Source organism: Aphelocoma coerulescens, unplaced genomic scaffold, assembly GCF_041296385.1.
Source record: "Aphelocoma coerulescens isolate FSJ_1873_10779 unplaced genomic scaffold, UR_Acoe_1.0 HiC_scaffold_217, whole genome shotgun sequence".
Taxonomy (NCBI): domain Eukaryota; kingdom Metazoa; phylum Chordata; class Aves; order Passeriformes; family Corvidae; genus Aphelocoma; species Aphelocoma coerulescens.
Genome location: NW_027183563.1, coordinates 1 through 118003, shown reverse-complemented (window position 1 = coordinate 118003; position 118003 = coordinate 1). Strand labels below are relative to the sequence as shown.

The window sequence follows — 118003 nt, the reverse complement described above, 5'->3', positions numbered from 1 at the left end:
AAAAATGTCAAAAATCCCACAAAAAAGGGCAAAAATCCTGCAAAAAATCCCACAAAAAATCCCAAAGATTCGTCAAAAATGCCACAAAAAATCCCAAAGAAACACCAAAAATCCCAGAAAAAAGGGCAAAAATCCTGCAAAAAATCCCAAAGAAACGCCAGAAATCCCAGAGAAAATCCCAAAAAAACCCCAAAAATCCTAAAAAAAATTCTCAAAAAAATCCGAAAGAAACACCAAAAATCCCATAGAAAACTCGACAAAAAAGGGCAAAAATCCCACAAAAAATGCCAAAAATCCCACAGAAAAAATCCCACAAAAAATCCCTAAAATCCTAAAAAAAAATCCTCAAAAAAATCCCAAAAAATTGCCAAAAATCCTGGAAAAATCCTGAAAAAATCCCCAAAAAATCCAAAATCCCACAAAAAAATCCCAAAAAAAATTCTTTAAAAATCACCCCAAAAAATCTCTAAAAAACCCCTAAAAAAATCCCCAAAAATCCCCCAAAAACCCCTGAAAAATCCCCCAAGCTCTTCTGCAATGGCCCAAGGAATGGCGGCGGCCGCAGTGGCCGAGCTCGGGGCCCTGCTGGTCACTCTGGCCCGCCTGGCCCCTGCTGGACCTGGCCGGCACCGGCATCGGCCCCCGCGGCCTGCGGAGCCTCGGCGCGCAGCCGGACGCCTTCCAGGTGTGCCCGCAGGGAATGGCAGCCAAAAGGGCAAGGAGCGCTGAGGGAATGGCAGCCAAAAGGGCAAAAATCCCACCAAAAATCCACAAAAAATCCCACAAAAAATCCCCAAAAAATCCCACAAAAAATCCCAAAGATTGGCCAAAAATCCCGCAAAAAGTCCCAAAGAAACGCCAAAAATCCCATAGAAAATCCCACAAAAAAGGGCAAAAATCCCCAAAAAAATCCCACAGAAAATCCCAAAGAAACGCCAAAAATCCCACAGAAAATCCCACAAAAAATCCCAAAGAAACACCAAAAATCCCACAAAAAAGGGCAAAAATCCTGCAAAAAATCCCACAAAAAATCCCAAACAAATGCCAAAAATCCCAGAAAAAAGGGCAAAAATCCTGCAAAAAATCCCACAAAAAATCCAAAGATTCGCCAAAAATCCCACAAAAAATCCCAAAGAAACGCCAAAAATCCCAGTGAAAATCCCAAAAAAAACACCAAAAATCCTAAAAAAAATTCTCAAAAAAATCCAAAAGAAAGGCCAAAAATCCCGCAGAAAATCCCACAAAAAAGGGCAAAAATCCCCCAAAAAATCCCAAAGAAACGGCAAAAATCCCACAAAAAAGGGCAAAAATCCCACAAAAAAATCCCAAAAAAAATCCCAAAGATTTGCCAAAAATCCCAGAAAAAGGGCAAAAATCCCACAAAAAATGCCAAAAATCCCACAGAAACTCCCATAACAAAATCCCACAAAAAACCCCAAAATCCTAAAAAAAATCCACCAAAAAACCCCAAATTAATGCCAAAAATCCCACAAAAAATCTGCAAAAAATCCCCAAAATTCCCAAAAATCCCTAAAAAATCCTTCTAAAAATTCTTTAAAAATCACCCCAAAAAAATCTCTAAAAAACCCCTAAAAAAATCCCAAAAAAATTCCCCAAAACCCCCGAAAAATCCCCCCAAGCTCTTCTGCAATGGCCCAAGGAATGGCGGTGGCCACGGTGGCCGAGCTCGGGGCCCTGCTGGTCACTCTGGCCCGCCTGGCCCTGCTGGACCTGGCCGGCACCGGCATCGGCCCCCGCGGCCTGCGGAGCCTCGGCGCGCAGCCGGACGCCTTCCAGGTGTGCCCGCAGGGAATGGCAGCCAAAAGGGCAAAAATCCCCCCCGAAATCCCACCGAAAAGGGCAACAAACCCCAAAAAAATCCCCCAAAAAAAATCCCCAAAAAATGCCAAAGATTGGCCAAAAATCCCACCAAAAAATCCCAAAGAAACGCCAAAAATCCCACAAAAAAATCCAAAGAAACACCAAAAATCCTACAGAAAATCCCACAGAAAATTCCAAAAAAAGGGCAAAAATCCCACAAAAAATCCCCAAAAATCCCACAGAAAATCCCACAGAAAATCCCACAAAAAAATCCCATAGAAAACTCCACAAAAAAGCGCAAAAATCCCACAAAAAAATGCCAAAAAATCCCACAGAAAACCCCACAAAAAAGGGCAAAAACCCCAAAAAAATTCCCCAAAACAATCCCCCAAAAAAATCCCCAAAAAAAATCCCAAAGATTGGCCAAAAATCCCACAAAAAATACCAAAGAAACGCCAAAAATCCTACAGGAAATCCCACAAAAAATTCCAAAAAATGGGCAAAAATCCCACCAAAAATGCCAAAAATCCCACAGAAAATCCCACAAAAAATCCCAAAGAAACGCCAAAAATCCCATAGAAAACTCCACAAAAAAAGCGCAAAAATCCCACAAAAAATGCCAAAAATCCCACAGAAAACCCCACAAAAAAGGGCAAAAACCCCCAAAAAAATCCCAAAACAATCCCCCCAAAAAATCCCAAAGATTGACCAAAAATCCCACAAAAAATACCAAAGAAACGCCAAAAATCCTACAGAAAATCCCACAAAGTATTCCAAAAAAAGGGCAAAAATCCCCAAAAAAATGCCAAAAATCCTAGAAAAAATCCCGCAAAAATCCCAAAGAAACGCCAAAAATCCCATTGAAAACTCCACAAAAAAGGGCAAAAAATCCCACCAAAAATCCCAAAGAAACCCCAAAAATCCCTCAAAAAAGGGCAAAAATCCTTCAAAAAATCCCACAAAAATCCTAGAGAAACACCAAAATCCCAAAAAAAATCCCAAAGAAACACCAAAAATCCTACAGGAAATCCCACAAAAAATCCCCAAAAATCCCACAAAAAATCCCACAAAAATGTCAAAAATCCCACAAAAAAGGGCAAAAATCCTGCAAAAAATCCCACAAAAAATCCCAAAGATTCGTCAAAAATGCCACAAAAAATCCCAAAGAAACACCAAAAATCCAGAAAAAAGGGCAAAAATCCTGCAAAAAATCCCACAAAAAATCCCAAAGAAACGCCAGAAATCCCAGAGAAAATCCCAAAAAAGTCCCAAAAATCCTAAAAAAAATTCTCAAAAAAATCCGAAAGAAAGACCAAAATCCCGCAGAAAATCCCACAAAAAAAGGGCAAAAATCCCACAAAAAATCCCAAAGAAACGCCAAAAATCCTACAGAAAGTCCCACAAAAAAGGGCAAAAAAAGGGCAAAAATCCCACAAAAAATGCCAAAAATCCTTCAAAAATCCCATAGAAAAATCCCACAAAAAAACCCAAAATCCTAAAAAAATCCTCAAAAAAACCTCAAAAAAATGCCAAAAATCCTGGAAAAATCTTGAAAAAAATCCCAAAAAAATCCTGAAAAAAATCCCAAAGAAACACCAAAAATCCCACAAAAAAGGGCAAAAATCCTGCAAAAAATCCCACAAAAAATCCCAAAGATTCGCCAAAAATCCCAAAAAAAATCCCAGTGAAAATCCCAAAAAAAAACCCCAAAAATCCTAAAAAAAATTCTCAAAAAAATCCGAAAGAAAGACCAAAAATCCCGCAGAAAATCCCACAAAAAAAGGGCAAAAATCCCACAAAAAATCCCAAAGAAACGCCAAAAATCCTACAGAAAGTCCCACAAAAAATTCCAAAAAAAGGGCAAAAATCCCACAAAAAAATGCCAAAAATCCTGCAAAAAATCCCACGAAAAATCCCAAAGAAACACCAAAAATCCCATTGAAAATCCCACAAAAAAGGGCAAAAATCCCACCGAAAATCCCACAAAAAATCCCAAAGAAAACACCAAAAATCACATAGAAAATCCCACAAAAAAGGGCAAAAAAAGGGCAAAAATCCCACAAAAAATCCCACAAAAAATTCCAAAAAAAAGGGCAAAAATCCCACAGAAACTCCCATTAAAAAATCCCACAAAAAAACCCAAAATCCTAAAAAAAGCCCTCAAAAAATCCCACAAAAAATTCGAAAAAAAGGGCAAAAATCCCCTAGAAAATCCCCAAGAAACACCAAAAATCCCACAGAAAATCCCACAACAAATTCCAAAAAAAGGGCAAAAATGCCACAAAAAAATCCCCAAAAATCCCACAAAAAATCCCACAAAAATGTCAAAAATCCCACAAAAAAGGGCAAAAATCCTGCAAAAAATCCCACCAAAAATCCCAAAGAAACGCCAGAAATCCCAGAGAAAATCCCAAAAAAAACCCAAAAATCCTAAAAAAAATTCTCAAAAAAATCCCAAAGAAACACCAAAAATCCCATAGAAAACTCGACAAAAAAGGGCAAAAATCCCCCAAAAAATCCCAAAGAAACACCAAAAATCCTACAGAAAAATCCCACAAAAAATTCCAAAAAAAGGGCAAAAATCCCACCAAAAATGCCAAAAATCCCCCAAAAAATCCCACAAAAATTCCCAAGAAACACCAAAAATCCCACAAAAAAAGGGCAAAAATCCTTCAAAAAATCCCACAAAAAATCCCAAAGAAACACCAAAAATCCCATAGAAAACTCGACAAAAAAGCGCAAAAATCCCCAAAAAAATCCCAAAAGAAACACCAAAAATCCTACAGAAAATCCCACAAAAAATCCCAAAAAAAGGGCAAAAATCCCCAAAAAAATGCCAAAAATCCCACAGAAAATCCCACCAAAAATCCCACAGAAAATCCCACAAAAAATCCCATAGAAAACTCCACAAAAAAGCGCAAAAATCCCACAAAAAATGCCAAAAATCCCACAGAAAACCCCAAAAAAAGGGCAAAAAACCCCAAAAAAATCCCCAAAAGAATCCCCAAAAAAATCCCTGAAAAATGCCAAAGATTGGCCAAAAATCCCACAGAAAATCCCAAAGAAACGCCAAAAATCCTACAGAAAATCCACAAAAAATTCCAAAAAAAGGGCAAAAATCCCACAAAAAATGCCAAAAATCTGGCAAAAAATCCACAAAAAATGCCAAAAATCTGGCAAAAAATCCCACGAAAAATCCCACAGAAACGCCAAAAATCCCAGAAAAAAGGGCAAAAATCCTGCAAAAAATCCCACAAAAAATCCCAAAGAACCACCAAAAATCCCAGTGAAAATCCCAAAAAAACACCAAAAATCCCACAAAAAAAATTCTCAAAAAAATCCAAAAGAAAGACCAAAAATCCCGCAGAAAATCCCACAAAAAAGGGCAAAAATCCTACAAAAAAGGGCAAAAATCCTTCAAAAATCCCATAGAAAAATCCCACAAAAACCCCAAAATCCTTTTAAAAATCCCCAAAAAAAGGCCAAAAAAATGCCAAAAATCCCACAGAAAAATCCCACAAAAACCCCAAAATCCTTTTAAAAATCCCCAAAAAAACGCCAAAAAAATGCCAAAAATCCCACAGAAAAATCCCACCAAAAATCCCAAAATCCTTTTAAAAATCCCCAAAAAAAACGCCAAATTAATGCCAAAAATCCCACAAAAAATCTGCAAAAAAATCCCCAAAAAATCCACAAATCCCTAAAAAATCCTTCTAAAAATTCTTTAAAAATCACCCCAAAAAATCCCCAAAAAAAATCCCCAAAAAATCCCAAAACTCCCCAAAAACCCCCGAAAAATCCCCCCAAGCTCTTCTGCAATGGCCCAGGGAATGGCGGCGGCCGCAGTGGCCGAGCTCGGGGCCCTGCTGGTCACTCTGGCCCGCCTGGCCCTGCTGGACCTGGCCGGCACCGGCATCGGCCCCCGCGGCCTGCGGAGCCTCGGCGCGCAGCCGGACGCCTTCCAGGTGTGCCCGCAGGGAATGGCAGCCAAAAGGGCAACAATCCCCCCCGAAATCCCACCCGAAAAGGGCAACAATCCCCAAAAAAATCCCCCAAAACAAATCCCCCAAAAAATGCCAAAGATTGGCCAAAATCCCACAAAAAATCCAAAGAAACGCCAAAAATCCTACAGAAAATCCCACAACAAATTCCAAAAAAAGGGCAAAAATCCCACCAAAAATCCCCAAAAATCCCACAAAAAAATCCCAAAGAAACGACAAAAATCCCACAAAAAAGGGCAAAAATCCTGCAAAAAATCCCACAAAAAATCCCAAAGATTGGCCAAAAATCCCACAAAAAATCCCAGTGAAAATCCCAAAAAAAACCACAAAAAAATCCCAAAAAACCCCCAAAATCATAAAAAAAATTCTCAAAAAAATCCAAAAGAAAGGCCAAAAATCCACAGAGAACCCCACAAAAAATGGCAAAAAAAGGGCAAAAAATCCCAAAGAAACGGAAAAAATCTCACAAAAAAGGGCAAAAATCCCCCAAAAAATCCCAAAATAATCCCAAAGATTTGCCAAAAATCCCAAAAAAAGGGCAAAAATCCTACAAAAAATGCCAAAAATCCTTCAAAAATCCCATAGAAAAATCCCACAAAAAAACCCAAAATCCTAAAAAAAACCCTCAAAAAACCCAAATTAATGCCAAAAATCCCCCAAAAAATCTGCAAAAAATCCCCAAAATTCCCAAAAATCCCTAAAAAATCCTTCTAAAAATTCTTTAAAAATCACCCCAAAAAATCCCTAAAACCCCCTAAAAAAACCCCCCAAAATTCCCCAAAAACCCCCGAAAAATCCCCCCAAGCTCTTCTGCAATGGCCCAAGGAATGGCGGCGGCCGCAGTGGCCGAGCTCGGGGCCCTGCTGGTCACTCTGGCCCGCCTGGCCCTGCTGGACCTGGCCGGCACCGGCATCGGCCCCCGCGGCCTGCGGAGCCTCGGCGCGCAGCCGGACGCCTTCCAGGTGTGCCCGCAGGGAATGGCAGCCAAAAGGGCCAAAATCCCCCCCGAAATCCCACCGAAAAGGGCAACAATCCCCAAAAAAATCCCCCAAACAAATCCCCCAAAAAATCCCAAAGATTCGCCAAAAATCCCGCAAAAAATCCCACAAAAAATTCGAAAAAAAGGGCAAAAATCCCATAGAAAAGCCCAAAGAAACACCAAAAATCCTACAGAAAATCCCACAACAAATTCCAAAAAAAGGGAAAAAATCCCACAAAAAATCCCACAAAAATGTCAAAAATCCCACAAAAAAGGGCAAAAATCCTGCAAAAAATTCCACAAAAAATCCCAAAGATTCACCAAAAATCCCACAAAAAAGGGCACAAAAAATCCCACAAAAAATCCCAAAGAAATGCCGGAAATCCCACAAAAAATCCCAAAAAAACACAAAAATCCTACAAAAAAATTCTCAAAAATATCTGATAGAAACGCCAAAAATCCCGCAGAAAATCCCCCAAAAAAGGGCAAAAATCCCACAAAAAATGCCAAAAATCCCACAGAAAACCCCACCAAAAAGGGCAACAATCCCCCAAAAAATCCCCAAAAAAATCCCAAAGATTGGCCAAAAATCCCACGAAAAAGGGCAAAAATCCCACGAAAAAAGGCAAAAATCCCACAGAAACTCCCATTCAAAAATCCCACAAAAAACCCCTAAAATCCTAAAAAAAACCCTCAAAAAACCCAAAATTAATGCCAAAAATCCCACAAAAAATCTGCAAAAAATCCCCAAAAAATCCACAAATCCCCAAAAAATCCTTTTAAAAATTCTGTAAAAATCACCCCAAAAAATCCCTAAAAAACCCCTTAAAAAAATCCCCAAAACTCCCCAAAACCCCCGAAAAATCCCCCCAAGCTCTTCTGCAATGGCCCAAGGAATGGCGGCGGCCGCAGTGGCCGAGCTCGGGGCCCTGCTGGTCACTCTGGCCCGCCTGGCCCTGCTGGACCTGGCCGGCACCGGCATCGGCCCCCGCGGCCTGCGGAGCCTCGGCGCGCAGCCGGACGCCTTCCAGGTGTGCCCGCAGGGAATGGCAGCCAAAAGGGCCAAAATCCCCCCCGAAATCCCACCGAAAAGGGCAACAATCCCCAAAAGAATCCCCCCAAAAAATCCCCCAAAAAATGCCAAAGATTGGCCAAAAATCCCACAGAAAATCCCAAAGAAACATCAAAAATCCTCCAGAAAATGCCACAAAAAATTCCAAAGATTCGCCAAAAATCCCACAAAAAATCCCAAAGAAACGCCAAAAATCCTACAGAAAATCCCACAAAAAATCCCAAAGATTGGCCAAAAAACCCTGAAAAAAACGGCAAAAATCCCACAAAAAATCCCACAAAAAATCCCAAACAAATGCCAAAAATCCCAGAAAAAAGGGCAAAAATCCTGCAAAAAATCCCACAAAAAATCCCAAAGATTCGCCAAAAAATCCCACAAAAAAGGGCACAAAAAATCCCACAAAAAATCCCAAAGAAACGCTGGAAATCCCACAAAAAATCCAAAAAAAACCCAAAAATCCTAAAAAAAATTCTCAAAAAAATCCAAAAGAAAGGCCAAAAATCCCGCAGAAAATCCCACAAAAAAGGGCAAAAATCCTACAAAAAATGCCAAAAATCCTTCAAAAATCCCATAGAAAAATCCCACAAAAAAACCCAAAATCCTAAAAAAAACCCTCAAAAAACCCAAATTAATGCCAAAAATCCTGGAAAAATCTTGAAAAAAATCCCAAAAAATTCCCAAAAATCCCTAAAAAATCCTTCTAAAAATTCTTTAAAAATCACCCAAAAAACCCCTAAAAAAATCCCCAAAACTCCCCCAAAACCCCCGAAAAATCCCCCCAAGCTCTTCTGCAATGGCCCAGGGAATGGCGGCGGCCGCAGTGGCCGAGCTCGGGGCCCTGCTGGTCACTCTGGCCCGCCTGGCCCTGCTGGACCTGGCCGGCACCGGCATCGGCCCCCGCGGCCTGCGGAGCCTCGGCGCGCAGCCGGACGCCTTCCAGGTGTGCCCGCAGGGAATGGCAGCCAAAAGGGCCAAAATCCCCCCCGAAATCCCACCGAAAAGGGCAACAATCCCCAAAAAAATCCCCCAAACAAATCCCCCAAAAAATCCCAAAGATTCGCCAAAAATCCCGCAAAAAATCCCACAAAAAATTCGAAAAAAAGGGCAAAAATCCCATAGAAAAGCCCAAAGAAACACCAAAAATCCTACAGAAAATCCCACAACAAATTCCAAAAAAAGGGAAAAAATCCCACAAAAAATCCCACAAAAATGTCAAAAATCCCACAAAAAAGGGCAAAAATCCTGCAAAAAATTCCACAAAAAATCCCAAAGATTCACCAAAAATCCCACAAAAAAGGGCACAAAAAATCCCACAAAAAATCCCAAAGAAATGCCGGAAATCCCACAAAAAATCCCAAAAAAACACAAAAATCCTACAAAAAAATTCTCAAAAATATCTGATAGAAACGCCAAAAATCCCGCAGAAAATCCCCCAAAAAAGGGCAAAAATCCCACAAAAAATGCCAAAAATCCCACAGAAAACCCCACCAAAAAGGGCAACAATCCCCCAAAAAATCCCCAAAAAAATCCCAAAGATTGGCCAAAAATCCCACGAAAAAGGGCAAAAATCCCACGAAAAAAGGCAAAAATCCCACAGAAACTCCCATTCAAAAATCCCACAAAAAACCCCTAAAATCCTAAAAAAAACCCTCAAAAAACCCAAAATTAATGCCAAAAATCCCACAAAAAATCTGCAAAAAATCCCCAAAAAATCCACAAATCCCCAAAAAATCCTTTTAAAAATTCTGTAAAAATCACCCCAAAAAATCCCTAAAAAACCCCTTAAAAAAATCCCCAAAACTCCCCAAAACCCCCGAAAAATCCCCCCAAGCTCTTCTGCAATGGCCCAAGGAATGGCGGCGGCCGCAGTGGCCGAGCTCGGGGCCCTGCTGGTCACTCTGGCCCGCCTGGCCCTGCTGGACCTGGCCGGCACCGGCATCGGCCCCCGCGGCCTGCGGAGCCTCGGCGCGCAGCCGGACGCCTTCCAGGTGTGCCCGCAGGGAATGGCAGCCAAAAGGGCCAAAATCCCCCCCGAAATCCCACCGAAAAGGGCAACAATCCCCAAAAGAATCCCCCCAAAAAATCCCCCAAAAAATGCCAAAGATTGGCCAAAAATCCCACAGAAAATCCCAAAGAAACATCAAAAATCCTCCAGAAAATGCCACAAAAAATTCCAAAGATTCGCCAAAAATCCCACAAAAAATCCCAAAGAAACGCCAAAAATCCTACAGAAAATCCCACAAAAAATCCCAAAGATTGGCCAAAAAACCCTGAAAAAAACGGCAAAAATCCCACAAAAAATCCCACAAAAAATCCCAAACAAATGCCAAAAATCCCAGAAAAAAGGGCAAAAATCCTGCAAAAAATCCCACAAAAAATCCCAAAGATTCGCCAAAAAATCCCACAAAAAAGGGCACAAAAAATCCCACAAAAAATCCCAAAGAAACGCTGGAAATCCCACAAAAAATCCAAAAAAAACCCAAAAATCCTAAAAAAAATTCTCAAAAAAATCCAAAAGAAAGGCCAAAAATCCCGCAGAAAATCCCACAAAAAAGGGCAAAAATCCTACAAAAAATGCCAAAAATCCTTCAAAAATCCCATAGAAAAATCCCACAAAAAAACCCAAAATCCTAAAAAAAACCCTCAAAAAACCCAAATTAATGCCAAAAATCCTGGAAAAATCTTGAAAAAAATCCCAAAAAATTCCCAAAAATCCCTAAAAAATCCTTCTAAAAATTCTTTAAAAATCACCCAAAAAACCCCTAAAAAAATCCCCAAAACTCCCCCAAAACCCCCGAAAAATCCCCCCAAGCTCTTCTGCAATGGCCCAGGGAATGGCGGCGGCCGCAGTGGCCGAGCTCGGGGCCCTGCTGGTCACTCTGGCCCGCCTGGCCCTGCTGGACCTGGCCGGCACCGGCATCGGCCCCCGCGGCCTGCGGAGCCTCGGCGCGCAGCCGGACGCCTTCCAGGTGTGCCCGCAGGGAATGGCAGCCAAAAGGGCAAGGAGCGCTGAGGGAATGGGAGCCAAAAGGGCAAAAATCCCACCAAAATCCCCAAAAAAATCCCACAAAAAATGCCAAAAAAATCCCACCAAAAATCCCAAAGAAACGCCAAAAATCCCACAAAAAAGGGCAAAAATCCTGCAAAAAATCCCACAAAAAAAACCCTAAAAAAGGGCAAAAATCCCACCAAAAATGCCAAAAATCCCACAGAAAATCCCACAAAAAATCCCACAGAAACGCCAAAAATCCCATTGAAAATCCCACAAAAAAGGGCAAAAATCCCACGGAAAATCCCACAAAAAATCCCAAAGAAACGCCAAAAATCCCATAGAAAATCCCACAAAAAAGGAAAAAAATCCCCAAAAAAATCCCTCAAAAATCCCAAAAAAATCAAAAAAAAAGCCAAAATTCCCACAGAGAACCCCACAAAAAAGGGCAAAAATCCTACAAAAAATGCCAAAAATCCTTCAAAAATCCCATAGAAAAATCCCACAAAAAAACCCAAAATCCTAAAAAAAACCCTCAAAAAACCCAAATTAATGCCAAAAATCCCACAAAAAATCTGCAAAAAATCCCAAAAAATCCAAAAATCCCACAAAAAATCCTTCTAAAAATTCTTGAAAAATCACCCCAAAAAATCCCAAAAAAACCCCTAAAAAAACCCTTAAAAAAATCCCCCAAACTCCCCAAAAACCCCCGAAAAATCCCCCCAAGCTCTTCTGCAATGGCCCAAGGAATGGCGGCGGCCGCAGTGGCCGAGCTCGGGGCCCTGCTGGTCACTCTGGCCCGCCTGGCCCTGCTGGACCTGGCCGGCACCGGCATCGGCCCCCGCGGCCTGCGGAGCCTCGGCGCGCAGCCGGACGCCTTCCAGGTGTGCCCGCAGGGAATGGCAGCCAAAAGGGCAAAAATCCCCCCCGAAATCCCACCGAAAAGGGCAACAATCCCCAAAAAAATCCCCCAAACAAATCCCCCAAAAAATGCCAAAGATTGGCCAAAAATCCCACAGAAAATCCCAAAGAAACACCAAAAATCCTACAGAAAGTCCCACAAAGAATTCCAAAAAAAGAGCAAAAATCCCACAAAAAATCCCCAAAAATCCCACAGAAAATCCCAAAGAAACGCCAAAAATCCTACAGAAAATCCCACAAAAAATTCCAAAAAAAGGGCAAAAATCCCACAAAAAATGCCAAAAATCCTAGAAAAAATCCCGCAAAAAATCCCAAAGAAACACCAAAAATCCCATTGAAAACTCCACAAAAAAGGGCAAAAATCCCACGAAAAATCCCAAAGAAACCCCAAAAATCCCTCAAAAAAGGGCAAAAATCCTTCAAAAAATCCCACAAAAAATCCCAAAGAAACGCCAAAAATCCTACAGGAAATCCCACAAAAAATCCCCAAAAATCCCACAAAAAATCCCACAAAAATGTCAAAAATCCCACAAAAAAGGGCAAAAATCCTGCAAAAAATCCCACAAAAAATCCCAAAGATTCGTCAAAAATGCCACAAAAAATCCCAAAGAAACACCAAAAATCCCAGAAAAAAGGGCAAAAATCCTGCAAAAAATCCTGCAAAAAATCCCAAAGAAACGCCAGAAATCCCAGAGAAAATCCCAAAAAAACCCCAAAAATCCTAAAAAAAATTCTCAAAAAAATCCGAAAGAAACACCAAAAATCCCATAGAAAACTCGACAAAAAAGGGCAAAAATCCCACAAAAAATCCCAAAGAAACACCAAAAATCCTACAGAAAGTCCCACAAAAAATTCCAAAAAAAGGACAAAAATTCCCAAAAAAATGCCAAAAATCCCACAGAAAATCCCACCAAAAATCCCACAGAAAATCCCACAAAAAATCCCATAGAAAACTCCACAAAAAAGCGCAAAAATCCCACAAAAAATGCCAAAAATCCCACAGAAAACCCCACAAAAAAGGGCAAAACCCCCCAAAAAAATCCCCAAAACAATCCCCCCAAAAAATCCCAAAGATTGACCAAAAATCCCACAAAAAATACCAAAGAAACGCCAAAAATCCTACAGAAAATCCCACAAAGTATTCCAAAAAAAGGGCAAAAATCCCCAAAAAAATGCCAAAAATCCTAGAAAAAATCCCGCAAAAAATCCCAAAGAAACGCCAAAAATCCCATTGAAAACTCCACAAAAAAGGGCAAAAATCCCACGAAAAATCCCAAAGAAACCCCAAAAATCCCTCAAAAAAGGGCAAAAATCCTTCAAAAAATCCCACAAAAAATCCCAAAGAAACGCCAAAAATCCTACAGGAAATCCCACAAAAAATCCCCAAAAATCCCACAAAAAATCCCACAAAAATGTCAAAAATCCCACAAAAAAGGGCAAAAATCCTGCAAAAAATCCCACAAAAAATCCCAAAGATTCGTCAAAAATGCCACAAAAAATCCCAAAGAAACACCAAAAATCCCAGAAAAAAGGGCAAAAATCCTGCAAAAAATCCTGCAAAAAATCCCAAAGAAACGCCAGAAATCCCAGAGAAAATCCCAAAAAAACCCCAAAAATCCTAAAAAAAATTCTCAAGAAAATCCGAAAGAAACACCAAAAATCCCATAGAAAACTCGACAAAAAAGGGCAAAAATCCCCCAAAAAATCCCAAAGAAACACCAAAAATCCTACAGAAAGTCCCACAAAAAATTCCAAAAAAAGGACAAAAATTCCCAAAAAAATGCCAAAAATCCCACAGAAAATCACGCAAAAAATCCCAAAGAAACGCCAAAAATCCCACAAAAAAGGGCAAAAATCCTTCAAAAATCCCACAAAAAAGGGGCAAAAATCCTGCAAAAAATCCCACAAAAAATCCCAAAGAAACGCCAAAAATCCCAAAAAAAAGGGCAATCATCATGCAAAAAATCCCACAAAAAATCCCAAAAAAGGCCCAAAATCCTACAAAAAAAATCCTCAAAAAAAACCCCAAAGAAATGCTAAAAATCCCACAGAAAATCCCACAAAAAAGGGCAAAGATCCCCCAAAAAATCCCAAAGAAACGGCAAAAATCCCACAAAAAAGGGCAAAAATCCCCCAAAAAATCCCCAAAAAAATCCCAAAGATTTGCCAGAAATCCCACAAAAAAGGGCACAAAAAATCCCACAAAAAATGCCAAAGAAATGCCAGAAATCCCAGAGAAAATCCCAAAAAAGTCCCAAAAATCCTAAAAAAAATTCTCAAAAAAATCCGAAAGAAACGCCAAAAATCCCGCAGAAAATCCCACAAAAAAAGGGCAAAAATCCCACAAAAAATCCCAAAAAAACGCCAAAAATCCTACAGAAAATCCCACAAAAAATTCCAAAAAAAGGGCAAAAATCCCACAAAAAATGCCAAAAATCCCACAGAAAATCCCGCAAAAAATCCCAAAGATTCGCCAAAAATCCCACAAAAAATCCCAAAGAAACACCAAAAATCCCACAGAAAATCCCACAAAAAATCCCCAAAAAAAGGGCAAAAATCCCACAAAAAATTCCAAAAATCCCACATAAAATCCCACAAAAAATCCCAAAGAAACGCCAAAAATCCCATTGAAAACTCCACAAAAAAGCACAAAAATCCCACAAAAAAGGGCAAAAATCCCACAAAAAATGCCAAAGAAACGCAGAAAATCCCACAAAAAATCCCCCAGAAAATCCCAAAGAAACGCAGAAAATACCCCAGAAAACCTCAAAAAAAGGGCAAAAATCTCACAAAAAATGCCAAAATTCCACAAAAAATCCCAAAGAAACGCCAAAAATCCCATAGAAAACTCCACAAAAAAGCGCAAAAATCCCACAAAAAATCCCAAAGATTCGCCAAAAATCCCACAAAAAAGGGCAAAAATCCCACAAAAAATCCCAAAGATACTCCCATTAAAAAATCCCACAAAAAAACCCAAAATCCTAAAAAAAAACCTCAAAAAAACCCCAAAGAAATGCCAAAAGTCCTGCAAAAAATCCCACCAAAAATCCCAAAAAAGGCCCAAAATCCCACAGAAAATCCCACAAAAAAGGGCAAAACTCCCGCAAAAAATCCCAGAAAAAGTCCCACCAAAAATGCGAAAAATCTCACAAAAAATCCCAAAAAAGGCCCAAAATCCTAAAAAACAAAATCCTCAAAAAAACCCCCAAAGAAATGCCAAAAATCCCACAGAAAACCCCACAAAAAAGCACAAAAATCCTACAAAAAATGCCAAAAATCCCACAGAAAATCCGACAAAAAATCCCCAAAAAAACCCCAAATTTTCCCCCCGAAAACCCCCTCAAAAAGGCCCCAAATGCGCCAAAAAATCCCACAAAAAAAGAGCAAAAGTCTTGCAAAAAATCCCACAAAAACGGGCAAAAATCCTGCAAAAAATCCCACAGAAAATCCCAAAGATTCGCCAAAAATCCCAAAAAAAATCCCAAAGATTGGCCAAAAATCCCACAAAAAAGGGCAAAAATCCTGCAAAAAATCCCACAGAAAATCCCGCAAAAAATCCCAAAGAAACGCCAAAAATCCCCAATAAAATCCCACCAAAAAGGGCAAAAATCCCACAAAAAAAGCCGAAAATCATTAAAAAAAGTCCCACAAAAAAACCCAAAGAAATGCCAAAAATCCCAAATGTTCCACCAAAATTCCCCCCAAAAATCCCCCGAAATCAACAAAGAAATCCCTAAAAAATCCCTCAAAAATAAATTTAAAAAACACCCAAAAATTCCCCCCAAAAGAATCCCAAAAAATCCCCTAAAAACCCTCCAAAAATCCCTCCAAAATGTGCCCAAAATCCCCCAAAATTCCCCCAAAAAATCCCCCAAAAAATTTTAAAAATCACAAGAATCGCCCCAAAAAACACCCCAAAAAAGTCACCCAAAAATCCCGAAATGAATTCCCAAAAATCCCCAAAATTCGTCCCTGACCCCTTGTCCACCCCAGTGTCCACCCAGTGTCCACTCCTGTCCCAGTGTCCACCCAGTGTCCACTCCTGTCCACCCAGTGTCCACCCAGTGTCCACCCAGTGTCCACCCAGTGTCCACCCGTCCACCCAGTGTCCACCCAGTGTCCACCCAGTGTCCTCTCCTGTCCACCCAGTGTCCACCCAGTGTCCACCCAGTGTCCACCCCAGTGTCCACTCCTGTCCCAGTGTCCACCCAGTGTCCACCCAGTGTCCACTCCTGTCCCAGTGTCCACTCCTGTCCACCCCAGTGTCCACCCAATGTCCACCCAGTGTCCACCCAGTGTCCACCCCTGTCCCAGTGTCCACTCCTGTCCAGCCCAGTGTCCACCCAGTGTCCACTCCTGTCCCATTGTCCACTCCTGTCCCAGTGTCCACTCCTGTCCAGCCCAGTGTCCACCCAGTGTCCACCCAGTGTCCCAGTGTCCACCCCTGTCCACCCAGTGTCCACCCAGTGTCCACTCCTGTCCCAGTGTCCACTCCTGTCCACCCAGTGTCCACCCCTGTCCCAGTGTCCACTCCTGTCCACCCCAGTGTCCACCCAGTGTCCACTCCTGTCCCAGTGTCCACCCCTGTCCACCCCAGTGTCCACTCCTGTCCCAGTGTCCACCCAGTGTCCACCCAGTGTCCACTCCTTCCCAGTGTCCACTCCTGTCCCAGTGTCCACCCAGTGTCCACTCCTGTCCCATTTTCCACTCCTGTCCACCCAGTGTCCACCCCTGTCCCAGTGTCCACTCCTGTCCACCCCAGTCTCCACCCAGTGTCCACTCCTGTCCCAGTGTCCACTCCTGTCCACCCCAGTGTCCACCCAATGTCCATCCCTGTCCACCCAGTGTCCACTCCTGTCCCAGTGTCCACCCAGTGTCCACCCAGTGCCCACTCCTGTCCCAGTGTCCACTCCTGTCCACCCAGTGTCCACCCAGTGTCCACCCCAGTGTCCACCCAATGTCCATCCCTGTCCACCCAGTGTCCAGCCCTGTCCCAGTGTCCACTCCTGTCCACCCCAGTGTCCACCCAATGTCCACCCAGTGTCCACCCAGTGTCCAGCCCTGTCCCAGTGTCCACTCCTGTCCACCCCAGTGTCCACCCAATGTCCACCCAGTGTCCACCCAGTGTCCACTCCTGTCCCAGTGTCCACCCAGTGTCCACCCAGTGTCCACTCCTGTCCCAGTGTCCACCCCTGACCCCTCTGTCCACTCCCCTGTCCACTCATGACCCTGTGTCCACTCTGTGGCCACCCCTGACCCCTCTGTCCACACCCCTGTCCACTCCCGACCTTGTGTCCACCCAGTGTCCATCCTTGACCCAGTGTCCACTCCCCTGTCCACTCCCACCTGTGTGTCCACTTGGTGTCCACCCAGTGTCCACTCCTGACCCCTCTGTCCACTCCTGACCCCTCTGTCCACTCCCCTGTCCACTCCTGACCCTGTGTCCACTCTGTGTCCACTCCTGACCCCTCTGTCCACTCAGTGTCCACTCCTGACCCCTTTGTCCACTCCCCTGTCCACTCCCGACCTTGTGTCCACTCCCTTGTCCACTCCTGACCCCTCTGTCCACTCAGTGTCCACTCCCGACCTTGTGTCCACTCCCCTGTCCACTCCTGACCCTGTGTCCACCCAGTGTCCACTCCTGACCCCTTTGTCCACTCCCTTGTCCACTCCTGACCCTGTGTCCACTCTGTGTCCACTCCTGACCCTGTGTCCACTCAGTGTCCACTCCTGACCCCTCTGTCCACTCCCCTGTCCACTCCCACCTGTGTGTCCACTTGGTGTCCACCCAGTGTCCACTCCTGACCCCTTTGTCCACTCCCCTGTCCACTCCCGACCTTGTGTCCACTCCCTTGTCCACTCCTGACCCCTCTGTCCACTCAGTGTCCACTCCTGACCCTGTGTCCACTCAGTGTCCACTCCTGACCCCTCTCTCCACACCCCTGTCCACTCATGACCCTGTGTCCACTCTGTGGCCACCCCTGACCCCTCTGTCCACTCCCCTGTCCACTCCTGACCCTGTGTCCACTCCCTTGTCCACTCCCCTGTCCCTGTGTCCACCCAGTGTTCACTCAGTGTCCACTCCTGACCCCTCTGTCCACTCCCTTGTCCACTCCTGACCCTGTGTCCACTCAGTGTCCACTCCTGACCCCTCTGTCCACTCCCCTGTCCACTCCCTGTCCCTGTGTCCACTTGGTGTCCACCCAGTGTCCACTCCTGACCCCTTTGTCCACTCCCCTGTCCACTCCCGACCTTGTGTCCACTCCCTTGTCCACTCCTGACCCCTCTGTCCACTCAGTGTCCACTCCTGACCCCTCTGTCCACTCCCTTGTCCACTCCTGACCTTGTGTCCATCCCTGTGTCCACTCCTGACCCCTCTGTCCACTCCCCTGTCCACTCCCTGTCCCTGTGTCCACTCTGGGTCCACTCCTGACCCCTCTGTCCACTCCTGACCCCTCTGTCCACTCCCTTGTCCACTCCCTGTCCCTGTGTCCACCCAGTGTCCACTCAGTGTCCACTCCTGACCCCTCTGTCCACTCCCCTGTCCACTCCCTGTCACTGTGTCCACTCAGTGTCCACTCAGTGTCCACTCCCGACCCTGTGTCCGCTTGGTGTCCACTCAGTGTCCACTCCTGACCCCTCTGTCCACTCCCTTGTCCACTCCTGACCCTGTGTCCACTCTGTGTCCACCCCAACCCCTCTGTCTACTCCCTTGTCCACTCCTGACCCCTCTGTCCACTCCCCTGTCCACTCCCGACCCTGTGTCCACCCAGTGTCCATCCTTGACCCAGTGTCCACTCCCCTGTCCACTCCCACCTGTGTGTCCACTTGGTGTCCACCCAGTGTCCACTCCTGACCCCTCTGTCCACTCCCCTGTCCACTCCCTGTCCCTGTGTCCACTCTGCGTCCACTCCTGACCCCTCTGTCCACCCCGACCCCTCTGTCCACTCCCTTGTCCACTCCTGACCCCTCTGTCCACTCCCATGTCCACTCCTGACCTTGTGTCCACTCTGTGTCCACTCCTGACCCCTCTGTCCACTCCCCTGTCCACTCCTGACCCCTCTGTCCACTGCCCTGTCCACTCCTGACCCTGTGTCCACCCAGTGTCCACTCCTGACCCCTCTGTCCACTCCCCTGTCCACTCATGACCCTGTGTCCACTCAGTGTCCACTCTCTGTCCCTGTGGCCACTCTGTGGCCACTCCTGACCACTCTGTCCACCCCTGACCCCTCTGTCCACTCCTTGTCCACTCCTGACCCTGTGTCCACTCAGTGTCCACTCCTGACCCCTCTGTCCACTCCCCTGTCCACTCCTGACCCTGTGTCCACCCAGTGTCCACTCCTGACCCCTCTGTCCACTCCCATGTCCACTCCTGACCCTGTGTCCACCCAGTGTCCATCCTTGACCCAGTGTCCACTCCCCTGTCCACTCCCACCTGTGTGTCCACTTGGTGTCCACCCAGTGTCCACTCCTGACCCCTCTGTCCACTCCCCTGTCCACTCCCTGTCCCTGTGTCCACTCTGCGTCCACTCCTGACCCCTCTGTCCACCCCGACCCCTCTGTCCACTCCCTTGTCCACTCCTGACCCCTCTGTCCACTCCCATGTCCACTCCTGACCTTGTGTCCACTCTGTGTCCACTCCTGACCCCTCTGTCCACTCCCCTGTCCACTCCTGACCCCTCTGTCCACTCCCCTGTCCACTCATGACCCTGTGTCCACTCAGTGTCCACTCTCTGTCCCTGTGGCCACTCTGTGGCCACTCCTGACCACTCTGTCCACCCCTGACCCCTCTGTCCACTCCTTGTCCACTCCTGACCCTGTGTCCACTCTGTGTCCACTCCTGACCCCTCTCTCCACTCCCCTGTCCACTCATGACCCTGTGTCCACTCAGTGTCCACTCCTGACCCCTCTGTCCAGTGTCCACTCCTGACCCTGTGTCCACTCCCTTGTCCACTCCCCTGTCCCTGTGTCCACCCAGTGTCCACTCAGTGTCCACTCCTGACCCCTCTGTCCACTCCCCTGTCCACTCCTGACCCTGTGTCCACCCAGTGTCCACTCCTGACCCCTCTGTCCACTCCCATGTCCACTCCTGACCCTGTGTCCACCCAGTGTCCATCCTTTACCCAGTGTCCACTCCCCTGTCCACTCCCACCTGTGTGTCCACTTGGTGTCCCCTCAGTGTCCACTCCTGACCCCTCTGTCCACTCCTGACCCCTCTGTCCACTCCTCTGTCCACTCCTGACCCTGTGTCCACCCAGTGTCCACCCCAACCCCTCTGTCCACTCCTGACCCCTCTGTCCACTCCCTTGTCCACTCCTGTCCATGTGTCCACTCAGTGTCCACCCCAACCCCTCTGTCCACACCCCTGTCCACTCCTGACCCTGTGTCCACCCAGTGTCCACTCCTGACCCCTCTGTCCACTCCATTGTCCACTCCTGTCCGTGTGTCCACTCAGTGTCCACCCCAACCCCTCTGTCCACACCCCTGTCCACTCCTGACCCTGTGTCCACCCAGTGTCCATCCTTGACCCAGTGTCCACTCCCCTGTCCACTCCCACCTGTGTCCACTTGGTGTCCCCTCAGTGTCCACTCCTGACCCCTCTGTCCACTCCTGACCCCTCTGTCCACTCCTGACCCTGTGTCCACTCTGTGTCCACTCAGTGTCCACTCCTGACCCCTCTGTCCACACCCCTGTCCACTCCCACCTATGTGTCCACTTGGTGTCCACTCTGTGTCCACTCCTGACCCCTCTGTCCACTCCTGACCCTGTGTCCACTCAGTGTCCACTCCTGACCCCTCTGTCCACTCCCCTGTCCACTCCCTGTCCCTGTGTCCACTCCCCTGTCCACTCCTGACCCTGTGTCCACCCCATGTCCACTCAGTGTCCACTCAGTGTCCACTCAGTGTCCACTCAGTGTCCACTCCTGACCCCTCTGTCCACTCCCCTGTCCATTCCCACCCCGTGTCCACTCAATGTCCACTCAGTGTCCACTCAGTGTCCACTCTGGCCGCAGTCTCTGCAGGAGCTGGACCTGAGCCTGAACCCTTTGGGCGCCTGCGGTGGCCGAGCCCTGGCCGAGCTCCTGGCCCAGTGTCCGGCACTGGTCACTCTGCACGTCCGGGGCTGCGGCCTCACCGAGCCCTTCCCCATCCCAGGTGAATTCTGGGGGAAAAAACGGGAATTTTGGGAAAAAAAATGGGGAATTTTGGGAAAAAAATGGGGAATTTTGGGGTAAAATGGGGAATTTTGGGGAAAAAAATGGGGAATTTTGGGGAAAATATTGGGAATTTTGGGGGGAAAATACCAGGAATTTTGGGGAAAAGAGGGAGAATTTTGGGGAAAATATTGGGAATTTTTGGGAAAAAATAGGGGGAAATTTGGGGAAAAATACCGGGAATTTTGGGAAAATTATTGAAAATTTTGGGGAAAATGTCGAGAATTTTGGGAAAAATAGGAGGATTTTGGGGGAATTTGGGGGAAAATATTGGGATTTTGGGGGGAAAAATACTGGGAATTTTGGGGAAAAGAGGGAGAATTTTGGGGAAAATATTGGGAATTTTGGGGGGAAAATATTGGGAATTTTGGGGGAAAAATACCGGGAATTTTGGGAGAAAATACTGGAAATTTTGGGGAGAAAATTGGGAATTTTGGGGGGAAAAATAGGGGGAAATTTGGGGAAAATTGGGGGAATTTTGGGAAAAAAACACAGGAATTTTGGGGAAAAATACCAGGAATTTTGGGATAAAAATTGGGAATTTTGGGGAAAATATTGGGAATTTTGGGAAAATTATTGAAAATTTTGGGGAAAATGTCGAGAATTTTGGGAAAAATAGGAGAATTTTGGGGGAAAATTGGGGGAATTTGGGGGAAAATATTGGGAATTTTGGGGGGAAAAGTACTGGGAATTTGGGGGGGAAATCGGGAATTTTGGGGAAAATAGGGGGAATTTTGGGACAAATGCCGGGAATTTTGGGAAAAAATACCAGGAATTTTGGGGGAAATATACCAGGAATTTTGGGAGAAAATACTGGAAATTTTGGGGAAAAAATGGGGAATTTTGGGGTAAAAATGGGGATTTCTATTGGGAGTGGCCGGCACTGGTCACTGCTGTGGTCACTGCTGTGGTCACTCTGCACGTCCGGGGCTGCGGCCTCACCGAGCCCTTCCCCATCCCAGGTGAATTCCGGGGGAAAAAACGGGAATTTTGGGAAAAAAAATGGGGAATTTTGGGGAAAAAAAATGGGGAATTTTGGGGAAAAATACCAGGAATTTTGGGATAAAAATTGGGGAATTTTGGGGGAAAAATACCAGGAATTTTGGGGAAAAGAGGGAGAATTTTGGGGAAAATATTGGGAATTTTTGGGAAAAAATAGGGGGAAATTTGGGGAAAATTGGGGGAATTTTGGGAAAAAAAACCGGGAATTTTGGGGAAAAATACCAGGAATTTTGGGAAAAATAGGGGGAATTTTGGGATAAAAATTGGGAATTTTGGGGAAAATATTGGGAATTTTGGGGGGAAAATACTGGGAATTTTGGGGAAAATAGGGGGAGTTTTGGGGACAACATGGGGAATTTTGGGAAAAACACTGGGAATTTGGGGGGGAAAACGGGAATTTGGGGGGAAAAATACCAGGAATTTTGGGAAAAATAGGGGGAATTTTGGGGAAAATTCCGGGAATTTTGGGAAAAAATACCAGGAATTTTGGGGGAAAAATACCGGGAATTTTGGGGAAAAGAGGGAGAATTTTGGGGAAAAAAATTGGGAATTTTGGGGGAAATATACCAGGAATTTTGGGATAAAAAATCAGGAATTTTGGGGAAAAATACCAGGAATTTTGGGGAAAAGAGGGAGAATTTTGGGGAAAATATAGGGAATTTTTGGGAAAAAATAGGGGGAAATTTGGGGAAAATTGGGGGAATTTTGGGAAAAAAAATCGGGAATTTTGGGGAAAAATACCAGGAATTTTGGGATAAAAATTGGGAATTTTGGGGGGAAAATACCAGGAATTTTGGGAAAAAGAGGGAGAATTTTGGGGAAAATATTGGGAATTTTTGGGAAAAAATAGGGGGAAATTTGGGGAAAATTGGGGGAATTTTGGGAAAAAAAAACGGGAATTTTGGGGAAAAATACCAGGAATTTTGGGAAAAATAGGGGGAATTTTGGGATAAAAACTGGGAATTTTGGGGAAAATATTGGGAATTTTGGGGGGAAAATAGGGGGAGTTTTGGGGAAAACATGGGGAATTTTGGGAAAAACACTGGGAATTTGGGGGGAAAAACGGGAATTTGGGGGGAAAAATACCAGGAATTTTGGGAAAAATAGGGGGAATTTTGGGGAAAATTCCGGGAATTTTGGGAAAAAATACCAGGAATTTTGGGGGAAAAATACCGGGAATTTTGGGGAAAAGAGGGAGAATTTTGGGGAAAATATTGGGAATTTTTGGGAAAAAATACCAGGAATTTTGGGGAAAAATACCGGGAATTTTGGGAAAAAAAATCGGGAATTTTGGGGGGAAAATACCAGGAATTTTGGGATAAAAATTGGGAATTTTGGGATAAAATACTGGGAATTTTGGGGAAAATATTGGGAATTTTGGGGGGAAAATACTGGGAATTTGGGGGAAAATAGGGGGAGTTTTGGGGACAACATGGGGAATTTTGGGAAAAACACTGGGAATTTGGGGGGGAAAACGGGAATTTGGGGGGAAAAATACCAGGAATTTTGGGAAAAATAGGGGGAATTTTGGGAAAAATGCCGGGAATTTTGGGAAAAAATACCAGGAATTTTGGGGGAAAAATACCAGGAATTTTGGGGAAAAGAGGGAGAATTTTGGGGAAAAAAATTGGGAATTTTGGGGAAAAAATGGGGAATTTTGGGAAAAAAATGGGGAATTTTGGGGGAAATATACCAGGAATTTTGGGGAAAAGAGGGAGAATTTTGGGGAAAATATTGGGAATTTTTGGGAAAAAATAGGAGGAAATTTGGGGAAAATTGGGGGAATTTTGGGAAAAAAAATCGGGAATTTTGGGGAAAAATACCAGGAATTTTGGGGAAAATATTGGGAATTTTGGGGAAAATACCAGGAATTTTGGGGGAAAAATACTGGGAATTTGGGGGAAAATAGGGGGAGAATTTTGGGATAAAAATTGGGAATTTTGGGGAAAATATTGGGAATTTTGGGGGGAAAATACTGGGAATTTTGGGGAAAATAGGGGGAGTTTTGGGGACAACATGGGGAATTTTGGGAAAAACACTGGGAATTTGGGGGGAAAAATACCAGGAATTTTGGGAAAAATAGGGGGAATTTTGGGGAAAATTCCGGGAATTTTGGGAAAAAATACCAGGAATTTTGGGGGAAAAATACCGGGAATTTTGGGGAAAAGAGGGAGAATTTTGGGGAAAAAAATTGGGAATTTTGGGGGAAATATACCAGGAATTTTGGGATAAAAAATCAGGAATTTTGGGGAAAAATACCAGGAATTTTGGGGAAAAGAGGGAGAATTTTGGGGAAAATATAGGGAATTTTTGGGAAAAAATAGGGGGAAATTTGGGGAAAATTGGGGGAATTTTGGGAAAAAAAATCGGGAATTTTGGGGAAAATATACCAGGAATTTTGGGGGAAAATACCAGGAATTTTGGGGAAAAGAGGGAGAATTTTGGGGAAAATATAGGGAATTTTTGGGAAAAAATAGGGGGAAATTTGGGGAAAATTGGGGGAATTTGGGGAAAAAAAAACGGGAATTTTGGGGAAAAATACCAGGAATTTTGGGATAAAAATTTGGAATTTTGGGGAAAATATTGGGAATTTTGGGGAAAATATTGGGAATTTGGGGGGAAATAGGAGGAATTTTGGGAAAAAAAAAGGGGAATTTTGGGAAAAAATACCGGGAATTTTGGGGAAATTATTGAAAATTTTGGGGAAAATGTCGAGAATTTTGGGAAAAATAGGAGGATTTTGGGGGAAAATTGGGGGAATTTTGGGGAAAATATTGGGAATTTGGGGGGAAAAATACTGGGAATTTGGGGGAAAATACCGGGAATTTTGGGGGAAATTCTGAGATTTTTGGGAAAAATACTAGGACTTTTGGAGAAAATAGTGGGAATTTTGGGGAAAATACTGGGAATTTTGGGGAAAATCAGGGGAATTGTGGGGGAAAAATGGGGAATTTGGGGAAAAAACAGGATTTTGGGGAAAAACACTGGGAATTTTGGGAGAATTTTCCAGAATTCTGGCGAAAATACCAGGAATTTTGGGGAAAATTGGGGGAGTTTTGGGAAAAAATACCAGGAATTTTGGGGAGAAAATTTGGGGAATTTTTGGGGAAAAAATATGAATTTTGGGGGATAATAACGGAATTTTGGGGAGAAAAAATAGGGGGAATTTTGGGGAAAATAGAGAGAATTTTAAGGAAATTACCGGGATTTTTGGGAAAACCACTGGGAATTTTGGGGAAAAATTGGGAATTTGGGGGGAAAAAATGGGAATTTTTGGGGAAATACTGGGAATTTCAGGAAAACACCGGGAATTTTGGGAAAATTTGGCGAAATTTTGGGGGAAATACCAGGAATTTTGGGAAAAAAATGGGGAATTTTGGGAAAAAAAGACGGGAATTTTGGGGAAAAACACCCAGAATTTTGGGAATACCGTTGGGAATTCCGGGAATTTCAGAGCTGTGCCCGCTCCGGACGCTGTCGCTCTCCTACAATGCCCTGGGGCCACTGAAACTCCAGGAATATTGGGGATTTTGGGGGAAATCCCGGGAATTTTGGGAAAAATATCAAGAATTTTGGGGAAAAATACCAGGAAATTTGGGGAAAATAGGGGGAATTTTGGGGAAAATACCAGGAATTTGGGGGAAAAAATTGGGAATTTTGGGAAAAATTCTGGGAATTTTGGGGGAAAAATGGGAGTCTTGGGAAAAATATTGAGAATTTTGGGGAAAATGGGGGGAAATTTGGGGAAAATTTCTGGGAATTTTGGGAAAAATAGGGGGAATTTTGGGGAAAAATCAGGAATTTTGGGGGAAATACCAGGAATTTTGGGGGAATTTTGGGAAAATATCAAAAATTTTGGGAAAAATAGGGGGAATTTTGGGAGAAATAGTGGGAATTTTGGGAAAATACCGGGAATTTTGGGGGAAAATACAGGAAATTTGGGGGGAAAATGGGGAATTTTGGGGAAAAAATCACGGGAATTGTGGGAAAAATTCTGGGAATTTTGGGAAAAATAGTGGGAATTTTGGGGAAAATATCAGGAATTTTGGGAAAAGTACCAGGAATTTTGGGAGAAATATCAAGAATTTTGGGGGAAATACCGTTAATTATGGGGAAAAATACCAGGAAATTTGGGGAAAAAAGACGGGAATTTTGGGAAAAAAAGACTGGAATTTTGGTGAAAAATCCCGGGAATTTTGGGAAAGCCACTGGGAATTTTGGGGAAACATTGGGAATTTTGGGGGAAAAAATGGGAATTTTTGGGGAAATACTGGGAATTTCAGGAAAACACCGGGAATTTTGGGAAAATTTGGCGAAATTTTGGGGGAAATACCAGGAATTTTGGGGGAATTTTGGGAAAATATCGAAAATTTTGGGAAAAATACCAGGAATTTTGGGAGAAATAGTGGGAATTTTGGGAAAATACCGGGAATTTTGGGGGAAAATACAGGAAATTTGGGGACAACAATGGGGAATTTTGGGGAAAAAAATCACGGGAATTTTGGGAAAAATTCTGGGAATTTTGGGGAAAAAATGGGAATTTTGGGAAAAAAATTGGGAATTTTGGGGGAAATAACAGGAATTTTGGTGAAAAATCCCGGGAATTTTGGGGAAAACACCAGGAATTTTGGGGAAAAATAGGGGGAAATTTGGGAAGAAGTACCAGGAATTTTGGGAGAAATATCAAGAATTTTGGGGGAAATACTGGGAATTATGGGGAAAAATACCAGGAAATTTGGGAAAAAAATGGGGAATTTTGGGAAAAAAAGACGGGAATTTTGGTGAAAAATCCCGGGAATTTTGGGAAAGCCACTGGGAATTTTGGGGAAAAATTGGGAATTTTTGGGGGAAAAAATGGGAATTTTTGGGGAAATACTGGGAATTTCAGGAAAACACCGGGAATTTTGGGAAAATTTGGCGAAATTTTGGGGGAAATACCAGGAATTTTGGGGGAAAATAGGGGGAATTTTGGGGAAAACACCGTAATTTTGGGGAAAAACACCCAGAATTTTGGGAATCCTGTTGGGAATTCCGGGAATTTCAGAGCTGTGCCCGCTCCGGACGCTGTCGCTCTCCTACAATGCCCTGGGGCCACTGAAACTCCAGGAATATTGGGGATTTTGGGGGAAATCCCGGGAATTTTGGGGAGAAATATCAAGAATTTTGGGGAAAAATACCAGGAAATTTGGGGAAAATAGGGGGAATTTTGGGGAAAATACCAGGAATTTGGGGGAAAAAATTGGGAATTTTGGGAAAAATTCTGGGAATTTTGGGGGAAAAATGGGAATTTTGGGAAAAATTCTGGGAATTTTGGGGGAAATACCGGGAATTTTGGGGAAAAAAATTGCGAATTTTGGGAAAAATAGGAGGAATTTTGGGAAAAAAAATGGGGAATTTTGGGAAAAAATACTGGGAATTTTGGGAAAATTATTGAAAATTTTGGGGAAAATGTCGAGAATTTTGGGAAAAATAGGAGGATTTTGGGGGAAAATTGGGGGAATTTTGGGGAAAATAGTGGGAATTTTGGGGAAAATATCAGGAATTTTGGGAAAAGTACCAGGAATTTTGGGAGAAATATCAAGAATTTTGGGGGAAATACTGGGAATTATGGGGAAAAATACCAGGAAATTTGGGAAAATTTGGCGAAATTTTGGGGGAAATACCAGGAATTTTGGGGAAAAAATAGGGGGAATTTTGGGGAAAACACCGTAATTTTGGGGAAAAACACCCAGAATTTTGGGAATACCGTTGGGAATTCCGGGAATTTCAGAGCTGTGCCCGCTCCGGACGCTGTCGCTCTCCTACAATGCCCTGGGGCCACTGAAACTCCAGGAATATTGGGGATTTTGGGGGAAATCCCGGGAATTTTGGGGAGAAATATCAAGAATTTGGGGAAAAATACCAGGAAATTTGGGGAAAATAGGGGGAATTTTGGGGAAAAATACCAGGAATTTGGGGGGAAAAATTGGGAATTTTGGGAAAAATTCTGGGAATTTTGGGGGAAAAATGGGAATTCTGGGAAAAATAGGGGGAATTTTGGGAAAAATGCCAGGAATTTTGGGAAAAATAGGGGGAATTTTGGGAAAAATGCCAGGAATTTTGGGGATAAAAATTGGGAATTTTGGGATAAAATACTGGGAATTTTGAGAAAATAGGGGGAATTTTGGGGAAAATATTGGGAATTTTGGGGGGAAAATACTGGGAAATTTTGGGAAAAATAGGGGGAATTTTGGGAAAAATGCCTGGAATTTTGGGAAAAAGAGGGAGAATTTTGGGGAAAATATTGGGAATTTTTGGGAAAAAATAGGGGGAAATTTGGGGAAAATTGGGGGAATTTTGGGGAAAAAAACGGGAATTTTGGGGAAAAATACCAGGAATTTTGGGATAAAAATTGGGAATTTTGGGATAAAATACTGGGAATTTTGAGAAAATAGGGGGAATTTTGGGGAAAATACTGGGAATTTGGGGGAAAATAGGGGGAGTTTTGGGGACAACATGGGGAATTTTGGGAAAAAAAGACGGGAATTTTGGGGAAAAACACCCAGAATTTTGGGAATACCGTTGGGAATTCCGGGAATTTCAGAGCTGTGCCCGCTCCGGACGCTGTCGCTCTCCTACAATGCCCTGGGGCCACTGAAACTCCAGGAATATTGGGGATTTTGGGGGAAATCCCGGGAATTTTGGGGAGAAATATCAAGAATTTGGGGAAAAATACCAGGAAATTTGGGGAAAATAGGGGGAATTTTGGGGAAAAATACCAGGAATTTGGGGGAAAAAATTGGGAATTTTGGGAAAAATTCTGGGAATTTTGGGGAAAAAATGGGAATTCTGGGAAAAATAGGGGGAATTTTGGGAAAAATGCCAGGAATTTTGGGAAAAATAGGGGGAATTTTGGGAAAAATGCCAGGAATTTTGGGGATAAAAATTGGGAATTTTGGGATAAAATACTGGGAATTTTGAGAAAATAGGGGGAATTTTGGAGAAAATATTGGGAATTTTGGGGGGAAAATACTGGGAAATTTTGGGAAAAATATTGGGAATTTTGGGAAAAATGCCTGGAATTTTGGGAAAAAGAGGGAGAATTTTGGGGAAAATATTGGGAATTTTTGGGAAAAAATAGGGGGAAATTTGGGGAAAATTGGGGGAATTTTGGGGAAAAAAACGGGAATTTTGGGGAAAAATACCAGGAATTTTGGGATAAAAATTGGGAATTTTGGGATAAAATACTGGGAATTTTGAGAAAATAGGGGGAATTTTGGGGAAAATACTGGGAATTTGGGGGAAAATAGGGGGAGTTTTGGGGACAACATGGGGAATTTTGGGAAAAAAAGACGGGAATTTTGGGGAAAAACACCCAGAATTTTGGGAATACCGTTGGGAATTCCGGGAATTTCAGAGCTGTGCCCGCTCCGGACGCTGTCGCTCTCCTACAATGCCCTGGGGCCACTGAAACTCCAGGAATATTGGGGATTTTGGGGGAAATCCCGGGAATTTTGGGGAAAACACCGTAATTTTGGGGAAAAACACCCAGAATTTTGGGAATACCGTTGGGAATTCCGGGAATTTCAGAGCAGTGCCCGCTCCGGACGCTGTCGCTCTCCTACAATGCCCTGGCACCGGCGCTGGGGCGGCTCCTGCCGATGATCCCGGCCCGGAGCATCCGGAGCCTGGAGCTGGCGTCGGTCGGTGGCCACGGGGCCGGCGCCGGGACCATCGCCGGGGCCATCGCCGACTACCTGGAGCAGGTCCGGGATTTTCGGGATATTTGGGATGTTGGGGGGGATTTGGGGATATGGGGGGATTTGGGATGTTTGGGATATTTGGGATACGGGGGGATTTGGGATGCTGGGGGAATTTGGGATGTTTGGGATATTTGGGATACGGGGGATTTGGGATGTTGGGATATTTGAGATGTTTGGGATATTTGGGATATGGGGGGATTTAGGATGTTTGGGATATTTGGGATATGGGGGGATTTGGGATATTTGGGACACGGGGGGATTTGGGATGTTTGGGATATTTGGGATACGGGGGGATTTGGGATATGGGGGGATTTGGGATGTTCGGGATATTTGGGATACGGGGGGATTTGGGATGTTTGGGATATTTGGGATATGGGAGGATTTGGGATATTTGGGATACGGGGGGATTTGGGATGCTGGGGGAATTTGGGATGTTTGGGATATTTGGGATACGGGGGGATTTGGGATGCTGGGGGAATTTGGGATGTTTGGGATATTTGGGACACGGGGGGATTTGGGATATTTGGGATATTTGGGACACGGGGGGATTTGGGATGTTTGGGATGTTTGGGATACGGGGGGATTTGGGATGCTGGGGGAATTTGGGATATTTGGGATGTTTGGGATACGGGGGGATTTGGGATGCTAGGGGAATTTGGGATGTTTGGGATATTTGGGACACGGGGGGATTTGGGATGCTGGGGATATTTGGGATATTGGGGATACGGGGGGATTTGGGGTGTTTGGGATATTTGGGATACGGGGGGATTTGGGATGCTGGGGGATTTTGGGATGTTTGGGATATTTGGGATACGAGGGGATTTGGGATGTTGGGGGAATTTAGGATATTTGGGATATTTGGGACACGGGAGGATTTGGGATATTTGGGATATTTGGGACACGGGGGGATTTGGGATGTTCGGGATATTTGGGACACGGGGGGATTTGGGATGCTGGGGGAATTTGGGATGTTTGGGATATTTGGGATACGGGGGGATTTGGGATGCTGGGGGAATTTGGGATGTTTGGGATATTTGGGATACGGGGGGATTTGGGATGTTTGGGATATTTGGGATACGGGGGGATTTGGGATGTTGGGGATATTTGGGATATTTGGGATACGGGGGGATTTGGGATGTTGGGGACATTTGGGATATTTGGGATACGGGAGGATTTGGGGACATTTGGGATGTTGGGGGGATTTGGGGACATTTGGGGTGTTTTGGGGGATTTGGGATGTTGGGGACATGGGGGACATTCGGGATATTGGGGGGATTTGGTGACATTTGGGATACGGGGGGATTTGGGAACATTTGGGATACAGGGGGGATTTGGTGACATTTGGGATGTTGGGGGGATTTGGGGACATTTGGGATACGGGGGGGATTTGGGAACATTTGGGATACAGGGGGGATTCGGGGACATTTGGGATGTTGGGGGGATTTAGGGACATTTGGGATACGGGGGGGATTCAGGGACATTTGGGATGTTGGGGGATTTGGGATATTGGGGACATTCGGGATATGGGGGGGGGTTGGGGATATTCGGGATATGGGGGGATTTGGGATGTTGGGGGGATTTGGGGACATTTGGGATGTTGAGGGGATTTGGGACATTTGGGATGTTGGGGACATTGGGGACATTTGGGATATTGGGGGGATTTGGGGACATTTGTGGGGTACGGGGGGATTTGGGGACATTTGGGATTTTGGGGACATTGGGAATGTTTGGGGACATTGGGGATGCTGGGGGGATTTGGGGACATTTGGGATGTTGGGGGGATTTGGGGACATTTGGGATGTTGGGGGGATTTGGGACATTTGGGATATTGGGGGGATTTGGGGACATTTGGGATGTTGGGGGGATTTGGGATATTGGGGACATTTGGGATACGGGGGGGATTTGGGGACATTTGGGATATTGGGGGGGGTTTGGGATGGTGGGATTTGGGATGTCGGGGAACATTTGGGGTATTGGGGGGATTTGGGGACATTTGGGATGTTGGGGGGGTTTGGGGACATTGGGGATATGGGGGGATTTGGGGACATTTGGGAATTTGGGGATGTTGGGAATGTTTGGGGACATTTGGGATGTTGGGGGGATTTGGGGACATTCGGGGTCTTGGGGACATCGGGGGTGTTGGGAGGATTTGGGGTGTTTTGGGGGATTTGGGATGTTGGGGGGATTTGGGGACATTGGGGATATTGGGGGGATTTGGGAACATTCGGGATGTTGGGGGGATTTGGGGACATTTGGGATATTGGGGGGATTTGGGAACATTTGGGATAGAGGGGGGATTTGGTGACATTTGGGATGTTGGGGGGATTTGGGATGTTGGGGGGATTTAGGGACATTTGGGATACGGGGGGGATTCAGGGACATTTGGGATGTTGGGGGATTTGGGATATTGGGGACATTCGGGATATGGGGGGGGTTGGGGATATTCGGGATATGGGGGGGATTTGGGATGTTGGGGGGATTTGGGGACATTTGGGATGTTGAGGGGATTTGGGACATTTGGGATGTTGGGGACATTGGGGACATTTGGGATATTGGGGGGATTTGGGGACATTTGTGGGGTACGGGGGGGATTTGGGGACATTTGGGATCTTGGGGACATTGGGAATGTTTGGGGACATTGGGGATGCTGGGGGGATTTGGGGACATTTGGGATGTTGGGGGGATTTGGGGACATTTGGGATGTTGGGGGGATTTGGGACATTTGGGATATTGGGGGGATTTAGGGACATTTGGGATGTTGGGGGGATTTGGGACATTTGGGATGTTGGGGGGATTTGGGACATTTGGGATATTGGGGGGATTTAGGGACATTTGGGATGTTGGGGGGATTTGGGACATTTGGGATGTTGGGGGGATTTGGGATATTGGGGACATTCGGGATATGGGGGGGTTTGGGGATATTCGGGATACGGGGGGGATTTGGGATGTTGGGGGGATTTGGGGACATTTGGGATATTGGGGGGATTTAGGGACATTTGGGATGTTGGGGGGATTTGGGATATTGGGGACATTTGGGATACGGGGGGGATTTGGGGACATTTGGGATATTGGGGATGGTTTGGGATGGTGGGATTTGGGATGTTGGGGAACATTTGGGGTATTGGGGGGATTTGGGGACATTTGGGATGTTGGGGGGGTTTGGGGACATTGGGGATATGGGGGGATTTGGGGACATTTGGGATTTTGGGGATGTTGGGAATGTTTGGGGACATTTGGGATGTTGGGGGGATTTGGGGACATTCGGGATCTTGGGGACATTGGGGGTGTTGGGAGGATTTGGGGTGTTTTGGGGGATTTGGGATGCTGGGGGGATTTGGGGACATTTGGGATGTTGGGGGGATTTGGGAACATTTGGGATAGAGGGGGGATTTGGGAACATTTGGGATGTTGGGGGGATTTGGGGGGATTTGGGATATTGGGGGGATTTGGGAACATTTGGGATAGAGGGGGGATTTGGGAACATTTGGGATGTCGGGGGGATTTGGGGACATTTGGGATAGAGGGGGGATTTGGGATATTGGGGATTTGGGGACATTTGGGATGTTGGGGGGATTTGGGATATTGGGGCGATGTTGGGGACATTTGGGATTTTGGGGACTTTGGGAATGTTTGGGACATTGGGGACATTCGGGATGTTGGGGACATCGGGGACATTTGGGATGCGGGGGGGGATTTGGGGACATTCGGGATTTTGGGAATATTTGGGATTTTGGGGGACATCGGGGACTTGGTGGATACTGGGATTACTGGGAATATTTGGGATGTTGGGGACACTCCGGGGACATTGGGGACACCATTCCCGGTGCTATTCCTGGTGCCGTTCCCATTCCCTTTCCCATTCCCGTTCCTGGTGCCATTCCCGGTGCCATTCGTGGTGCTGGTGCCGATCCCGGTGCCATTCCCGGTGCCATTCCCAGTGTGCCATTCCCAGTGCCATTCCCATTCCCAGTCCCATTCCCGTTCCTGGTGCCATTCCCGTTCCCATTCCCTTTCCCATTCCCAGTCCCATTCCCATTCCCGTTCCCGTTCCCATTCCCATTCCCAATCCCGGTGCCGTTCCCATTGCCGGTGCCATTCCCATTCCCGTTCCCATTCCTGTTCCCATTCCCGTTCCCATTCCCGTTCCCATTCCCGTTCCCGGTGCCGTTCCCGTTCCAATTCCCATTCCCGGTCCCGTTCCCGGTCCCATTCCCGTTCCCATTCCCATTCCCAATCCCGGTGCCGTTCCCATTCCCAGTGCCATTCCCGTTCCCATTCCCATTCCCCCATTCCCCATTCCCGTTCCCATTCCCGTTCCCATTCCCAGTCCCATTCCCGTTCCCATTCCCATTCCCCCATTCCCCATTCCCGTTCCCATTCCTGTTCCCGTTCCCGTTCCCATTCCCGTTCCCATTCCCATTCCCCCATTCCCCATTCCCGTTCCCATTCCCATTCCTGTTCCCGTTCCCATTCCCATTCCCGTTCCCATTCCCAGTCCCATTCCCGTTCCCATTCCCATTCCCGTTCCCGGTGCCATTCCCGTTCCCATTCCCAATCCCGGTGCCGTTCCCATTCCCGTTCCCATTCCCATTCCCAGTGCCATTCCCCTTCCTGTTCCCATTCCCGTTCCCATTCCCGTTCCCATTCCCATTCCCATTCCCGGTGCCGTTCCCATTCCCGTTCCCATTCCCATTCCCAGTGCCATTCCCCTTCCTGTTCCCATTCCCATTCCCGTTCCCATTCCCGTTCCCGTTGCCATTCCCATTCCCATTCCCGTTCCCGGTCCCATTCCCATTCCCATTCCCGGTCCCGTTCTCATTCCCGTTCCCATTCCCGTTCCCATTCCCATTCCCGTTCCCATTCCCGTTCCCGTTCCCATTTCCAGTGCCATTCCTGGTGCCATTCCCGTTCCCATTCCCGTTCCCATTCCCATTCCCGTTCCCGTTCCCATTCCCCATTCCCATTCCCGTTCCCATTCCCGGTCCCGGTCCCATTCCCATTCCCATTCCCGTTCCCGTTCCCGTTCCCATTCCCGTTCCCATTCCCGTTCCCGTTCCCATTTCCGGTGCCATTCCTGGTGCCATTCCCATTCCTGTTCCCATTCCCGTTCCCATTCCCGTTCCCGTTCCCATTCCCGTTCCCATTCCCGTTCCCGTTCCCATTCCCAGTCCCATTCCGATTCCCGGTCCCGTTCCCATTCCCGTTCCCATTCCCAGTCCCATTCCCGTTCCCATTCCCGTTCCCATTCCCGTTCCCATTCCCATTCCCCATTCCCGTTCCCGTTCCCATTCCCAGTCCCATTCCGATTCCCGGTCCCGTTCCCATTCCCGTTCCCATTCCCGTTCCCATTCCCGTTCCCATTCCCATTCCCATTCCCATTCCCCATTCCCGTTCCCGTTCCCATTCCTGTTCCCATTCCCGTTCCCATTCCCATTCCCGTTCCCATTCCCATTCCCAGTCCCATTCCCGGTGCCATTCCCAGTCCCATTCCCCATTCCTGATCCCGTTCCCATTCCCATTGCCATTCCTGGTCCTGTTCCCATTCCCATTCCCCCATTCCCCATTCCCATTCCCATTCCCGTTCCCATTCCCGTTCCCATTCTCGGTGTCATTCCCATTCCCCGTTCCCCTTCCTGTCCCCATTCCCATTCCTGTTCCCATTCCCATTCCCGTTCCCGTTCCCATTCCCATTCCCATTCCCGTTCCCATTCCCATTCCCCATTCCCATTCCCCATTCCCGTTCCCATTCCCCATTCCCATTCCCATTCCCATTCCCGTTCCCGTTCCCGTTCCCATTCCCGTTCCCATTCCCATTCCCATTCCCGTTCCCATTCCCGTTCCCATTCCCCATTCCCATTCCCGTTCCCATTCCCATTCCCGTTCCCGTTCCCATTCCCGTTCCCATTCCCATTCCCCATTCCCGTTCCCGTTCCCGTTCCCGTTCCCATTCCCGCTGTGCCCTCAGGACGGCTGTGCCCTCAGTCACCTCTCGCTGGCCGGGAACCACCTGGGGGACGGGGACATCCGGGAGGTGGCACGGTGAGGGCACGCCCGGGGCTCGGCCCTGGGGACACCCAGGGGACACCCTGGGGACACTTTGGGGTCCTCCTTGGGGACACCCAGGGGACACCGAGGGGACACTTTGGGGTCCTGACAGGGGAATCCGGACCCTTCATCCCATGGGAACTCTGGGATTGACGGGAACAGCCCTGGGGACACTGGGAACCATTTGGGGACACTTTGGGGTCGTCCTTGGGGACACTTTGGGGAGATTTTGGAGTCCTCCTTGGGGACACTTTGGGGTCATCCTTGGGGACCTTCCTGGGGTCACTTTGGGGTCCTGGCAGGGGAATCCGGACCCTTCATCCCATGGGAACTCTGGGATTGACGGGAACAGCCCTGGGGACACCGGGAACCATTTGGGGACACTTTGGGGTCATCCTTGGGGACACCTTGGGGTCCTCCTTGGGGGCTTCGGGGTCACTTTGGGGTCCTGGCAGGGGAATCCAGATCCTTCATCCCATGGGAACTCTGGGATTGACGGGAACGGCCCTGGGGACACTGGGAACCATTTGGGGACACTTTGGGGTCCTCCTTGGGGACACATTGGGGACACTTTGGGGTCATCCTTGGGGACACTTTGGGGTCCTCCTTGGGGACATCGGGGACACTTTGAGGTCCTGGCAGGGGAATCCGAACCCTTCATTCCATGGGAACTCTGGGATGGATGGGAACGGCCCTGGGGACACCGGGAACCATTTGGGGACACTTTGGGGTCATCCTTGGGGACCTTCCTGGGGACACTTTGGGCTCATCCTTGGGGACTCCTTGTGTCACTTTGGGGTCCTGGCAGGGGAATCCGGATCCTTCATCCCGTGGGAACTCTGGGATTGACGGGAACGGCCCTGGGGACACCGGGAACCATTTGGGGACACTTTGGGGTCCTCCTTGGGAACACCTCGGGGTCACCTTGGGGTCATCCTTGGGGACACCTTGGGGACACTTTGGGGTCGTCCTTGGGGACATTGGGGACACTTTGGGGTCCTGGCAGGGGAATCCAGACCCTTCATCCCGTGGGTACTCTGGGATTGATGGGAACGGCCCTGGGGACACTGGGAACCATTTGGGGACACTTTGGGGTCCTCCTTGGGGACACTTTGGGGACACTTTGGGGTCATCCTTGGGGACACTTTGGGGTCCTCCTTGGGGGCTTCGGGGACACTTTGGGGTCCTGGCAGGGGAATCCAAATCCTTCATCCCATGGGAACTCTGGGAATGCCGGGAACAGCCCTGGGGACACTGGGAACCATTTGGGGACACTTTGGGGTCCTCCTTGGGGACACATTGGGGACACTTTGGGGTCCTCCTTGGGGACATCGGGGACACTTTGAGGTCCTGGCAGGGGAATCCGAACCCTTCATTCCATGGGAACTCTGGGATTGATGGGAACGGCCCTGGGGACACCGGGAACCATTTGGGGACACTTTGGGGTCCTCCTTGGGAACACCTCGGGGTCACCTTGGGGTCATCCTTGGGGACACCTTGGGGACACTTTGGGGTCGTCCTTGGGGACATTGGGGACACTTTGGGGTCCTGGCAGGGGAATCCAGACCCTTCATCCCATGGGAACTCTGGGATTGATGGGAACAGCCCTGGGGACACCGGGAACCATTTGGGGACACCTTGGGGTCCTCCTTGGGGACACTTTGGGGTCCTCCTTGGGGACCTTCCTGGGGTCACTTTGGGGTCCTGGCAGGGGAATCCGGACCCTTCATCCCATGGGAACTCTGGGATTGATGGGAACGGCCCTGGGGACACCAGGAACCATTTGGGGACACTTTGGGGTCGGCCTTGGGGACACATTGGGGACACTTTGGGCTCATCCTTGGGGGCTTCGGGGTCACTTTGGGGTCCTGGCAGGGGAATCCAGACCCTTCATCCCATGGGAACTCTGGGATTGACAGGAACGGCCCTGGGGACACCGGGAACCATTTGGGGACACCTTGGGGTCCTCCTTGGGGACACTGGGACCTTCCTGGGGACACTTTGGGGTCCTCCTTGGGGGCTTCGGGGACACTTTGGGGTCCTGGCAGGGGAATCCGGACCCTTCATCCCATGGGAACTCTGGGATTGACAGGAACGGCCCTGGGGACACTGGGAACCATTTGGGGACACTTTGGGGTCATCCTTGGGGACACCTTGGGGACACTTTGGTGTCATCCTTGGGGACACTTTGGGGTCCTCCTTGGGGGCTTCGGGGACACTTTGGGGTCCTGGCAGGGGAATCCAGATCCTTCATCCCATGGGAACTCTGGGAATGCCGGGAACAGCCCTGGGGACACTGGGAACCATTTGGGGACACTTTGGGGTCCTCCTTGGGGACACATTGGGGACACTTTGGGGTCATCCTTGGGGACACTTTGGGGTCCTCCTTGGGGACATCGGGGACACTTTGAGGTCCTGGCAGGGGAATCCGAACCCTTCATTCCATGGGAACTCTGGGATGGATGGGAACGGCCCTGGGGACACCGGGAACCATTTGGGGACACTTTGGGGTCATCCTTGGGGACCTTCCTGGGGACACTTTGGGCTCATCCTTGGGGACTCCTTGTGTCACTTTGGGGTCCTGGCAGGGGAATCCGGATCCTTCATCCCGTGGGAACTCTGGGATTGACGGGAACGGCCCTGGGGACACCGGGAACCATTTGGGGACACTTTGGGGTCATCCTTGGGAACACCTCGGGGTCACCTTGGGGTCATCCTTGGGGACACCTTGGGGACACTTTGGGGTCGTCCTTGGGGACATTGGGGACACTTTGGGGTCCTGGCAGGGGAATCCAGACCCTTCATCCCGTGGGTACTCTGGGATTGATGGGAACGGCCCTGGGGACACTGGGAACCATTTGGGGACACTTTGGGGTCCTCCTTGGGGACACTTTGGGGACACTTTGGGGTCATCCTTGGGGACACTTTGGGGTCCTCCCTGGGGACATCGGGGACACTTTGAGGTCCTGGCAGGGGAATCCGAACCCTTCATTCCATGGGAACTCTGGGATTGACGGGAACGGCCCTGGGGACACCGGGAACCATTTGGGGACACTTTGGGGTCATCTTTGGGGACACTGGGACCTTCCTGGGGACACTTTGGGGTCCTCCTTGGGGACACTTTGGGGTCGTCCTTGGGGACCATTTGGGGACACTTTGGGGTCATCCTTGAGGACCCCTTGTGTCACTTTGGGGTCCTGGCAGGGGAATCCGGATCCTTCATCCCATGGGAACTCTGGGATTGATGGGAACGGCCCTGGGGACACCGGGAACCATTTGGGGTCACTTTGGGGACCTCCCTGGGGACACTTTGGGGACACTTTGGGGTCCTCCTTGGGGACACTTTGGGGACACTTTGGGGTCCTGGCAGGGGAATCCAGACCCTTCATCCCATGGGAACTCTGGGATGGATGGGAACGGCCCTGGGGACACCGAGGGGACTTTGGGGCCACTGAGAGGACTTTGGGGCCACCATGAGAACATTCGGGCCACCAAGAGGACTTTGGGGCCACCGAGGGGACTTTGGGGCCACCAAGAGAACTTAGGGGCCACGGAGGGGACTTTGGGGCCACCAAAAGGACTTTGGGGCCACTGAGGGGACTTCGGGGCACCACGAGGACCTTGGGGCCACCAAGAGAACTTAGGGGCCACCAAGGGGACATTGGGGCCACCAAGAGAACTTAGGAGCCACCAAGGGGACTTTGGGGCAACCATGACGACTTTGGGGCCACCAAGAGAACTTAGGGGCCACTGAGGGGACTTTGGGGCACCACGAGGACCTTGGGGCCACCAAGAGAACTTAAGGGCCACCAAGGGGACATTGGGGCCACCAAGAGAACTTAGGAGCCACCAAGGGGACTTTGGGGCCACCGAGGGGACTTTGGGGCCACTAAGAGGACCTTGGGGCCACCAAGAGAACTTAGGGGCCACCAAGAGGACCTTGGGGCCTCCAAGGGGACTTTGGGACCACCACGAGAACATTCGGGCCACTAAGGGGACTTCGGGGCCACCGAGGGGACCTTGGGGCCACTGAGGGGACCTTGGAGCCACCAAGAGAACTTAGGGGCCACCGAGGGGACTTTGGGGCCACCAAGAGAACTTAGGGGCCACCATGAGGACATTGGGGCCACCACGAGGACATTGGGGCCACCAAGAGAACATTCGGGCCACCAAGGGGACATTGGGGCCACCAAGAGGACTTAGGGGCCACCATGAGGACTTTGGGGCCACCACGAGGACATTGGGGCCACCAAGAGGACATTGGGGCCACCGAGGGGACTTTGGGGCCACCGAGGGGACTTAGGGGCCACCACGAGGACATTGGGGCCACTAAGGGGACATTGGGGCCACCGAGGGGACTTTGGGGCCACCATGAGGACTTTGGGGCCACCAAGGGGACATTGGGGCCACCGAGAGGACATTGGGGCCACCAAGGGGACTTTGGGGCCACCAAGAGAACTTAGGGGCCATCAAGTGGACTTTGGGGCCACTGAGGGGACTTTGGGGCCACCGAGGGGACTTTGGGGCCACCAAGAGAACTTAGGAGCCACCATGAGGACATTGGGGCCACTGAGGGGACTTTGGGGCCACCAAGAGAACTTAGGGGCCACCGAGGGGACTTCAGGGCCACCGAGGGGACCTTGGGGCCACCAAGGCGACATTGGGGCCACCAAGAGAACATTGGGGCCACCAAGGGGACTTTGGGGCCACCAAGAGGACCTTGGGGTCACCGAGGGGACTTTGGGACCACCACGAGAACATTCGGGCCACCGAGAGGACTTTGGGGCCACCGAGGGGACACTGGGGCCACCAAGAGAACTTAGGAGCCACCAAGAGGACTTTGGGGCCACCATGAGAACATTCGGGCCACCAAGAGGACCTTGGGGCCACCGAGGGGACTTTGGGGCACCACGAGGACCTTGGAGCCACCAAGAGAACTTAGGGGCTACTGAGGGGACTTTGGGGCCACCAAGAGAACTTAGGGGCTACTGAGGGGACTTTGGGGCCACCAAGAGAACTTAGGAGCCACCAAGAGGACTTTGGGGCCACTGAGGGGACTTTGGGGCCACCAAGAGAACTTAGGGGCCACCATGAGGACTTTAGGGCCACCACGAGAACATTCGGGCCACCAAGAGGACTTTGGGGCCACCAAGGGGACTTTGGGGCCACCACGAGAACTTAGGGGCCACCGAGGGGACTTTGGGACCACCACGAGAACATTCGGGCCACCAAGAGGACCTTGGGGCCACCAAGAGAACTTAGGGGCCACCAAGAGAACTTCGGGGCCACCAAGGGGACTTCGGGGTCACCAAGAGAACTTCGGGGCCACCGAGGGGACTTTGGGGCCACCAAGAGAACTTAGGGGCCACCGAGGGAACTTAGGAGCCACCATGAGGACCTTGGGGCCACTGAGGGGACTTTGGGGCCACCAAGAGGACTTAGGGGCCACCGAGGGGACTTTGGGGCCACCAAGAGAGGCCACCGAGGGGACTTTGGGGCCACTGAGGGGACTTTGGGGCCACCAAGGCGACATTGGGGCCACCAAGAGAACATTGGGGCCACCGAGGGGACCTTGGGGCCACTGAGGGGACTTTGGGGCACCACGAGAACATTCGGGCCACCAAGAGGACCTTGGGGCCACCAAGGGGACTTTGGGACCACCACGAGAACATTCGGGCCACCGAGAGGACTTCGGGGCCACCAAGGGGACTTTGGGACCACCAAGAGAACATTCGGGCCACCGAGGGGACTTCAGGGCCACCGAGGGGACCTTGGGGCCACCGAGGGGACTTTGGGACCACCGCGGTGGCCCCGGTGCCAGCCCCGGTTGCCCACTGGCCCAGGTCACTGGCCCGCTGTCCCTCCCTGGTGTCCTTGGAGCTCTCGGCCAATGCCGGGATCGGCGCCGGATCCCTGCGGATCCTTCTGGAAGCGCTGGAAAAACGGAGCCGGGGCTTGGAATTCCTGAGCCTGGCAGGTGGGAATGGGGGTGGGGGAGGGGTGGGGCACCTCCCTGTGACGTCATCGGCGTCACCTCCCCCTCCACCCCCACCCGGAATTCCCAAAAATTCCCAAAAATTCCCAAAACTTCCCAAAAATTCCCGGAATTCCCCCCGCAGGATGCGGAGTTGGGGATCTGGATGAGGCCACGTGGAGGCGGAGCACCGGGAAAATCCGGGATTTGCGGCTGCCCGGGAGGCGGCTCTGGAAGGGACCCTGAGGGGCGACTGGGATGGACTGGGAGCCACTGGTTTGGACTGGGATGTTCCCAGTTTGATCCAGGAGTTCCCAGTTCGATCCAATAAATCCCAGTTCGATCCAGCGGCTCCGGAAAATCCAGGACGGGATTTGCGGCTGCCCGGGAGGCGGCTCTGGAAGGGACCCTGAGGGGCGACTGGGATGGACTGGGAGTGACTGGTTTGGACTGGGAGGCTCCCAGTTTGATCCAGGAGCTCCCAGTTCGATCCAATAAATCCCAGTTTGATCCAGGAGTTCCCAGTTCGATCCAATAAATCCCAGTTTGACTCAATAAATTCCAGTTGAATCCAGTGGCTCCGGAAAATACAGGATGGGATTTGCAGCTCTCCGTGAGGGACTGGTCCAGACTGGTGTGAACTGGTTTGGACTGGGAGGTTCCCAGTTTGATCCAGCAGCTCCCAGTTCGATCCAATAAATCCCAGTCGGATCCAGCGGCTCCGGAAAATCCAGGACGGGATTTGCGGCTCTCCAAGCGCCACCTCTGGAAGAGCCCTGAGGGGACTGGGAGGGACTGGTTTGGACTGGGAGGTTCCCAGTTTGATCCAGGAGTTCCCAGTTTGATCCAGGACCTCCCAGTTCGATCCAATAAATCCCAGTTTGATCCAATAAATCCCAGTCAGATCCAGCGACTCCGGAAAATCCAGGACGGGATTTGCGGCTGCCCGGGAGGCGGCTCTGGAAGGGACCCTGAGGGGCAACTGAGATGGACTGGGAGCGACTGGTTTGGACTGGGAGGTTCCCAGTTTGATCCAGGAGCTCCCAGTTGGATCCAATACATCCCAGTTCGATCCAATAAATCCCAGTTGGATCCAATAAATCCCAGTTCGAACCAATAAATCCCAGTCGGATCCAGCAGCTCCAGAAAATCCAGGACAGGATTTGCGGCTCTCCGTGAGGGACTGGTTTGGACTGGGAGGTTCCCAGTTTGATCCAAGCGTTCCCAGTTGGATCCAGCGGCTCCCAGTTTGATCCAATAAATCCCAGTCGGATCCAGTGGCTCAGGAAAATCCAGGACGGGATTTGCGGCTCTCCAAGCGCCACCTCTGGAAGAGCCCTGAGGGGACTGGGAGGGACTGGTTTGGACTGGTTAGGACTGGGAGGTTCCCAGTTTGGTCCAGGAGCTCCCAGTTTGATCCAATAAATCCCAGTTTGATCCAATAAATCCCAGTTCGATCCAATAAATCCCAGTTTGATCCAGGAGTTCCCAGTTCGATCCAATAAATCCCAGTTTGACTCAATAAATTCCAGTTGAATCCAGTGGCTCCGGAAAATCCAGGATGGGATTTGCAGCTCTCCGTGAGGGACTGGTCCAGACTGGTGTGAACTGGTTTGGACTGGGAGGTTCCCAGTTTGATCCAGGAGTTCCCAGTTTGATCCAATAAATCCCAGTTTGATTCAATAAATCCCAGTTTGATTCAATAAATTCCAGTTGGATCCAGCGGCTCCGGAAAATCCAGGACGGGATTTGCGGCTGCCCGGGAGGCGGCTCTGGAAGGGACCCTGAGGAGCGACTGGGATGGACTGGGAGCGACTGTTTTGGACTGGGAGATTCCCAGTTTGATCCAGGAGTTCCCAGTTGGATCCAATAAATCCCAGTTTGATCCAGGAGTTCCCAGTTTGATCCAGGACCTCCCAGTTCGATCCAATAAATCCCAGTTCGATCCAATAAATCCCAGTTTGATCCAGGATTTCGGTAGTTTCGGGATTGGGCTCATCCCGTTCATTATCCCAAGGATTCCCCTGCTCCCAGTACAGACTGGGAGCGACTGGTTTGAACTGGGAGCCACTGGGAGAGACCGGTTTGGACTGGGAGGTTCCCAGTTTGATCCAATAAATCCCAGTTGGATCCAGCGGCTCCGGAAAATCCAGGACGGGATTTGCGGCTCTCCCAGCGCCACATCTGGAAGAGCCCTGAGGGGACTGGTTTGGACTGGTTTGGACTGGTTTGGACTGGGAGGTTCCCAGTCTGATCCAGGAGCTCCCAGTTCGATCCAATAAATCCCAGTTTGATCCAATACATCCCAGTTCGAACCAATAAATCCCAGTCGGATCCAGCGGCTCCGGAAAATCCAGGACGGGATTTGCGGCTGCCCAGGAGGCGCCTCTGGAAGGGACCCTGAGGGGCAACTGGGATGGACTGGAAGTGACTGGTTTGGACTGGGAGGTTCCCAGTTGGATCCAGGAGCTCCCAGTTCGATCCAATAAATCCCAGTTTGATCCAGTGGCTCAGGAAAATCCAGGGCGGGATTTGCGGCTGCCCAGGAGGCGCCTCTGGAAGGGACCCTGAGGGGCAACTGGGATGGACTGGGAGCAACTGGTTTGGACTGGGAGGTTCCCAGTTTGATCCAGGAGCTCCCAGTTTGATCCAATAAATCCCAGTTTGATCCAGGAGTTCCCAGTTCGATCCAATAAATCCCAGTTTGACTCAATAAATTCCAGTTGAATCCAGTGGCTCCGGAAAATACAGGATGGGATTTGCAGCTCTCCGTGAGGGACTGGTCCAGACTGGTGTGAACTGGTTTGGACTGGGAGGTTCCCAGTTTGATCCAGCAGCTCCCAGTTCGATCCAATAAATCCCAGTCGGATCCAGCGGCTCCGGAAAATCCAGGACGGGATTTGCGGCTCTCCAAGCGCCACCTCTGGAAGAGCCCTGAGGGGACTGGGAGGGACTGGTTTGGACTGGGAGGTTCCCAGTTTGATCCAGGAGTTCCCAGTTTGATCCAGGACCTCCCAGTTCGATCCAATAAATCCCAGTTTGATCCAATAAATCCCAGTCAGATCCAGCAACTCCGGAAAATCCAGGACGGGATTTGCGGCTGCCCGGGAGGCGGCTCTGGAAGGGACCCTGAGGGGCAACTGGGATGGACTGGGAGCCACTGGTTTGGACTGGGAGGTTCCCAGTTTGATCCAGGAGCTCCCAGTTGGATCCAATAAATCCCAGTTCGATCCAATAAATCCCAGTTGGATCCAATAAATCCCAGTTCGAACCAATAAATCCCAGTCGGATCCAGCAGCTCCAGAAAATCCAGGACAGGATTTGCGGCTCTCCGTGAGGGACTGGTTTGGACTGGGAGGTTCCCAGTTTGATCCAAGAGTTCACAGTTGGATCCAGCGGCTCCCAGTTTGATCCAATAAATCCCAGTCGGATCCAGTGGCTCAGGAAAATCCAGGACGGGATTTGCGGCTCTCCAAGCGCCACCTCTGGAAGAGCCCTGAGGGGACTGGGAGGGACTGGTTTGGACTGGTTAGACTGGGAGGTTCCCAGTTTGATCCAGGAGTTCCCAGTTTGATCCAATAAATCCCAGTTCGATCCAATAAATCCCAGTTTGATCCAATAAATTCCAGTTGAATCCAGTGGCTCCAAAAAAATCCAGGACGGGATTTGTGGCTCTCCGTGAGTGACTGGGAGGGACTGGGAGGTTCCCAGTTTGACCCAGGAGTTCCCAGTTGGATCCAATAAATCCCAGTTTGATCCAATAAATCCCAGTTTGATCCAGCGGTTCCGGAAAAATCCAGGATGTGTGGCTCTCCATGAGGGACTGGTTTGGACTGGTTTGGACTGGGAGGTTCCCAGTTTGATCCAGGGGCTCCCAGTTCGATCCAATAAATCCCAGTCGGATCCAGCGGCTCCAGAAAAATCCAGGACGGGATTTGTGGCTCTCCGTGAGAGACTGGTTTGGACTGGTTTGGACTGGGAGGTTCCCAGTTTGATCCAGGAGCTCCCAGTTTGATCCGGGGGCTCCCAGTTTAATCCAGTAAATCCCAGTTGGATTCAGGATTTCGGTGATTTTGGGGATCCAGCGCTTCCCCTTTATTATCCCGAGGATCCAAACTGGTCTGAACTGGTTTGAACTGGTCTAGACTGGTCTGGACTGGTCTGATCTTGTTTGGACTGGTCTGGACTGGTGTGAACTGGGAATGGCTCCCAGTTTGATCCAGTAAATCCCAGTTGGATCCAGGATTTCGGTGATTTTTGGGATCGGGCTCATCCTGTTCATTATCCCAAACTTCCAGCGCTCCCAGTCCAAACTGGTCTGAACTGGTCTGAACTGGTCTGACCTGGTTTGAACCGGTCAAGACTGGTCTGAACTGGTATGAACTGGGAATGGCTCCCAGTTTGACCCAGTAAATCCCAGGTTAATCCAAGATTTCGGTGATTTTTGGGACCCGGTGCTTCCCCTTTATTATCCCAAACTTCCAGCGCTCCCAGTCCAAACCGGTCTGAACTGGTCTGAACTGGTCTGAACTGGTTTGAACTGGGAATGGCTCCCAGTTTGATCCAGTAAATCCCAGTTGGATCCAGGATTTCGGGGATTTTTGGGATCGGGCTCATCCTGTTCATTATCCCAAACTTCCAGCGCTCCCAGTCCAAACTGGTCTGAACTGGTCTGAACTGGTCTGACCTGGTTTGAACCGGTCAAGACTGGTCTGAACTGGTATGAACTGGGAATGGCTCCCAGTTTGACCCAGTAAATCCCAGGTTAATCCAAGATTTCGGTGATTTTTGGGACCCGGTGCTTCCCCTTTATTATCCCAAACTTCCAGCGCTCCCAGTCCAAACCGGTCTGAACTGGTCTGAACTGGTCTGAACTGGTTTGAACTGGGAATGGCTCCCAGTTTGATCCAGTAAATCCCAGTTGGATCCAGGATTTCGGGGATTTTTGGGATCGGGCTCATCCTGTTCATTATCCCAAACTTCCAGCGCTCCCAGTCCAAACCAGTCTGAACTGGTCTGAACTGGTCTGGACTGGTTTGAACCGGTCCGGACTGGTCTGAACTGGGAATGGCTCCCAGTTTGATCCAGTAAATCCCAGTTGGATCCAGGATTTCGGGCATTTTTGGGATCGGGCTCATCCTGTTCATTATCCCAAACTTCCAGCGCTCCCAGTCTGAACTGGTCTGAACTGGTTTGAACTGGGAGGGACCAGTTTGAACTGGAAATGGCTCCCAGTTTGATCCAGTAAATCCCAGTTTAATCCAAGATTTCAGTGATTTTTGGGTCCAGCACTTCCCATTTATTATCCCAAACTTCCAGCGCTCCCAGTCCAAACTGGTCTGAACTGGTCTGAACTGGTTTGAACTGGGAGGGAGCAGTTTGAACTGGGAATGGCTCCCAGTATGATCCACTAAATCCCAGTTTGAGCCAGGATTTCGGTGACTTTTGGGATCCAGCGCTTCCCATTTATTATCCCGAGGATCCAAACCGGTCTGAACTGGTGTGACCCAGTCTGAACTGGTCTGAACTGGGAATGGCTCCCAGTTTGACCCAGTAAATCCCAGTTTAATCCAAGATTTCGGTGATTTTTGGGACCCAGCGCTTCCCATTTATTATCCCAAACTTCCAGCGCTCCCAGTCCAAACTGGTCTGAACTGGTCTTGACTGGTCTGACCTGGTTTGAACCGGTCTGAACTGGTCTGAACTGGGAATGGCTCCCAGTTTGACCCAGTAAATCCCAGGTTAATCCAGGATTTCGGTGATTTTTGGGACCCGGTGCTTCCCCTTTATTATCCCAAACTTACAGCGCTCCCAGTCCAAACCGGTCTGAACTGGTCTGAACTGGTCTGAACTGGTTTGAACTGGGAATGGCTCCCAGTTTGATCCAGTAAATCCCAGTTGGATCCAGGATTTCGGGCATTTTTGGGATCGGGCTCATCCTGTTCATTATCCCAAACTTCCAGCGCTCCCAGTCCAAACTGGTCTGAACTGGTCTTGACTGGTCTGGACTGGTTTGAACTGGTCTGGACTGGTCTGAACTGGGAATGGCTCCCAGTTTGATCCAGTAAATCCCAGTTTGATCCAGTAAATCCCAGTTTGATCCAGGATTTCAGGGATTTTTGGGTCCAGCACTTCCCATTTATTATCCCAAACTTCCAGCGCTCCCAGTCCAAACCGGTCTGAACTGGTCTGAACTGGTCTGGAGTGGTCTGGACTGGTTTGAACTGGTCCGGACTGGTCGGAACTGGGAATGGCTCCCAGTTTGATCCAGTAAATCCCAGTTGGATCCAGGATTTCGGGCATTTTTGGGATCGGGCTCATCCTGTTCATTATCCCAAACTTCCAGCGCTCCCAGTCCAAACCAGTCTGAACTGGTCTGGAGTGGTCCGGACTGGTTTGAACTGGTCCGGACTGGTCTGAACTGGGAATGGCTCCCAGTTTGACCCAGTAAATCCCAGTTTAATCCAAGATTTCGGTGATTTTTGGGACCCAGCGCTTCCCATTTATTATCCCAAAGATCCAAATTGATCTGCTGTGAACAGGTCTGAACTGGTTTGAACTGGTCTGGACTGGTTTGAACTGGTTTGGGCTGGTCTGAACTGGGAATAGCTCCCAATTCAATCCAGTAAATCCCAGTTTGATCCAGTAAATCCCAGTTGGATCCAGGATTTCGGGGATTTTTGGGATCGGGCTCATCCTGTTCATTATCCCAAACTTCCAGCGCTCCCAGTCCAAACCAGTCTGAACTGGTCTGAACTGGTCTGGAGTGGTCTGGACTGGTTTGAACTGGTCCGGACTGGTCTGAACTGGGAATGGCTCCCAGTTTGATCCAGTAAATCCCAGTTGGATCCAATATTTCGGTGATTTTTGGGACCCAGCGCTTCCCATTTATTATCCCAAACCTCCAGCGCTCCCAGTCCAAACTGGTCTGAACTGGTCTTGACTGGTCTGACCTGGTTTGAACCGGTCTGAACTGGTCTGAGCTGGGAATGGCTCCCAGTTTGACCCAGTAAATCCCAGTTTAATCCAAGATTTCGGTGATTTTTGGGTCCAGCGCTTCCCATTTATTATCCCAAACTTCCAGCGCTCCCAGTCCAAACTGGTCTGAACTGGTCTTGACTGGTCTGGACTGGTTTGAACTGGTCTGGACTGGTCTGAACTGGGAATGGCTCCCAGTTTGATCCAGTAAATCCCAGTTTAATCCAGGATTTCGGGGATTTTTGGGTCCAGCACTTCCCATTTATTATCCCAAACTTCCAGCGCTCCCAGTCCAAACCGGTCTGAACTGGTCTGAACTGGTCTGGAGTGGTCTGGACTGGTTTGAACTGGTCCGGACTGGTCTGAACTGGGAATGGCTCCCAGTTTGATCCAGTAAATCCCAGTTGGATCCAGGATTTCGGGCATTTTTGGGATCGGGCTCATCCTGTTCATTATCCCAAACTTCCAGCGCTCCCAGTCTAAACTGGTCTGAACTGGTTTGAACTGGGAGGGACCAGTTTGAACTGGGAATGGCTCCCAGTTTGACCCAGTAAATCCCAGTTTAATCCAAGATTTCGGTGATTTTTGGGTCCAGCACTTCCCATTTATTATCCCAAACTTCCAGCGCTCCCAGTCCAAACTGGTCTGAACTGGTCTGAACTGGTTTGAACTGGGAGGGATCGGTTTGAACTGGGAATGGCTCCCAGTTTGATCCAGTAAATCCCAGTTTGAGCCAGGATTTCGGTGACTTTTGGGATCCAGCGCTTCCCATTTATTATCCCGAGGATCCAAACCGGTCTGAACTGGTGTGACCCAGTCTGAACTGGTCTGAACTGGGAATGGCTCCCAGTTTGACCCAGTAAATCCCAGTTTAATCCAAGATTTCGGTGATTTTTGGGACCCAGCGCTTCCCATTTATTATCCCAAAGATCCAAATTGATCTGGTGTGAACAGGTCTGAACTGGTTTGAACTGGTCTGGACTGGTTTGAACTGGTTTGGGCTGGTCTGAACTGGGAATAGCTCCCAATTCGATCCAGTAAATCCCAGTTTGATCCAGTAAATCCCAGTTGGACGCAGGATTTCGGGGATTTTTGGGATCGGGCTCATCCTGTTCATTATCCCAAACTTCCAGCGCTCCCAGTCCAAACCAGTCTGAACTGGTCTGAACTGGTCTGGAGTGGTCTGGACTGGTTTGAACTGGTCCGGACTGGTCTGAACTGGGAATGGCTCCCAGTTTGATCCAGTAAATCCCAGTTTAATCCAAGATTTCGGTGATTTTTGGGACCCAGCGCTTCCCATTTATTATCCCAAACCTCCAGCGCTCCCAGTCCAAACTGGTCTGAACTGGTCTTGACTGGTCTGACCTGGTTTGAACCGGTCTGAACTGGTCTGAACTGGGAATGGCTCCCAGTTTGACCCAGTAAATCCCAGTTTAATCCAAGATTTCGGTGATTTTTGGGACCCAGCACTTCCCATTTATTATCCCAAAGATCCAAACTGGTCTGAACTGGTTTGAACTGGTCTGGACTGGTTTGAACTGGTCTGGGCTGGTCTGAACTGGGAATAGCTCCCAATTCGATCCAGTAAATCCCAGTTTGATCCAGTAAATCCCAGTTTGAGCCAGGATTTCGGTGATTTTTGGGATCCAGCGCTTCCCATTTATTATCCCGAGGATCCAAACCGGTCTGAACTGGTGTGACCCAGTCTGAACTGGTCTGAACTGGGAATGGCTCCCAGTTTGACCCAGTAAATCCCAGTTTAATCCAAGATTTCGGTGATTTTTGGGACCCAGCGCTTCCCATTTATTATCCCAAACCTCCAGCGCTCCCAGTCCAAACTGGTCTGAACTGGTCTGAACTGGTCTGACCTGGTTTGAACCGGTCTGAACTGGTCTGAACTGGGAATGGCTCCCAGTTTGACCCAGTAAATCCCAGTTTAATCCAAGATTTCGGTGATTTTTGGGACCCAGCGCTTCCCATTTATTATCCCAAAGATCCAAATTGATCTGGTGTGAACAGGTCTGAACTGGTTTGAACTGGTCTGGACTGGTTTGAACTGGTCTGGGCTGGTCTGAACTGGTTTGAACTGGGTGGGACCAGTTTGAACTGGGAATGGCTCCCAGTTTGATCCAGTAAATCCCAGTTTGAGCCAGGATTTCGGTGATTTTTGGGATCCAGCGCTTCCCATTTATTATCCCAAAGATCCAAACTGGTCTGAACTGGTGTGACCCAGTCTGAACTGGTCTGAACTGGGAATGGCTCCCAGTTTGACCCAGTAAATCCCAGTTTAATCCAAGATTTCGGTGATTTTTGGGACCCAGCGCTTCCCATTTATTATCCCAAACCTCCAGCGCTCCCAGTCCAAACTGGTCTGAACTGGTCTTGACTGGTCTGACCTGGTTTGAACCGGTCTGAACTGGTCTGAACTGGGAATGGCTCCCAGTTTGACCCAGTAATTCCCAGTTTAATCCAAGATTTCGGTGATTTTTGGGACCCGGCGCTTCCCATTTATTATCCCAACAATCCAAACTGGTCTGAACTGGTCTTGACTGGTCTGACCTGGTTTGAACCGGTCTGAACTGGTCTGAACTGGGAATGGCTCCCAGTTTGACCCAGTAAATCCCAGTTTAATCCAAGATTTTGGTGATTTTTGGGTCCAGCGCTTCCCATTTATTATCCCAAACTTCCAGCGCTCCCAGTCCAAACTGGTCTGAACTGGTCTTGACTGGTCTGGACTGGTTTGAACTGGTCTGGACTGGTCTGAACTGGGAATGGCTCCCAGTTTGACCCAGTAAATCCCAGTTTGATCCAGGATTTCGGGGATTTTTGGGACCCAGCACTTCCCATTTATTATCCCAAACTTCCAGCGCTCCCAGTCCAAACTGGTCTGAACTGGTCTGAACTGGTTTGAACTGGGAGGGATCAGTTTGAACTGGGAATGGCTCCCAGTTTGATCCAGTAAATCCCAGTTTGAGCCAGGATTTCGGTGACTTTTGGGATCCAGCGCTTCCCATTTATTATCCCGAGGATCCAAACCGGTCTGAACTGGTGTGACCCAGTCTGAACTGGTCTGAACTGGGAATGGCTCCCAGTTTGACCCAGTAAATCCCAGTTTAATCCAAGATTTCGGTGATTTTTGGGTCCAGCACTTCCCATTTATTATCCCAAACTTCCAGCACTCCCAGTCCAAACTGGTCTGAACTGGTCTGAACTGGTTTGAACTGGGAGGGATCAGTTTGAACTGGGAATGGCTCGCAGTTTGATCCAGTAAATCCCAGTTTGAGCCAGGATTTCGGTGACTTTTGGGATCCAGCGCTTCCCATTTATTATCCCGAGGATCCAAACCGGTCTGAACTGGTGTGACCCAGTCTGAACTGGTCTGAACTGGGAATGGCTCCCAGTTTGACCCAGTAAATCCCAGTTTAATCCAAGATTTCGGTGATTTTTGGGACCCAGCGCTTCCCCTTTATTATCCCAAACTTCCAGCGCTCCCAGTCCAAACCGGTCTGAACTGGTCTGAACTGGTCTCAACTGGTCTGAACTGGTTTGAACTGGGAATGGCTCCCAGTTTGATCCAGTAAATCCCAGTTGGATCCAGGATTTTGGGCATTTTTGGGATCGGGCTCATCCTGTTCATTATCCCAAACTTCCAGCGCTCCCAGTCTGAACTGGTCTGAACTGGTTTGAACTGGGAGAGATCAGTTTGAACTGGGAATGGCTCCCAGTTTGATCCAGTAAATCCCAGTTTGAGCCAGGATTTCGGTGACTTTTGGGATCCAGCGCTTCCCATTTATTATCCCGAGGATCCAAACCGGTCTGAACTGGTGTGACCCAGTCTGAACTGGTCTGAACTGGGAATGGCTCCCAGTTTGACCCAGTAAATCCCAGTTTAATCCAAGATTTCGGTGATTTTTGGGACCCGGCGCTTCCCCTTTATTATCCCAAACTTCCAGCGCTCCCAGTCCAAACTGGTCTGAACTGGTCTTGACTGGTCTGACCTGGTTTGAACCGGTCTGAACTGGTCTGAACTGGGAATGGCTCCCAGTTTGACCCAGTAAATCCCAGGTTAATCCAAGATTTCGGGGATTTTTGGGACCCGGTGCTTCCCCTTTATTATCCCAAACTTCCAGCACTCCCAGTCCAAACCGGTCTGAACTGGTCTGAACTGGTCTGAACTGGTCTGAACTGGTTTGAACTGGGAATGGCTCCCAGTTTGATCCAGTAAATCCCAGTTGGATCCAGGATTTCGGGCATTTTTGGGATCGGGCTCATCCTGTTCATTATCCCAAACTTCCAGCGCTCCCAGTCTGAACTGGTCTGAACTGGTTTGAACTGGGAGGGACCAGTTTGAACTGGGAACGGCTCCCAGTTTGACCCAGTAAATCCCAGTTTGATCCAGGATTTCGGGGATTTTTGGGACCCAGCGCTTCCCCTTTATTATCCCAAACTTCCAGCGCTCCCAGTCCAAACTGGTCTGAACTGGTCTGAACTGGTTTGAACTGGGAGGGAGCAGTTTGAACTGGGAATGGCTCCCAGTTTGATCCAGTAAATCCCAGCTGGATCCAGGATTTCGGGCATTTTTGGGATCGGGCTCATCCTGTTCATTATCCCAAACTTCCAGCGCTCCCAGTCTGAACTGGTCTGAACTGGTTTGAACTGGGAGGGACCAGTTTGAACTGGGAATGGCTCCCAGTTTGATCCAGTAAATCCCAGTTTGAGCCAGGATTTCGGTGACTTTTGGGATCCAGCGCTTCCCATTTATTATCCCGAGGATCCAAACTGGTCTCAACTGGTGTGACCCAGTCTGAACTGGTCTGAACTGGGAATGGCTCCCAGTTTGACCCAGTAAATCCCAGTTTAATCCAAGATTTCGGTGATTTTTGGGACCCAGCGCTTCCCATTTATTATCCCAAGGATCCAAATCGATCTGAACCAGTGCTAACCGGTCCGAACCGATCCCAACTGGTCCAAACTGGTCCGAACTGGTCCGAACCGGTCCGAACTGGTCCGAACCGGGCTCAGGCGTGCAGGAAGCGGTTGAAGGCGTTGTAGGCGGACTCGAGGTCGAAGAGCATCTGCCGCACCTGGGAATCGTCCAACTCATCCGAGGCCGACATCGCGCTGAGGGTCTGGAGCCTGCGGAATTCCCCGTTCCCGAGGGAAAAGGACACCCAAAAAACTTCAAAAAAAACCCCAAAAAACCACAAAAAAAAACCAAAAAAACCCCAAAAAAAACCAAAAAAACCCCCCCAAAAAACTTCAAAAAAACCCCCCCAAAAAACTTCAAAAAAACCCCAAAAAACAAAAAAAAAACCAAAAAAAACCCCCCAAAAAAACCCCCAAAAGAACACAAAAAAAAAAACCAAAAAACCCCCCAAAAACCCAAAAAAAAAACCAAAAAACACCCAAAAAACAAAAAAAAAACCAAAAAAACCCAAAAAAAACCCCCAAAAAAACCCCAAAAAACCCCCCAAAAACCCAAAAAAAACCCCCAAAAAAAACCCAAAAAAACCCCAAAAGAACCCAAAAAAAAAAACCCAAAAAACCCCCCAAAACCCCAAAAAAACTCCCAAAAAACCCCAAAAAAACACAAAAAAACCCCCAAAAAACCCAAAAAAACAAAAAACAAACAAAAAAACCAAAAAAACCCAAAAAAGCCCAAAAAAACAAAAACAAAAAAACACCCCGAAAAAACCCCAAAAAACAAAAAAAAACTCAAAAACCCCAAAAAAACAAAAAAACCAACCCCCCCAAAAAAACAACAAAAAAAAACAAAACAAAACAAAACCAAAAAAAAACCCAAAAACCCCCCAAAAAACAAAAAAACAATAAAAACCCCCCAAAAATCCCCCCCAAAAAATCAAAAAAAAACCAAAAAAACCCCAACCCCCCCAAAAAAAACAAAAAAAAACTCAAAAAAAATACAAAGAAACCCCCCCAAAAAACAAAAAAAACACCCAAAAATCCCCCCAAAAAAACCCAACCCCCCCCAAAAAACCCCCAAAAAAACCCAAAAAATCCCCCCAAAAAACACCAAAAAACCCAAAAAAATACCCCCAAAAAACCCCCAAAAAAACAAAAAAAAAACCCAAAAAAACCCTGAAAACCCCCCCCAAAAAACCCCCAAAAACCCAGAAAAAAACCCCAAAACCCCCCAAAAAACCCCCCAAAAAAACCAAAAAAAACTCCAAACCCCCCCCCAAAAAAACCCCAAAAAAACCCCAAAAAAACCCAAAAAATCCCCCCACCAGGAACGGTCTCGGGATCCCCAGAATGGCCGGGATTTGGGGGATTTTGGGGGATTTTGGGGGGATTTTGGGGGGATTTGGGGGCTCACCATTGGTTCACCTTCTGGCGGCCCTCGAAGTCGGGGGGCAGGGAGCTCATGCGGGTCATGGTCTCCATCAGCTCCCGCAGGTCCGGCTGGATCTGGGGATTAGGGGAGGTTTGGGGGGATTTTGGGGCATTTTGGGGATTTTTCGGGATTTTTGGGGATTTTTGGGGATTTTTTTGGAATTTTTGGGGGGATTTTTTAGGGGTTTTTCAGGATTTTTGGGGATTTTTTTAAGGATTTTTGAGGAATTTGTGGGGATTTTTTTGGGAATATTTTGGGATTTTTTGGGGGATATTTGGGGATATTTTGGGGATTTTGTTATTGATTTTTAGGAATTTTTGGGGACTTTTCAGGGATTTTAAAGGAATTTTTGGGGATTTTTTGGGGATTTTTGGGGATTTTTAAGGATTTTTTGGGGATTTTTAGGGATTTTTGGGGGATTTTTTTGGAAATTTTTGGGGATTTTTGGGGGATTTTAAAGGGATTTTTGGGGATTTTTTTTTATTATTTTTTGGGGATTTTTTGAGATTTTTTTGGGGAATTTGTGGGGATTTTTGGGGGATTTTTGGGGATTTTTTGGGTAATTTTGTAGGGATTGTTTAATGGATTTTTAGGGATTTTGGGGGGAATTTTTTTTGGATTTTTTGGGGAATTTTTGGGGGATTTTTTTGGGATTTTGTAGGGATTTTTGGGGAATTTTTGGGGATTTTTTTGGGGATTTTTGGGATTTTTTGGAGATTTTTGCAGAATTTTTGGGGGATTTTTGGGGATTTTTTGGGTAATTTTGTAGGGATTTTTTAATGGATTTTTAGGGATTTTGGGGGGAAGTTTTTTGGATTTTTTGGGGAATTTTTTGGGGAATTTTTTGGGATTTTGTAGGGATTTTTAGGGATTTTCGGGGATTTTTTGGGATTTTTTTGGAGGATTTTTTGGGGAATTCTGGGGTGAAATTGGGGAAGTTGGCAGTGAAATTGGGGCAGATTTGGGATTCCAGGAATGGGGGATTTGGGAATGGCAGTGGGGGCAGGGAGCTCATGCGGGTCATGGTCTCCAGCAGCTCCCGCAGCTCCGGCTGCATCTGGGGATTAGGGGAGGTTTGGGGGGATTTTGGGGCATTTTGGGGATTTTTCGGGATTTTTGGGGATTTTTGGGGATTTTTTTGGAATTTTTTGGGGGATTTTTTAGGGGTTTTGGGGGATTTTTTGAGGATTTTTGGGGATTTTTTTAAGGATTTTTGAGGAATTTGTGGGGATTTTTTTGGGAATATTTTGGGATTTTTTGGGGGATATTTGGGGATATTTTGGGGATTTTGTTATTGATTTTTTAGGATTTTTTGGGGACTTTTTAGGGATTTTTAGGGAATTTTGGGGGATTTTTTGGGGATTTTTGGGGATTTTTAAGGATTTTTTGGGGATTTTTGCGATTTTTTGGGGAATTTTTGAGGATTTTTTGGGGAATATTTGGGGAGATTTTAGGGATTTTTGGGGGATTTTTGGGAATATTTTGTGATTTTTTGGGGGATATTTGGGGATATTTTGGGGATTTTGTTATTGATTTCTTAGGAATTTTTGGAGATTTTTTAGGGATTTTTAGGGAATTTTGGGGGATTTTTTGGGGATTTTTGGGGATTTTTTGGGGATTTTTAAGGATTTTTGGGGATTTTTAGGGATTTTTGGGGGATTTTTGGGGGATTTTTGGGGATTTTTTAGGGATTTTTGGGGATTTTTAGGGATTTTTTGGGGATTTTTGGGGGATTTTTTGGGGATTTTTTGGGGAATTTTGGGGGATTTTTTGGGGGATTTTAAAGGGATTTTTTCAGGATTTTTGGAGATTTTTCAGGGATTTTTCAGGGATTTTTGCGGGGATTTTTCAGGGATTTTTTTAGGGATTTTTCAGGGATTTTTGGGGATTTTTTTGGAAATTTTGGGGAATTTTTTGGGGATTTTAAAGGGATTTTTGGGGAATTTTAAAGGGATTTTTTGGGATTTCTTTGGGAAATTTTTATGATTTTTTGGGGGATTTGGGGGATTTTTGGGGGAATTTTTGGGGGAATTTCGGGATTTTTTTGGGATTTTTTGGGGATTTTTTGGGGGAATTTTTGGGGATTTTCGGGATTTTTTGGGGGATTTTTTGGAATTTTTTTGGGGAATTTTTTGAGGATTTTTGGGGGATTTTTGGGGAATTCTGGGGTGAAATTGGGGAAGTTGGCAGTGAAATTGGGGCAGATTTGGGATTCCAGGAATGGGGGATTTGGGAATGGCAGTGGGGGCAGGGAGCTCATGCGGGTCATGGTCTCCAGCAGCTCCCGCAGCTCCGGCTGCATCTGGGGATTAGGGGAGGTTTGGGGGGATTTTGGGGGATTTTGGGATTTTTAGAGATTTTTGGGGATTTTGGGGGATTTTTTTGGAATTTTTTGGGGGATTTTTTAGGGGTTTTTCAGGATTTTTTGAGGATTTTTGGGGATTTTTTTAAGGATTTTTGGGGAATGTGGGGATTTTTTGGGAATATTTTGGGATTTTTTGGGGGATATTCGGGGATATTTTGGGGATTTTGTTATTGATTTTTTAGGAATTTTTGGGGATTTTTTAGGGATTTTAAAGGAATTTTTGGGGATTTTTGGGGATTTTTAAGGATTTTGGGGGGATTTTTAGGGATTTTTGGGGGATTTTTTTGGAAATTTTTGGGGGATTTTTGGGGGATTTTAAAGGGATTTTTGGGGATTTTTTTTTTATTTTTTAGGGATTTTTTGAGATTTTTTTGGGGAATTTTTGGGGATTTTTTGGGGATTTTTGGGGATTTTTTGGGAATTTTGGGGGATTTTTGGGGGATTTTGGGGATTTTTTGGGGATTTTTGCGGAATTTTTGGGGATTTTTGGGGATTTTTTGGGTAATTTTGTAGGGATTTTTTAATGGATTTTTAGGGATTTTGGGGGGAATTTTTTTGGATTTTTGGGGGAATTTCAGGATTTTTTGGGGATTTTTTGGGGATTTTTGGGGAATTTTGGGGGATTTTTTGGGGATTTTGGGGATTTTTGGGGGATTTTTGCGGAATTTTTGGGGGATTTTTGGGATTTTTTGGGTAATTTTGTAGGGATTTTTTAATGGATTTTTAGGGATTTTGGGGGGAATATTTTTGGATTTTTTGGGGAATTTTTTGGGGATTTTTTTGGAATTTTGTAGGGAATTTTGGGGAATTTTTGGGGATTTTTGGGGGATTTTGGGGATTTTTTGGGGATTTTTGCGGAATTTTTGGGGGATTTTTTGGGATTTTTTGGGTAATTTTGTAGGGATTTTTTAATGGATTTTTAGGGATTTTGGGGGGAATTTTTTTGGATTTTTGGGGGAATTTCAGGATTTTTTGGGGATTTTTTGGGGATTTTTGGGGAATTTTTGGGGATTTTTTGGGGGATTTTGGGGATTTTTTGGGGATTTTTGCGGAATTTTTGGGGGTTTTTGGGGATTTTTTGGGTAATTTTGTAGGGATTTTTTAATGGATTTTTAGGGATTTTGGGGGGAATATTTTTGGATTTTTGGGGGAATTTCGGGATTTTTTGGGGATTTTTGGGGAATTTTTGGGGATTTTTGGGGGATTTTGGGGATTTTTTGGGGATTTTTGCGGAATTTTTGGGGGATTTTTGGGGATTTTTTGGGTAATTTTGTAGGGATTTTTTAATGGATTTTTAGGGATTTTGGGGGGAATTTTTTTGGATTTTTTGGGGAATTTTTTGGGGATTTTTTGGGATTTTGTAGGGAATTTTGGGGAATTTTTGGGGATTTTTGGGGGATTTTGGGGATTTTTTGGGGATTTTTGCGGAATTTTTGGGGGATTTTTGGGATTTTTTGGGTAATTTTGTAGGGATTTTTTAATGGATTTTTAGGGATTTTGGGGGGAATTTTTTTGGATTTTTTGGGTAATTTTGTAGGGATTTTTTAATGGATTTTTAGGGATTTTTGGGGAATTTTTGGGGATTTTTTGGGGATTTTGGGGGATTTTTTGGGGATTTTTGCGGAATTTTTGGGGGATTTTCGGGGATTTTTTGGGTAATTTTGTGGATTTTTTAATGGATTTTTAGGGATTTTTGGGGGATTTTTTTGGAAATTTTTGGGGATTTTTGGGGGATTTTAAAGGGATTTTTGGGGATTTTTTTTTTTATTTTTTGGGGATTTTTTGAGATTTTTTTGGGGAATTTGTGGGGATTTTTTGGGGATTTTTGGGGATTTTTTGGGAATTTTGGGGGATTTTTTGGGGATTTTGGGGATTTTTTGGGGATTTTTGCGGAATTTTTGGGGGATTTTTTGGGATTTTTTGGGGATTTTAAAGCGATTTTTGGGGAATTTTAAAGGGATTTTTTGGGATTTTTTGGAAAATTTTGGGATTTTTTGAGGAATTTATCGGGACTTTTTTGGGGAATTTTTTGGGGATTTTTTGGGATTTTTTTGGAGGATTTTTTGGGGAATTCTGGGGTGAAATTGGGGAAGTTGGCAGTGAAATTGGGGCCGATTTGGGATTCCAGGAATGGGGGATTTGGGAATGGCAGTGGGGGCAGGGAGCTCATGCGGGTCATGGTCTCCAGCAGCTCCCGCAGCTCCGGCTGCATCTGGGGATTAGGGGAGGTTTGGGGGGATTTTGGGGCATTTTGGGGATTTTTAGAGATTTTTGGGGATTTTTGGGGATTTTTTTGGAATTTTTGGGGGGATTTTTTAGGGGTTTTGGGGGATTTTTTGAGGATTTTTGGGGATTTTTTTAAGGATTTTTGAGGAATTTGTGGGGATTTTTTGGGAATATTTTGGGATTTTTTGGGGGATATTTGGGGATATTTTGGGGATTTTGTTATTGATTTTTTAGGAATTTTTGGGGATTTTTCAGGGATTTTAAAGGAATTTTTGGGGATTTTTTTGGGGATTTTTGGGGATTTTTAAGGATTTTTTAGGGATTTTTAGGGATTTTTGGGGGATTTTTTTGGAAATTTTTGGGGATTTTTGGGGGATTTAAAAGGGATTTTTGGGGATTTTTTTTTTTATTTTTTAGGGATTTTTTGAGATTTTTTGGGGGAATTTGTGAGGATTTTTTGGGGATTTTTGGGGATTTTTTGGGGATTTTTGTGGAATTTTTGGGGAATTTTTGGAGATTTTCTGGGAAATTTTTGAGGATTTTTTGGGGAACATTTGGGGAAATTTTAGGGATTTTATGGGGATTTTTTTAGGATTTTTAGGGATTTTTTGGGAATATTTTGGGATTTTTTGGGGGATATTTGGGGCTATTTTGGGGATTTTGTTATTGATTTTTTAGGAATTTTGGGGGATTTTTCAGGGATTTTTAGGGAATTTTTGGGAATTTTCTAGGGGTTTTTGAGGATTTTTGGGGATTTTTTTAAGGATTTTTGAGGAATTTGTGGGGATTTTTTGGGAATATTTTGGGATTTTTTGGGGTATATTTGGGGCTATTTTGGGGATTTTGTTACTGATTTTTTAGGAATTTTTAGGGATTTTTTAGGGATTTTTAGGGAATTTTTGGGGATTTTTTTGGAAATTTTTGGGGATTTTTGGGGGATTTTAAAGGGATTTTTTGGGGATTTTTGGGGATTTTTTGGGGAATTTTAAGGATTTTTTAGGGATTTTTGGGGGATTTTTTTGGAAATTTTTTACGGATTTTGGGGGATTTTAAAGGGATTTTTGGGGATTTTTTTTTATTTTTTAGGGATTTTTTTAGGGATTTTCCAGGGATTTTTCAGGGATTTTTTGGGGATTTTGGGGGAATTTTTGGGGATTTTTTGGGGGATTTTTGGGATTTTTTGGGGATTTTTGCGGAATTTTTGGGGGGAATTTTGCAGAATTTTTTGGGTAATTTTGTGGATTTTTTAATGGATTTTTCAGGGATTTTTGGGGGAATTTTTGGGGGATTTTTTGGGATTTTTTTGGAGGATTTTTTGGGGAATTCTGGGGTGAAATTGGGGAAGTTGGCAGTGAAATTGGGGCAGATTTGGGATTCCAGGAATGGGGGATTTGGGAATGGCAGTGGGGGCAGGGAGCTCATGCGGGTCATGGTCTCCAGCAGCTCCCGCAGCTCCGGCTGCATCTGGGGATTAGGGGAGGTTTGGGGGGATTTTGGGGCATTTTGGGGATTTTTCGAGATTTTTGGGGATTTTTGGGGATTTTTTTGGAATTTTTGGGGGATTTTTTAGGGGTTTTGGGGGATTTTTTGAGGATTTTTAGGGATTTTTTTGAGATTTTTTGGGGGATTTTGGGGGATTTTGGGGGGAATTTTGGGAGATTTTTGGGGAATTTTGGGGGATTTTTTTGGGGTTGCTTTTGGGGATTTTTGGGGAATTTTTTGGGATTTTTGGAGATTTTTTAGAGATTTTGTGGGACTTTTGGGGGGATTTTTTAGGGATTTTTGGGGATTTTTTGGGGAATTTCGGGGATGTTTTGGGGATTTTTTGGGTAATTTTGGGGGATTTTTTAGGGATTTTTTTGATTTTTTGGGGGGATTTTTGGGGATTTTTTTGGGAATGTTTGGGGATTTTTGGGAATTTTTTGGGGAATTTGGGGGATTTTTGGGGATTTTCTTGGGATTTATTGGGGATTTTTTTAGGGATTTTTGGAGATTTTTTGGGGGTTTTTGGGGGGATATTTTGGGGAATTTTTGGAAATTTTGGGGGAATTTTTTGGGATTTTGGGGGAATTTCTAGGGATTTTTCGGAAATTTTTGGGGGATTTTTGGGGATTTTTAAGGGAATTTTTGGAGATTTTTGGGGATTTCTGGGAATTTTGGGGGGATTTTCAGGGGATTATTTTAGGGGGTTTTGGGGATTTGGGGGGATTTTTGGGGATTTTTTGGGGATTTTTTGAGGATTTTTGGGGAATTTTTGGAAAATTTTTGGGGATTTTTTGGGGGATATTTAGGGATTTTTTGGGGATTTTTTAGGGATTTTTGGGGATTTTTTTAGGGATTTTTTAGGGATTTTTGGGGATTTTTTGTGGAATTTTTAGGGGTTTTTCAGGATTTTTGGGAGATTTTTTTGGATTTTTTAGGGATTTTTTGGGGAATTTTTTGGGGAATTTTTTTGGATTTTTTGGGGAATTTTTGAGGAATTTTTTAGGGATTTTTTGGGATTTTTGGGGGGAATTTTTGGAGGAATTTTGGGGATTTTTTGGGGATTTTTTTTGGGGAATCTGGGGAATTTTGGGGGAATTTTTGGGGAATTTTGGGAATTTTTCGGGAATTTTTTGGGATTTTTTAGGGATTTTTGGGGCAATTTTGAGGATCTTTTAGGGACTTTTTTCGGATTTTGGGGGGATTTTTTAGGGACTTTTTTGGGGAATTTTTGGGCAATTTTTTGAGAATTTTGAATTTTTGGGGAATTTTTTTGGATTTTTTGGGGAATTTTTGGGGATTTTTTGGGGATATTTTGGGGATTTTTTAGGGATTTTTTGGGGAATTTTAGGGCAATTTTTGGGCAATTTTTGGGCAATTTTTTGAGAATTTGGGGAATTTTTTGGGATTTTTTGGGGAATTTTGGCGGAATTTGGGGGATTTTTTGGGGATTTTTTTAGGGATTTTTTGGGGAATATTTGGGCAATTTTTGGGGATTTTTTGGGGATTTTTTGGGGGATTTTTTTAGGGATTTTTTGGGGAATTTTAGGGCAATTTTAGGGCAATTTTTGGGCAATTTTGGGGGATTTTTGGGGATTTTTTTTTATTTTTTAGGGATTTTTTGGGATTTTTTGGGGGAATTTGTGGGGATTTTTTGGGGATTTTTGGGGATTTTTTGGGAATTTTGGGGGATTTTTGAGGGATTTTGGGGATTTTTTGGGGATTTTTGCGGAATTTTTGGGGGATTTTTTGGGATTTTTTGGGTAATTTTGTAGGGATTTTTTAATGGATTTTTAGGGATTTTGGGGGGAATTTTTTTGGATTTTTTGGGGAATTTTTTGGGGATTTTTTTGGGATTTTGTAGGGATTTTTAGGGATTTTTTGAGGATTTTTTGGGATTTTTTTGGAGGATTTTTTGGGGAATTCTGGGGTGAAATTGGGGAAGTTGGCAGTGAAATTGGGGCAGATTTGGGATTCCAGGAATGGGGGATTTGGGAATGGCAGTGGGGGCAGGGAGCTCATGCGGGTCATGGTCTCCAGCAGCTCCCGCAGCTCCGGCTGCATCTGGGGATTAGGGGAGGTTTGGGGGGATTTTGGGGGATTTGGGGATTTTTCGAGATTTTTGGGGATTTTTGGGGATTTTTTTTTAATTTTTGGGGGATTTTTTAGGGGTTTTTCAGGATTTTTGGGGATTTTTTTAAGGATTTTTGAGGAATTTGTGGGGATTTTTTTGGGAATATTTTGGGATTTTTTGGGGGATATTTGGGGATATTTTGGGGATTTTGTTATTGATTTTTTAGGAATTTTTGGGGATTTTTCAGGGATTTTTAGGGAATTTTTGGGGATTTTTTGGGGATTTTTGGGGATTTTTAAGGATTTTTTTGGGATTTTTAGGGATTTTTGGGGGATTTTTTTGGAAATTTTTGGGGATTTTTGGGGGATTTTAAAGGGATTTTTGGGGATTTTTTTTTTTATTTTTTGGGGATTTTTTGAGATTTTTTTGGGGAATTTGTGGGGATTTTTTGGGGATTTTTGGGGATTTTTTGGGAATTTTGGGGGATTTTTTGGGGATTTTGGGGATTTTTTGGGGATTTTTGCGGAATTTTTGGGGGATTTTTTGGGATTTTTTGGGGATTTTAAAGCGATTTTTGGGGAATTTTAAAGGGATTTTTTGGGATTTTTTGGAAAATTTTGGGATTTTTTGAGGAATTTATCGGGACTTTTTTGGGGAATTTTTTGGGGATTTTTTGGGATTTTTTTGGAGGATTTTTTGGGGAATTCTGGGGTGAAATTGGGGAAGTTGGCAGTGAAATTGGGGCCGATTTGGGATTCCAGGAATGGGGGATTTGGGAATGGCAGTGGGGGCAGGGAGCTCATGCGGGTCATGGTCTCCAGCAGCTCCCGCAGCTCCGGCTGCATCTGGGGATTAGGGGAGGTTTGGGGGGATTTTGGGATTTTTCGGGATTTTTTGGGATTTTTTGGGATTTTTGGGGATTTTTTTGGAATTTTTTGGGGGATTTTTTAGGGGTTTTGGGGGATTTTTTGAGGATTTTTGGGGATTTTTTTAAGGATTTTTGGGGAATTTGTGGGGATTTTTTGGGAATATTTTGGGATTTTTTGGGGGATATTTGGGGCTATTTTGGGGATTTTGTTATTGATTTTTTAGGAATTTTTGGGGATTTTTTAGGGATTTTTAGGGAATTTTTGGGGATTTTTTGGGGATTTTTGGGGATTTTTAAGGAATTTTTGGGGATTTTTAGGGATTTTTGGGGGATTTTTTTGGAAATTTTTGGGGATTTTTGGGGGATTTTAAAGGGATTTTTGGGGATTTTTTTTTTTATTTTTTGGGGATTTTTTGAGATTTTTTTGGGGAATTTGTGGGGATTTTTTGGGGATTTTTGGGGATTTTTTGGGAATTTTGGGGGATTTTTTGGGGATTTTGGGGATTTTTTGGGGATTTTTGCGGAATTTTTGGGGGATTTTTTGGGATTTTTTGGGGATTTTAAAGCGATTTTTGGGGAATTTTAAAGGGATTTTTTGGGATTTTTTGGAAAATTTTGGGATTTTTTGAGGAATTTATCGGGACTTTTTTGGGGAATTTTTTGGGGATTTTTTGGGATTTTTTTGGAGGATTTTTTGGGGAATTCTGGGGTGAAATTGGGGAAGTTGGCAGTGAAATTGGGGCCGATTTGGGATTCCAGGAATGGGGGATTTGGGAATGGCAGTGGGGGCAGGGAGCTCATGCGGGTCATGGTCTCCAGCAGCTCCCGCAGCTCCGGCTGCATCTGGGGATTAGGGGAGGTTTGGGGGGATTTTGGGGGATTTGGGGATTTTTAGAGATTTTTGGGGATTTTTGGGGATTTTTTTGGAATTTTTGGGGGATTTTTTAGGGGTTTTGGGGGATTTTTTGAGGATTTTTAGGGATTTTTTTGAGATTTTTTGGGGGATTTTGGGGGGAATTTTGGGAGATTTTTGGGGAATTTTGGGGGATTTTTTTGGGGATTTTTGGGGAATTTTTTGGGATTTTTGGAGATTTTTTAGAGATTTTGTGGGACTTTTGGGGGGATTTTTTAGGGATTTTTGGGGATTTTTTGGGGAATTTCGGGGATGTTTTGGGGATTTTTTGGGTAATTTTGGGGGATTTTTTAGGGATTTTTTTGATTTTTTGGGGGGATTTTTGGGGATTTTTTTGGGAATGTTTGGGGATTTTTGGGAATTTTTTGGGGAATTTGGGGGATTTTTGGGGATTTTCTTGGGATTTATTGGGGATTTTTTTAGGGATTTTTGGAGATTTTTTGGGGGTTTTTGGGGGGATATTTTGGGGAATTTTTGGAAATTTTGGGGGAATTTTTTGGGATTTTGGGGGAATTTCTAGGGATTTTTCGGAAATTTTTGGGGGATTTTTGGGGATTTTTAAGGGAATTTTTGGAGATTTTTGGGGATTTCTGGGAATTTTGGGGGGATTTTCAGGGGATTATTTTAGGGGGTTTTGGGGATTTGGGGGGATTTTTGGGGATTTTTTGGGGATTTTTTGAGGATTTTTGGGGAATTTTTGGAAAATTTTTGGGGATTTTTTGGGGGATATTTAGGGATTTTTTTGGGGATTTTTTAGGGATTTTTGGGGATTTTTTTAGGGATTTTTTAGGGATTTTTGGGGATTTTTTGTGGAATTTTTAGGGGTTTTTCAGGATTTTTGGGAGATTTTTTTGGATTTTTTAGGGATTTTTTTGGGGAATTTTTTGGGGAATTTTTTTGGATTTTTTGGGGAATTTTTGAGGAATTTTTTAGGGATTTTTTGGGATTTTTGGGGGGAATTTTTGGAGGAATTTTGGGGATTTTTTGGGGATTTTTTTTGGGGAATCTGGGGAATTTTGGGGGAATTTTTGGGGAATTTTGGGAATTTTTCGGGAATTTTTTGGGATTTTTTAGGGATTTTTGGGGCAATTTTGAGGATCTTTTAGGGACTTTTTTCGGATTTTGGGGGGATTTTTTAGGGACTTTTTTGGGGAATTTTTGGGCAATTTTTTGAGAATTTTGAATTTTTGGGGAATTTTTTTGGATTTTTTGGGGAATTTTTGGGGATTTTTTGGGGATATTTTGGGGATTTTTTAGGGATTTTTTGGGGAATTTTAGGGCAATTTTTGGGCAATTTTTGGGCAATTTTTTGAGAATTTGGGGAATTTTTTGGGATTTTTTGGGGAATTTTGGCGGAATTTGGGGGATTTTTTGGGGATTTTTTTAGGGATTTTTTGGGGAATTTTAGGGCAATTTTTGGGGATTTTTTGGGGGATTTCTGGGGGGAACATTTGGGGAACTTTTAGGGATTTTTTGGGGATTTTTTGGGGATTTTTTTAGGGATTTTTTGGGGAATTTTAGGGCAATTTTAGGGCAATTTTGGGGGATTTTTGGGGGATTTTTGGGGAATCCCACCCCAATCCCGCTCCCACCTCGTCCATGGCTCGGATCTCCAGCCGCAGTTTGTCCATCACCGTGATGAAAAGCTGCGGAATTCCAACAAAAATTTGGGATCAGCCCCATCACCCACACCCCTAAAAATCCCCAAATTTCAGTCCCAAATTCCCACATTTCCCAACCCGCTGCCGTGGTCCAGGATTCCCAGAGATTCCCCCCAAAAATCCCCGCCAAAAATCCCCACAAAATTCCCGCAAAAATCAAAAAAAACCACCAAAATTTCCCCAAAATTCCCCCCAAAATCCCCCTCAAAAATCCAAAATTCCCCCCAAAAATCCCCAATTTCAGTGTCAAATTTCCCAACATTCCAGTCCCGGATTCCCAGAAATGCCCGCAAAATTCCTCCCAAAATCCCCCTCAAAAATCCAAAATTCCCCCAAAAATTCCCCCAGAATTCCCCCCAAAAATCCATCCCAATTTTCCCCCAAAATTCCCCCAAAAATCCCCAATTTCAGTCCCAAATTCCCACATTTCCCAACCCGCTGCCTTCTTCCAGGATTCCCAGAGATTCCCAGAAAAATCCCCGCAAAATTCCCCCTCAAAAATCCAAAAATTCCCCCAGAAATTCCCCCAAAATTTCCCCCAAAACTTAGAAAAAAAAAATTAAAATCCAATAAAATCCAACCCCCCCGAAAAATCCTAAAAAATGCAGAATTGGAGTCAAAAAATCCCAAAAAATCCCTCAAAAAAACCCCATAAAAATTCCAAAAAAATCCGAAAGAGACCAAAAAAAAAAAGGGAATGAAAAGAAATTCCAAGAAACCCCAAAAAGTTGGGAAAAAAATTCCCCAAAATCCCCGGAATTCCCGCGGTTTGTCCGGAGAAGGTTCTGGCAATGCGGCGGTTCCAAAATATTCCCAAAAAACTTCCAAAGATTCCCTAAAATTCCCTAAAAATCTCCCAATTCTTCAAAAACGCCTCCAAAAAATCCCTAAAAAAAATCCGAAAAATTCCCAAAAAATTCCCCAAAAATTTTCCCAAGTTCTTCAAAAATGCCTCCAAAAAATCCCTAAAAAAAATTTGGAAAAATTCCCAAAAAATTCCTTAAAAAATTTCCCAAGAAATTCTTCAAAAATGCCTCCAAAAATCCCTAAAAAAAATCTGAAAATTCCCAAAAAATTCCCAAAATTTCCCAAGAAGTTCTTCAAAAATGCCTCCAAAAAATCCCTAAAAAAAATCTGAAAAAATCCCAAAAATTTCCCAAAAATTTTCCCAAGAAGTTCTTCAAAAATGCCTCCAAAAATCCCTAAAAAAATCCGAAAAATTCCCAAAAAATTCCCTAAAAATTTTCCAAGAAATTCTTCAAAAACGCCTCCAAAAAATCCCTAAAAAAAATCCGAAAAATTCCCAAAAAATTCCAAAAATTTTCCCAAGAAGTTCTTCAAAAACACCTCCAAAAAATCCCTAAAAAAAATCCGAAAAATTCCCAAAAAGTTCCCTAAAAATTTTCCCAAGAAGTTCTTCAAAAATGCCTCCAAAAATCCCTAAAAAAATCCGAAAAATTCCCAAAAAATTCCCCAAAATTTTCCCAAGAAGTTCTTCAAAAATGTCTCCAAAAAATCCCTAAAAAAAATCCGAAAAATTCCCAAAAATTTCCCCGAAAATTCCAAACAATTCCCATCAATCCTCCCCAAAAATCCTGCAAAAATCCTGCAAAAACCCCAAAAAGGTATTTTAAAAAAAGCCCCCCCAAATCTCTAAAAAAAGCCTCCAAAAATTCCCAAATCGCCCCAAAAATCCCTGAGAAAATCCCTAAAATATCCCCCTGAAAATTCCCGGAAAAAATCCCATTGAAATCGTGTAAATCCCCAAAAATCCCCAAAAAATCCAAAAAAAATCCTAAGAAAATGAGGATTTGGAGCCCAAAAATCCCCCAAAAAATCTCCCAAAAAAAGCTCCCAAAAATAAAAAAAAATCCTTAAAAGAATTGAAAAAAAAATCCTAAAAAATCAAAAAAATAAATCCATAAAAAATGCAAAATGTTCCCAAAAAATCCCTGAGAAATAAAACAAAATCCCCCCCAAAACCCAGAAAAATTCCAAAATAATCTCCAAAATTTTTAAAAAACCAAACTGAAAAATCCAAAATTCAAAAGAATTTCCCCCCAAAAAATCCGTTTAAAAAATCAGAACAAATTCCCAAAAATATCCATTTAAAAATCGATTAAAAATTCCAAAAAATTCCCTCAAAAAATGCATGAAAAATTCCAAAGAAACTCTCCAAAAAATCCATTGAACGATCCCAAAAAATTCCCACCAAAATCCATTAAAAATTGCAAAATATTCCCCAAAAAAATCAATTAAAAATTCCAAAAAATTTTCCAAACAATTTCCCAAAAAAAAACCATAAAAAATTCCAAAAAATTCCCCAAAAAAAGCCATTAAAAATTCAAAAAAATTCCCAAAAAAAACATTAAAAATTCCAAAAAATTCCAAAAAAAACCCCATTAAAATTCAAAAAAATTCCCCAAAAATCCCATTTAAAATCCCAAAAATCCCCATAAAAATCCCAAAATCCCCCAAAACCCCACTAAAAATCAAAAAAAAATCCCCAAAACCCCATAAAAAATCCCCAAAAATTAAAAAAAAAAAACATTAAAAATTCCAAAAAAATCCCCAAAAAAACCATTAAAAATTCAAAAAAATCCCATTAAAAATTCCAAAAAATTCCAAAAAAAACCATTAAAAATTCCAAACAAATTCCACTAAAAAAACCATTAAAAAATTCCAAAAAATTCCCAAAAAAACATTAAAAATTCCAAAAAAATTACCCCAAACCCCATTAAAAATCCAAAAAATCCCCCAAAAACCCCAAAAAAAATCCCCAAAATTTCCAAAAAAACCATAAAAAATCCCAAAAAATTCCAAAAAAAAAACCCATTAAAAATTCCCCAAAAAAACCACTAAAAATTCCAAAAAAATCCCCAAAAATCCATTAAAAATTCCAAAAATTCCCCAAAAATCCCATTAAAAATCCCCCAAAATTTTCCCAAAAACCCATAAAAAAATCTTTAAAATTCCAAAAAAAAAATTAAAAATTCAAAAAACTCCCCCAAAAATCCATTAAAAATTCCAAAAAATTCCCCAAAAAACATTAAAAATCCCAAAAAATCCCCAAAACCCCATAAAAAATCTTTAAAAATTCCAAAAAAAACCATTAATAATTCAAAAAATTCCCCAAAAAAACCATTAAAAATTCCAAAAAAATCCCCAAAAAACCCATTAAAAATTCCAAAAAAATCCATTAAAAATTCAAAAAAATCCCCCAAAAATCCCATTAAAAATCCCAAAAAATCCCCAAAAACCCATAAAAAATCTCCAAAAATTCAAAAAAAAAAAACCATTAAAAATTCCAAAAAAATCCCCAAAAAACATTAAAAATTCCAAAAAAATTCCCCAAAAACCCATTAAAAATTAAAAAAAATCCCCAAAAACCCATTAAAAATTCAAAAAAATCCCCAAAAATCCATTAAAAATTCAAAAAAATTTCCCAAAAACCCCATTAAAAATTTAAAAAAAAATCCCCAAAAAACCCATTAAAAATTCCAAAAAAATCCATTAAAAACTCCAAAAAGACCCCCAAAAACCCCATAAAAAACCCCAAAAACCCCCAAAACTCCCTTCCAAAACTCCCAAAAAAATCCCCGAATCTTTTCCAAAAACCCTTCCCAAAAATTCCCCTCCCAAACTCCCCCCGAGCCCTCGGAATTCCGAGAATTCCGGGATTTCCGTACGGAGACGATGTCGGCGATGCAGCGGTTCAGGTTCCCTTTGTCGTCCTTGATGGTGATGGGCCGATCCTCCCGGATGCGCTCCATGGCCAGGGGACAGTCCAGCTGCACGTTCCCAAATTCCCAAATTCCCACATTTCCCAACCCCCTGCTGTGGGCCAGGATTCCCAGAGAAATTCCCGCAAAATTCCCACAAAAATCCCCGCAAAATTCCCGCAAAAATCCCCCCAAAAATCCAACGAAAATCCCCCTCAAAAATCAAAAATTCCCCCCAAAATTCCCCCAAAAATCCCCAATTTCAGCCCCAAATTCCCACATTTCCCAACCCGCTGCTGTGGGCCAGGATTCCCAGAAAAATTCCCGCAAAATTCCCACAAAAATCCCCGCAAAATTCCCGCAAAAATCCCCCCAAAAATCCAACGAAAATCCCCCTCAAAAATCAAAAATTCCCCCCAAAATTCACCCAAAAATCCCCAATTTCAGTCCCAAATTCCCAAATTCCAACATTTCCCAACCCGCTGCTGTGGGCCAGGATTCCCAGAAAAATTCCCAGAAAAATCCCGTAAAATTCCCCCCAAAAATCCCACAAAATTCCCGCAAAAATTAAAAAAAAAAAACAAAATTGCCCCCAAAAATCCCGCAAAATCCCCCTCAAAAATCCAAAAATTCCCCCAAAAATTTCACCCAAAAATCCCCCCAAAATTCCCCAAAAATCCCCCCAAAAATCCCCAATTTCAGTCCCAAATTTCCCAATGTTCCAGTCCCGGATTCCCAGAAATTCCCCCAAAAATCCCCGCCAAATTCTCCCAAAATCCCCCAAAATTTCCCAAAAATCCCCACAAAAATCCCCCTCAAAAATCCAAAATTCCCCCCAAAATCCCCAATTTCAGTCCCAAATTCCCAAATTCCCACATTTCCCACCCCCTGCTGTGGGCCAGGATTCCAGAAAAATTCCCACAAAATTCCCACAAAAAACCCCGCAAAATTCCCGCAAAATTCCCGCAAAAATCCCCACAAAAATCCAACGAAAATCCCCCTCAAAAATCAAAAATTCCCCCCAAAATTCACCCAAAAATCCCCAATTTCAGCCCCAAATTCCCACATTTCCCAACCCGCTGCTGTGGTCCAGGATTCCCAGAAAAATTCCCAGAAAAATCCCGTAAAATTCCCCCAAAAATCCCACAAAATTCCCGCAAAAATTAAAAAAAAAAACAAAATTCCCCCCAAAATTCCCCCCAAAATCCCCCTCAAAAATCAAAAAATTCCCCCCAAAATTCCCCCCAAAAATCCCCCCAAAATTCCCCGAAAATCCCCCCAAAAATCCCCAATTTCAGTCCCAAATTTCCCAATGTTCCAGTCCCGGATTCCCAGAAATTCCCCCAAAAATCCCTGCAAAATCCCCCCCAAAATTCCCCCCAAAATGCACCCCAATTTCCCCCCAAAATCCCCCAAAAATTCACCAGAATTCCTCCAAAAATCCCCCCAAAAATCCCCAATTTCAGTCCCAAATTCCCAAATTCCCACATTTCCCAACCCGCTGCTGTGGGCAGGATTCCAGAGATTCCTGATTCCTAGAAAAATCCCTGCAAAAATCCCCACAAAATTCCCGCAAAATTCCCACAAAATCCCCGCAAAAAATCCCCCCAAAAATCCAAAATTCCCCCCAGAATTCCCCCCAAAAATTCCCCCCAGAATTCCCCCCAAAAATCCAAAAACCCTCGCAAAATTCCCCCCAAAAATCCACCGAAAATCCCCCTCAAAAATCCAAAATTCCCCCTAAAAATCACCCAAAAATCCCCCCAAAATTCCCCCCAAAAATCCCCAATTTCAGCCCCAAATTCCCCATTCCCAAATTTCCCGACGTTCCAGTCCTGGATTCCCAGAAATTCCCCCAAAAATCCCCGCCAAATTCTCCCAAAATTCCCTCCAAAAATCCCCCTCAAAAATCCAAAATTCCCCCCAAAAATCCCCCCAAAAATTCCCCCCAAAATTCCCCCCAAAAATCCAAAATTCCCCCCAAAAATTCCCACAAAAATCCCTCCAAAATCCCCCTCAAAAATCCAAAATTCCCCCCAAAAATCACCCAAAAATCCCCCCAAAATTCCCCCCAAAAATCCCCAATTTCAGCCCCAAATTCCCCATTCCCAAATTTCCCATCGTTCCAGTCCCGGATTCCCAGAAATTCCCCCAAAAATTACCCCAAAATCCCTCCAAAATTCCCCCCAAAATTCCCCCAAAAATCCCCCCAAAATACCCCCAAAATTCCCCAAAAATTCCCCCAAAAATCCCCAATTTCAGTCCCAAATTCCCAAATTCCCACATTTCCCAACCCCCTGCTGTGGGCCAGGATTCCCAGAAATTCCCAGAAAAATTCCCGTAAAATTCCCCCCAAAATTCCCCCAAAAATCCAACGAAAATCCCCCTCAAAAATCAAAAATTCCCCCCAAAAATTCCCCCCAAAAATCCCCGCAAAATTCCCGCAAAAATTAAAAAAAAACCAAATTTCCCCCAAAATTCCCCCCAAAATCCCCCTCAAAAATCAAAAAATTCCCCCCAAAATTCCCCCCAAAAATCCCCCCAAAATTCCCGAAAATCCCCCCAAAAATCCCCAATTTCAGTCCCAAATTTTCTAATGTTCCAGTCCCCGATTCCCAGAAATTCCCCCAAAAATCCCCGCCAAATTCTCTCAAAAATCCCCCAAAATTTCCCCAAAAATCCCCACAAAAATCCCCCCTCAAAAATCCAAAAATTCCCCCCAAAAATCCCCAATTTCAGTCCCAAATTCCCAAATTCCCACATTTCCCAACCCCCTGCTGTGGGCCAGGATTCCCAGAAATTCCCAGAAAAATTCCCACAAAATTCCCCCCAAAAATCCCACAAAATTCCCGCAAAAATTAAAAAAAAAAAAAACAAAATTCCCCCCAAAATTCCCCCCAAAAATCCCCGTAAAAATCCCCCTCAAAATCCCCCCAGAATTCCCCCCAAAAATCCAAAAACCCTCGCAAAATTCCCCCCAAAAATCCACCGAAAATCCCCCTCAAAAATCCAAAATTCCCCCCAAAAATCACCCAAAAATCCCCCCAAAATTCCCCCCAAAAATCCCCAATTTCAGCCCCAAATTCCCCATTCCCAAATTTCCCAACGTTCCAGTCCCGGATTCCCAGAAATTCCCCCAAAAATCCCCGCAAAATTCTCCCAAAATTCCCTCCAAAAATCCCCCTCAAAAATCCAAAATCCCCCCAAAAATCCCCCCAAAAATTCCCCCCAAAAATCCAAAATTCCCCACAAAAATTCCCCCAAAAATCCCTCCAAAATCCCCCTCAAAAATCCAAAATTCCCCCCAAAAATCACCCCAAAATCCCCCCAAAATTCCCCCAAAAATCCCCAATTTCAGCCCCAAATTCCCCATTCCCAAATTTCCCAACGTTCCAGTCCCCGATTCCCAGAAATTCCCCCAAAAATCCCCGCCAAATTCTCCCAAAAATCCCCCAAAATTTCCCCAAAAATCCCCACAAAAATCCCCCTCAAAAATCCAAAAATTCCCCCCAAAAATCCCCAATTTCAGTCGGAAATTCCCAAATTCCAACATTTCCCAACCCCCTGCTGTGGGCCAGGATTCCCAGAAATTCCCAGAAAAATTCCCACAAAATTCCCCCCAAAAATCCCACAAAATTCCCGCAAAAATTAAAAAAAAAAAAACAAAATTCCCCCCAAAATTCCCCCCAAAATCCCCCTCAAAAATCAAAAAATTCCCCCCAAAATTCCCCCCAAAAATCCCCCCAAAATTCCCCGAAAATCCCCCCAAAAATCCCCAATTTCAGTCCCAAATTTCCCAATGTTCCAGTCCCGGATTCCCAGAAATTCCCCCAAAAATCCCCGCAAAATCCCCCCCAAAATTCCCCCCAAAATGCACCCCAATTTCCCCCCCAAAATCCCCCAAAAATTCCATCCAAAATTCCTCCAAAAATCCCCCAAAAATCCCCAATTTCAGTCCCAAATTCCCAAATTCCCACATTTCCCAACCCGCTGCTTTCTTCCAGGATTCCCAGAGATTCCCAGAAAAATTCCCGTAAAATTCCCCCAAAAATCCAACGAAAATCCCCCTCAAAAATCAAAAATTCCCCCCAAAATTCACCCAAAAATCCCCAATTGCAGCCCCAAATTCCCCATTCCCAAATTTCCCAACGTTCCAGTCCCGGATTCCCAGAAATTCCCCCCAAAAATCCCCGCCAAATTCTCCCAAAAATCCCCCAAAATTTCCCCAAAAATCCCCACAAAAATCCCCCTCAAAAATCCAAAATCCCCCCAAAAATCCCCCCAAAAATTCCCCCCATAATTCCCCCCAAAAATCCAAAATTCCCCGCAAAAATTCCCCCAAAAATCCCTCCAAAATCCCCCTCAAAAATCCAAAATTCCCCCCAAAAATCCACCCTAATTTCCCCCCAAAATTCACCCAAAAATCCCCAATTTCAGTCCCAAATTTCCCAACGTTCCAGTCCCGGATTCCCAGAAATCCCCACAAAAATCCCTCCAAAAATTCCCCCAAAAAAATCCCCAAATTCATTCCCAAATTCCCCATTTTCATCCCCAAATTCCCAATCCCAAAATCCCAAACCCCTCAAATTCCCAATCCTGGAACTCCAAACCCCCCAAATTTCACCCCAAGACCCCCAAATTCCACCATTTCCTTCCCCTAAATCCTACCCCAAATCCCCCAAATCCCACCCCAAATCCCAATCCCTGAACCCCAAACCCCCCAAATCCCGACCCAGGCACCCCAAACCCCCCAAATTCCCCGATTTGACCCCAAAATCCCGGGATTCCCACCCGGAATTTGCGGCAGAAGTCGTCGATGGAGGCGATCTCGGCGCCCTGCACCTGCTCCCCCAAATCCCTCCTTCCCCGCTTCCCAAACCCCCCAAATCCCCCAAATCTCACCCCAAACCCCCCAAATCCCAACCCCACAACCCCAAACCCCCCAAATTCCCAATTCCTGAACCCCAAACCCCCCAAATTCCCAATCCCAAAATCCCAAACCCCCCAAATTCCCAATCCTGGAACTCCAAACCCCCCAAATTCCACCCCAAGACCCCCAAATTCCACCATTTCCTCCCCTAAATCCTACCCCAAATCCCTCAAATCCCACCCCAAATCCCAATCCCTGAACCCCAAACCCCCCAAATCCCAACCCCACAACCCCAAACCCCCAAAATTCCCAATCCCAAAATCCCAAACCCCCCCAAATTCCCAATCCTGGAACTCCAAACGCCCCAAATTCCACCCCAAGACCCCCAAATTCCACCATTTCCTCCCCTAAATCCTACCCCAAATCCCCCAAATCCCACCCCAAATCCCAATCCCTGAACCCCAAACCCCCAAATCCCAACCCAGGCACCCCAAACCCCCCAAATTCCCCGATTGGACCCCAAAATCCCGGGATTCCCACCCGGAATTTGCGGCAGAAGTCGTCGATGGAGGCGATCTCGGCGCCCTGCACCTGCTCCCCCAAATCCCTCCTTCCCCGCTTCCCAAACCCCCCAAATCCCCCAAATCTCACCCCAAACCCCCCAAATCCCAACCCAGGCACCCCAAACCCCCCAAATTCCCCGATTGGACCCCAAAATCCCGGGATTCCCACCCGAAATTTGCGGCAGAAGTCGTCGATGGAGGCGATCTCGGCGCCCTGCACCTGCTCCCCCAAATCCCTCCTTCCCTGCTTCCCAAACCCCCCAAATCCCCCAAATCTCACCCCAAACCCCCCAAATCCCAACCCCACAACCCCAAACCCCCCAAATTCCCAATCCCAAATTCCCAAACCCTCCAAATTCCAAACCCCCCAAATTCCCAATCCTGGAACTCCAAACCCCCCAAATTCCACCCCAAGACCCCCAAATTCCACCGTTTCCTCCCCCAAATCCTACCCCAAATCCCCCAAATCTCACCCCAAATCCCAATCCCTGAACCCCAAACCCCCCAAATCCCAACCCAGACACCCCAAACCCCCCAAATTCCCCGATTTGACCCCAAAATCCCGGGATTCCCACCCGGAATTTGCGGCAGAAGTCGTCGCTGGAGGCGATCTCGGCGCCCTGCACCTGCTCCCCCAAATCCCTCCTTCCCCGCTTCCCAAACCCCCCAAATCCCCCAAATCTCACCCCAAACCCCCCAAATCCCAACCCCACAACCCCAAACCCCCCAAATTCCCCAATTTAACCCCAAAATCCCGGGATTCCCACCCGGAATTTGCGGCAGAAGTCGTCGATGGAGGCGATCTCGGCGCCCTGCACCTGCTCCCCCAAATCCCTCCTTCCCCACTTCCCAAACCCCCCAAATCCCACCCCAAATCCCAATCCCTGAACCCCCCAAATCCCAACCCCACAACCCCAAACCCCCCAAATTCCCAATTCCTGAACCCCAAACCCCCCAAAATTCCCAATCCCCCAAATTCCCAATCCTGGAACTCCAAACCCCCCAAATTCCACCCCAAGACGCCCAAATTCCACAATTTCTTCCCCCATATCCTGCCCCAAACCCCCCAAATCTCACCCCAAACCCCCCAAATCCCAACCCCACAACCCCAAACCCCCCAAATTCCCCAATTTAACCCCAAAATCCCGGGATTCCCACCCGGAATTTGCGGCAGAAGTCGTCGATGGAGGCGATCTCGGCGCCCTGCACCTGCTCCCCCAAATCCCTCCTTCCCCACTTCCCAAACCCCCCAAACCCCCCAAATCTCACCCCAAACCCCCCAAATCCCAACCCAGACACCCCAAACCCCCCAAATTCCCCGCTTTGACCCCAAAATCCCGGGATTCCCACCCGAAATTTGCGGCAGAAGTCGTCGATGGAGGCGATCTCGGCGCCCTGCACCTGCTCCCCCAAATCCCTCCTTCCCCACTTCCCAAACCCCCCAAACCCCCCAAATCTCACCCCAAACCCCCCAAATCCCAACCCAGACACCCCAAACCCCCCAAATTCCCCGCTTTGACCCCAAAATCCCGGGATTCCCACCCGAAATTTGCGGCAGAAGTCGTCGATGGAGGCGATCTCGGCGCCCTGCACCTGCTCCCCCAAATCCCTCCTTCCCCGCTTCCCAAACCCCCCAAATCTCACCCCAAACCCCCCAAATCCCAACCCAGACACCCCAAACCCCCCAAATTCCCCGCTTTGACCCCAAAATCCCGGGATTCCCACCCGGAATTTGCGGCAGAAGTCGTCGATGGAGGCGATCTCGGCGCCCTGCACCTGCTCCCCCAAATCCCTCCTTCCCCACTTCCCAAACCCCCCAAACCCCCCAAATCTCACCCCAAACCCCCCAAATCCCAACCCAGACACCCCAAACCCCCCAAATTCCCCGATTTAACCCCAAAATCCCGGGATTCCCACCCGGAATTTGCGGCAGAAGTCGTCGATGGAGGCGATCTCGGCGCCCTGCACCTGCTTCAGCGCCGCCTTGAACTGCACCAGCAGCCTCGAGCACGCCGCCGTGTACCTGGGGGGAGTTTGGGATTTTTTTTTCGGGAATTCCCGGCGGTTTTTCGGGAATTTCCCGGCAATTCCGGGTTTTTTAAGGCCTCGGGGATGGGGGGGTATTTTTTTGGGAATTTTTGGGGGGGGGACACGCACTCGTTGGGGGACACGCAGTCCTTGATGTAAGCCTTCTCCAGCGCCTGCAGCGTCTTCACCACGGCGAAGAGCTCGGCCATGTTGTCGTACCTGCGGGGGGGAAAGGGGGGGAACTGGGAGGGACTGGGAGGGACTGGGAGGGACTGGGAGGGGATTGGGAGGGACTGGGACGGGATTTGGAGGGACTGGGATGGGACTGGGAGGGGATTGGGAGGGACTGGGAGGGACTGGGAGGGGATTGGGAGAGGATTGGGAGGGGGTAATGGGGTACTGGGAGGGACTGGGAGGGACTGGGAGGGATTTGGAGGGACTGGGAGGGGATTGGGAGGGGGTAATGGGGGACTGGGAGGGACTGGGAGGGACTGGGAGGGATTTGGAGGGACTGGGAGGGGATTGGGAGGGGGTAATGGGGTACTGGGAGGGACTGGGAGGGGATAAGGGGGAGGTGGAGGGGCTTGGGAGGGACTGGGAGGGGATTGGGAGGGGGTAATGGGGTACTGGGAGGGACTGGGAGGGACTGGGAGGGATTTGGAGGGACTGGGAGGGGATTGGGAGGGGGTAATGGGGGACTGGGAGGGACTGGGAGGGATTTGGAGGGACTGGGAGGGGATAAGGGGGAGGTGGAGGGGCTTGGGAGGGACTGGGAGGGGATTGGGAGGGACTGGGAGGGGATTGGGAGGGGGTAATGGAGTACTGGGAGGGACTGGGAGGGGATTGGGAGGGACTGGGAGGGACTGGGAGGGGATTGGGAGGGACTGGGAGGGGATTGGGAGGGGGTAATGGGGTACTGGGAGGGACTGGGAGGGGATTGGGAGGGACTGGGAGGGGATTGGGAGGGACTGGGAGGGGATTGGGAGGGGATTGGGAGGGGGTAATGGGGGACTGGGAGGGACTGGGAGGGACTGGGAGGGACTGGGAGGGGATTGGGAGGGGATTGGGAGGGGGTAATGGGGTACTGGGAGGGACTGGGAGGGATTTAGAGGGACTGGGAGGGGATTGGGAGTGACTGGGAGGGGATTGGGAGGGGGTAATGGGGGACTGGGAGGGACTGGGAGGGATTTAGAGGGACTGGGAGGGGATAAGGGGGAGGTGGAGGGGCTTGGGAGGGACTGGGAGGGGATTGGGAGGGGGTAATGGGGGACTGGGAGGGACTGGGAGGGGATTGGGAGGGGGTAATGGGGGACTGGGAGGGACTGGGAGGGATTTGGAGGGACTGGGAGGGGATTGGGAGGGACTGGGAGGGACTGGGAGGGGATTGGGGGGGACTGGGAGGGACTGGGAGGGGATTGGGGGGGACTGGGAGGGACTGGGAGGGACTGGGAGGGGACTGGGAGGGACTGGGAGGGACTGGGAGGGGACTGGGAGGGGGTAATGGGCGACTGGGAGGGATTTAGAGGGACTGGGAGGGACTGGGAGGGGATTGGGAGGGGATTGGGAGGGGGTAATGGGGGACTGGGAGGGACTGGGAGGGGATTGGGAGGGGGTAATGGGGGACTGGGAGGGATTTAGAGGGACTGGGAGGGACTGGGAGGGGATTGGGAGGGGATTGGGAGGGGGTAATGGGGGACTGGGAGGGACTGGGAGGGGATTGGGAGGGGGTAATGGGGGACTGGGAGGGACTGGGAGGGATTTAGAGGGACTGGGAGGGGATTGGGAGGGACTGGGAGGGACTGGGAGGGGATTGGGGGGGACTGGGAGGGACTGGGAGGGACTGGGAGGGATTTGGAGGGACTGGGAGGGACTGGGAGGGACTGGGAGGGGACTGGGAGGGGGTAATGGGTGACTGGGAGGGATTTAGAGGGACTGGGAGGGGATTGGGAGGGGATTGGGAGGGGGTAATGGGGGACTGGGAGGGACTGGGAGGGGATAAGAGGGAGGTGGAGGGGCTTGGGAGGGACTGGGAGGGGATTGGGAGGGGGTAATGGGGTACTGGGAGGGACTGGGAGGGACTGGGAGGGGATTGGGAGGGGATTGGGAGCGGGTAATGGGGTACTGGGAGGGACTGGGAGGGGATTGGGAGGGGATTGGGAGCGGGTAATGGGGTACTGGGAGGGACTGGGAGGGGATTGGGAGGGGGTAATGGGGGACTGGGAGGGACTGGGAGGGACTGGGAGGGATTTGGAGGGACTGGGAGGGGATTGGGAGGGGGTAATGGGGGACTGGGAGGGACTGGGAGGGATTTGGAGGGACTGGGAGGGGATAAGGGGGAGGTGGAGGGGCTTGGGAGGGACTGGGAGGGGATTGGGAGGGGGTAATGGGGTACTGGGAGGGACTGGGAGGGACTGGGAGGGGATTGGGAGGGACTGGGAGGGGATTGGGAGGGGGTAATGGGGGACTGGGAGGGACTGGGAGGGGATTGGGAGGGGATTGGGAGGGGGTAATGGGGTACTGGGAGGGACTGGGAGGGGATTGGGAGGGACTGGGAGGGGATTTGGAGGGGGTAATGGGGTACTGGGAGGGACTGGGAGGGGATTGGGAGGGACTGGGAGGGGATTTGGAGGGACTGGGAGGGACTGGGACGGGATTTGGAGGGACTGGAAGGGGATTGGGAGGGACTGGGAGGGGATAAGGGGGAGGTGGAGGGGACTGGGATGGAGTGGGAGGGACTGGGATGGGATTGGGAGGGGATTGGGAGGGACTGGGAGGGACTGGGAGGGACTGGGAGGGGATTGGGAGGGGGTAATGGGGGACTGGGAGGGATTTGGAGGGACTGGGAGGGGATTGGGAGGGGATTGGGAGGGGGTAATGGGGGACTGGGAGGGACTGGGAGGGATTTGGAGGGACTGGGAGGGGATAAGGGGGAGGTGGAGGGGCTTGGGAGGGACTGGGAGTGGATTGGGAGAGGATTGGAAGGGGGTAATGGGGTACTGGGAGGGACTGGGAGGGGATTGGGAGGGGGTGATGGGGTACTGGGAGGGACTGGGAGGGACTGGGAGGGGATTGGGAGGGGATTGGGAGGGGGTAATGGGGTACTGGGAGGGACTGGGAGGGACTGGGAGGGGATTGGGAGGGGATTGGGAGGGGGTAATGGGGTACTGGGAGGGACTGGGAGGGACTGGGAGGGGATTGGGAGGGGATTGGGAGGGGGTAATGGGGTACTGGGAGGGACTGGGAGGGACTGGGAGGGGATTGGGAGGGGATTGGGAGGGGGTAATGGGGTACTGGGAGGGACTGGGAGGGACTGGGAGGGGATTGGGAGGGGATTGGGAGGGGGTAATGGGGTACTGGGAGGGACTGGGAGGGATTTAGAGGGACTGGGAGGGGATTGGGAGGGGGTGATGGGGTACTGGGAGGGACTGGGAGGGACTGGGAGGGGATTGGGAGGGGATTGGGAGGGGGTAATGGGGGACTGGGAGGGACTGGGAGGGGATTGGGAGGGGGTAATGGGGTACTGGAAGGGACTGGGAGGGATTTGGAGGGACTGGGAGGGGATAAGGGGGAGGTGGAGGGGCTTGGGAGGGACTGGGAGGGGATTGGGAGGGGGTAATGGGGTACTGGGAGGGACTGGGAGGGGATTGGGAGGGGATTGGGAGGGACTGGGAGGGGATAAGGGGGAGGTGGAGGGGACTGGGATGGGACTGGGAGGGGATTGGGAGGGGATTTGGAGGGGGTAATGGCGTACTGGGAGGGACTGGGAGGGATTTGGAGGGACTGGGAGGGACTGGGAGGGACTGGGAGGGGATTGGAAGGGACTGGGAGGGGATTGGGAGGGGGTAATGGGGTACTGGGAGGGATTTGCAGGGACTGGGAGGGGATTGGGAGGGACTGGGAGGAACTGGGATGAACTGGGATGGACTGGGGGGGACTGGGATGGACCATGGAGCTCCAGGATGGACTGGGATGGACTGGGATGGACACTGGATGGACACTGGAGCTCCGGGATGGACTGGGATGGGCTGGGATGGGCTGGGATGGACTGGGATGGACTGGGATGGACACTGGAGCTCCGGGATGGACTGGGATGGACTGGGATGGACTGGGATGGACACTGGAGCTCCAGGATGGACTGGGATGGACTGGGATGGACTGGGATGGACACTGGAGCTCCGGGATGGACTGGGATGGACTGGGATGGACACTGGATGGACTGGGATGGACTGGGATGGACTGGGATGGACACTGGAGCTGCAGGAGGGACTGGGATGGACTGGGATGAACTGGGATGGACACTGGATGGACTGGGATGGCCACTGGAGCTCCAGGATGGACTGGGATGGACTGGGATGGACTGGGATGAACTGGGATGGACTGGGATGGACAATGGAGCTCCAGGATGGACTGGGATGGACTGGGATGAACTGGGATGGACTGGGATGGACACTGGAGCTCCAGGATGGACTGGGATGGACTGGGATGGACTGGGATGGACACTGGAGCTCCAGGATGGACTGGGATGAACTGGGATGGACACTGGATGGACTGGGATGGACTGGGATGGACACTGGAGCTCCAGGATGGACTGGGATGGACTGGGATGAACTGGGATGGACACTGGAGCTCCAGGATGGACTGGGATGGACTGGGATGGCCATTGGAGCTCCAGGATGGACTGGGATGAACTGGGATGGACACTGGAGCTCCAGGATGGACTGGGATGAACTGGGATGGACACTGGATGGACTGGGATGGACTGGGATGGCCATTGGAGCTCCAGGATGGACTGGGATGGACTGGGATGGCCATTGGAGCTCCAGGATGGACTGGGATGGACTGGGATGGACACTGGATGGACTGGGATGGACTGGGATGGACACTGGAGCTCCAGGATGGACTGGGATGGACTGGGATGGACACTGGAGCTCCAGGATGGACTGGGATGGACTGGGAGGGGCTGGGATGGACACTGGATGGACTGGGATGGCCACTGCATGGACTGGGATGGACTGGGATGAACTGGGATGGACTGGGATGGACCATGGAGCTCCAGGATGGACTGGGATGGACTGGGATGGACTGGGATGGACACTGGAGCTCCGGGATGGACTGGGATGGACTGGGATGGACTGGGATGGACACTGGAGCTCCAGGATGGACTTGGAAGGACTGGGATGGACTGGGATGCACACTGGAGCTCCAGGATGGACTGGGATGGACTGGGATGAACTGGGATGGACAATGGAGTTCCAGGATGGACTGGGATGGACTGGGATGGACACTGGAGCTCCAGGATGGACTGGGATGGACTGGGAGGGGCTGGGATGGACACTGGATGGACTGGGATGGCCACTGGATGGACTGGGATGGACTGGGATGGACACTGGAGCTCCAGGATGGACTGGGATGGACTGGGATGGACTGGGATGGACACTGGAGCTCCAGGATGGACTGGGATGGACTGGGATGGACACTGGAGCTCCAGGATGGACTGGGATGGACTGGGATGGACTGGGATGGACACTGGAGCTCCAGGATGGACTGGGATGGACACTGGATGGACTGGGATGGACACTGGAGCTCCAGGATGGACTGGGAGGGGCTGGGATGGACACTGGATGGACTGGGATGGCCACTGGATGGACTGGGATGGACTGGGATGGACAATGGAGCTCCAGGATGGACTGGGATGGACTGGGATGGACAATGGAGCTCCAGGATGAACTGGGATGGACTGGGATGGACTGGGATGGCCACTGGAGCTCCAGGATGGACTGGGATGGACTGGGATGAACTGGGATGGACTGGGATGGACACTGGAGCTCCAGGATGGACTGGGATGGACTGGGATGAACTGGGATGAACTGGGATGGACCATGGAGCTCCAGGACGGACTGGGATGGACTGGGATGGACTGGGATGGACTGAGATGGACACTGGATGGACTGGGATGGACTGGGATGAACTGGGATGGACACTGGAGCTCCAGAAAGCCCAGGATGGCCAAAGGGATCCCAGGAGAGCTTTGGGATGGGCACCGAGGGGCCACCAAGGGGCCACCGAGGGGCCACCGAGGGGACAGCGCTGGAATCCCGGCCCCAAATCCCCCCGGCCCCAAATCCCCGCGGCCCCAAATCCCTCTGGCCCCAAATCCCCGCGGCCCCAAATCCCCGCGGCCCCAAATCCCCGCGGCCCCAAATCCCTCCGGCCCCAAATCCCCCTGGCCCCAAATCCCCGCGGCCCCAAATCCCCGCGGCCCCAAATCCCCCCGGCCCCAAATCCCCCCGGCCCCAAATCCCTCCGGCCCCAAATCCCTCCGGCCCCAAATTCCCCCGGCCCCAAATCCCTCCGGCCCCAAATCCCTCCGGCCCCAAATCCCTCCGGCCCCAAATCCCCCCGGCCCCAAATCCCTCCGGCCCCAAATCCCCCCGGCCCCAAATCCCCCTGGCCTCAAATCCCCGCGGCCCCAAATCCCCCCGGCCCCAAATCCCTCCGGCCCCAAATCCCCCCGGCCCCAAATCCCCCCGGCCCCAAATCCCTCCGGCCCCAAATCCCTCCGGCCCCAAATCCCCGCAGCCCCAAATCCCCCCGGCCCCAAATCCCTGCGGCCCCAAATCCCTGCGGCCCCAAATCCCCCCGGCCCCAAATCCCTCCGGCCCCAAATCCCCCCGGCCCCAAATCCCCGCAGCCCCAAATCCCCCCGGCCCCAAATCCCTCCGGCCCCAAATCCCCCCGGCCCCAAATCCCCGCGGCCCCAAATCCCCGCGGCCCCAAATCCCTCCGGCCCCAAATCCCTCCGGCCCCAAATCCCTCCGGCCCCAAATCCCCGCGGCCCCAAATCCCTCCGGCCCCAAATCCCCCCGGCCCCAAATCCCTCCGGCCCCAAATCCCTCCGGCCCCAAATCCCCGCGGCCCCAAATCCCTCCGGCCCCAAATCCCCCCGGCCCCAAATCCCCGCGGCCCCAAATCCCCCCGGCCCCAAATCCCCCCGGCCCCAAATCCCTCCAGCCCCAAATCCCTCCGGCCCCAAATCCCCGCGGCCCCAAATCCCTCCAGCCCCAAACCCTTCCAGCCCCAAATCCCCGCGGCCCCAAATCCCCGCGGCCCCAAATCCCTCCGGCCCCAAATCCCCGCGGCCCCAAATCCCCGCGGCCCCAAATCCCTCCGGCCCCAAATCCCCCCGGCCCCAAATCCCTGCGGCCCCAAATCCCCCCGGCCCCAAATCCCCCCGGCCCCAAATCCGCCCGGCCCCAAACCCCTCCGGCCCCAAACTCACCCGGCCCCAAATCCCCCCGGCCCCAAATCCCTCCGGCCCCAAATCCCCCCGGCCCCAAATCCCCCCTGGCCCCAAATCCCCGCGGCCCCAAATCCCCCCTGGCCCCAAATCCCCGCGGCCCCAAATCCCTCCGGCCCCAAATCCCCCCGGCCCCAAATCCCCGCGGCCCCAAATCCCCGCGGCCCCAAATCCCCCCGGCCCCAAATCCCCGCGGCCCCAAACCCCTCCGGCCCCAAATCCCTCCGGCCCCAAATCCCCCCGGCCCCAAATCCCTCCGGCCCCAAATCCCTCCGGCCCCAAATCCCCCCGGCCCCAAATCCCTCCGGCCCCAAATCCCTGAAGCCCCAAATCCCTCCGGCCCCAAATCCCTCCGGCCCCAAATCCCTCCGGCCCCAAATCCCCCCGGCCCCAAATCCCTCCGGCCCCAAATCCCCCCGGCCCCAAATCCCCCCGGCCCCAAATCCCTCCGGCCCCAAATCCCCGCGGCCCCAAATCCCCCCGGCCCCAAATCCCTCCGGCCCCAAATCCCTCCGGCCCCAAATCCCTGCGGCCCCAAATCCCTCCGGCCCCAAATCCCCCCGGCCCCAAATCCCTCCGACGCCAAATTCCCCCGGCCCCAAATCCCTGCGGCCCCAAATCCCTGCGGCCCCAAATCCCCCAGGCCCCAAATCCCCCCGGCCCCAAATCCCCCCGGCCCCAAATCCCCGCAGCCCCAAATCCCCCCTGCCCCAAATCCCCCCTGCCCCAAATCCCTCCGGCCCCAAATCCCCCCGGCCCCAAATCCCCCTGGCCTCAAATCCCCCCGGCCCCAAATCCCTCCGGCCCCAAATCCCCCCGGCCCCAAATCCCCGCGGCCCCAAATCCCCCCGGCCCCAAATCCCTCCGGCCCCAAATCCCCCCGGCCCCAAATCCCTCCGGCCCCAAATCCCCCCGGCCCCAAATCCCCCCGGCCCCAAATCCCTCCGGCCCCAAACCCCTCCGGCCCCAAATCCCTCCTGCCCCAAATCCCCCTGGCCCCAAATCCCCCCGGCCCCAAATCCCTCCGGCCCCAAATCCCCTCGGCCCCAAATCCCCCCGGCCCCAAATCCCCCCGGCCCCAAATCCCCCCGGCCCCAAATCCCTCCGGCCCCAAATCCCCGCGGCCCCAAATCCCCCCGGCCCCAAATCCCTCCGGCCCCAAATCCCTCCGGCCCCAAATCCCTGCGGCCCCAAATCCCTCCGGCCCCAAATCCCCCCGGCCCCAAATCCCTCCGACGCCAAATTCCCCCGGCCCCAAATCCCTGCGGCCCCAAATCCCTGCGGCCCCAAATCCCCCAGGCCCCAAATCCCCCCGGCCCCAAATCCCCCAGGCCCCAAATCCCCCCGGCCCCAAATCCCTCCGGCCCCAAATCCCCCCGGCCCCAAATCCCCCCGGCCCCAAATCCCTCCGGCCCCAAATCCCTCCGGCCCCAAATCCCCGCGGCCCCAAATCCCAAAATTCCCGGGGTCTCCTCACTCACTTCTCACGCTCGCGGGCGTTCTTGTAGAGCTTCACCTCCTGCAGGACAGTGATTGACAGGAGGGGTCAGTGATTGACAGGAGGGGTCAGTGATGGACAGGAGGGGTCAGTGATTGACAGGAGGGGTCAGTGATTGACAGGAGAGGTCAGTGATTGACAGGAGGGGTCAGTGATGGACAGGAGGGGTCAGTGATTGACAGGAGAGGTCAGTGCTGGACAGGAGCGGTCAGTGATGGACAGGAGGGGGCAGTGATGGACAGGAGGGGGCAGTGATGGACAGGAGAGGTCAGTGATTGACAGGAGGGGTCAGTGATTGACAGGAGAGGTCAGTGCTGGACAGGAGTGGTCAGTGCTGGACAGGAGCGGTCAGTGATGGACAGGAGGGGGCGGTGATGGACAGGAGGGGGCGGTGATGGACAGGAGGGGACGGTGATTGACAGGAGGGGGCAGTGATTGACAGGTGAGGTCACTGATGGACAGGAGGGGGCAGTGATTGACAGGAGCGGTCAGTGATTGACAGGAGGGGGCAGTGATTGACAGGAGCGGGGAGTGATGGACAGGAGCGGTCAGTGATTGACAGGAGGGGGCAGTGATTGACAGGAGGGGTCAGTGATGGACAGGAGGGGGCAGTGATTGACAGGAGGGGGCAGTGATGGACAGGAGAGGTCAGTGATTGACAGGAGGGGGCAGTGATGGACAGGAGCGGTCAGTGATTGACAGGAGGGGGCAGTGATTGACAGGAGGGGTCAGTGATGGACAGGAGGGGGCAGTGATTGACAGGAGGGGGCAGTGATGGACAGGAGAGGTCAGTGATTGACAGGAGGGGGCAGTGATGGACAGGAGCGGTCAGTGATTGACAGGAGGGGGCAGTGATGGACAGGAGAGGTCAGTGATTGACAGGAGGGGTCAGTGATGGACAGGAGAGGTCAGTGATGGACAGGAGCGGTCAGTGATTGACAGGAGGGGGCAGTGATTGACAGGAGCGGGGAGTGATGGACAGGAGGGGGCAGTGATGGACAGGAGGGGGCAGTGATTGACAGGAGGGGTCAGTGATGGACAGGAGCAGTCAGTGATGGACAGGAGGGGGCAGTGATTGACAGGAGGGGGCAGTGATGGACAGGAGAGGTCAGTGATGGACAGGAGAGGTCAGTGATGGACAGGAGGGGGCAGTGATTGACAGGAGGGGGCAGTGATTGACAGGAGGGGTCAGTGATGGACAGGAGCGGTCAGTGATGGACAGGAGGGGGCAGTGATTGACAGGAGGGGTCAGTGATGGACAGGAGGGGGCAGTGATTGACAGGAGGGGGCAGTGATGGACAGGAGAGGTCAGTGATTGACAGGAGGGGTCAGTGATTGACAGGAGCGGTCAGTGATTGACAGGAGGGGGCAGTGATTGACAGGAGCGGGGAGTGATGGACAGGAGGGGGCAGTGATTGACAGGAGGGGGCAGTGATTGACAGGAGGGGTCAGTGATGGACAGGAGCGGTCAGTGATTGACAGGAGGGGGCAGTGATTGACAGGAGGGGTCAGTGATGGACAGGAGCGGTCAGTGATGGACAGGAGGGGGCAGTGATTGACAGGAGGGGTCAGTGATGGACAGGAGGGGGCAGTGATGGACAGGAGGGGGCAGTGATGGACAGGAGAGGTCAGTGATTGACAGGAGGGGTCAGTGATGGACAGGAGGGGGCAGTGATTGACAGGAGGGGGCAGTGATTGACAGGAGGGGTCAGTGATGGACAGGAGGGGGCGGTGATGGACAGGAGCGGTCAGTGATTGACAGGAGAGGTCAGTGATGGACAGGAGCAGTCAGTGATGGACAGGAGGGGGCAGTGATTGACAGGAGGGGTCAGTGATGGACAGGAGGGGGCAGTGATGGACAGGAGCGGTCAGTGATTGACAGGAGGGGTCAGTGATGGACAGGAGAGGTCAGTGATGGACAGGAGCGGTCAGTGATTGACAGGAGGGGGCAGTGATTGACAGGAGCGGGGAGTGATGGACAGGAGCGGTCAGTGATTGACAGGAGGGGGCAGTGATTGACAGGAGCGGTCAGTGATTGACAGGAGGGGGCAGTGATTGACAGGAGGGGTCAGTGATGGACAGGAGGGGTCAGTGATGGACAGGAGCGGTCAGTGATTGACAGGAGGGGGCAGTGATGGACAGGAGGGGGCAGTGATGGACAGGAGGGGGCAGTGATTGACAGGAGGGGTCAGTAATGGACAGGAGAGGTCAGTGATTGACAGGAGAGGTCAGTGATTGACAGGAGGGGGCAGTGATTGACAGGAGAGGTCAGTGATGGACAGGAGGGGGCAGTGATGGACAGGAGAGGTCAGTGATGGACAGGAGGGGGCAGTGATTGACAGGAGAGGTCAGTGATTGACAGGAGGGGGCAGTGATTGACAGGAGGGGTCAGTGATGGACAGGAGAGGTCAGTGATGGACAGGAGGGGGCAGTGATGGACAGGAGCGGTCAGTGATTGACAGGAGAGGTCAGTGATGGACAGGAGCAGTCAGTGATGGACAGGAGGGGGCAGTGATTGACAGGAGGGGTCAGTGATGGACAGGAGGGGGCAGTGATGGACAGGAGAGGTCAGTGATTGACAGGAGGGGGCAGTGATTGACAGGAGAGGGCAGTGATGGACAGGAGGGGGCAGTGATTGACAGGAGAGGTCAGTGATGGACAGGAGCAGTCAGTGATGGACAGGAGGGGGCAGTGATTGACAGGAGGGGTCAGTGATTGACAGGAGGGGGCAGTGATGGACAGGAGAGGTCAGTGATTGACAGGAGCGGTCAGTGATTGACAGGAGGGGGCAGTGATGGACAGGAGGGGTCAGTGATTGACAGGAGAGGTCAGTGATTGACAGGAGGGGGCAGTGATGGACAGGAGGGGGCAGTGATTGACAGGAGCGGTCCGTGATGGACAGGAGCGGGCAGTGATTGACAGGAGGGTGATTGACAGGAGGGGGCAGTGATGGACAGGAGGGGGCAGTGATTGACAGGAGAGGGCAGTGATGGACAGGAGCGGTCAGTGATTGACAGGAGAGGTCAGTGATGGACAGGAGCAGTCAGTGATGGACAGGAGGGGGCAGTGATTGACAGGAGGGGGCAGTGATGGACAGGAGAGGTCAGTGATTGACAGGAGCGGTCAGTGATTGACAGGAGGGGGCAGTGATTGACAGGAGGGGTCAGTGATGGACAGCAGCAGTCAGTGATTGACAGGAGGGGGCAGTGATTGACAGGAGGGGGCAGTGATTGACAGGAGGGGGCAGTGATGGACAGGAGGGGTCAGTGATTGACAGGAGGGGGCAGTGATGGACAGGAGGGGGCAGTGATTGACAGGAGGGGGCAGTGATGGACAGGAGGGGTCAGTGATTGACAGGAGGGGGCAGTGATTGACAGGAGGGGGCAGTGATGGACAGCGCTCACCTCGTAGAGCTCCGGTTTGTTCCCGGGCGCTGCCGGGGAAGGAGAGGCAGCGTTAGCGGGGGGGGGGATGGGAGCCCCGGGAATTCCGGGATCATCCCGGGAGCGCTCCCGCCTCTCACCGCCCATCCCGGCCGGGCCCGCGATGCCGTGGAACATCCCCGGATGAGCCTGGAGGGGTCTGGGCCGCCTCGCTGCTCCCGATCCCGATCCCGATCCCGATCCCGATCCCGATCCCGATCCCGATCCCGGTCCCGATCCCGATCCCGGTCCCGGTCCCGGTCCCGGCGGCTCCGCGGCGCTTCCGCCTCTCTCCCTACAGACTCCGCTTCCCACAATCCCTTTCTCCCCTCGGATGTCCCTCCCTTTCCGCCCCAATGCCCACCGGCTATTGGTTCACTCGCTCCGCCTCTCTGTTTTCTCGTCTCTGATTGGCTGACGAAGCTGTCAATCAGAGCAGTTGCCAAGCGACGCCGCCATGTTGGATCCCGCCATGGCGGCGGCCGTGTGGGAGGTGCTGGCTCTCCTGTTCCGCTGGCGACCGAGGCCCCGCGGGCGGCCAGAACCGGGGCGGCGCCGGCCTTGTGTTTTCATGGCCTAACTTAAGCGTGGCCTAATTGGAACCAACTCGGAGGAGCCGCACGGAGTCTTCTCCGTACAAACTTCACTTCCCACAATCCCTTTCTTCATTTGTCCCACCCCTCTCTGGCGGCGCACTAGCAGCCGATTGGCTCGAACCCCCGGCACGCGTCGCTGATTGGCTTTTCCAGCTGTCCGTCATTCCAGTTGCCAGGCAACGCCGCCTTGTTACAGGCACGCCATGGCGGCAGAGGAGGAGACAATGGTGGCGATCCCGTCCAGCCCCGCCTGCCCCGGCACCGCCCGGAATTCCATCAAATCCTTGGGAGGCTCCGCTCGGAGCCGCTTGGGACCCCCCAGATTGCGTGGGAGGGGATTGATCCCCAATTCCCACTCTGGGAGGGGATTGATCCCCAAATCCCCACTCTGGGAGGGGATTGATCCCCAAATCCCCACTCTGGGAGGGGATTGATCCCCAGTTCCCACTCTGGGAGGGGTTTGACTCCCAAATTTCCACTTTAGGAAAGGTTTGATTCCCAAATTCCCACTCTGGGAGGGGATTGATTCCCAAATTCCCACTTTGGCAGGGGATTGATTCCCAAATTCCCAGTTTCGGAAAGAATTGATTCCCAAATTCCCACTTTAGGAGAGCTTTGACCCCCAAATTCCCACTTTAGGAGAGGTTTGATTCCCAAATTCCCACTCCAGGAGGGGTTTGATCCCCAAATTCCCACTCTGGGAGGGCTTTGATCCCCAAATTCCCACTTTAGGAAAGGTTTGATCCCCAAATTCCCACTTTAGGACGGGTTTACTCCCAGTTTCCTGGCATGGGAGGGGTTTGACTCCCAAATTCCCAGTTTGGGAGGGGTTTGATTCCCAAATTCCCAGGTTGGGAAAGGTTTGATTCCGAAATTCCCGTTTTAGGATGGGTTTGACTCCCAGATTCCCGGCATGGGAGGGATTTTATCCCCAAATTCCCAGTTTGGGAGGGCTTTGATCCCCAAATTCCCACTTTGGGAGGGGTTTGACTCCCAAATTCCCCCTTTGGGACAGGTTTGACTCCCAGATTCCCGGCGTGGGAGGGATTTTTATCCCCAAATTCCCACTCTGGGAGGGCTTTGATTCCCAAATTCCCATTTTAGGAGAGCTTTGACTCCCAGATTCCCACTTTAGGAAAGGTTTGGTTCCCAAATTCCCACTCTGGGAGGGCTTTGATCCCCAAATTCCCGCTTTAGGAAAGGTTTGGTTCCCAAATTCCCACTTTAGGACGGGCTTTGATCCCCAAATTCCCACTTTAGGACGGGTTTACTCCCAGTTTCCTGGCATGGGAGGGGTTTGATTCCCAAATTCCCAGGTTGGGAAAGGTTTGATTCCGAAATTCCCGTTTTAGGATGGTTTTGACTCCCAGATTCCCGGCATGGGAGGGATTTTATCCCCAAATTCCCAGTTTGGGAGGGCTTTGATCCCCAAATTCCCCCTTTGGGACAGGTTTGACTCCCAGATTCCCGGCGTGGGAGGGATTTTTATCCCCAAATTCCCACTCTGGGAGGGCTTTGATACCAAATTCCCATTTTAGGAGAGCTTTGACTCCCAGATTCCCACTTTAGGACGGGTTTGACTCCCAGATTCCCGGCGTGGGAGGGATTTTATCCCCAAATTCCCAGTTTGGGAGGGCTTTGATCCCAAATTCCCACTTTAGGACAGATTTATTCCCGGTTTCCTGACATGGGAGGGGTTTGACTCCCAAATTCCCAGTTTGGGAGGGGTTTGATCCCCAAATTCCCAGGTTGGGAAAGGTTTGATTCCGAAATTCCCGTTTTAGGATGGGTTTGACTCCCAGATTCCCGGCGTGGGAGGGATTTTTATCCCCAAATTCCCACTCTGGGAGGGCTTTGATCCCCAAATTCCCACTTTAGGACGGGTTTACTCCCAGTTTCCTGGCATGGGAGGGGTTTGACTCCCAAATTCCCAGTTTGGGAGGGGTTTGATTCCCAAATTCCCAGGTTGGGAAAGGTTTGATTCCGAAATTCCCGTTTTAGGATGGGTTTGACTCCCAGATTCCCGGCGTGGGAGGGATTTTATCCCCAAATTCCCAGTTTGGGAGGAGTTTGATCCCAAATTCCCATTTTAGGAGGGCTTTGACTCCCAAATTCCCGGCGTGGGTGGGATTTTATCCCCCAAATCCCGGCGTGGGAGGGATTTGATTCCAAAAATCCTGGCGTGGCAGAGATTTCATTCCCAAAATCCCAAAGTGGGCGGGATTTCATTCCCAAAATCCCAATGTGGGCGGGATTTCATTCCCAAAATCCCAATGTGGGCAGGATTTCATCCCCAAAATCCCGGCGTGGGAAGGATTTGACTCCCAAAATCCCGGCGTGGGAGGGATTTCATCCCCAAATTCCGGTGTTTAAGGGATTAATCCCAGAATTCCAACTCTGGGAGGGGAAAAATCCCAAATTCCCACCCCGGGCCGGTTCTCCAGAGGTTCCCTGAACCCTCTCAGGGCCCTTGGAGCCGTGGCCATGGAATTCCCAAATTTAATCCTGGAAAAATCCAGGGAATGGGGCTGAAATTCCAAATTTAAACCTGGAAAAATCCAGGGAATGGGGCTGAAATTCCCAAATTGAAATCCTGGAAAAATCCAGGGAATGGGGCTGAAATTCCCAAATTTCAATTGGGGAAAAATCCAGGGAATGGGGCTGAAATTCCCAAATTGAAATTGGGGAAAAATCCAGGGAATGGGGCTGAAATTCCCAAATTTAATTTATGGAAAAATCCAGGGAATGGGGCTGAAATTCCCAAATTGAAATCCTGGAAAAATCCAGGGAATGGGGCTGAAATTCCCAAATTGAAACGGGGGAAAAATCCAGGGAATGGGGCTGAAATTCCCAAATTTCAATTGGGGAAAAATCCAGGGAATGGGGCTGAAATTCCCAAATTTAAATCCTGGAAAAATCCAGGGAATGGGGCTGAAATTCCCAAATTTAATTTATGGAAAAATCCAGGGAATGGGGCTGAAATTCCCAAATTTAATCCTGGAAAAATCCAGGGAATGGGGCTGAAATTCCCAAATTTAACCTGGAAAAATCCAGGGAATGGGGCTGAAATTCCCAAATTTCAATTGGGGGAAAATCCAGGGAATGGGGCTGAAATTCCCAAATTTAACCCAGGAAAAATCCAGGGAATGGGGCTGAAATTCCCAAATTGAAATTGGGAAAAATCCAGGGAATGGGGCTGAAATTCCCAAATTGAAATTGGGGAAAAATCCAGGGAATGGGGCTGAAATTCCCAAATTTAATTTATGGAAAAATCCAGGGAATGGGGCTGAAATTCCCAAATTGAAATCCTGGAAAAATCCAGGGAATGGGGCTGAAATTCCCAAATTTAAATTGGGGGAAAAATCCAGGGAATGGGGCTGAAATTCCCAAATTTCAATTGGGGAAAAATCCAGGGAATGGGGCTGAAATTCCCAAATTTAACCCAGGAAAAATCCAGGGAATGGGGCTGAAATTCCCAAATTGAACCTGGAAAAATCCAGGGAATGGGGCTGAAATTCCCAAATTTCAACTGGGGAAAAATCCAGGGAATGGGGCTGAAATTCCCAAATTTAATCCGGGAAAAATCCAGGGAATGGGGCTGAAATTCCCAAATTGAAATTGGGGAAAAATCCAGGGAATGGGGCTGAAATTCCCAAATTTCAATTGGGGAAAAATCCAGGGAATGGGGCTGAAATTCCCAAATTGAAATCCAGGAAAAATCCAGGGAATGGGGCTGAAATTCCCAAATTTAATCCTGGAAAAATCCAGGGAATGGGGCTGAAATTCCCAAATTGAAACTGGGGAAAAATCCAGGGAATGGGGCTGAAATTCCCAAATTTAACCTGGAAAAATCCAGGGAATGGGGCTGAAATTCCCAAATTGAAATCCTGGACAAATCCAGGGAATGGGGCTGAAATTCCCAAATTTCAAGAGGGGAAAAATCCAGGGAATGGGGCTGAAATTCCCAAATTTCAATTGGGGGAAAATCCAGGGAATGGGGCTGAAATTCCCAAATTTAATTTGGGGAAAAATCCAGGGAATGGGGCTGAAATTCCCAAATTTAACCTGGAAAAATCCAGGGAATGGGGCTGAAATTCCCAAATTGAAATCCTGGACAAATCCAGGGAATGGGGCTGAAATTCCCAAATTTCAAGAGGGGAAAAATCCAGGGAATGGGGCTGAAATTCCCAAATTTAATTTATGGAAAAATCCAGGGAATGGGGCTGAAATTCCCAAATTTAAATTGGGGGAAAAATCCAGGGAATGGGGCTGAAATTCCCAAATTGAAATCGGGGAAAAATCCAGGGAATGGGGCTGAAATTCCCAAATTGAAATTGGGGAAAAATCCAGGGAATGGGGCTGAAATTCCCAAATTTAATCCTGGAAAAATCCAGGGAATGGGGCTGAAATTCCCAAATTTGAACTGGGGGAAAAATCCAGGGAATGGGGCTGAAATTCCCAAATTTAATCCTGGAAAAATCCAGGGAATGGGGCTGAAATTCCCAAATTGAAATCCTGGAAAAATCCAGGGAATGGGGCTGAAATTCCCAAATTGAAATCCTGGAAAAATCCAGGGAATGGGGCTGAAATTCCCAAATTGAAATCGGGGAAAAATCCAGGGAATGGGGCTGAAATTCCCAAATTTAATCCTGGAAAAATCCAGGGAATGGGGCTGAAATTCCCAAATTTAATTTATGGAAAAATCCAGGGAATGGGGCTGAAATTCCCAAATTGAAATCCTGGAAAAATCCAGGGAATGGGGCTGAAATTCCCAAATTGAAACCAGGAAAAATCCAGGGAATGGGGCTGAAATTCCCAAATTTAATCCTGGAAAAATCCAGGGAATGGGGCTGAAATTCCCAAATTTCAATTGGGGAAAAATCCAGGGAATGGGGCTGAAATTCCCAAATTTGAACTGGGGAAAAATCCAGGGAATGGGGCTGAAATTCCCAAATTGAAATTGGGAAAAATCCAGGGAATGGGGCTGAAATTCCCAAATTTCAAGAGGGGAAAAATCCAGGGAATGGGGCTGAAATTCCCAAATTTCAAGAGGGGAAAAATCCAGGGAATGGGGCTGAAATTCCCAAATTGAAATTGGGAAAAATCCAGGGAATGGGGCTGAAATTCCCAAATTTCAAGAGGGGAAAAATCCAGGGAATGGGGCTGAAATTCCCAAATTTCAATTGGGGGAAAATCCAGGGAATGGGGCTGAAATTCCCAAATTTAATTTGGGGAAAAATCCAGGGAATGGGGCTGAAATTCCCAAATTTAACCTGGAAAAATCCAGGGAATGGGGCTGAAATTCCCAAATTGAAATCCTGGACAAATCCAGGGAATGGGGCTGAAATTCCCAAATTTCAAGAGGGGAAAAATCCAGGGAATGGGGCTGAAATTCCCAAATTTAATTTATGGAAAAATCCAGGGAATGGGGCTGAAATTCCCAAATTTAAATTGGGGGAAAAATCCAGGGAATGGGGCTGAAATTCCCAAATTGAAATCGGGGAAAAATCCAGGGAATGGGGCTGAAATTCCCAAATTGAAATTGGGGAAAAATCCAGGGAATGGGGCTGAAATTCCCAAATTTAATCCTGGAAAAATCCAGGGAATGGGGCTGAAATTCCCAAATTTGAACTGGGGGAAAAATCCAGGGAATGGGGCTGAAATTCCCAAATTTAATCCTGGAAAAATCCAGGGAATGGGGCTGAAATTCCCAAATTGAAATCCTGGAAAAATCCAGGGAATGGGGCTGAAATTCCCAAATTGAAATCCTGGAAAAATCCAGGGAATGGGGCTGAAATTCCCAAATTGAAATCGGGGAAAAATCCAGGGAATGGGGCTGAAATTCCCAAATTTAATCCTGGAAAAATCCAGGGAATGGGGCTGAAATTCCCAAATTTAATTTATGGAAAAATCCAGGGAATGGGGCTGAAATTCCCAAATTGAAATCCTGGAAAAATCCAGGGAATGGGGCTGAAATTCCCAAATTGAAACCAGGAAAAATCCAGGGAATGGGGCTGAAATTCCCAAATTTCAATTGGGGAAAAATCCAGGGAATGGGGCTGAAATTCCCAAATTTGAACTGGGGAAAAATCCAGGGAATGGGGCTGAAATTCCCAAATTGAAATTGGGAAAAATCCAGGGAATGGGGCTGAAATTCCCAAATTTCAAGAGGGGAAAAATCCAGGGAATGGGGCTGAAATTCCCAAATTTCAAGAGGGGAAAAATCCAGGGAATGGGGCTGAAATTCCAGTCCATCCCAGTTCCTTCCCCCTCCCCAACTGCTTCCCCTCCCCCTCCCCAGTTTATCCCAGTTCCTGCCCCGTCCCGAACTGGTTTTTCCCCTCCCCCTCCCCAGTCCATCCCAGTTCCTGCCCCCTCCCCCTCCCCAGTCCATCCCAGTTCCTGCCCCGTCCCCAACTGGTTTTTCCCCTCCCAGTCCCGGGGGGGCTCCGGGGGTCCCCAAAAGCTCAAACGGGGCCGGAAGTGGAAAAAAAAGAGATTTTTAATCACGGGGGGGAGGGGAAAGAGGCGGGGGGGGGGGGAGCAGGTCCTGGCAGGGCCATGAGCAGCGACAGCTCCTGGCAGGTCCTGGCAGGGCCATGAGCAGCACCCCCAGGTCCTGGCAGGGCCAGGTCATGGCAGAGTCATGGACAGCAGCCACAGGTCCTGCAGGTCCATGGTACTGTCTGAGCAGGTCCTGGCAGGGCTACGGGCACCTGTCTGCATGGGCATCTCCCAGGTCCTGGCAGGGCCATGGAAATGTCCCGGCAGAGCCATGGATGGGAGCAGGTCCTGGCAGGGCCATGAGCAGCACGCACAGGTCCTGGCAGGGCCGTGAGCAGCACCCCCATGTCCTGGCAGGGCTGTGAGGAGCACCCCCAGGTCCTGGCAGGGCCGTGAGCAGCACTCCCAGGTCCTGGCAGGGCTGTGAGGAGCACGCACAGGTCCTGGCAGGGCCGTGAGCAGCACCCCCAGGTCCTGGCAGGGCTGTGAGGAGCACGCACAGGTCCTGGCAGGGCTGTGAGCAGCACCCCCATGTCCTGGCAGGGCTGTGAGGAGCACCCCCAGGTCCTGGCAGGGCCGTGAGCAGCACCCCCATGTCCTGGCAGGGCTGTGAGGAGCACGCACAGGTCCTGGCAGGGCCGTGAGCAGCACCCCCAGGTCCTGGCAGGGCTGTGAGCAGCACCCCCATGTCCTGGCAGGGCTGTGAGCAGCACCCCCAGGTCCTGGCAGGGCTGTGAGGAGCACGCACAGGTCCTGGCAGGACCATGAGCAGCACCCCCAGGTCCTGGCAGGGCTGTGAGCAGCACCCCCAGGTCCTGGCAGGGCCATGAGCAGCACCCCCAGGTCCTGGCAGGGCTGTGAGGAGCACGCACAGGTCCTGGCAGGGCTGTGAGGAGCACCCCCATGTCCTGGCAGGGCTGTGAGGAGCACGCACAGGTCCTGGCAGGGCCGTGAGCAGCACCCCCAGGTCCTGGCAGGGCCATGAGCAGCACCCCCAGGTCCTGGCAGGGCTGTGAGGAGCCCGCACAGGTCCTGGCAGGGCCGTGAGCAGCACCCCCAGGTCCTGGCAGGGCCATGAGCAGCACCCCCAGGTCCTGGCAGGGCTGTGAGGAGCCCGCACAGGTCCTGGCAGGGCCGTGAGCAGCACCCCCAGGTCCTGGCAGGGCCATGAGCAGCACCCCCAGGTCCTGGCAGGGCTGTGAGGAGCCCGCACAGGTCCTGGCAGGGCTGTGAGGAGCACGCACAGGTCCTGGCAGGGCCGTGAGCAGCACCCCCAGGTCCTGGCAGGGCCGTGAGCAGCACCCCCAGGTCCTGGCAGGGCTGTGAGGAGCACGCACAGGTCCTGGCAGGGCTGTGAGCAGCACCCCCATGTCCTGGCAGGGCTGTGAGGAGCACGCACAGGTCCTGGCAGGGCCGTGAGCAGCACCCCCATGTCCTGGCAGGGCTGTGAGGAGCACGCACAGGTCCTGGCAGGGCCGTGAGCAGCACCCCCAGGTCCTGGCAGGGCTGTGAGCAGCACCCCCAGGTCCTGGCAGGGCTGTGAGGAGCACGCACAGGTCCTGGCAGGACCATGAGCAGCACCCCCATGTCCTGGCAGGGCTGTGAGCAGCACCCCCAGGTCCTGGCAGGGCCGTGAGCAGCACCCCCAGGTCCTGGCAGGGCTGTGAGGAGCACCCCCATGTCCTGGCAGGGCTGTGAGGAGCACGCACAGGTCCTGGCAGGGCTGTGAGGAGCACCCCCATGTCCTGGCAGGGCTGTGAGGAGCACGCACAGGTCCTGGCAGGGCCGTGAGCAGCACCCCCAGGTCCTGGCAGGGCCATGAGCAGCACCCCCAGGTCCTGGCAGGGCTGTGAGGAGCCCGCACAGGTCCTGGCAGGGCTGTGAGGAGCACGCACAGGTCCTGGCAGGGCTGTGAGCAGCACCCCCAGGTCCTGGCAGGACCACAGGCAGAGAATGGAAGGGACAGGGACAGGGACAGGGACAGTCCATAAAGTGCCGAAAACGCCGCAGGGGCCCCGCCGGGGCCGGGGGGGTCCCAGAGACCCCTCCCCAGAACAGCGGGGGGGTCCCAGAGCCCCCCAGAGCAGCCCGGGCTGGGGGGTCCCGGAGCCCCCTCCCCAGAGATGCCGAGGGGTCCCGGAGCCCCCCAGAAAAGCCGGGGTGGGGGGTCCCGGAGCCCTCTCCCAGAGATGCTGGGGGGTCCCGGAGCCCTCTCCCAGAGCCGGGGGGGGGTCCCGGAGCCCCTCCTCAGAGATGCCAAGGGGTCCCGGAGCCCCCTCCCCAGAGCCGGGGGGTCCCGGAGCCCCCTCCCAGAGCAGCACGGGCTGGGGGGGTCCCGGAGCCCCCTCCCCAGAACAGCCGGGGGGTCCCGGAGCCCCCTCCCCAGAGCAGCCCGGGCTGGGGGGTCCCGGAGCCCCCTCCCAGAGATGCCAGGGGTCCCGGAGCCCCCTCCCAGAACAGCCGGGGGGTCCCGGAGCCCCCTCCCAGAGATGCCAGGGGTCCCGGAGCCCCCTCCCAGAACAGCCGGGGGGTCCCGGAGCCCCCTCCCCAGAGCAGCCCGGGCTGGGGGGTGCCAGAGCCCCCTCCCCAGAGCCGGGGGGTCCCGGAGCCCCCTCCCCAGAGCCGGGGGGTCCCAGAGCCCCCTCCCCAGAGCCGGGGGGTCCCGGAGCCCCCTCCCCAGAGCCCCCCGTATTGCATTGATCCGACATTCATTGCAGAGCCCCGCGGGGCCGGGCCCGGGCTGGGCTTTGGGGGGGGGGGGCAGGAATCCCGGGACCCCCCGAGCTGGGCTTTGGGGGGGGATCCCGGGACCCCCCTGGGGGTTTGGTTTGTTTTTGGGGGGGGGGAGGGGGTTTTTTTTTTGGGGTGGGGGTCAGGGGGGTCCCTCGTAGTTGAGCACGTAATAATCGTGCACGTACATGAGCACGGCCACGGGCTGGCCCAGGATCAGCGACATCCACACGGCGGCGTTGCCGTAATTGCCCCGCAGGAAGCGCGAGACCACCCAGGCCAGCGGGATCTGGGGGGACACCGGGGGGGACACCGGGGGTCAGGGGGGGTCAGGGGGGTCCCTTGTCACCCCCTCAGGGACCCCGACACCCCCCGACACCACCCAGGCCAGCGGGATCTGGGGGGACACCGGGGGGGGACACCGGGGGTCAGGGGGGGACACCGGGGGGACACCGGGGGTCAGGGGGGGTCAGGGGGGTCCCTTGTCACCCCCTTAGGGACCCCAACACCCCCCGACACCACCCAGGCCAGCGGGATCTGGGGGGACACCGGGGGTCAGGGGGGGTCAGGGGGGGACACGGGGCGACACCGGGGGGCACCGGGGGGGGACACCGGGGGTCAGGGGGGGTCAGGGGTGTCCCCTGTCACCCCTCAGGGACCCCGACACCACCCAGGCCAGCGGGATCTGGGGGGACACCGGGGGGCACCGGGGGGTCAGGGGGGGACACCGGGGGGACACCGGGGGTCAGGGGGGGACACCGGGGGTCAGGGGGGTCCCCTGTCACCCCCTTAGGCACCCCGACACCCCCCGACACCACCCAGGCCAGCGGGATCTGGGGGGACACCGGGGGCACCGGGGGTCAGGGGGGGACACCGGGGGTCCCTGTCACCCCCTTAGGGACCCCGACACCCCCCGACACCACCCAGGCCAGCGGGATCTGGGGGGACACCGGGGGGCACCGGGGGGTCAGGGGGGGACACCGGGGGTCAGGGGGGGACACGGGGGGACACCGGGGGGTACCGGGGGGGGACACCGGGGGGCACCGGGGGTCAGGGGGGGTCAGGGGGGGACACCGGGGGTCACCGGGGGTCAGGGGGGGTCCCTGTCACCCCCTCAGGGACCCCGACACCCCCCGACACCACCCAGGCCAGCGGGATCTGGGGGGTCACCGGGGGTCAGGGGGTGTCCCCTGTCACCTTGTGGGGTCGGGGGGGGTTCGGGGGGGGTCCGGGGTGTCCCCTGTCACCTTGTGGGGTCGGGGGGGGTCAGGGGTGTCCCCTGTCCCCTTGTGGGGTCAGGGGGGGTCGGGGGTGTCCCCTTGTGGGGTCAGGGGGGGTCAGGGGTGTCCCCTGTCACCTTGTGGGGTCGGGGGGGGTCAGGGGTGTCCCCTTGTGGGGTCAGGGGGGTCCGGGGTGTCCCCTGTCACCTTGTGGGGTCGGGGTGTCCCCTGTCACCTTGTGGGGTCGGGGGGGTTCAGGGGGGTCCCCTGTCACCTTGTGGGGTCGGGGGGGGTCAGGGGGGGTCCGGGGTGTCCCCTGTCACCTTGTGGGGTCGGGGGGGGTCAGGGGGGGGTCCCCTGTCACCTTGTGGGGTCGGGGGGGTCAGGGGGGGTCCGGGGTGTCCCCTGTCACCTTGTGGGGTCGGGGTGTCCCCTGTCACCTTGTGGGGTCGGGGGGGTTCAGGGGGGGTCAGGGGGGTCCCCTGTCACCTTGTGGGGTCGGGGGGGGTTCAGGGGGGGTCAGGGGGGTCCCCTGTCACCTTGTGGGGTCGGGGGGGGTTCAGGGGGGGTCAGGGGGGTCCCCTGTCACCTTGTGGGGTCAGGGGGGGTCAGGGGTGTCCCCTTGTGGGGTCGGGGGGGGTCAGGGGTGTCCCCTGTCACCTTGTGGGGTCAGGGGGGTCCGGGGTGTCCCCTGTCACCTTGTGGGGTCGGGGTGTCCCCTGTCACCTTGTGGGGTCGGGGGGGGTCAGGGGGGGTCCGGGGTGTCCCCTGTCACCTTGTGGGGTCGGGGGGGGTCCCCTGTCACCTTGTGGGGTCAGGGGGGGTCCGGGGTGTCCCTGTCACCTTGTGGGGTCGGGGGGGGTCAGGGGGGGTCCGGGGTGTCCCCTGTCACCTTGTGGGGTCGGGGGGGGTCAGGGGGGGTCCCCTGTCACCTTGTGGGGTCGGGGGGGGGTCAGGGGGGTCCCCTGTCACCTTGTGGGGTCAGGGGGGGGTCCGGGGTGTCCCTGTCACCTTGTGGGGTCAAGGGGGGGTCAGGGGGGGTCCCCTGTCACCTTGTGGGGTCGGGGTGTCCCCTGTCACCCCCCCAGGGACCCCGACCCCCCCCCCCCAGACCATCGGGGAGCCCAGGAAAAGGGGAGGGGGGGGGTCCGGGGGGGGTGTGGGGGGCAGGAATTGGGGTCCGTCCCCAGCCCGGCCCCAAATTGTCCCCCAAAGGTCACCCCAGGGGGGCCCTGACCCCCGACCCCCCCCAGGGCACCCCTGAACCCCTAAATTGTCCCCCCAGGGCACCCCAAAACCATCCCCCCCCCGAACCCCCTTCGTGTCCCCCCCAGGGCACCCCAAAACCACCCCCTCCCCCCCCGAACCCCCAAATTGTCCCCCCAGGGCACCCCAAAACCACCCCCTCCCCCCCCGAACCCCCAAATTGTCCCCCCAGGGCACCCCAAAACCACCCCCTCCCCCCCCGAACCCCCAAATTGTCCCCCCAGGGCACCCCAAAACCACCCCCTCCCCCCCCGAACCCCCAAATTGTCCCCCCTAGGGCACCCCAAAACCACCCCCCCCACCCCAATCCCATTTAGGGGATCCCCAAATCCGCGGTCCCGCCCCAAATCCAGCGTTTCCCCTCCCCCACCCGGTTTTGGGGTGTCCTCGGTTTTGGGGTGTCCCTATTTTTGAGGTGTCCCTCTTTTGGGGTGCCCTCGGTTTTGGGGTATCCCTGTTTTTGGGGTATCCCTGTTTTTGGGGCGCTCCCGTTTTTGGGGTGCTCCTGTTTTTGGGGTATCCCTGTTTTTGGGGTGCTCCCATTTTTGGGGTGTCTCTGTTTTTGGGGGTGTCCCCGTTTTTGGGGTGCTCCCTATTTTGGGGTGTCCCATTTTTGGGGTGCTCCCATTTTTGGGGTGCTCCCCATTTTCGGGGTGCTCCCGTTTTTGGGGTGCCCCCGTTTTTGAGGTGTCCCATTTTTGAGGTGCTCCCGTTTTTGGGGCTCCCCGTTTTTGGGGCGCTCCCGTTTTTGGGGTGCTCCCGTTTTTGGGGTGCCTCGTTTTGGGTCGTCCCCATTTTTGAGGTGTCCCTGTTTTTGGGCTGTCCCGATTTTAGGGGTGTCCCTCTTTTGGGGTGCCCTTGTTTTTGGGGTGTCCCCGTTTTTGGGGCGTCCCGATTTTTGGGGTGCTCCCATTTTTGTGGTGTCCCGATTTTTGGGGTGCTCTCGTTTTTGGGGCTCCCCGTTTTTGGGATGTTCCCGTTTTTGGGGTGACCCTGTTTTTGGGGTGTCCCTATTTTTGGGTTGCTCCCGTTTTTGGGGTGCTCCCTATTTTGGGGTGTCCCTATTTTTGGGGTGCCTCGTTTTTGGGGTGCTCCCGTTTTTGGGTTTTCCCCGTTTTTGGGGTGCTCCCAGTTTTGGGGTGCCCTCGTTTTTGTGGTGTCCCAATTTTTGGGGTGCCCCTGTTTTTGGGGTATCCCCATTTCTGGGGCGTTCCCGTTTTTGGGGTGTCCCTGTTTTTGGGGCGCTCCTGTTTTTGGGGTGTCCCTATTTTTGGGGTGCTCTCGATTTTTGGGGCGGCCCCATTTTTGGGGTGTCCCTATTTTTGTGGTGCTCCCTATTTTGGGGTGCCCTCGTTTTTGGGGTGCCCCCATTTTTGTGGTGCTCCCGTTTTTGGGGTGTCCCCGTTTCTGGGGTGTCCCTGTTTTTGGGGTGCCCTCGTTTTTGGGGTGCTCCCGTTTTTGGGATGCCCCCATTTTCGGGGCTCCCCGTTTTTGGAGTGTCCCGATTTTTAGGGTGCTCCCGTTTTTGGGGTGCTCTCGTTTTTGGGGTGCTCCCATTTTTGTGGTGTCCCGATTTTTAGGGTGCCCCCATTTTTGGGGTGCCCTCGTTTTTGGGGTGCTCCTGTTTTTGGGGTGCCCTCGTTTTTGGGGCATCCCCATTTTTGGGGTGTCCCTATTTTTGTGGTGCTCCCGTTTTTGGGGTGTCCCCGTTTTTGGGGTGCCCTCGTTTTTGGGATGCCCCCATTTTTGGGGCTCCTCGTTTTTGGAGTGTCCCGATTTTTAGGGTGCTCCCGTTTTTGGGGTGCCCCCGTTTTTGGGGTGCCCTCGTTTTTGGGGTGCCCCCCTCACCTGCGCCGCCATCCCCATGAAGGCCCAGAGCCGGAACATCCTCAGGGGGACGCTCACCAGGTACTGGGGGGACACAAACGGGAATTTTGGGGGTCCCTGTGGGATTTTGGGGGTCCCAGTGGGAAATTTGGGGTCCCCAGGGGGAACTTGAGGGGACACAAACGGGAATTTTGGGGGTCCCAATGGGATTTTGGGGTTCCCAATGGGATTTTGGGGGTCCCCAGGGGGATAATTTGGGTCCCGGGGGGATTTTGGGCGTTCCCAGGGGGATTTTGGGGCATCCCCAGTGGGAATTTTGGGGTCCCCAGTGGGATTTTGGGGGTCCCTAGGGGGATTTTGGGGTTTCCAGTGGGAATTTTGGGGTTCCCTGGGGGGTTTTGGGGGTCCCAGTGGGAAATTTGGGGTCCCCAGGGGGAACTTGGGGGGACACAAACGGGAATTTTGGGGGTCCCCCGGGGGATAATTTTGGTTCCGGGGGGATTTTGGGGGTCCCCAGGGGGATTTGGGGGTTCCCAGTGGGAATTTGGGGTTCCCAGGGGATATTCTGGGGTCCCCAGGGCTATTTTGGGGTCCCGAGGGGGATTTTGGGGTCCCCAGGGGATATTCTGGGGTCCCAGAGGGATTTTAGGCCTCCCAATGGGATTTGGGGTCCCCAGGGGGGTTTTTGGGGTCCCCAGGATGATTTCGGGGTCCCCAGGGATATTTTGGGCTCCCCAGGGATATTTTGGGGTCCCCAGGATGATTTCGGGGTCCCCGGGGATATTTTGGGCTCCCCAGGGATATTTTGGGGTCCCCAGGATGATTTTGGGGTCCCAGGCATATTTTGGGCTCCCCAGGGATATTTTGGGGTCCCCAGGGCTGTTTTTGGGGTCCCCAGGGTGGTTTTTGGGTCCCCAGGGTGAATTTGGGGTCCCAGGGGATATTTTGGGGTCCCAGGGCTGTTTTTGGCATCCCCAGGGATATTTTGGGTCCCAATGGAATTTTCGGGTCCCCAGTGGGAATTTTGGGTCCCCAGGATGATTTTGGGGTCCCCAGGGCTGTTTTTGGTGCTCCCAGGGGATATTTTGGGGTCCCCAGGGATATTTTTGGGGTCCCAGGGCTGTTTTTGGGGTCCCCAGGGTGATTTTGGGGTCCCAGGGATATTTTGGGTCCCAATGGAATTTTAGGGTCCCCAGTGGGAATTTGGGGTCCCCAGCAGGATTTGGGGTCCCCAGGGATATTTTGGGGTCCCAGGGCTGTTTTTGGTGCTCCCAGGGGATATTTTGGGTCCCCAGGGATATTTTTGGGGTCCCAGGGCTGTTTTTGGGGTCCCCAGGGATATTTTGGGTCCCAATGGAATTTTTGGGGTCCCAGGGATATTTTGGGTCCCCAATGGAATTTCAGGGTCCCCAGGGTGGTTTTGGGGTCCCAGGTGATATTTTGGGGTCCCAGGGCTGTTTTTGCGGTCCCCAGTGCTGTTTTTGGGGTCCCCAGGGGATATTTTGGGGTCCCAGGGCTGTTTTTGGGGTCCCCAGGGTGATTTTGGGGTCCCAGGGATATTTGGGGTCCCAATGGAATTTTTGGGGTCCCCAGGGGATATTTTGGGTCCCAATGGAATTGTTGGGGTCCCCAGTGGGAATTTAGGGTCCCCAGGGATATTTTGGGGTCCCCAGGGTGGTTTTTAGGGTCCCCAGGGGGATTTTGGGGTCCCAGGGCTGTTTTTGGGGTCCCCAGGGATATTTTGGGGTCCCCAGGGGGGTTTTTGGGGTCCCAGAGGGATTTTAGGGCTCCCAATAGGATTCTGGGTTCCCAATAGAATTTTGGGGTCCCCAGTGGGAATTTAGGGTCCCCAGGGGGATATTTTGGGGTCCCCAGGGATATTTTGGGGTCCCTGGGCTGTTTTTGGGGTCCCCAGGGGATATTTTGGGGTCCCCAGGAGATATTTTGGGTCCCCAATAGAATTTCAGGGTCCCCAGGGTGGTTTTGGGGTCCCCAGGGATATTTTTGGGGTCCCAGGTGATATTTTGGGGTCCCCAGGGGGGTTTTTGGGGTCCCTGGGCTGTTTTTGGGGTCCCCAGGGGATATTTTGGGGTCCCCAGGGGATATTTTGGGGTCCCAGGGCTGTTTTTGGGTTCCCAGGGAGATTTTGGGTTCCCAGGGAGATTTTGGGGTCCCAGGGAGATTTTGGGGTCCCAGGGTGGTTTTTGGGGTCCCAGGGCTGTTTTTGGGGTCCCCAGGGGGGTTTTTGGGGTCCCAGGTGATATTTTGGGGTCCCAGAGCTGTTTTTGGGGTCCCAGGGCTGTTTTTGGGGTCCCCAGGGTGGTTTTGGGGTCCCCAGGGGGGTTTTTGGGGTCCCAGGGCTGTTTTTGGGGTCCCCGGGCTGTTTTTGGGGTCCCAGGGCTGTTTTTGGGTTCCCAGGGATATTTTGGGGTCCCAGGTGATATTTTGGGGTCCCCGGGCTGTTTTTGGGGTCCCAGGTGATATTTTGGGGTCCCAGGGTGGTTTTTGGGGTCCCCAGGGGATATTTTGGGGTCCCAGGGTGATTTTGGGGTCCCAGAGCTGTTTTGGGGTCCCCAGGGGGGTTTTTGGGGTCCCAGGGCTGTTTTTGGGGTCCCAGGGATATTTTGGGGTCCCAGGGCTGTTTTTGGGGTCCCGGGGGATATTTTGGGGTCCCCAGGGATATTTTGGGTCCCCAATGGAATTTTTGGGTTCCCAGGGATATTTTAGGGTCCCGGGGGATATTTTGGGGTCCCAGGGGATATTTTTGGGGTCCCAGGGCTGTTTTTGGGGTCCCCGGGCTGTTTTTGGGGTCCCCAGCAGGATTTTGGGTTCCCAGGGATATTTTGGGTTCCCAGGGTGGTTTTTGGGTTCCCAGGGCTGTTTTTGGGGTCCCAGGGCTGTTTTTGGGGTCCCCAGCAGGATTTTGGGGTCCCAGGGTGGTTTTTGGGTTCCCAGGGCTGTTTTTGGGGTCCCAGGGCTGTTTTTGGGGTCCCCAGCAGGATTTTGGGGTCCCAGGGTGGTTTTTGGGTTCCCAGGGCTGTTTTTGGGGTCCCAGGGCTGTTTTTGGGGTCCCAGGTGATATTTTGGGGTCCCAGGGGATATTTTGGGGTCCCAGGGCTGTTTTTGGGGTCCCCAGGGGGGTTTTTGGGGTCCCAGGGCTGTTTTTGGGGTCCCCGGGCTGTTTTTGGGGTCCCAGGGCTGTTTTGGGGTCCCCGGGCTGTTTTTGGGGTCCCAGGGCTGTTTTTGGGTTCCCAGGGCTGTTTTGGGGTCCCAGGTGATATTTTGGGGTCCCAGGGGATATTTTGGGGTCCCAGGGCTGTTTTTGGGGTCCCAGGGCTGTTTTTGGGTTCCCAGGGATATTTTGGGGTCCCCGGGCTGTTTTTGGGGTCCCCAGGGGGGTTTTTGGGGTCCCAGGTGATATTTTGGGGTCCCAGAGCTGTTTTTGGGGTCCCAGGGCTGTTTTTGGGGTCCCCAGGGTGGTTTTGGGGTCCCCAGGGGGGTTTTTGGGGTCCCAGGGATATTTTGGGGTCCCAGGGCTGTTTTTGGGTTCCCAGGGCTGTTTTGGGGTCCCAGGTGATATTTTGGGGTCCCCGGGCTGTTTTTGGGGTCCCCGGGCTGTTTTTGGGGTCCCAGGTGATATTTTGGGGTCCCAGGGCTGTTTTTGGGGTCCCTGGGCGGTTTTTGGGGTCCCCAGGGGGGTTTTTGGGGTCCCCGGGCTGTTTTTGGGGTCCCAGGGCTGTTTTTGGGTTCCCAGGGCTGTTTTGGGGTCCCAGGGCTGTTTTTGGGGTCCCAGGGGATATTTTGGGGTCCCAGGGCTGTTTTTGGGTTCCCAGGGCTGTTTTGGGGTCCCAGGTGATATTTTGGGGTCCCAGGGGATATTTTGCGGTCCCAGGGCTGTTTTTGGGGTCCCAGGGCTGTTTTTGGGGTCCCAGGGGATATTTTGGGGTCCCAGGGCTGTTTTTGGGGTCCCCAGGGGGGTTTTTGGGGTCCCAGGGCTGTTTTTGGGGTCCCCAGGGGGGTTTTTGGGGTCCCAGGGCTGTTTTTGGGGTCCCCGGGCTGTTTTTGGGGTCCCAGGGCTGTTTTTGGGTTCCCAGGGCTGTTTTGGGGTCCCAGGTGATATTTTGGGGTCCCAGGGGATATTTTGGGGTCCCAGGGCTGTTTTTGGGGTCCCCGGGCTGTTTTTGGGGTCCCAGGGATATTTTTGGGGTCCCCAGGGCTGTTTTTGGGGTCCCCGGGCTGTTTTTGGGTTCCCAGGGATATTTTTGGGGTCCCAGAGCTGTTTTTGGGGTCCCCAGGGCTGTTTTTGGGGTCCCCAGGGATATTTTGGGGTCCCCAGGGGATATTTTGGGTCCCCAATGGAATTTTTGGGTTCCCAGGGATATTTTGGGGTCCCCAGGGGGGTTTTTGGGGTCCCAGGGCTGTTTTTGGGTTCCCAGGGATATTTTGGGGTCCCAGGGCTGTTTTGGGGTCCCAGGTGATATTTTGGGGTCCCCGGGCTGTTTTTGGGGTCCCCAGGGGGGTTTTTGGGGTCCCCGGGCTGTTTTTGGGGTCCCCAGGGCTGTTTTTGGGGTCCCGGGCGGTTTTTGGGGTCCCCAGGGCTGTTTTTGGGGTCCCCAGGGCTGTTTTTGGGGTCCCCGGGCGGTTTTTGGGGTCCCCAGGGGGTTTTTGGGGTGCAGACCTCGTGGAAGAAGGCCGAGGCCAGGAACACGGCCGCCTGCGCCGTCCATTTGCTGACGCCCCTCTTCAGCATGGGCTTGTAGAAATGCCTGCAGAGCCCTCCTAATTAACGCTAATTAGCTCAGAGCCACCCCCTCGTTAGCGCAGGGCGCCCCCGAAATTAACGCGGAGCCCCCCGAAATTAACGCGGAGACTCCCTAATTAACGCAGAGCCCCCCGAAATTAATGCAGAATCCCCTAAATTAGCTCAGAGCCCACCCCTAATTAACGCAGAGCACCTCTAATTAACTCAGAGCCCCCCTAATTAACGCAGAGCCCCCCTAATTAACGCAGAGCCCCCCTAATTAATGCAGAGCCCCCCGAAATTAACTCAGAGCCCCCCTAATTAACGCGGAGCCCCCAGAAATTAATGCAGAATCCCCTCAATTAGCTCAGAGCCCCCCTAATTAACTCAGAGCCCCCCTAATTAACTCAGAGCCCCCCTAATTAACACGGAGACGCCCTAATTAATGCAGAGCCTCCCGAAATTAATGCAGAATCCCCTAAACGAGCTCAGAGCCCACCCCTAATTAATGCAGAGCCTCTTAATTAACTCAAAGCCACCCTAATTAGCTCAGAGCCTCCCTAATTAACACAAAGCCCCCCTAATTAGCTCAGAGCCTCCCCCCTAATTAACTCAGAATCCCCCAAATTAACGCAGAACCCCCAAATTAACTCAGAACCCCCAAATTAGCTCAGAAGCCCCAAATTAACTCAGATCCCCCTAATTAACGCAGAGCCCCCTAAATTAACTCAGACCCCCCTAAATTAACTCAGAAGCCCCCTAATTAACGCAGAGCCCCCCTAATTAACGCAGAGCCCCTTAATTAACTCAAAGCCACCCCTAACTCAGAACCCCCCTAAATTAACTCAGAAACTCTCTAATTAACTCAGAGCCCCCTAATTAACGCAGAGACTCCCTAATTAATGCAGAGCCCCCCGAAATTAACGCAGAGCCCCCGAAATGAGCTCAGAGCCCACCCCTAATTAATGCAGAGCCCCTTAATTAACTCAAAGCCACCCCTAACTCAGAACCCCCCCTAATTAACTCAGAACCCCCCCAAATTAACTCAGAGCCCCCCTAATTAACTCAGAGTCCCCTAATTAACTCAGAGCCCCCCCAAACTCAGAACCCCAATTAACTCAGAACCCCCCCAAATTAACTCAGAGCCCCCCTAATTAACTCAGAGCCCCCCTAATTAACTCAGAGTCCCCTAATTAACTCAGAGCCCCCCCAAACTCAGAACCCCAATTAACTCAGAACCCCCCCAAATTAACTCAGAGCCCCCCAAATTAACTCAGAGCCCCCCTAATTAACGCAGAGCCCCTTAATTAACTCAAAGCCACCCCTAACTCAGAACCCCCCTAATTAATTCAGAAACCCTCTAATTAACTCAGAGCCCCCCTAATTAACGCAGAGCCCCTTAATTAACTCAAAGCCACCCCTAACTCAGAACCCCCCCAAATTAACGCAGAGCCCCCCTAAATTAACTCAGAAGCCCCCTAATTAAGTCAGACCCCTCCAAATTAACTCAGAGCCCCGCAATTAACTCAGAGCCCCCCGAATTAACTCAGAGCCCCTCTAATTAACGCAGAGCCCCCCAAAATTAACTCAGAGCCCCCCAAATTAACTCAGAGCCCCCCAAATTAACTCAGAACCCCCCTAATTAACACAGAGCCCCTTAATTAACTCAAAGCCACCCCTAACTCAGAACCCCCCTAATTAATTCAGAAACCCTCTAATTAACTCAGAGCCCCCCTAATTAACGCAGAGACTCCCTAATTAATGCAGAGCCCCCCTAAATTAACGCAGAGCCCCCGAAATGAGCTCAGAGCCCACCCCTAATTAACGCAGAGCCCCTTAATTAACTCAAAGTCACCCCTAACTCAGAACCCCCTAATTAACTCAGAGCCCCCCTAATTAACACAGAGCCCCCCTAATTAACTCAAAGCCACCCCTAACTCAGAGCCCCAATTAACTCAGAACCCCCCCTAATTAACTCAGAGCCCCCCAAATTAACTCAGAGCCCCCCCCAATTAACTCAGAGCCCCCCCTAATTAACTCAGAGCCTCCCAAATTAACTCAGAGCCCCCCGAAATTAATGCAGAGCCCCCCAAATTAACTCAAACCCCCCCCAATTAACTCAAACCCCCCCCTAATTAACTCAGAGCACCCCTAATTAACTCGAAACCCCCGTAATTACCTCAGAGCCCCCCCAAACCTGGGGGAGGCTCCCAAAATCCCCCCCAATTTACTCAGCGGCCCCCCTAATTAACTGAAACCCCCCCTAATTTACTCAGACCCTCCCTAATTAACTCAGACCCCCTCCTAATTAACTCAGAACCCCCCAAATTAACTCAGACCCCTCCTAATTAACTCAAAACCCCCCTAATTAACGCAGAGCCCCCCAAACCTGGGGGAGGCTCCCCAAAATCCCCCCCCAATTAACTCAGCGGCCCCCCTAATTAACTGAAACCCCCCCTAATTAACTCAAAACCCCCCCTAATTAACTCAAAACCCCCCCTAATTAACTCAGAGCCTCCCAAATTAACTCAGAGCCCCCTGTAATTAACTCAGAGCCCCCCTAATTAACTCAAACCCCCCTCAATTAACTCAAAATCCCCCTAATTAACTCAGGCCTCCCCTAATTAACGCAGAGCCCCCCAAACCTGGGGGAGGCTCCCCAAAATCCCCCCCAATTTACTCAGAGCCCCCCTAATTAACTGAAACCCCCCCTAATTAACTGAAACCCCTTCTAAATAACTCAAAACCCCCCTAATTAACTCAGAACCCCCCCAAATTAACTCAGACCCCTCCTAATTAACTCAAAACCCCCCTAATTAACGCAGAGCCCCCCAAACCTGGGGGAGGCTCCCCAAAATCCCCCCCAATTAACTCAGCGGCCCCCCTAATTAACTGAAACCCCCTCTAATTAACTCAAAATCCCCCTAATTAACTCAGAGCCCCCCTAATTAACTGAAACCCCCCCTAATTCACTGAAACCCCCCCTAATTAACTCAAAATCCCCCCTAATTAACTCAGAACCCCCCCAAATTAACTCAGACCCCCCCTAATTAGCCGAGAGCCCCCCAAACCTGGGGGAGGCTCCCCAAAATCCCCCCAATTTACTCAGCGGCCCCCCTAATTAACTGAAACCCCCCCTAATTAACTCAGAGCCCCACTAATTAACTGAAACCCCCCCTAATTAACTGAAACCCCCCCTAATTAACTCAAAATCCCCCCTAATTAACTCAGAGCCTCCCAAATTAACTCAGAGCCCCCTGTAATTAACTCAGAGCCCCCCTAATTAACTCAAACCCCCCCCAATTAACTCAAACCCCCCCCTAATTAACTCAGACCCCCCCTAATTAACGCAGAGCCCCCCAAACCTGGGGGAGGCTCCCCAAAATCCCCCCCAATTTACTCAGAGCCCCCCTAATTAACTGAAACCCCCCCTAATTAACTCAAAACCCCCCTAATTAACTCAAAACCCCCCCTAATTAACTCAGACCCCTCCTAATTAACTCAGAACCCCCCCAAATTAACTCAGACCCCTCCTAATTAACTCAAAACCCCCCCTAATTAACTCAGAGACCCCCAAACCTGGGGGAGGCTCCCCAAAATCCCCCCCAATTTACTCAGCGGCCCCCCCTAATTAACTGAAACCCCCCCTAATTAACTCAAAATCCCCCCTAATTAACTCAAAGTCCCCCTAATTAACTCAGAGGCCCCCAAACCTGGGGGAGGCTCCCAAAATCCCCCCCAATTTACTCAGAGCCCCCCTAATTAACTGAAACCCCCCCTAATTAACTGAAACCCCCCCTAATTAACTCAAAATCCCCCTAATTAACTCAGACCCCTCCTAATTAATTCAGACCCCTCCTAATTAACTCAGACCCCCCCTAATTAACTCAGACCCCCCCTAATTAACGCAGAGCCCCCCAAACCTGGGGGAGGCTCCCCAAAATCCCCCCCAGTTAACTCAGCGGCCCCCCTAATTAACTGAAACCCCCTCTAATTAACTGAAACCCCTTCTAAATAACTCAAAACCCCCCTAATTAACTCAGAGCCCCCCTAATTAACTGAAACCCCCCCTAATTCACTGAAACCCCCCCTAATTAACTCAGACCCCTCCTAATTAACTCAGAACCTCCCCAAATTAACTCAGACTCCCCCTAATTAGCCGAGAGCCCCCCAAAACCTGGGCGAGGCTCCCCAAAATCCCCCCCAATTAACTCAGAGCCCTCCTAATTAACTCAGACCCCCCCTAATTAACGCAGAGCCCCCCAAAACCTGGGCGAGGCTCCCCAAAATCCCCCCCCAATTTACTCAGCGGCCCCCCTAATTCACTGAAACCCCCCCTAATTAACTCAGACCCCCCCTAATTAACTCAGACCCCCTCCTAATTAACTCAGAACCCCCCCAAATTAACTCAGAGCACCCCTAATTAGCCGAGAGCCCCCCAAAACCTGGGCGAGGCTCCCCAAAATCCCCCCCAATTTACTCAGCGGCCCCCCTAATTAACTCAGAGCCCCCCTAATTAACTCAGAGCCCCCTAATTAACTCAGACCCCCTCCTAATTAACTCAGAACCCCCCCAAATTAACTCAGAGCCCCCCTAATTAACTCAGAGCCCCCTAATTAGCCGAGAGCCCCCCAAAACCTGGGCGAGGCTCCCCAAAATCCCCCCCAATTAACTCAGCGGCCCCCCTAATTAACTCAGAGCCCCCCTAATTAACTCAGAGCCCCCTAATTAACTCAGACCCCCTCCTAATTAACTCAGAACCCCCCCAAATTAACTCAGAGCCCCCCTAATTAACTCAGACCCCCCCTAATTAGCCGAGAGCCCCCCAAAACCTGGGCGAGGCTCCCCAAAATCCCCCCCAATTTACTCAGCGGCCCCCCTAATTAACTGAAACCCCCCCTAATTAACTCAGAGCCCCCTAATTAACTCAGACCCCCCCTAATTAGCGGAGAGCCCCCCTAATTAACGCAGAGCCCCGCCCACCTGAGGCACCACTTGTGCACGGGGATGTTCCAGTTCTGCCAGAAGTACGTCACCGACTCCGAGTTCCTGCGGGATTTTGGGGGGAATTTGGGGGATTTTGGGGTTTTTGGGGGGATTTTGGGGTTTTTGGGGGAATTTTGAGGGATTTTGGGGGGATTTTGGGGGATTTTGGGGGAGATTTCGGGGGTTTAGGGGGGATTTTGGGGAATTTTAGGGAGGTTTGGGGGGGAAATTTTGGGGTTTTTGGGGGGAATTTGGGGGATTTTGGTGTTTTGGGGGGATTTTGGGGGATTTCAGGGAGGTTTTGGGGGGGAAATTTTGGGGTTTTTGAGGGGATTTTGGGGAAGTTTTGAGGGGTTTTAGGAGGGATTTTGGGAGGATTTTGGGGGGGCTTGGGGGAATTTGGGGGATTTTGGGGGGATTTGGGGAGATTTTGGGGGATTTTGGGGTTTTTGGGGGTTTGGGGGGAATTTTGGGGGATTTTGGGGGAGATTTCGGGGGTTTAGGGGGGATTTTGGGGGAGATTTTGGGGAGGTTTTGGGGGGATTTGGGGGTTTTTGAGGGGATTTTGGGGAGGTTTTGGGGGGTTTTAGGGAGTTTTGGGGGATTTAGGGGGGTTTTAGGGGGGATTTTGGCGTTTTAGGAGGGATTTGGGGGGATTTGGGGGGGTTTTAGGGGGATTTGGGGGGTTTTTGAGGGGATTTTGGGGAGGTTTTGTGGGGTTTTAGGGGGGATTTTGGGAGGATTTTGGGGGAGATTTTGGGAGGATTTTGGGGGAGATTTCGGGGTTTTAGGGGGGATTTTGGGGCAGTTTTGTGGGGTTTTAGGGGGGATTTGGGGTTTTAGGGGGGTTTTGGGGGGATTGGGGGGGCTTGGGGAAATTTTGGGGGGATTTGGGGGGATTTTGGGGTTTTGGGGGGGGGCTTGGGGAATTTTGGGGGGGTTTTGGGGGGATTTTAGGGAGGTTTTGGGGAATTTGAGGGTTTTTGAGGGGATTTTGGGGGAGGTTTTGTGGGGTTTTAGGGAGTTTTTGGGGGATTTAGGGGGGATTCAGGGGGGATTTTGGATTTTGGGGGGGGTTGGGGGTTTTAGGGGGGATTTGGTGGTTTTAGGAGGGATTTGGGGGATTTTAGGGAGGTTTTGTGGGGTTTCAGGGGATTTGGGGGTTTTAGGGGGGATTTTGGGGAGGTTTTGTGGGGATTTTGGGGGATTTGGGGGGATTTGGGGAGATTTTGGGGGGTTTTGGGGTTTTAGGGCAGATTTTGGGGTTTCAGGGCAGATTTTAGGGGTTTTAGGGCAGATTTGGGGGTTTTAGGGCAGATTTTGGAGTTTTAGGACAGACTTTAGGGTTTTAGGGCAGATTTTAGGGGTTTTAGGACAGACTTTAGGGTTTTAGGGCAGACTTTAGGGTTTTAGGACACACTTTAGGGTTTTAGGGCAGATTTGGGTGGTTTAGGACAGATTTTGGGGTTTTAGAACCGATTTTAGGGGGTTTAGGGCAGATTTTAGGGTTTCAGGGCAGACTTTAGGGTTTTAGGGCAGATTTTGGGGTTTTAGGCCAGATTTTGAGGTTTTAGAACCGATTTTAGGGGTTTTAGGGCAGATTTTGGGGTTTTAGGCCAGATTTTGAGGTTTTAGAACCGATTTTAGGGGTTTTAGGGCAGATTTTATGGTTTTAAGGCAGATTTTGGGGTTTAAGGCAGATTTCGGGGTTTTAGAACCGATTTTAGGGCTTTTAGGACACACTTCAGGCTTTTAGGACAGATTTCGGGGTTTTAGGACACACTTTAGGGTTTTAGGGCAGATTTGGGGGTTTTAGAACCGATTTTAGGGGTTTTAGGGCAGATTTAGGGGTTTTAGGACACACTTTAGTGTTTTAGGGCAGATTTTAGGGGTTTTAAGGCAGATTTTGGGGTTTTAGAACCGATTTTAGGCCTTTTAGGACACACTTTAGGGTTTTAGGACAGATTTTGGGGTTTTAGGGCAGATTTTGGGGTTTTAGGGCAGATTTTGGGGTTTTAAGGCAGATTTTGAGGTTTTAGAACCGATTTTAGGGCTTTTAGGACACACTTTAGTGTTTTAGGACAGATTTTGGGGTTTTAGGGCAGTTTTTGGGGTTTTAGAACCGATTTTAGGGGTTTTAAGGCAGATTTCGGGGTTTTAGAACCGATTTTAGGGCTTTTAGGACACACTTTAGTGTTTTAGGGCAGATTTTGGGGCTTTAGAACCGATTTTAGGCCTTTTAGGACACACTTCAGGCTTTTAGGACAGATTTCGGGGTTTTAGGACACACTTTAGGGCTTTAGAACCGATTTTAGGCCTTTTAGGACACACTTTACCGTTTTAGGGCAGATTTTCGGGGTTCCACACCAACCTTCACCCCATTTCCCCCCTCACACCCCCACCCCCACCCCACCCCCATTTTCCCAGCGGATTTTTGGGGCTCTGCGCCCTTCTCACCCCTCCCCCCCCCCCCCCCACCCCAGACTTTTGGGGACGGATTTTGGGATTTTGGGGTCCCTGCCCACCCCCGGTGTGACCCCCAAAACGCCCCTCCCCCCTCACCACCAGTCCCGGTAGAACTCGCGGTCCCCGAACTGCAGCAGCTCGGCCACGACGTTGAGGCACGAGTGGAAGAACCAGTAGAAGAAAATCAGCCAGATCAGGTGGTTCGGGACCTTTTTTTGGGGATAAAAACCGAGATTTTGGGTTTTTGGGGTTTTTTGGGGGGTTTTTTTTGGGGGGTGACCCCCAAATCTGTGGGGAGGGGGTGGGGAAGGGGCCCGGACTCACCGCGAGCTTCAGGAGGCGCTCGATGATGCGGGAGTAATCCATGTCCTGGGGGGGGGGGGGGTTTGGGGTTTTTTGGGGGGTTTTGGGGTTTTTTTGGGGGGGTTTGGGGGTTTTTGGGGGGATTTGGGGGGGATTTCGGGTTTTTTTGGGGGGGGGGTTTGGGGGTTTTTGGGGGGGTTTGGCGGTTTTTTTGGGGGTTTTGGGGTTTTTGGGGGGGGTTGGGGTTTTTGGGGAGATTTTGTGGGGCTTTAAGAGGGATTTTGGGGTTTGAGAGGGGGTTTGAGGGGCAGTTTGGGGGTTTTAGGGGGGATTTTGGGGTTTTTGGGGGGTTTTAGGGTTTTTTGGGGCAGTTTGGGGGACGGTTTTGGGGTTTTTGGGGGGGTTTTTGGGGTTTTTGGGGGGCGGTTTTGGGGTTTATGGGGGTGGTTTTGGGGTTTTTTGGGGGGATTTGCGGTTTTTTGGGGGGCGGTTTTGGGTTTTTTGGGGGGGTTTTGGGGTTTTTGGGGCAGTTTGGGGGACGGTTTGGGGGTTTTTGGGGGGGATTTGGGGGGAATTCTGGGGGGATTTTCAGAGGATTTTGAGGGATTGTGGGGGCGGTTTTGGGGTTTTTGGGAGGTTTTGGGGCAGTTTGGGGGACGGTTTGGGGGGTTTTTTGGGGGGGTTTTGGGGTTTTTGGGGGGTTTTTAGGGGACGGTTTTGGGGTTTGAGAGAGGGTTTTGGGGGTGGTTTTGGGGTTTGAGAGGGGTTTGGGGTTTTTGGGGGGTTTTGGGGGTTTTGGGTTTTTTTTTTGGGGGGGGTTTGGGGGTTTTTGGGGGGGATTTGGGTTTTTTTGGGGGGGGTTTGGGGCAGTTTGGGGGGCGGTTTTGGGTTTTTGGGGGGCCGTTTTGGGGTTTTAGGGGGGATTTGGGGGGAATTTTGGGGGGGTTGGCGTTTTTTTGGGGGTTTTGGGGTTTTTGGGGGGGGGGTTGGGGTTTTTGGGGAGATTTTGTGGGGCTTTAAGAGGGGTTTTGGGGTTTGAGAGGGGGTTTGAGGGGCAGTTTGGGGGTTTTAGGGGGGATTTTGGGGTTTTTGGGGGGTTTTAGGGTTTTTTGGGGCAGTTTGGGGGACGGTTTTGGGGTTTTGGGGTTTTTGGGGGGGTCTTTGGGGTTTTTGGGGGGCGGTTTTGGGGTTTATGGGGGTGGTTTTGGGGTTTTTTGGGGGGATTTGCGGTTTTTTGGGGGGCGGTTTTGGGTTTTTTGGGGGGATTTGGGGGGAATTCTGG

The 118003-nt window shown here is 50.2% G+C and overlaps 2 protein-coding genes across 2 annotated transcripts; both read right to left on the bottom strand.

Annotated features, from left to right (window-relative positions):
• Positions 1-53612: 53612 nt before the first annotated feature.
• LOC138101221 (vacuolar protein sorting-associated protein 28 homolog) lies at positions 53613-90321 on the bottom strand. The gene is made up of 9 exons (XM_068999078.1): positions 90184-90321; positions 90065-90093; positions 86644-86681; positions 77995-78084; positions 77755-77860; positions 70372-70473; positions 66614-66667; positions 55076-55167; positions 53613-53874 (listed from the first exon to the last, which is right to left on the bottom strand). Exons 1-9 carry the CDS (start codon positions 90218-90220, stop codon positions 53757-53759), a joined length of 666 nt encoding a protein of 221 aa, XP_068855179.1. The 5' UTR covers positions 90221-90321; the 3' UTR covers positions 53613-53756.
• A 9733-nt stretch (positions 90322-100054) lies between these two features.
• On the bottom strand, positions 100055-116785 carry LOC138101226 (diacylglycerol O-acyltransferase 1-like). Its single transcript, XM_068999084.1, has 6 exons — positions 116743-116785; positions 116515-116627; positions 113950-114015; positions 108904-108991; positions 104247-104309; positions 100055-100201 (listed from the first exon to the last, which is right to left on the bottom strand). Exons 1-6 carry the CDS (start codon positions 116782-116784, stop codon positions 100055-100057), a joined length of 519 nt encoding a protein of 172 aa, XP_068855185.1. The 5' UTR covers position 116785.
• Between the last annotated feature and the right edge of the window lie 1218 nt (positions 116786-118003).

Excerpts from the sequence above, each read along its gene's own strand:
- LOC138101221 (XM_068999078.1), bottom strand. The coding sequence starts at position 90,220 with ATGTTCCACGGCATCGCGGGCCCGGCCGGGATGGGCG. Across the intron at positions 66,668-70,371 it reads GCATCGCCGACATCGTCTCC|CTTTTCATCACGGTGATGGA; the intron begins GTACGGAAATCC and ends GGAATTCCGCAG. Across the intron at positions 53,875-55,075 it reads CGCCAGAAGGTGAACCAATG|GCTCCAGACCCTCAGCGCGA; the intron begins GTGAGCCCCCAA and ends GGAATTCCGCAG.
- LOC138101226 (XM_068999084.1), bottom strand. The coding sequence starts at position 116,784 with ATGGATTACTCCCGCATCATCGAGCGCCTCCTGAAGCTCGCG. Across the intron at positions 116,628-116,742 it reads AGCGCCTCCTGAAGCTCGCG|GTCCCGAACCACCTGATCTG; the intron begins GTGAGTCCGGGC and ends CCCCAAAAAAAG. Across the intron at positions 104,310-108,903 it reads CCTCGGCCTTCTTCCACGAG|TACCTGGTGAGCGTCCCCCT; the intron begins GTCTGCACCCCA and ends GTGTCCCCCCAG.